Source organism: Ailuropoda melanoleuca, chromosome 1, assembly GCF_002007445.2.
Source record: "Ailuropoda melanoleuca isolate Jingjing chromosome 1, ASM200744v2, whole genome shotgun sequence".
NCBI classification, from domain to species: Eukaryota; Metazoa; Chordata; class Mammalia; order Carnivora; family Ursidae; genus Ailuropoda; species Ailuropoda melanoleuca.
In genome coordinates, this window is record NC_048218.1 from 56,557,616 (window position 1) to 56,701,261 (window position 143,646).

Here is a 143,646-nt window from a genome sequence, read left to right on the forward strand (position 1 = left end):
AAACTGGAACAGCAACAGAGGGACAGGCCTAACCCACTGACAAGGAAGGAGTTGACCAAGATTAGAGCAGAAATCAATGAATTAGANAACGAGAATGAATACACAACGGTCCAAAACCTATGGGATACTGCAAAGGCAGTCCTAAGGGGGAAATACATAGCCATCCAAGCCTCACTCAAAAGAATAGAAAAATCTAAAATGCAGTTTCTATATTCTCACCTCAAGAAACTGGAACAGCAACAGAGGGACAGGCCTAACCCACTGACAGGGAAGCAGCTGACCAAGATTAAAGCAGAAATCAATGAATTAGAAAGCAGGAGTACAGTAGAGCAGATCAACAGAACTAGAAGCTGGTTCTTTGAGAGAATCCATAAAATTGATAGACCACTGGCAAAACTTGTCCAAAAACAAAGAGAAAGGACTGAGATTATTAAAATTATGACTGAAAAGGGAGAGGTCACGACCAGCACCATTGAAATTGCAAGGATTATTAGAAACTTTTATCAACAGCTATATGCCAAAAAACTAAACAATCTGGAAGAGATGGACGACTTCCTGGAAACCTATAAACTACCAAGATTGAAACAGGAAGAAATTGATTTTTAAACAGGCCAATTAATTATGAAGAGATTGAAACAGTGATAAACAACCCTTCCAAATAATAAAACTCCAGGCCCAGACGGTTTTCCTGGGGAATTCTACCAAACATTCAAAGAAGAAATAATACCTATTCTCCTAAAGCTATTTCAAAAAATAGAAACAGAAGGAAAGCTACCAAACTCATTCTATGAGGCTAATATTACCTTGATCCCCAAACCAGGCAAAGACCCCCTCAAAAAGGAGNAGGCAAAGACCCTATCAAAAAGGAGAATTACAGACAAATTTCCCTAATGAATATAGATGCCAAAATCCTCAACAAGATCCTGGCTAATAGAATCCAACAGTACATTAAAAGGATTATCCATCATGACCAAGTGGGATTCATCCCTGGGATGCAAGGGTGGTTCAACATTTGCAAATCAATTGGTGTCTTAGATTTTATCCAGAAAGAAAAAGCCAAAAATCATATGATTCTCTCAACAGATGCAGAAAAAGCATTTGACAAAATACAGCATCCTTTCCTGATTAAAACCCTTCAGAGTGTAGGAATAGAGGGTACATTTCTCAATCTCATAAAAGCCATCTATGAAAAGCCTACTGCAAGCATTATTCTCAATGGGGAAAAGCTGGAAGCCTTTCCCTTAAGATCAGGAACACGACAAGGATGCCCACTCTCGCCACTATTATTCAACATAGTACTAGAAGTCCTTGCAACAGCAATCAGAAGACAAAAAGGGATCAAAGGTATCCAAATCGGCAAAGAAGAAGTCAAACTGTCTCTCTTTGCAGATGACATGATACTCTATATGGAAAACCCAAAGGAATCCACTCCCAAACTATTAGAAGTTATAGAACAATTCAGTAATATGGCAGGATACAAAATCAATGCTCAGAAATCAGTTGCATTTCTATACACAAATAATGAGACTGAAGAAAGAGAAATTAGGGAATCCATCCCATTTACAATAACACCAAAAACCATACGTTACCTTGGAATTAACTTAACCAGAGACGTAAAGGACCTATATCCTAGAAACTATAGATCACTTTTGAAAGATATTGAGGAAGACATAAAAAGATGGAAAAATATTCCATGCTCATGGATTGGAAGAATTAACATAGTTAAAATGTCCATACTACCCAGAGCAATCTACACTTTCAATGCTATCCCGATCAAAATACCGAGGACATTTTTCAAAGAACTGGAACAAATAGTCCTTAAATTTGTATGGAACCAGAAAAGGCCCCGAATCTCCAAGGAACTGTTGAAAAGGAAAAACAAAGCTGGGGGCATCACAATGCCGGATTTCGAGCTGTACTACAAAGCTGTGATCACAAAGACAGCATGGTACTGGCACAAAAACAGACACATCGACCATGGGAACAGAACAGAGAACCCAGAAATAGACCCTCAGCTCTTTGGGCAACTAATCTTTGATAAAGCAGGAAAAAACATACAGTGAAAAAAGAGAGTCTCTTCAATAAATGGTGCTGGGAAAATTGGACAGCTACATGCAAAAGAATGAAACCTGACCACTCTCTCACACCATACACAAAAATAAACTCCAAATGGATGAAAGACCTCAATGTGAGACAGGAATCCATCAAAATTCTAGAGGAGAACATAGGCAACAACTTCTATGACATCGGCCAGAGCAACCTTTTTCACGACACATCTCCAAAGGCAAGAGAAATAAAAGATAAAATGAACTTATGGGACTTTATCAGGATAAAGAGCTTCTGCACAGCCAAGGAAACAGTCAAAAAAACTAAGAGACAGCCCACGGAATGGGAGAATATATTTGCAAAGGACACCACAGATAAAGGACTGGTATCCAAGATCTACAAAGAACTTCTCAAACTCAATACACGAGAAACAAATAAACAAATAAATCATAAAACGGGCAGAAGATATGAACACTTTTCCAATGATGACATACAAATGGCTAACAGACACATGAAAAAATGTTCAAAATCATTAGCCATCAGGGAAATTCAAATCAAAACCACACTGAGATACCACCTTACGCCAGTTAGAATGGCAAAGATAGACAAGGCAAGAAACAACAATTGTTGGAGAGGATGTGGAGAAAGGGGATCCCTCCTACATTGTTGGTGGGAATGCAAGTTGGTACAGCCACTCTGGAAAACAGTGTGGAGGTCCCTTAAAAAGTTAAAAATTGAACTACCCTATGACCCAGCCATTGCACTACTGGGTGTTTACCCCAAAGATACAGACGTAGTAAAGAGAAGGGCCATATGCACCCCAATGTTCATAGCTGCATTGTCCACAATAGCCAAATCATGGAAGGAGCCGAGATGCCCTTCAACAGATGACTGGATTAAGAAGCTGTGGTCCATATATACAATGGAATATTACTCAGCTATCAGAAAGAACGAATTCTCAACATTTGCTGCAACATGGACGGCACTGGAGGAGATAATGCTAAGTGAAATAAGTCCAAGCAGAGAAAGACAATTATCATATGATTTCTCTCATCTCTGGAACATAAGAACTAGGAAGATCAGTAGGGGAAGAAAGGGATAAAGAAAGGGGGGTATCAGAAGGGGGAATGAAGCATGAGAGACTATGGACTCTGAGAAACAAACTGAGGGCTTCAGAGGGGAGGAGGGCGGGGGAATGGGATAGGCTGGTGATGGGTAGTAAGGAGGGCACATATTGCATGGTGCACTGGGTGTTATACGCAACTAATGAATCATCGAAGTTTACATCAAAAACCAGGGATGTACTGTATGGTGACTAACATAATAAGGAAGAGGAGAGGAGAGGGGAGGGGAGAGGAGAGGAGAGGAGAGGAGAGAAAAGAAATCAAGCCCTGCTTCAGGCTCCACGTGCTCAGCAGGGAGTCTGCTTAAAGATTCTCTCCTTCTGCCCTTCCCCCAACTCGTGTGTGTGTGTGTGTGTGTGTGTGTGTGTGTGTGTGTGCAAGCAGGCATGCAAGCTCTGTCTCTCAAATAAACAAACAAATATCTTTTTCAAAAATAAACAAATAGGGCGCCTAGGTGGCTCAGTCAGTTAAGTGTCTGCCTTCAGCTCAGGTCATGATCTCAGGGTCCTGGGATCAACCCCCCCCAACCTCGGGATCCCTGCTCCGTGGAGAGTCTGATTCTCCCTCTCCCTCTGCCCTTTTCCTCTGCTCCTACTCTCTCTCTCTTTCAAATAAATAAAATATTTCCAAAAAAAACCCAAATAAATAAAGATATGGAACAGAATAGACCAAAAAGTCCAAAACAAACCCTTACATTTATGGTCAGTTTATTTTCTTTTTTAAAAATTTTTTTATTTAAATTCAATTAGCCAACATATAGTACATCATTAGTTTCAGATGTAGTGTTCAATACTGAATTTATCAGTTGCATGTAACACCCAGTGCTCACCACATGTGTGGTCAGTTTATTTTCAACAAAGGTGGCAAGAAACAATTCAATACAGAAAGAACAGTCTTATCAATAAATGGTGCTGGGACAAGTGGAGATCCATATGAAAAAGAATGAATTAAGACCTCTACGTCACAACATATATATAAATTAACTAAAAATCAATCACCAACTTCAATCTAAGAGCTAAAAGCACAAAACTCCCAATGGAAAACATAAGCACAAATCTTCACGAACCTTGGGTTAAGCAATTGTTTTTTAGATATAATACCAAAAGCACAAGAAACCAAAGAAAAAAATAAAGTGGACTCCATCAAAATTTAAAACTTTTGTGCTTCAAAAAATACCAACAAGAAAATGAAATGACGGGGCACCTCGGTCGCGCAGTCGTTAAGCGTCTGCCTTCAGCTTAGGGCGTGATCCCAGTGCTCTGCGATCAAGCCCCACATCAGTCTCCTCCGCTGGAAGCCTGCTTCTTCCTCTCCCACTCCCCCTGCTTGTGTTCCCTCTCTCGCTGGCTGTCTCTCTCTGCCAAATAAAATAAAATAAAATAAAATAAAATAAAATAAAATAAAATAAACTTAAAAAAAAAGAAAATGACAACCAACAGAATGGGAGAAAATACTTGCAAATCCTATCTGATAAGAAACTTGGATCCAGGATATATAAAAGAAACAATTCACCTATAAAAACACAAATATTCCAATTTTTAAATGGCTAAGGGAGCTGAATGAACATTTCTCCAAAGAAGATACTACAACTGGCCAATAAACACATGAGAAAATGATCAGCATCATTAGTCATTAGGGAAATGCAAATCAAAACCACAAGGACATACCACCTCATACCCACTAGAATGGTTATAATCAAAAAGGTGGAAGTAACAAGTGTTGATGAGAATGTAGAGAAACTGGAATACTCATTTATTGTTAGTGGGAATGTAAAATAGCATGGCCACTTTGGAAAACAGTTTGGCAGTTCCTGAAAAAGTTAAACACAGTTACCACAACTCTAGTCCTAGGTATACGCCCAAGAATTGAAAACTGACATCAATACAAAAACTTGCACATGAATTTATAGCAGCATTATATTCTTAACAGACAAAAGGCAGAAAAATATCAAATGTTTACCAGCTGGTGAATGGATAGCTAAATGTGTATTCATACAATGGAATATTACTTAGCAATATAAGGAACAAAGTACTGACATATGCTACGTTATTTTGAGAATATTATGGCAAGAAAAAAAAGCCAGACACCAAAGGCCATATATTGTATGATTCTATTTATATAAAATGTCCAGGATAGGCAAATCCATAGAGACATAAAATAGACAAGTGGCTGGCAGGGTCTGGAAGGAGGAGAGAATGGAGAATAATTGCTAATGGGTATGGGGTTTCTTTTTGAGGTGATGAAAATGTTCTAAAATGAGTCATTGGTAATCAATGCACAACTCTATAAATTTATTTAAAAGCTCTGAACTGTAGACTTCTAAGGGGGTAAATTTCATGGTATATAAGTTATATCTTAATAAAGCTGTTATTAAAAAGACATGGAAAAACATAACAGTTGTTAAGAAACAGTTTCTAATGTATTTTACTCTTTAAATACTCTATCTTACTCTTTAACTCTCTTACTCTTCAATTTGCTTTGCAGAAATAAAGGAGAATCATAAAATGTCACTAAATCTGTTGGATGAATTATACATCCATTAAAACTGTATTAAGAAAAATATTTAATGACACAAGAAAACACATAAAATCAAGTGTAAAAAGTAGAATACAGAACTCCATATATAGTATATTCTCAATGATATTACTACACATACATTATTAAGCACTTATTTATACTAAGCATTTCACATCTAATCCCACAACCCTATGAGGCACATTCTGTCTTGAGAGACAATATGGCACAGTAGTTAAGAGTACAGTCTGAAAGCAGACTGTTGGGTTCACATCCCAACTTTGCCAGTAATTGTAAAACGGAACTAATTAAATACATAGGGTGCCGAGAACCCCTACCTAACACATACTAAGTTCTACTTAGGATTAATGACAATGATGTCAGGAACAACTATTAGTCCTTCCCCAAATGAGAAAAATGGGACTTAGAGAGATTAAGTATATTATATTGCTCAAAGTCACACAAGTAATAATGGGGAGCTGGGAGGTGATATTCAAAACCAGGTCTGACTCGGCAGCCGCTCTTTCTGCCCATGGGTCCCTTCCTCGTGCTTTAATAAAACCACCTTTTTGCACCAAAAAAAACCAAAAAACAAACCCAGATCTAACTAAATGTAATGCACTTCCTAGAAAATGGCACTTAAACTGAGTTATCTCCGGTTGGTTCTACATTTTCCAGATTTTCTACAATGAACCCATATTACTCTTATAATAATTCATTTGAAGTTATATTATTTAAAATACTATACTTACCCAGAGGCTGAAATTCTAACAGCCTCAATTCTGAAAAACCAACCATGAGTCTGAAGTATGCAAAGCTTATGAGCAGTCAAAAGGCCCACATACCTCTTTCATTGGTGAGGCCCTCCATAAAACAGTATCAGAAATTTAGGAAAGGCAATTATTTTTTAAATCATAGCTATGTGTACACTAATGGTAACTTCTGATGATAAATATAATGTATCCAAACAGAACTTTTCTTGAGCAAAGAGATATAGAAATTAATATAAACAACTGAACAAATGCCTGAGTATTATTTGTGGGAATGTGAACAGTTATCAATTTTAGCATAAGAAAACGTTAACATCCAAAAAAAACCCCATATTCACTGACAAAAACAGCAATGAAATGAAGGTATATGCTATGGTCTGAATGTGTCCCCTCAAAACTCACGTTGAATCCTAACCCCCAAAAGTGATGGTATTAGGAAGTGGGAACTTTGGGAAGTGGGGCCTTTCGGAGGCAGAGCCCTTATGAATGAGACTAGTGCTGTCATAAAAGAGGCTCCAGAGAGATCCCTAACCGCGTTCACCATGTGAGGACACAGCAAGACAGTGGCGGATATGAACCAGAAAGAGGGTCCTTACCAGAACATGACCATGCTGGATACTTGATCCTAGATTTCACAGCCTCCAAAATTGTGAGAAAAAAATTTCTCATTTATCAGCTACCTAGTCTCTGGCATTTTGTTATGGAAGTCTGAATGGACTACGACAGTATACATTTTTCAATTTTTTTTAACTTTTTCATTTTCTTTTTTTTTTTTTTTAACTTCAATTTAGCCTAGCAAAGCTGGCTGTGGTTACTACTCCAAGATGACCCGCAGTGAATAATGCCATCGTATGATCCCTTACCCTTGAGTTTAGACAGGATCCATGAATTGTTTGGGGTTTTCCCCCGTGATTTGTTTTACCCAATAATAGAAGGCAAATGTGAGGAGATATCATTCCTGTGATTACATTATGTTATATAAGTCTCTGTCTTCTGAGAGTAGAGCAAGAGGGTCTCTCCTGCCGGCCTTGAAGAAGCCAATTGCCACTTGTGACTGCCTGTGAAAAGGGCCACATGGCAGGGAACTCAGACAACTGTAGGCAGCCCTGAGCAGAAAGTCAGTAAAAAGACCCCTCAGACATACAGCCACAGAGAAAGGAATTCTGCCAACAACCTAATTGAGGTGAGCCTGGAAGCGGACTTTCCCCAGCTGGGTTCTAGATGAGAATGCAGACCACCAACACCTTAATCATAACTTTGTGAGACCCTAAGCACCCTTCCCAGCTAAACTATATCCAAATTCCTGCCTCACAGAAATTGTGAGATAATAAATGAGTATTGTTTTAAGCCCCTAGGTTTGTGGTAATTTGTTATACAGCACAGAAGACAAATATACTGGCCAAGCTAAATTCCAGCCTGTATGTGCTAAGACCACAAAGGGAGAACTAATCTGTAACGTGGGAACCACCCTTGCACTGAAAAGTGTTCTCTTAAACATCACCAATACAAGTGGCCATATTTTTCTTAACCCAGGATCAGACTCTGTGGTCTAACAAAGAGATTTTGAGCTACTTACAGAAATCAGATACCATAAGGGAGCTATAGTTTACATGCTGAAATGTGAGACTAGAGATAATCTGATGGTTTATAGTACTAAGAAGTACAAAATCAGCACAGCCCAGAAAATCTAGGCCTGTTTGGAGAAAATCTAAAATATTAATACTTTTCTAACTGATAAAAATTATTGGTGCCTTCTGACCTCTCAAGCCCTTTCCAACTCTATAGACTCCCACTCCCGGAAGCCCTCCCCTCCCTCGTTTCCACGACACTCTTTCTCTCGATTTCTCTCCTATTCCTCTCTCCTTTTCTTTGCAGGCTCTGCTGGCCCCTCCTCAGATACCACATAATCAAAAAGCTTCACACAGTTCTATCCCAATCCTCTTATCTTCCCATTGGACACCCTCTCTCTTCATCCAGTAATTGTTTCTGAGAATCTATCACATGCCAGACACTGACCAGGCACTGGAGATAAAACAGTAAACAGGTCTAATGTGGTACGAGCTCTCATGGAGCTTACATCTTCCCTCAGTAATCTCACTCATACCCTTGAACAAAGCTACAAATGCACTGGGCACATAAACACACTGTGAAAATGAGCCCCAAATCAAGGATCCACATTTTTCCTCAACACACTAAATGCTCATTTCCAACTGCCTTCTGTGTATATCTCCCAAATTATCTCACATACAGTGTAGACAAAATACAGCTTATCATCCATGTCCCCTCCCCACCAACCTCTAGTTCTTGATATATAATTGGCATGCTCGGTAAATGTCTGAACTCAACTGAACTTACAGAATTACCATCCTTCTGGTTGCTCCAGTTTAAAACCTTAGCATCACCTTCTAGTCCTTGTCTCTTAGCCAATCAGATACTGAATCTATTCACTTTCCCCAAAATATCTCTCTCATCTGTCCCCTCTTCATCTCTACTACGAATATTTTTGTTCAAGCTCTTTCTCCTAATTGAACTTCTTCACTTATTTGCTACTTCATTATCCATTATTTCAACAAATATTTTGAAAGCACCTGCCAAGAGCCAGGCACAAAATACAAGAAAGTAAAATAGTCTGCACCCTCACAGAGCTCAGGGTTTATCAGAAGACCACGATTAAAATGAGTAATTACAATAAAAAGAAAGTAAATTCGGTGTCATGTTAATACCCAACTTACTCTACACAGTAAGAAAAGACCACTACATCCCTCTAATTGCTCCCAAAATGTTTAAGCTGAGAGCTAAAGTGTGAATAAAGCTAGAAGTGGGGGAAAGAATGTTCCAGGTGGGAGAAGAGGCATTTACAAAGGGTTTGAGTTCAGTTTGACTAACAGATTTCAAAAGGCGAGAGGCTAGAAAGAGGTTAAAAAGAAAGGCAGAGGGCAGATCATGGCCTTCTAAGCTACAGCAATTTGAACGCTATCCTAAAGAACCCATAGGAAGCCACTGGAGGATTTCAGGTAAGGAGAGTTACTATGAGATTTAGCAAATTCACTCTGGCTAGTGGAAAACTGACCAAAGGGAAACAGGACCTCTTTCCAAACACTGTCCCTGCAATCAATCCTCTACCCCGATATAAGGATGGAGTATAGCTCTCAGCCCTTTACTTTCTTTCCCAAAAGATTTTAATGGCTTCCCCCTGCAGAGAGGAATCCAACTCAGCTTGCACTCGGACCCTCTGCCCTCCTTGCGGTCCGGCTGACCTTCCTTTCCAGTCTTTGCTCCTCTCAATCTCCCACACCTATAACTCTCGCCTTCACAAACAGTCCACCCATCCTTTCTGCTCCGCGTGGAACACCCTTCAGACTTTCACTCCCTTCACACGCTCACTCACTCCTCAAAACTCATTCCAGCGGCCCCTCCTGATAAACTCTTCCTGACCATCCAGTCGACTGAAATGACCCTCCCCGTCCCCAAGTACCCTGAGTAGTCTGTCTCCTGCTAGACTGCAAATTCCTTCATAGCTACAATAGGGTACTCCCCAACTTCCAGCTCTGTGCACAAGTGCCTGACCGCAGTGCGCACACTCAGGGTGCGCCTAAGGGGAGCGCGCTGGACACCAACACACCCAGACACTCATCCTGACACACACAAACACTCGGAAAACACAGGGTCGCGGTGCGCTTTTCGTAGTAAGGATCCTCCACCCAGGCGCCTAGAGACCCAGGAACAGAAGGGGGTCGCCGCCACCATTTTCCCCGCCCTGCAGCCCGGTCCCTAAAGTTCTCTGGGGCTACAGGCTGCAGGCCTCCGCCACGTCCTCGCAACATGCCTTGCCGTTTCCCGACAGCCTCCTCCACCGCCACTAAATCTTCAGGGTCCAGAACCGCCCGGCCCGCCACAGGTTAACACAGCCCGCAACTTCCGGGATGTTGCCTAGGCTACCCGAGCCCCGCCCCCACTCCCTGGCGTATTTCCGGTGAGGCCAGTGCGCAGACGCCTCCCAAAGTCTGGCAGAAATTGTGGAAGATGAAGAGCCTTGTGTGGGTTTTTCTTTCTTCCCTGTGCTCTCTGCAAGATTCAGGGCAAAGCTTTGGAGGGTTGGCATGTAGCACTAGCCAGTATCTTGTGAATTCTCTAAAAGAAAGATGTCGCTCTCCACACCAAGCTTCACATATAACATTTACTTGCTTTCACTTTTATTTATTATTTTTTTCCAAAAATGTTTATACTGCCGACCAATATGCCATAGCCTATAGTAGGTCCTGCGGGATCTAAAAACAGTCAAGATCTCTGCCCTCAGTAAGCTTACTGCATAGTAGTATGTAAAATGTAAAATTAGAACTGTGACAACTTCTAGAAGATACTTACTAGATACTAAATTTATAGGAGGATTTGTAGGAATTACTCAGGAAAACTGAAAAGCAGATGAGTCAGCTACCAGAGAAGAATAAAACATCCCTGCTGAGGGAGGCACATATGTGAAGCTGTGTGGCAAGTGCAAAGAACTGGAAGTTCAGTATATCTGGAGATGAGAGGGCAGTGGGAGCTTGGTGTAAAGGAAGCTGTTGTAATAGGCTACAGCCAGGATAGGAAGAGCTGTATGGACCATGTCAAGAACTTTACAAGCATTTTATTTGAAAACGGAGTTAATTTGCTCCAATACTACAATCTCCTTTAGTCCCTTGTTTTCTACTGTTAAAACACATCCATACTGGGATCATCAAATACATATTCAGCACCTTCTCAACACTAAGAACTGCCTTCTAATAGGGGGATTGGGGAAGTTTGATGTAGATATATTCGCTGATCAATCAATATAATCATTCCCTGCATACATCCTCAACTCCCTGCCCCTCTCTGAATTACTGTAATACTGGGCAAAGCCACAATTCTAGTCAGAGCAAAACTACATACTAAGTGCCTGCACCTTTGTGACTGAACTGGAAGAAGAAAAACACCCAATCATGCTGACTTTAAATTCATGATCATTAATTTTAAGTGTGCCCTTAAAGATGCCCAAAAACCATATTAAAGTTCCCCCTCCATTGATTTCTCCTACCCTCCTACATGACAACTTTATAACTTCTCTCACATCCAACATATCTTCTACTATCCTCAGTCTCAGCCAGCAATCTTGCTTCCTAATTCATTGAACACTGAAGCAATCTGAAGAGAATTTCCATAATTCAGTCCTTCTATCACATCTTTACCCACAAACCTGCCTTCCAGAAGCTTGACAAAGCCTAAACACAAGAAAGATGAAGAACATTACATCAGTGTACATAATAAATTACACATTAAATTGCTCAGTAACAGTGATCATAAAAAAATTTTAAAGCACTCAGAGAGAAACATTACAGAGAAACAAAAATAAGGATAACATATTTCTCATTAAAAACTTTGCAAGTGAGAAGACAGAGCAGTTAAATAAATTGAAAGAAAAAACTGTCAACCTAGAATTCTATATATGTCAAAAATATCTTTTTAAAATGAGGATAAAATAAAGATGCTTCCACACATAACTGATAGAATTTATCACCAGCAGATTCTCACTATGAGAAATGTTAAAGTAAAAACTTCAAGCAGAAAGAAAATAATAGCAGATAGAAATCTGAATCTAGGGGCGCCTGGGTGGCACAGCGGTTAAGCATCTGCCTTCGGCTCAGGGCGTGATCCCGGCGTTGTGGGATCGAGCCCCACATCAGGCTCCTCTGCTATGAGCCTGCTTCTTCCTCTCCCACTCCCCCTGCTTGTGTTCCCTCTCTCACTGGCTGTCTCTATCTCTGTCAAATAAATAAATAAAATCTTAAAAAAAAAAAAAAAGAAATCTGAATCTACACAAGAGCACTGGAAATAGCTATAGGGGGAAATATATACAATTATTTTTCTTATTTTATCTCTTTAAAAGTAACTACTTAAATAAATATAATAAAAATACATTGTGAGGTCTTAATATATGTAAAAGTAAAATGCATAACAACAATTGCATAAAGGCTAGAGGAGAAAAATGGAAGTCTATTACTGTGAGATTCTTATATTATTCCTGATGTGTATAATATTACTTGCAGGTAGACTGTAATATGTTAAATTTGTATATCATAAACCCTAAAGCCATCACTAAAATAGTAAGTTATAGCTAAAAGAGATATTTATAAAGAGACATTACAAAAGAAATACTAAAAATTACTTGACTAATCTAAAAGTAAGCAGAAAAGTACAAAAAAAGAAAACAAAGAACAGGTGAGAGAAATAAAAAACAAATAACAAGATGATATATTCACATCAATTATTACATTAAATGTAATGGTCTAAATACCCCTATTAAAAGGCAGAAATTGTCAGATTAAATTTTTTTAAATTGCTGACTATTAGAAGAAACATACAATAAATATAAAAACTGAAGTTTAAGTACAAAGATAGAAAAAGATATATCATGCTAACCCTGGTCAAATGAAGTTGGAATGCCTTTATCAGTATTAGATGAACCAGTCTTCAGAGCAAAGAATATTACCAGAGATTTAAAAAATCATTTCATGATGGCAAAGAGGACATTAAATCAAAAATATATTAAAATCCTAAGCATTTATTCACTTAATAAGAGAGCTTCAAAATAAACGATGCAAAAACTGGTGAAAATACAATATAAAAATTAAAAGTCCACAATTATAGTCAAAAATTTCAATGTCCTTCACTGAATAATTTATAATACAAATAGGGGGGAAATCAGCAAGGTTATAATAAACTTTACAACACTATCAACCATTCTGACCTGATTGATATTTATAGAACATTAGTCCAACAACCAGCAGAATACACATCCTTTTCATATATATACAGAAATTTTAGCAAGATGGACAATAATCTGGACCATAAAACAAATTTCAATAAATTCAGAAAGATTCAAGTCATACTAGGAATGTTCTCTGACTACAATGTCATTAAATCAGAAATCAGTTTCATAATGACTCTTGTCAAATCTCTCAAAATTTGGTGAAAAAATCATACACCTCTTAAAAAACCATTAGCCAAACAAGAAACCAAAACAGAATGTATTTTGAAGTAAATGAAAATGAAAATACAGGATATCAAAATTTGTGAAACGTAACAGAAATAGTACTTCAAGAGAAATGCATGGCACTAAACACCTATATAGAAAAGAAGGTCTCAAATCAATGACCTCAGACTCTACCTTCAGAAATTATATAAATAAATAAAAACAGATTAAATCCAAAGTAATAAGAAGAAAGAAAATGATAAAGATCAAAACTGAATCAATAAAATAGAAAGGCAAAATAATAAAGAAAACTAATGACAGTGATGGTCGAATCTTTGAGAAGATTGATTAAATTGCTAAACCTCTATACAAATTGATCAGGATAATTACCTATGTAAAATTACCAATATCAGAAATGAGAGAGGTGAAATATTCTACAGACACTAAAAGAATGTATTTTGAACAACTGTATAGTAATAAATTTAATAACACAGATAAATGGACAACTTTCCTGAAAGACATAAATTACTGAAGCTTTCTCAAGGAAAAAAAAAATGGGTAACCCCAATTGCTCTCTATCTATTACAGGGGGAAGCAGGAGAGAGATATAAAGGAGGAAGGAAACTTTAGAGGGTAATGGATATATAGATAATGGTTTCACAGATATATATATATAACACAGGTGATATGTGTGCTTTAAATATGTGAAGTTCATTGTCAGTTATACTCAAGAAAGCTGTTTATATAGATTCTCTGTGTGGTCCAAATATGAGCCAGATGTGTTCCCCAAACCATAAGATGTCCTGCTTCTACTTAGCCTAATTCCAGCTTCCCCATTCCAACTTCTAATCAGTGTTTCTGAAGTCTTCCCTTTATTTCATTATAAATCTTTTTCACTCCCCTCCTGTTTTTGAGCCTCTGCCAAATGCAAGTGATGGTGGCTGAAATCTTTCCTATATTAAGTTCTGAGTAAACAATCTGTTTACTCTCATGTCAGCAGTCTTTGTTTCCACAACTGCTTATATTTTTTAATGACATTGATTTTTTTTTAATATTGGCAAGATTTGTAATAATACCTGGTAAGATCCCTTACAGTGAGGTTCAAGAGCATTTTTTATCCACTGTCTCTTCTAATAGACGAAATTGCCTGGTTGATGATCATAAAGAACCTATTTAAGATTTACATAGTTGAGAGAGAGTGAGAGAGAGCGCGCACGCGAGTTGGGGGAAGAGCAAAGGGAGAGAATCTTTAAGAAGACGCCCCACTAAGCAGAAAGCCTGACACAGGGCTCCATCCCACATCCCATGAGATCATGACCTGAGCTGAAACCAAAAGTCAGATGCTCAACCGACTCAGCCACCCAGGTGCCCCATAAAGAGCTTATTTAAGAAGGGTTGTGAGAAGCTGGCCTTAACTTGTTCATGGGTATAGTACATGATTCCCTTGCAATATTTTGCCACATCTCCATGCTACAGAGAAGAGCCCAATATCAGGCATAAAATTTCTAAATGTATGGGCCTTCCTGTTAACACTTCATAGGGACATAACCAATGTGTCTCTGAAGGAATGGATCATATGGCCTTATGGACTAGTGGGAGTACCTGTAGCCAAGGGAGCTCAAGGATTTCTGAAAGTTTGGCTAATTTTAACTTAAGGGTGCCATTGGTTCTTTTGATTTTTCCAGAAGTTTGTGGGTGGTAAGGACAGTACAGTTTTTGAGAAGGGGTAAAGACTTACAAAGTTCTTTTAAAAGGATTCATATAAATTGTGTCTTGATTGTTGGATATAAAAATTGATATACCCCAGGTTGGAGACATAAAATCAAGGAGCTTTTCAGAGACTGAAAAAAATTACAGCAAAGATTTTGAGCAAGGAAATGCTTTAACCCATCCTAAAAATAAACAAATCCTGTGGAGAGTGGAAACTGGATAAAATTCATCTGACGGTGTTTAAAGGGTCCTTGAGGCTTTGGCTCCCACCATGCCTAATCTTTACAGTTTTTCCAGGTTGTGCTGTTCACAAGTAACACATGACCCACAAATAACCTCCACTGTCTTTTTGAAGTTTCCCGACCAATGTTGATCTGAAATAGTAAGCAATTTTTTCAAAGATTTTATTTATTTATTTGGCAGAGAGAGAGAGAGAGACAGCCAGAGAGCACAGTGGGGGAAACAGCAGAGGGAAAGGGAGAGGCAGGCTCCCCGCTGAGCAGGGAGCCTGATGTGGGGCTTGATCCCGGGGTCCTGGGATCATGACCTGAGCTGAAGGCAGATGCTTAACCAACTGAGCCACCCAGGCACCCCAATACTAAGCAATTTGTCTTTACTATGATGAGTCGTTTCGTGGAGCAAATCAGCTAATACCATTTGAAATCATCTGGTGCCACCAAATGGCCATCTTGAGTGTGCTGAGATCAGTGAAGGATTTTCTACATCTTTCCCTTCTTCCATTTCCAAATCAGTGGCTCAATGTGGGTATTTAATGATGGCCTCATTGACTCAATCCAGAGATATATCCTTTGGGGTTTTAGTTAGTATCATAAGCTTGGTTAAGTCAGCTTGTTTGGCAAAATGATCTGCTAGAGGATTTCCTTTAACTCTGTTAACATGGGCCTTAATCTTTACAATAGCCATCTCCCTGGGAAGTAGAAGTGTATCGAAAAATTCCTTAACTTGTCCACTTCTGCTGGGGGTTCCAACAGAGGTGAGGAAACCTTCTTGTTTCTAAAGCACCATGCACTCCTCCAGAAGCATACCTGCTATCTGCATACATGTTTATATACTCTCAGGTCTTTGGCTGGTTGACAAGCTCTCATGAGTGTTATAAATTCTGCCATATGGACTAACTTTACCTCAGGTAGGGGACTATCCTCTAAAGGAGAGATTAGATTAGTGATAGCATTAGATATAGCCTAATAACTCCAGTTTCAATTTTGAAGTAGGACCCATGAACAAATAGCAGGCCAGATTCTCAATGTGAATCTCCATTAAAGCTAAGCAAAGTGCAGAAAGTCCCCTAACTGAAGTAAGACAGTTTTGGGGTTCCTCTTCTTCAGAGCAGGAGAGTGGTAGGATTCGGGGTGTTGCAGCAGTGGATAGGAATGTAAGAGGGAGAGGGCAACAGAAATCCATAAGAGGTTAATCAATGGACTGCAAGGTGTTGCATGTTCTCAAGGAGTAGTCAAGTCGGTACTGCATGAGGAACAGAAGATCAAACAGGGAAGCTAGAACTAACTCCACAGAAGCGTGGACAAGTTTTGCAGTGGCAGTGTTGCTCTAACACAAAGGGTATCAGCCTTTGCAACTGGAGTCAGGGTGAGGCTACAGTAAGTGATGGGTTTTTGATGGTGTCAAAACCCAAGGTTTTTTTTTTTTTTTTAAGATTTTATGTATTTATTTGACAGAGATAGAGACAGCCAGTGAGAGAGGGAACACAAGCAGGGGGAGTGGGAGAGGAAGACAGGCTCATAGCAGAGGAGCCTGATGTGGGGCTCGAACCCATAACGCTGGGATCACGCCCTGAGCCGAAGGCAGACGCTTAACCGCTGTGCCACCCAGGCGCCCCTAAAACCCAAGGTTTTTGATGGTGTTAAACCCCAGAACACTCATGCACAAATAGACAAAAGGGTTTCTGTTGTTAGTAGGGATGTCCAGGGAAGCAGGCTGTCAAGGAGCCTTCTTCAGATTAAAGAAGGCTTGTGTAACACTTGGGCTCCCAGAAGAGAGTGGATCTTACTAAAGACTTAGCCAATTCATAAAGAGGTGTCACAATCTCAGAAAAAAATTACACCCATTGTCTGAAATATCCAATTAGACCTAGATGTCATCTCAGCTGTAATTTTGTGAGGGGTCTAGGGTAGTTTGGGCTAGTCTTTATCCTGTTATGAGAGAACATTTTTCCCTCCTTCAAATAGCTCTTGCCCTAAATAATGTGACTATGTTTTAACAAAATTGTAATTATCTTTTTTGAGACGTTACGCCTTTTTTCTGTTAAGGCCAAGAGCTACAAGATTCTCTGGACAAGGTAGGAAATCACCTATATATTATATCAGAAATGAATCACAAGGGAAATTTGGATTTTTTAGGTATTGATTAAGGGCCTAAGAGAAACAGGATGGGGCTTCAGTGAACACTTAGGGCCTAGCTATCCATGTTTATCATTGGCCCTCAGATGAAGGCAAAAAGATATTGACTCTTAAGTGTAGAAATACACCCAGAAAAGGCACAGCAATGATCCACTACAGAGGAGGTGGTTTGTGGGGGAATTTGGGTTAGGTGTTAATAGAGAAGGAGAGATAACAATTGTATTGGTGTCCTGAGATTTTGAACAAATAAGTATACTTGTCCATTTGGTTTCTTTACTGGCAGGACAGGAATGTTACAAAGGTTAGTGCAGGTTATGAAAGGGACCCTCAATATAAGGCCTTCAGCTATAAATTTCAGGCTCTCCTTGCTCTAGCTTCTAACTTTGGGGAAGTTTGTGTAACAGTTTGATAAGATCCATCTGAACATTAATAGATTCTGCTCCAATTATTTCTCCTATGTCAATGGGAATTTTAGCCCATAAAAAGCCAAATACAATTATCTGGAGTATACACCAAGTATAGTGGTGAAGAAAGGTTTATATAGAGCAGATACAAGGTGATTAGGAATTGATACATCCTCTGAAATCTCAAGAAATATTCCCTCTGGTGTGTATTTAATATTATATATATATATATATAAAATAGGTATATTATAGTTTAATATTAGAGTTAAACTATAATATATAGTTTAATATTATATTTAATATTATAGTTCCATTTGCAAAGTAGATCTCTCCCTAATAAATTTGTAGATATAGTATCACAGAGCAGGAAGAGATGTTTTTCAATCAACGACCCAGTTATAGTTAAGGGCTGGGAGATAGGGACAAATCTGTGAGTTATTTGAAATACTTACACTTTTTTTCTATGTGTAAGAGGTTGAGCAAAGATGGCAGGATTTAATGTAGAAAGATTAGTGTTGTTGGAAGATATTTTCTATTTATCCCAAAATCTCTTCTAGTTTCATCTTCTATTTGTTTGCATGATTAAATTATGATCCAATCAACTTTTATTAGAAATGTATCAGGTATGGCTTTTAGGAGACTTTGACTTATTTTTTCTGGCCTTTTTCTGGCCCTAAGGTTTTTTTGTGGAAAGAGGGATCCTGAGGTCCCTCTCCAGGCTGATACTGCTTTTGTCATCTAGGATTTAGCATCTGAGGTTCTCATCAAATGCATACAAGTTGATATAGGTCAGGAAACTCTGGGTCATGTACACCCAAAGAATTACAAATTCTTCTATGAATCTTTGCTAGTCTTGTTTGGGTTTAGGTAAATCTTTCATTATAACTCTTAATTCATCTTGGATCCAAAGATTAAATTCTACAGTCGCCTGCATACCTGACTTACGGGAGGAATAGACTATTGTAGGCAACTAGCATTTGGAGGTTTTAGAGAGTTGTTGGGAAAAGAAGGGCGGACAAGAGGAAGAAGGAGGAGGTGCAGAAGGAGGAACATTAGAGGGATAAGGGGGAAGTGGGAGAACTGGCCACAGGAAGGCAACTGGAGGACTAAGAGGGGGAGGACTTACTATGGAAATGAATCCAGATTACTGGTTAAGCTTGCCAAATTTCTCATTGGCCTTGGCCAAAGAATATTTTAGTGAGGCAATTTTTGAACATGATTTCATTTGAAGGTCTCTGCAAACCACTCAAAAAATGGGGCCCATTGGATCTGAGAAATCTTTATTCTCTTTCTTTTTTAAAGCACCTGTCGAATAAACAATTTTGGTTGAGGCCAGTGTTCCACAGAGTGGCCATTGAAGGTCCAGGTCATCTTTGGTGAAGTTTCGCAATTTGAAACATAGGTGCAAGAATTAGAATTGTAGGGGCACCTGGGTGGCACAGCGGTTAAGCATCTGTCTTCGGCTCAGGGCATGATCCCGGCGTTATGGGATCAAGCCCCACATCAGGCTCTTCTGCTATGAGCCTGCTTCTTCCTCTCCCACTCCCCCTGCTTGTGTTCCCTCTCTCGCTGGCTGTCTCTATCTCTGTCAAATAAATAAATAAAATCTAAAAAAAAAAGAATTAGAATTGTAATGAGTGGACATATAAAAAGTCGGAGCTTCTCCAAAAGGAAGAGAAAAATTAGACTTAGCCGAGGCTGTAAGAGCTGGCAGATGAAAGTGATGCTTGTGCACTTTGAGTCTCGAGACCCCAACTTGAAAGTAGCTGCCCCCAAATGTAGACCCAACAATCTACACCTGCGGGCAAGTGGAAAACCAGAGAGAATGTTCTCTGTGGATTAAAGCCAAACTCTAAGGACAGAACAATTACAACAAAGGATAGCCTAGTTTTATAGGTGATCCAAAGCAAAGTTTATCCAAAAGAATGCTGGTCCGGTGTTCTACTCTGTGACAAACAATACTCTTGGACAATATAACACAAAATAGAAGCAGAAAAAAAAGAAAAAAAGGGATGAGAAAGAACGGCCGGACTCCACCAAAGATGCCAAACAAATGGGAACCAATAACAAAACCCAGGTATCAATCTGAGCTGAGATAGCCAAAGAACACAAAAGCAAAGAAAGCAGAGCTCAGACATGGTACTCACTGACCATGTCAACACATACCCAACACTGCAAGCTGGAAGGCACAGGGGGCCTTGGTGCATATCGCACCGGGTTAAAGGTTGGAATCCATGATGACAATATCTCGTTGGAACCTTCAGGAAAACTATGGAAATCAGAAAGACCACTCAAATGAAAACAGATTATTTATTCACTGCTTGCTATAGCAAACCACCATCACCTGTGCTTGGCCAAGACTCAAAGGCAGGCAGGGGACTGGGAAGACTTTATAATGAAATAAAGGCAAGGTTTCAGAAATACTCTGATTGTATCTTGGTGGCATAGAGAAGCTGCAAGTAGGCTAACTAGAAGTGGGGCATTTTTATGGTTTGCAGAGCATATTTGGCTTTCTCTGATTGATCTTGAGTTGGGAGCAGAGGCAAAAATTGGGGAAGTTGGCAGTCACTGACCAAGTCCTAATTGTTCTGGGCCATTTGCTACAAAGATTGTGGTTTGGCTTCCTAGACCGGTTGCTGTGGAGTTTGGTGTCAGATGTCTATTATCATATACGGTCTAGGTATCGTCTGTTCATATATTCGGCCTGTCACAGTGGAAGCTTGGCATTGGAGATATTCTACAAACCCGATTAATGGACCATATTTAACTTTTTAGCTGTTGAACTAGGAGTCATACAATAGCAATATTTGGTCATACAACATTTTAAACTTTCTAATACAATTTCAAATACATTCTTCTCCCCTTCTTATCCTTTCAGCGACCTTGTAATCCTGGGACATTAATTACCCAAGGTCATTCAATGGAATGAAGATTAGATCATACTATAATTTGTAATACATAATTCAAATTGGTATATATGTCATCTATAACGGCTTTAAAATAAATATTTTGGGTTCTTTGCTAAGATAACAGATCTGTTCTAATAGCTTCTAATTTCAGAGCTTAAAGATAGGGTCATAATTCCTTCAAATACTTACAAAGCTGTCATGTGGAAGAAGGATTAAGTTTATTCCTATGGCTCCAGAGGGCAGAACCCATGCCAGTGAGTAGAAGAGAAGCAGATTTCAATTTAGAATGTGAAATATTGTTCTAATAATGAGACACTTTCCCCCAAAAGAAGGAGTTACCTTGTGAAAAATTCAGTTCCTCATCTCTTGTGGTGCTAAGTAAGACACCATGGCCCTTTAGCTGTAGAGACCAGGCCAGCTAAGCTCAAAGGACTTGATAAACTTCAAGTTTATGAAATTTTGTTAAATTATAAAAAGAGGCATAGACATTTTAAATACAGCAGTTTAACGTCATTCAAACTCTGGATGAAATTACTATAATTCTCAAAACAATGAGCTGCACTTTAAACTTTACCCCCAGACTCCTCTTTGAATTATTATTTTTGTCCTTATGCCCATACATTTTCAAGAACATGTTTTTAAAAGTGAAAATTGTCCTAATAAGGACTCTCTAACTCGATCTTCCATCAGCATTGTTTTCTGATTGCACAGTTATAAAACATTATACCAAATATGTTGAATTCATTTGTGATATTTTGATAATTATAGGAATACAATGAGGTTAAAAAAAAAAAAGAACCTTGGGTGCCTGGGTGGGTCAGTCAGTAAGCCTGGAACTCTTGACTTTGGCTCAGGGTCACGATCTCAGGAGCATGAGATCCAGACCTGAGTGGGGCTCCGGGCTGGCTGTGGAGCCTACTTGAGATTCTCTGTCTCCCTCACCGGCTGCCCTTCCCCCACTCTTGCTCTCTCTAAAATCAATCAATCAATCAAACCCTCCCTTTGAATGGTAAATGCTAGGATTTTAATCTGTAACTTAACTCTTTGAACACGATCTTTTCTTCCTCGGGATTCTCTTTAAATGTTCCTTCAGATTGAATGCAATTGTATTACTTTCTAGTATACAAATGACTTGACGCTGAAATCAAACAGTGCGTTCATTCTCTTCTGCACCTCACCTGTGACTGTTTGATGTTCCGCAAGGACTTCCAGGGATCCTCTTCCCCCCTCACCCGTTATCTGCCCCTTCAACTGTTTAAATCAAATCCCCTAAGTTTTGCCAGAAGGATATTTCCTTTTAATGATGGGCTGTGGTTTCTCTCTTTTGAAAAACGGTTCAGAAACCCAGGGATTCTCCCAGAATCTAAGAAGTCATTGCAAAGGTAAAGTAGGCAAGAAGTTGGGGCGGAAAGGAACCCCTTGCAGAAATCCAGTCTCTCTGAGACGTCCTTGACAACTTCCGGGACCAGATTTCAGGAGTGTGGGAAATTGTCTTTTTACCCTATCTATTCATTGTTTTTATGACTGTACATATTTAATAGGTACACAAACAGCGAGGGAGAGAGAAAGCGATAATGGGAGGCTCTCCCGGGGAATGGAAGATGATAAGGAAATAAAACAGGTGTCAGGGAAGGGGTTCTGTTAGAGAAGGGAGAACTGAGAGTTAATAACCATCATTCAAACGGGCAGGAGTTCTCTGCAGGTAGCAGACAGGAAAAGCGAACTCGTGCACCCTCTTTGGGGACAGGCTCTGTTGCTTTCTATTTCTTCGCTTGCAGTCAGGGTGCACGTTTACTTGAAACAGACTGCATTTCCTGCTTCGTGGCTGGTCAGGTTGACTCTTTAAGACTAGTGAATATTTCTTTTTTAATGTCTGTAATGCCTTTTCAAATTTATTTTTTATTATTTTTTTTTTTTGAGATTGAGTAGGGAAGAGATCTGTTGAAATTCTGGCTGGGTAAGTGGGGGATTATCAGAAATGAGAAAAGGGGAAGGAAACAGACTTGGAAGCCGGAGAGCAAAGCAGCAGCCCCAGGCCCGGGTACCCTCCGCCGCCGCTACCCCTGGCCGGCGACCTCCCGCGGAGACCCCAGGCGGCCGCATCAATATTTGATCGGCCCTTCGCTCGCGGGTTGCCGGCACTCGCCGGCGGGGCTCGCCAGACATCGCCCGCGTTGCGCTGAAGCCGGCGCCCAGGCCCGCAGGGGCTTTGGAAGGACCCGTTCTTCGCTCGCCCCCTCGCCAGGGAGGCTCTGCTTGGTGGCAGGGGCGCGGCGCCCACCATGCGGGACTGCCCGCGGCTCGCGCTGCTTTGCGCTCTGCTACCCTGGCTCTTGCGGGCGGCGGCTCCCCGGCGACCCGCGCCACCCCTCCCGGTCCGCGACCCCCGCGACCCCGCTAGGGGCGCCGATTTCGATCGAGTCTACAGCGGGGTGGTGAGCCTCAGCACCGAGAACATCTACTCCTTCAACTACACCAGCCAGCCTGGCCAGGTAAGACACTCGCTCTCCTCGCTCGACTCCCAGGAACTTGCCAGATCTCAGAGCCCCGTCGCTGCTTTGGGTCCCCTGGGAATTGACCTCGGGAGTCCTCAGAGACCAGAGGATCCCCGTTCCCTTTCCCCTTCAAAGCCATCACTGCCCTGCCCCGGCTCCCGCACCCTCCCGCAACCGTCCTCGGGGACAACTCCGGTTCCTCTCGCACCTTCCCTGGCCTGGTCCCCTGGCATTTCGGGGCTTTGCAGAGGCGCAGGTTGTCCGCACCTTCTGTGGCTCCTGGCCCCCTGCTATGCCTTTCTCTAGGAAACTCAATATTTCTAGGGTTGCGGAGGGAAAGGACCGCACCTCTGTTCCTAATCCTCTGCGGAGAAGGAACCTCATTTCATTTGGATGATTCTGCCAGACCCTTCTATTCCACAGCGCATGGGGAGGGAGAGCTGCTCAGAATCTAAAATAGGGATGTGTGAGAATGGACGCATGCTGCAGAGCCTCTGTGTGTTCAATAGTCACTTCCCGCGATTCTGTACTACTGTCACACGTATGCACTTCAGGGAAGCCACAAGACCTGGCCACAGATGTTGGAACTGCAGCCATCAGCTGATCTGTGGAGGTTTGATGTTAAGTAAGGGTGGATAATTGTGTGAAAGTTCTAGACCTATTTCTGACAAATGGAGGTGAAACAAGGGGAGGAAATGACTGCTCCAGCAACTATTCCTTTGACACATATACTCTGATTATATAATGTAGAAAAAATGTATAGTTAGGTTTCCCCTCTAATATGGTACCCTCTGGGGCACGGACAAAGGAGAAGACTCCCCAGTGTACCTGCCTCTGGAACTTCTTCCCATATGAACATGTGTGGGTGTCCCTTACTATGCCAGCATTCCCTACTCCCTCAGGAGATTCCAGAACCAGATGACTTGGATACCACAATATGCCTCCCTCTCTAACTCTCACTGAGAATCGGAACTCAGAAACCTGGTAGCTTGGAGTAGTATTGAGCAGGATGGACCAATGTGCCCACCATCATTCCCAGATATCTCCCAGCTCTGTGTATTGAGCAAGTTCCCCATCACCAGTCTGGCACCAAAGGTGCTGTCACCATGGCAGCATAGCCCTCACCCTGGCCTGTCCCCTGCTGACCTTCAGGTTGTATGTCCTGAAGTGAGCAGCGTGACCATGTGCAGAGCCATTCTATTGGGGACAAGTGGGAGGGACAGTTTTTATCCCCCCAGTCCCATGTCACTCATCTCTTCCTGTCCAGCATGCACTATGGACCAGCTGACATGGCACATGAGTTGTGTTCCTAGCCCTGTAATTTGCTCAGAATGAGTAAATCTGAAAAATTCCATGACTTTTGGGGTGTACTGTCAGTTTCCCCCTAAATCATCAGTAAGGAAACTCAGATGGTATGTGCAAAGTAAGTTCTGACATCAGGCTTTATTTAGTATTTCTTGCACTTCTGCTTAGAAATAGATTGACTGTTTTTTAACTGTTGCTTGGCCTTTCTGCCCTTAGTATTTGGTGAGTTTCTCTGCCACAGCACAGGTGTGCTGTTTGCAGCTGGATCACCTGCTTGACTTTCCTAGAAAAGTGTGAGATATTGAGGACAGGGGCAGAGCCATGTTCATCTCCATGTTCCAGTACCTATCACAGTGCTTGGCACATAAGAGGTTTAACTAATTTTTTTGAAAAGTGAAAAAGTGAAGAAAGATTTAAGTAGATGATAAACAAAAACTAAATAAAACTAAATAAAATAAAATACATACTTTTGGGGGCACCTAAAAACTGGCTCAGCCAGTTAAGCATCCAACTCTTGATTTCAGCTCAAGTCATGATCTCAGGGTCCTGGGATCGAGCCCGGGGTCAGGCCCCATGCTCGGCATGAAGTCTACTTGGGATTCTGTCTCTCCCTCTGCCCCTCCCTGTCCCTCCTCTAAAATAAAAAACTAAATCTTAATATATATATATATCTCTCTATATATATATATTAATAGGTTGAAAGTGCGAGATCATTCCAGATAAAAATAACATTTTTAACAATTGTTATGAAATTATGCCCTTTCCATTTTGCCTGTCTACATGTTTAAATACCTTTTATTTTATGAAACAATGGTGAAAATTAATTTTTAAAATATCTTTGCATAATACAATAAAAAGTTGACAACCCCAGCAGTCCCTAAAATTTCACTAGTCTGAGAAGTACAGTTGGGAACCATGGGACTGGCAGATAACTCAAGTATTTTAATTATTTTAATACTGGTATGAACCAGATGTCCTCAACTCTCACAGCTTTTGAGACCTCTCTTTAGTATGCAAATAAGACAGTAGAAACCTCAACTCTCTTACTTTGGGAAATTACCCCCTCTCCCTCCAGCTGGTATTGCCATTAATTTCTCCAGAGATGGCATTTTTCTGATCTATCCATCCAAACCATTACTCTCGTTTCTCCTGACGGCCTCCTCTCTTCTTGGTCCTGTTTGCCCCATGTGGGATATTAGCAGCCCCATCTTCCCATAACATGATACCATGCTTTTGGATATAGCAGAATTTTCCTGAAGGTTTGGACTAACATAGGGAATTGCAGAGCAGCACAGGATAGGTGATAGATTAAAGCAGAAATCTAGGCAACACTGTCGTAACAACTTACTAGCTATTCCCCAACAGGGGAAATTTCAAGATGGTGGCACTACTTTTTAGGCCTTGGTTTACCACAATGGTATTGGCTCCTCCTCACCCCAAATGCTGGCCTCTCTCCCTGTCGAAATTTTTGTTAATTCATGAGAAGCAGTTTGCCTCCATTGCAGATCCCAAACTCACTGAAAGGCTCTGCTAAATAAAGAACTATGAACCCAAGAGCAAAAGCTTGGCCGGGACCTTTTTCCTTTAACCTGACCCAAGTGTTGGTCGAGGACTCCTCCCCTGCAGGGGTCATTTCCCACCCATCCCTCTTCAGTGCAACAAAGAATTGGGTTTAGGAAAAAAATATATATATATAATTTTTTGAGTTTTATCTTTTTTCCTTTTCTCTTCAAGCAATTGTTAGGTTTGCCATTATTTTTTCTTCACTTTGGAGGAGAAAAGCTTTTCCCAATTTAGGCTTTGGTGAGAAGAGGAAGCTGCTGTGGGAACCTTTGCCCCTAATCTTTCCTGTCAGCCACTGCATCTCCTGTACCAAATACTGACCAAAGGAACTATTAAGCCAGGCATGTGTCATGCTAATTAGCTGAGGTCAGCATCAGGGAAAGCCTCACATGCCTTCTAGCCAGAGTAATGTAAATATGAAGTTGCCACTTAAAAAAAAAATCACTGAAAGAATAGAGTGACTGCTTTAAAGAAAAAGAGTGAAAATAAGGATCGAAGGTGCAGGTTAGGCAAGATGATGGTTCATTTCACTTCTCTGGAAGGGAAGTACCTGGAGACTTCTCTTCAGGGGACTAGAGTTTCACTGTGGCAAACAGGGTGTTCTATCACTAACAGGGCTGGAAATAAACTAGAAGGAAATCACCTTGTTGAGAAAGTCACCAGGCATATGTTTGACTAGGACAGAGGGCACGAAAGCAGGTTTATTGAGAAATGAGAATACTCTAGTAGAGACAGGTGGTGGCAATAATCAGATGTTTATACTTGAGCTAGATGCTGATAAGAAGCTTTTCAATAATAAATCTAATTTCCAAGCAATAAGAAGTCTTCTCGGAGGCTATCAGTCACAGAATTCATTGTTCACCATAGATCTTTTAACTTGAAATGCTTCCCTGGAAATATTCCTTGTGTGTATTCAACGAAGACATTTATCTTTTAATGACGTATGCTTTTTTTTTTTATGCCCAAGGAACAATCCTTAGCTTTATTCACATCAACCAGTAGTTGTATATCTAGAACTAGTTATACTGCCTCTTGGATCCAAATTCAAAAAGCCTATCCAGTTCTCACGAACAGTGAAACACGTATCAGGACACTCCAGGTGTAACTTCCAACTACACAGTACTGGTTACTTTGAATGAAAAGCTTTGATGTGATAGCCTCAGTTCCCTGGGTCTCGGATGGACTCCCCCTGTGTTCTTTATGTACTGAGGCAGAGAAGCCTTCTCTGCTGGCCTCCCACTTCCTCTTACTGAATTGGACTCGTGCTCGTTTGTGAGGAGGAAATCATCTCTTTAGCACGTTATCTGGTGGAACAGAATACCATAGACTGGGTGGCTTAAAAAACAGACATCACTTCTCACAGTTCTGGAGACTAGGTAGTCCAAGATCCAAGCGTCAGCAGATTTGGCGCCTAGTGTGTAGACAGTGCCTTATGGCCTTACGGCTGTGTCTTCACATGGCCCAGAGAGAGAGAGGGAAGCAAGCTCTCTCCTGTCTCTTCTAAGGGCACTAATCCCATCGCAAGGGCTCCAACCTCATGATCTAATGACCTTCTAAAAGCCTTACCTCCAAATACCGTCACATGGGGGATTAGGCTTCAACATATGAATTTGGGGGCAGAAGGGGACACAAACACTAAGTCCATAGCAGTTACCTCCCACACTTTTCTCTGTGGCTCTGAAAATGCAACATCAAAGTGTCATAAGGATGTTTAGGGGTCCTGTTTTATGGGGAACCCATCTTCTGCCTGCCTAGACCCGATAGTCATGTGCTAAATTATGTAATGGATTCTGTAAGTATGTGCTGTCCAATATGGTAGGCACTGTCCACATGTGACTGTTGCATACTTGAAATGTGGCCAGTCACAAAATGAGATGTACCATAAGTGTAGAATACACACCAGATTTCAAAGATAGTATAAAAAAACAACATGAAATGTGTAATTAATATTTTTATTGATTATATGTTTAAGTGAGAATATCTTGCATATATTAAGTTAAATCAAATATATTAATAAAATTAACTTCACTTGTTTCTTTGTACTTATTAAAGTAGCTACTAGAAAATTTAAAAGAACATATGTGAGTCACATATTTTCCTTGGACAGCACTGCTCCAAATCCTACAAGACTTTAGAGGAGTCATTCATCCCACAGAGAGCTTTGTTGGAGAGAAATGAGGCTTGAAAAGGTCATAACAGATAAAAAGAACTTGGACAGGCAGGAAAAAAGGAGAAAGGCCTTTCAGATATGGGAAAATGTATCTGATTTATTTTTTGACAAGACTACCTCACAAGTGGTTGTATATATTTCTCCCAGGAGGCACATAAAGTCTGGTTGTCTCTTTTTGTGGTGATAGCCACCATTCATCATAATGGCCTAGTTTCATTAGGAACAACAAAGTAATGATATTTTAATTATATCTCTTATTTTTTCATTCATGCACTAGAAAACTCCTTTAATAAGAAACCTCTCCTCATTAAGTATTTGGGCACCTTACGCTACTGTTTTGTAAAACAAACGTGGGATAAAATCTTCGTTCTTTACCTTTATTTACCAATTTTTGAAATAATGAGTTGGTCTCCTAGCAGCCTATGGTAATGATCAATGAAACACATATCTGATGTGTTTTGACCCGTTGCTATTACTAAACTTACGTTCAGATTGTTCATTGGCCAGTGAAAGCCAATTTGAGTTGGATCCGGAATTCTTTTGATAAAATCCAAGTGTTCTCTGACATCTTCCTTGCTTTCTGGCATGAAAAGTTATTCCAGGCTCATCAGATTCTTTTCTTGTCTCCAACATAGAATCAGAAAGCTCAGGTTCGTTTGAGTAACAAATAAAGACCACGGTATGAAACCTAGAGGCCTTTATTGCTGATGGATTGGTAATTTTTTTCTAAATCTTTTCAATGGACAGAGCTAAAGGATAGATGGTATCATGATTTCATACTAGTACTTCCAATTCAAATTCAGAAATACACAGTTTTTACTTAAGCTCATTCATCTTACACATAGATTTCCTTTCTCCTGTGCCCAAAACTCTGGTTCTCAACTCTATCAACTTACTCATTTGCATTAACCCGCAATAGACACACAGCAGTTGTAGATAACAGCATTACCACCAACGATAAGATTACTGGCACCAGTTTAAGATTTATGTTTACAGTTCCTTTTACCTTAGGGCATATTTCACGGTTGATGTTGAGTCACATTACTGTGTTTTAAAGTAAGGTAGTTGTGCAGTGACATTATCCTTTCAGTGCAGTTACCTTATCAACTTGTTAGGTTCATTTGTTTCATTTTACTTTTGAATTTCAGGAATGCTTCTTAATTTTGAAAACTAACAAGTAAGAATCTGTAAAATATTCAAAGAAGTTTAGCTTCTACCCCTGTTCCCTGCTCCTCATCCCCCCTCTTCCTCTGCAGGTAACCAATTAAAATTTATGGCCCAGGGGAGCCTGGGTCGCTTAGTCTGTTAGGCATCCAACTCATGATTTCAGCTCAGGTCATGATCTCAGGGTGGTGAGATGCAGCCCTGGGGCAGGCTCCTCATTGAGCATGGAGCCTACTTAAGATTCTCTCTCCTTCTCCTTGTGCCCCCGTACCCCCGGCTCGTGTTTGTGTGTGTGTGTGTGTGTGTGTGTGTGTACAGATTATGGCCTGTAAATTAAAACAGTTTTTTGCTGTTATTCTTGTTCCAATGGTTTCCTTTGTACTAATGTATTTATATAACACGATTAGCCTCTTCTATTTTTGTCTCTTAGTTCTCTAAGATGAGGAATATTGAAATTAGCTGGTATCTTCTCCATCTCTTTTTTTCAACACTCAAATATAAACTCTAGTTAATGCTTATAAAGAAATTAATGAACTTACTCTACTTTTCATATTTTCTACCCAATCTTGCCCCATTTTTGGCTAGTCGTACATATCTGCATTGACAAAGCATATAGTCATTAAAAGCTAGACTATCTTCCTTATGACACCATTTAGTCTTGGTTGTACAGGTACCTATATATTAAAAGTTCACAACTAGACTTATATTAATGTTCTCCTGTCATTCAATTGTCTAAAGCTTATTCTCTAGGAGGTATCTCCTACAATTCTTTCATGTTCATAACACTTTGTCCGCAGCCTTTGTACTTGCAAGTCTAATTAGCCGAATATAAACCCCTTGGCTTTCAGTTTTTTTCCTTGAATTTTAAGCATATTATTCCTTGGCTTCTGGCAAAAGTGATGATAAAAGGGATTCTTTCCCTTGCAAGTAATTTCATTTTTCTGCCTGGATTCCTGAAAGACTCCTTTCCCTTTTCCTTTGAAATCCAGTAGTTTTACCAGACTGCGTCTAGTAGGTCAGTCTTTCCCAGGTACATGATGTAATCTTGCAATATGTAATTTCAATGATTATTTCTTTAATTCAAGAAATTTTCCTTAGAGTTTTTAACATTCATTTATTCCAATGCTTGATTATCTGCTTTAGGAATTCCCTTTATACTTGTGTTGGCCCTTCTTTATTGTTTCCTTTATCTACCCATTTTTCCAGAATTATTTTTTTATATCCTGCCCAGAATTGAAATTTTTTTTTCTCCTTTTCATCTTCTGTTTTCCTTATGACATTATGGAGCTGTTTTTTTTTATATATATCCCTGTGCTTCTTCCAATTAAATATTCATTTCTGACAGAATTTTAAAATTTATCTCTAATTTTTTCCTGAGTTCTTTCTTCTTTAAAACTTCATTTTCTCCAATCATCTCATTTCTGAACTTTTAAAATTCTGATTTATGGCTTTTTTCATAGTTTTTAAATGTTCATATTTTTAAATTTTGGAATATTAGGCTATACTTTCCATCTGTTTTATAGGTACAGCTTTCTGGCATATGTTCACCATCTGAAATGGTGTTTTCTGCTTCTTATTCTCTTTTACTTACAGTGACTTTGTGTGGGATTCAACTGCAGTCCTCATCTGTCGCTCATCTTTACATTAGGTGAGTTTTTCTTATTTTAGCAGGGAAAGATAGTCCTGAATAGCTTTCCTAGCTTCTCTTATCTTTGTGAAGTGATCATAACATGATTTTCTTTCTGAGAAATTCCATAGGTCCTCTCCCCATTTTATGGAGTCTTCATCTTTCCACTCTAGTAAATTAATTGAACCGAAGGAGGGGGTTATTGGAACTTCTGGTCTATAGCTGGTCAGTCAGGTGACAACCTGGACTTTTTTTTTAAGTTTGTGTATTTATTTATTTGAGTAATCTCTACACCCAACCTGGAGCTTGAACTCACGACCTGGAAATCGAGAGTTGCATGCTTTTCTGACTGAGCCGGCCAGGTGCCCTTAACCTGGACTCTTTGATTGGAATCTGATGGCAAGAAGAAGCGTGGGGGCAGTCTTGTAGAACTGAACCCTTAACCTGTGGGATCTGACACTATCTCTAAGTAGAAAGTGTCAGAATTGAGTTGAATTATGGGACATCCAGCTAATGTCTGAGAATCTCTTGGTGGTGTGGGAAAACACATATTGTAACTGGGGGTGCAGAATTGCACCTCCCCATCACTAGAAAAATAATAATATTTCTGTGGCTTTTAGGGAATCACAAGGAAAGATGACATCATTAGTTATCATCTAGGGCATCTATTGCAACCCTTTATCCAGATCATCTAGAGAGGCAGCTCTGGCTCTAGACCATTTAATAAGTATAGTAATCCTCAGTTTTGAATTTATGGTTAAAAGGATAAGCATATCATTATTTTTTTATTCATGAGAAACTGAAAGCCAGAAAAATGAAACAAATTACATCAGCAATTACTGAGGCTAGATAGAATATCTGAGTGTCTGAATTCAGGTTCATAATTTTATCTATTTCAAATCTTGGGCTGTGGAGTTCTCAGTATATATTTTTTTAAATGTTGGTTTTTGTTAGGGTTTTCTGAAATATGATGAACTTTACATTGTCTCTGGGTGGTGAGATTATGGAGAATTTTAATGGTCTTTTCTGTATTTTCTGAATATTTCAAAAGAAACATATTTTATTCTCCTAAGGAAAGGACAACAAACAACCAAGAGGTTGTGCAGTATTGGGGAAGAACACTGGGTGGGGCTCCAGAAGATGTGTGTTTTTCTCTCTTTAACACCCTGTGTACCTGCAGCAAATCCTATTCCCTCCCTGAGCTTTATTTTCCCCACTGATAAGACTACATTTTTTATCTTTATTCAAGCACATAAGTTCAGTGTTTTTTTTTACAGTGTGTAAGATTGTAATTTTTACAAAATTACACTGTAATTTTTATATGGAATTAAAGAATATTTATACTTGTGTACAACTTTATTTTTTTTTAAGTAAGCTCTATGCCCAGTGTAGGGCTTAAACCCGTGGCCCTGCAATCAAGGGCCACGTACTTTATCAACTGAGCCACCCAAGTGTCCCTAATCTTCTTCTTGACTATAGACAAGTAGAAGAAATATCTTGCCAAAAGGTCATTTGTAAATCCTTGTCTCATAAAGGCAAATAAATGAAAGCTTTAAAATACTGTTTCTGAAAAACTACTCTTTTTTTGTTTTGTTTGTTTTGTTTCTTTTGAGATGCTTCCCATAGGGCTTTTCAGTGCCTGGAAGTGTTTTGTTCTGTTTCATCTTGCTTTGTTCCCACCACCTTTGCCACATGTGCTGAGCTTGTATTCCAACCATCTTGTTTCTCTCTCGTATTCCTTTTGTTTCTACCTGAGTGCCATGGCAATAGGCTTACTATAGTGTCAGGTTTAGTCTTTTGGTTGTTATTTTGTTTTGTTTTGATTTTACTGCTGTGATGCTCCCTTCTGTGGGGATATTTTAAGTATGTGATGCAATATGTAGGGATTTTCACTCATATGTGGAATATAAGAAACAGCGCAGAGGATTATAGGGGAAAGGAGGGAAAACTGAATAGGAAGAAAGCAGAGAGGGAGACAAACCATGAGAAACTCTTGACTCTGGGAAACAAACTGAGGGCTAGAAAGGGGAGGGGGATGGGGAGATGGGGTAACTGGGTGATGGGCAGTAAGGAGGGCACATGATGTGATGAGCGCTGGGTGTTATATGCAACTGATGAATCACTGACCTCTACATCTGAAACTAATGATGTACTACATGTTGGCTAATTGAATTTAAATTTTTTGAAAAGAAAAAAAAAAAAGTAGGGATTTTCAGTCTTCCTTCCTTTCCCTCTTTGGTTTCACCACGTTACCTGAAGTATCTCCTATGTCATTTCTCACTGTTGGCTTGAATCTAAAAGACCAGGGACTTGATACTTGTGGTACTGTGAAACGTCTGTGCTGCAAGAAGATGCCAGTATTTCTTTCTTCCTTTCAAATGGATTCGTATTATTACACGTTGCCATGCAGCACCCAGAGTTTGTTAGCCAGCTCTTCCCACATTGTTTAACTCTGGAGCTAACTGAAGTTCCATGCCAACACACCAAGATGGTGCGTTAATGATTTAAAGGTACATCTAATGAGCTATTCGAATTGGGGCCTCACCATTCTTTCTGCTTATTTGCTAAGGAAAATATCAAATATACCATGGTGTTGCCTGACAGTAAAATCATAGTCTTTCCTTATTTTGCTAAAGAAGAAAAAAATACATTTTTGAATATTGTATATTTTCTTTTTTTGGATATTGTGAAAATGGAAAGTTTGAGGGTTTTTTTTCAGTATATTAGTTGCTATGCAAGCCAAAAACAAAACAAAACCTAAGGACCTGTATTCTGCTTAAAAGCTAAGGTCAGCAATAAGAACAACTATCGGACTTAACACTAAAGTCCTCAGTCTAAGATCCTTTGGTTTTCATATATAATAAATTTCTAAGAACATGTGTAAAAGTTGTTTATACAGGAGAAACAATTGATTTATCTGTCAAAAGATAGTGCTCCATTTTTGGAGAGAGAAAAACAAAGCTGAGTGTCATATAGCAAATGTAGATCATATATTAAATGTTATTAATAATAAAATTAATTGAAATAATTTGCTACAGTAATTAATTACTTCAAATTCTCATTTGTCCCATCCTCTTAGTTTATTTGAAGTGGCAATAGACAAATAAATTGATTTTGCTATTAGGAAGAAGGATATGCAGATGTTGATTTTGCACAAAATTACACAGGTGATTTTTCAAAAGGTTGAATAAGAAGAGTGAAACTGGTTTGAAGGATCTTATATTGAAAAATGCATCCAAAGAGAGTTGAATATAAGCCTTCTTTCCTGATAGGAAAGCTATAGGAATTCCTGTCACAACTCCCAAGAACTGGTAAATTTTCTCTCTGCTCCACTGAAAAGTTTTTCAAGAGCTAGTTCTCAGCCCATAATTTTAAGGAAGTTGATTTGGGACCCAGCCTTCTTCAGTTGATCCCAAGGCTGGCCAGGGGTGTCTATATGTAATTATGAAAGTATTGGTTTATTTAAAGGTATAGATCACCTGTTTTGGTTAAACTCAAAGGTGCTTAAATAAAATACTCTATTTCTGAAAATGGTGGCAAAATTAAAGTTTATCTAACATCATCAAGTAGCATGTAGTCCTGAGTAAAACCATCCTCTGGCTACCTGTAGTCTTACAGTTGATTGGACCGTTAAGAGTGTAAAGGTTTGTCCTTCCCTCTGCCTACTCTGGGACACAAAAGTTTTTCAGCTTTGTCAGCCTCCTCACTCTTCCTTTATATGTATATATATATTTTTTTTAAATAGACTTTATTTTTCAGAGAAGTTTTAGGTTTACAAAAAAATTAAGCATTAATTTATTTTTTATTTTCAATTAATTATTAACATCTTGCATTAGTGTGCTACACTAATGATGAACCGGTCTTGATACAGCATTGGTGTTGCATTGATCTTTATTATTTACTAAAGTTCACAGTTTACTTTATGGTTCACTCTTGGTGTTATATGGTTTCATAGGTTTTGAGAAATGCATAATGTATCCACCATTATAGTGGATTGTACAGAATAATTTACTTCATCCCCATAAAAATCCCCTGTGCTTCACCAATTCACCTCTCCCTTTTCCCCTCAAATCCTGGAAATGGCTTATTTTTTTACTTTCTCTCTAGTTTTGCCTTTTCCAGAATGTTGTATAGTTGGAATCATATAGTATGTAGCCTTTAAGAATTGTATCTTTCACTTAGCGATATGCATTTAAAATTCCTTCGTGTTTTGTTTCATAGCCCAACAGCTTATTTCTCTTTAATGGTGACTAATATGCTCGTTTGGATGTGCCACGGTTTATTTATCCATTCACCTATTGAAGGACATCTTGGTTGCTTCCAATTTTTGGCAATTATGAATAAAGCTGTTATAAACATTCGTGTGCAGATTTTTATACAGACATAAGTTTTCAACTCCTTTGGGTAAATACCAAGGAGCTGAATTCCTGGATCCTATGGTAAGAGTATGTTTAGCTTTGTTAGAAACTCAAACTGCCTTCCAAAGTGACTGCACCATTCTGTGCTCCCACCAGCAATGAAAGAGAGTCCTTGTTGCTCTACATCCTCATTTGCATCTGCTATTGCCAGCGCTTTGCATTTTAGCCATTCTATTAGGGCTATAGTGATATTTCATTGTTTTAATTTGCAGTTTCCTAAGAGCGTATATGTTCTTTGGTGTTCTTTGGTGAGGTATCTGTTCAGATCTTGTGCTCATTTTTTAATTGGATTGTTTGTTCCTTATTGTTCAGTTTTAAGAATTTTTTTGTAGATTTGGGATACCAGTTTTTTATCAGATATGAGTTTTGCAAATATTTTCTCCTTGTCTGTGCCCTCTCTTCTTGTTCACTTAATAGTGTTTTTTTTTTTTTTTTTTTTTTTTTTTTTTTTTTTTTTTTTTTTTTCCAANAATAGTGTTTTTTAACAGAGCAGACATCTTTAATAAAGAGACTACTACTTACCAATCTTTTTTTCATGAATCATGCCTTGGTGTTGTATTTAAAGGGGCTCCTGGGTGGCTCAGTTGGGTAAGCATCTGACTCTTGATTTTGCTCGGGTCATGATCTCGAGGCCATGATTTCAGGGTCATGAGATGGAGCCCTATGTTGGACTCCATGCTGGGCTTGGAGTCTGTGTGGGATTCTCTCTCTCCCTCTCCCTCTTCTCCTTCCCCCTTCTACCTCCCCCTCCCCAACATGCGGCTCTCTCTCAAATTAATTAATTAATTAAAAGAAAAAGTTGTCACCAAGTCTAAAGTCACCTAGATTTTCCCCTGTGTTATCTTCTGAAAATTTTATAGTTTTGAATTTTACATTTAGGTTTATGATCCATTTTAGGTTAACTTTGTGAAAGGTATAAAGTCTCCATATATATATACATACATATATATATGTATATATGTATGTATATATAATTTTCTTTTGCATATAATCTCCAATTGTTCCAGCACAATTTGTTGAAAAGACCACCCTGTGTTTTTAGTATTACAGTGTTATGTATGTGTGTGGGCATTTACAGCCCACCTTGGACCAAAGAGTCAGAAGCAGCTCTGTACCTGGAGCTCATTGTTCTCATCACTGTTTCTTTCCAACCTTCCATTCTACTGCCACCACCTCTAACCTCTACCATTCTCTTGTTGCTAGTTTCTTCTGTGTATCTTATATCTCTTTGCTTCTCCCATCCTTTTTGTCTTTCAAACCTTTTACGAACACTGTTGGCCCATGAAGTTTCTTCCTCTTTGGTTGATCTCCTCAGGTTGTTTGAGGCTTGGCTACTGGCAAAGACATTCCTTCTTCTTCATTTCAGGCAATATGTTTTTTTGTTTTTTTCCATACTTCCTGATTCAAAGCCACGATGGGTAATCTCAGTTCCTAGAGAGCTGGTCTCCCAATTTTTAAAGTTATACTATAGAATTTTAATAATACCAAAGGTGGAGGATGAAGAACATAGGTTATTTGGGAAGTCAGCCTATATTTGTGTTGACTTTGGGTGCCGTTATTACCTTTATTCACAGCTACAAGATTTGCTTGTCAAGTCTGTTTAGCTATAGAAGTAAAATTGGGCTTGCATTTTCTTTTCTTTTTTCTATCCCTTACAAGAAACATAAAATATCCCTTGAAACCATTGGGATGGAAAGGGATAATTGTATTTTAAACTTAAGAGCTAAAACAACCTTTAAAATCACCCCTTTTTTCACTTAACAGGAGAGAAAACTAAAAGCCGGTGAAATAAATTAGTCCCAAATCATGTAACTACCTTGAAGCAAAACCAGGAACATAACTCCGGTTCCTGAGGATATTTCCTCAGGATATTTCTACTAAACCACTGTCCCTCCCACAAGAGCACATCTGTATATTTACCAACAACAATAAAAAATAATTTAAAATATGACAGTTGCACTTTCAGTCAGGGCATTTGATCACACTTTACGTGTGATCAAATTCCCTTATAGTTACTGAAAATCTATGCAGGAGGTTTTCATCTTTGTTTTTCCCCCAGGAATTGTCCAAGCATCCGTTTGTCGGGGTAAGTCAGGACAGCAGGGTTGACACCGAGTAAAACTGAGGAGTTCACAGATTTGCTTCAGCGTTTCACAGAGAAGCCCCCACCCACCCACCATGATCTTATTCGGACCTCCTGTGGACTGAGAGGGCCAGTCTTCATCTCTTTTACGCTTTATTTTCATTAATGTTGGGTTCATTAATGTTGGGTTCCTCTGTGACAGACACCAGGCAGCTTGGAGACCCAAGCAGTTAACCTATCTGTCACTGGAAGATAGGATTAATCATGAGAACTGGTATTTCTGGATCTCCATTAGACAACCATGAAGATAAGCCATAGCAAACAGGATTAACCAACTGTTCCTCAGATTTAACTGCCCTGTTGTAGACAAATTGATTCAGTTATTTTAGTTATCTAAACTGGAAGCATATATTAAAAATTGACATGAAGATACTCAATTTTTTTTGCCCTTTCCAATATTTGCAAAAAGAAATCCTATATTTCCTGCCCTCTCCCAATACCATGTTCACCAGAGGAGAGCAATTATAACTTTCTAGGACAAAGACAATGTTTATCTGGGTATTAAAAGGACAAAAAGTGGGGGATAAAGAGAAAGGCAAACAGAATGAAGTCTGGGTGTGCAGAGATGGTTTGGGGAGGCTATGGACAGGAAGGCTCCAAAATAGCTATGTTGTATGACTCAAGTAAAGAAAGAAAGAGGATGTGGGGTCAGGCAAAGTTCTTAGCTGCAAGCAACAGAGATCAACTGGCTAACTTAAGCAAAAAAGTAATTTATTAGAAGGACATTGGGTTGCTCACAAACCTGAGATGCCAGGCTCAGACTACGATGAGGCACCAAGAGAGACTAAGCTACACGAAATTATGGCAACAGTCATGCTGCAGAATGGCTTTGTCAAGATGTCCGCCTGGGAATCACCACCTTCTCTGACATTAGACATGACTACCCCCAGACCTTGCTGCCGTGGACGCTACTGGTGTCAGCATTGCCAGTGAATTCTAAACTCTCCCTTCGTCTTTGTATTTTGTAGTCACCACTGAAAGGACCAAGTGGAAGTGTCCAGCTACCTGAGCACAGGTCATGTATCTGGTTCCTTTGGCATCCATCAGCTGCCTTGCCTCCCATAGAACTCACCCAGTTTAGTGGAGTGGAGAAAGTTCCTCTAAAACACGTAAAGGATTTGAATGCTGGGTAGCCCCCAAGTCAACACCACCAAAGTCCTCATGGGGTCTTCTCAAGTGAGGGCATTTGGTCAAAGACAGCTGTACAGATCCAGACATAGGACATCAGGGACCAAGATGTGGCAGGGAGGAAAAAGGGTGCTAGAGCCTTCTATCTGTGCCCACTAAAGAGGAACATCTAATCTGAGTGTCAGAGAAGAATTAGAGTAGTATATAGCATCTCTGCCACCACGTTCACGCCAAGATTAGAAATAGTTTAGTCTCTTAAACATGGCCTTCCCTGAGGCTTCTTCCGTTCATCTCAAGAAATTTTCCTTTAGAATTTTGAAGAGGCAGATGTTTACAGGCGATCAGTTTTGTCTTGTTTAGAAAGCAGTTTCCTGTAAGTAATACTTATATCCTGACAATATTTTTTTTAAACTATAAATGGCACTGGTCTGTCAATAAATATCACTACAAAAAATTTGGTGGTGTCACATCATAACTCTGGCGGTCATAACAATAATTTTCTAGTGCCTTCCCAGCTTCAGAGCATTAATTAAGTAGGCCTCAGAATAGCTCCAGAAGAAACTTGCCTGCAGTGCGATCACTCAGCATATAAATAAAATCTAAGGAGTGGATCCTTGAATTCTGCCTCAAACCATAAAATAATTCTTTTTCTCTCTTCAAGCCCCTCCACTTGTACTCCAGAGTGAAGGAATTGTGAGGAGAGGGACTATAGGTGGGAGAGAGGGAGAAAAAAACAGGAAAGGTAAAGGAGAAAAGGAATCAGGCACAGGAGATGAGCAGACCCCCATACCTGAGGGGATGAGGAACCAACATGGCGGCTGACTGTCTCCCAGGAACCAAGCCTGGACATGCCTAAAGCCGGAGGAAGGTCATGGGATGGAAGAAGTAATGCAAAATCTGTGAGAAACTCTGGGGAGACAGAAGATGGTGAGAGGCATTTGAAGTGAGAGGCAAATGGCAGCCCATAATTTAAGAGGCCACTGGTGAGGAATAGGTTGGAGGAGAGCTTTTTTGCCTCCTTCAGAGGTTGTCTACCCATAGGAGGCTTTCCTTCCAGCCCCTTTTTCTACTCTGGACCCTCCTCACATTTAGAACCTCCCTGCTGAGGTTCTCAGTACTACCCCAGGTAGCTGATAACCCAGGAGTTCAAGCTCACAGGAGAAAATAACATATCTGCAGAATGAAGCTACATGAGAGAAATCAAACTGGACAGCTTTTCCCAGATGTAGCCCAACTAATAAACAGGAAGAATAAGACTTTAAAATGAGCAAAGTGAATATCATGGAAGAGATATGGCTTTGTTAAAATGAAGCAGGTTACAGTTATAAAGATGAGTCAACTGGAAATCTCAGAGTTAAAAATAACACTGTTTACATAAAGACCTCGGCAACAGGTTGATGTTAGAATGAACAGTGGATTAGAGAACTGGAGGGTCTACCTAAAGAGATGTAGGGTATCAACAGAAAAATTAAGAAATTGGGAGGGCAGACCTGTCTATGATGTCAACATAATAGCGGGCCCACGAAAAGAAAACAAATGGGGAGAAAGAAATATTTGTAGAAATAATGCTGAAGAATTAAGAATAGCCACTTCCCCAACAACCTGGGGGTGCTTTCTCAGGGCTTGTTGAAAGCTACAAGCTTAGCTGGACTATCTTCACTCATATAATAACTATTTGTAGTGTATGTACTAAGTGTCAGATACGTGCTGGATTCAAAATATGTCACAGATAAAATCCTCCAAGAGAGACAAAACAAATGCATGGAACAATGACCAAATATTACAGAACATGAAAAAATCATGTAATTGAGTATAAAATTGGGTAGGGCAGTCCATAAATTTTATGACTGTTCAATGATGAGATCATGTTAAGTTAGGGTCTTCAGGATAGACTTGACTTGACACCTGTTCTTGTGAAGAAAATATGTAGGGCAGCATTTCCCAAAGTGTGTTCTGTGGAACACTTAACTTGTTTTGTAGAATAGTCTTGGTTTTGCATGTGAAAGGCTTTCCAAGCGTAGTGGAATTCCGCCCTGTTTTGACTGCCTAACATCTGAGCTCCATTCCTACATGTTTGGGGGAATTGATCATTTTATGAGCCTTCACTGGAGCTAGAGGTCCAGCTTGGACGGACGTAGAAGAGCAGCACTGCTTACACACTCGTACACAGACACACACTAACCCAAATTTGGGCATGGCACGTGGCCTCGGTGCTACCAATCACATCTGCCCTTCCCAGACTTTGATTTCGGAGCCAGTGATGTAAAGAAGCAGCTGTTAGCAGCAACAGAGGCAACACTGGTTTCGAGCGATGGCCATGGCAATGGGGCGATGGCACTTAAAACCCTCCAGAGGCCTTCTGTTGCCCTGAGAGTAAAGCCCCAACCTCTCTCATGTGACTTTAAGGCTCTTCAGGACCTATAGTGGTCCTTCACACACCTTCAACTTCAGCCAAACTGATTTTCTCTTAATTCTTCAAACTTCCTTCTTGCCTTGTCTCTCATTTCTCCTCCTTTTCTCCCTCTCTCCCTCCTTCCCTATGTCTGCTACGTGTTCCTTTTGTCTGGACATTTCTCTTGTTCTGTCCTGTGGGTTTTTTTGGTTCATTTTTAGTCACCCTTTGGGAAAATATTCACCCTGAAAATCGATGTCATGCACTGCCGCAAGAACTTAACTATTACTGCAATTCCTTGTTTAATTGGCGTTCCGTGGGCAAACCTGTGATCTCTATGAAGGCAGACTGTGTCCACACAGCTTAGTAATGTAGCTCTTGTGCCAGAACAATGCCTGGCACAGGACAGGGAGTCAAATATTTAGTGAATGAACAAAGTTCATCGCAAAGTAGCTGGACTCTAGACTGCATTTTGTTCTATATTCCTGGCCTGCCAATTATTATACCTCTCTTAAATGTTTTTCCCTGTTTTTATTGGAATTGAAATGTTTAATGTAAAACTTAAACCATAAACCTAAAGAGGAATGCTAATATGGATATATTCGTGTGTATAATGAAATTGGAGAGTTGAGGTATGTAAAGCATGCTTCTTAGAAAAGTGTTTTGAATGCAAAATGCTGAGTATCTAAAAGTATAGGGAGTAAATAGTTCCCAAGGGATAAACTGCTCTTTTCACAGAGATGAATGAACTGTTCCAGGAAAGCCGTAAGACACACTGTGAAAGGAAATTAATATCCTATGTGAGATGAACTGTATAATCTTCTCCTTTGCCAGGGGCGTTTGGAAGACAGTCAACACCTGACTGATGGGTGAATGTGTGGGAGTGGAAGAGCACTGCCCAACTCAAAGCGCAGGTGGGACAGCTCTGCCTTCCAGTCTGCCTGGTGCTCTGCGGGTCACAGAGTACTGTTACCTATAGTCGGGGGGGGGGGTTGCAGATAGTCTGGGTGTTACTATTTCCATTCCACAGCTGAGGAAACTGAGGTTCGGAGAATTTCAGTGATTTGTTCAAGGTCACCCAGGTAGTGTAGTGTTAGTGCCAGACATCAAATCTAGGTCTACACATTTTTCTTCGTTATGATATAAATTTACAGAAGGTGGTTTTCTAAGACCGAATCAGGCAGAAGGAAGTTTTTTCATTTTTTTAAAGATGTTATTTATTGATTGATTTGAGAGATAGAGTGAGAGAGAGCAAGAGAGTACAAGCAAGGGGAGTGGCAGAGGGAGGGGGAGAAGCAGGCCCTCCCAAAAGCAGGGAGCCCGAAGTGGGGCTTGATCCCAGGACCCTGGGATCATGACCTGAGCCGAAGGCAAACACTTAACTAGCTGAGCAACCCAGGAGCCCCTTTTTAAAAAATTTTTTAAAGATTGTATGTATTTATTTGCCAGAGAGAGAGAGAGCAAGAGAGCATGAGAGTACAAGCAGGAGGAGCCACAGGCAGAGGGAGAAGTGCTCCCCACTGATCAGGGAGCCTGATGCAGGGCTCGATATCAGGACCCCTGGGATCATGACCTGAGCTGAAGGCAGACTTTTAACCAGCTGAGCCACCCAGGCATCCCAGGCAGAGGGAATTTTAAAAAGGCACATCAATAACCATAGGAATTATTTTAATGCTATTTCTTTAAAAAAAAAGGTATAACCTATGACTGAACTAACTCCATTCCTTATGGTAGTTATGAAAATTTGGGGATGAATGCTTCATTTACTAGGACTTTCTAGCCTCTAATAAGAAAGGGATTAAGAACTGCAAGGCCCCTTTGCTCAGGGACACCTGTTTTCCTACCATAGTCACATACTGGGCCCTCCCAGCAGGACTGCTTCACACAGCATGAAGGGTCTTGGCAGGTGGGTCAAAGTTGGAGATAAACTGATTGTCTGGGAGAGGTTCAGAGTCTTGGAGAATGACTTTATTGCTTAAAAATCCTACAAATCTAACGTTGTTTGGGTTGATTTATGTTCCCCAAAATATATGTTGGGGTCCTAATCCCTGGAATTTATCACTGTGGCCTTATTTGGAAGTAGAGTCTTTGCAGCTGTAATCAAGCTAAAATGAGGTCATTAAGGTGGGCCCTAATCAGGTGTGACTGAAGTCCTTATAAGAAGAGGGAAATTTGGATACAGACATGCACAGAGAGGAGATCAGAGTTTGAAACAGAGACACACAGAGAGAACACCGTGTGACAACAAGCAGATATTGGAGTGATACAGTTGTAAGCCAAGGAGCGCTAAACATTGATGGTTACCACCAAAAACAAATAAGAGGCAAGAAAGGACTCTATCCAGAATCTCAGACGGAGTGTGGCCTGACCGACATCTTGATTTCAGACTTGCGGCCTCCAGAACTGTGAAAGAATACATTTCTGTTATTTCAAGCCACCCAGTTTGTGGCACTCTATTAGGGTAGCCCTAGGAAACTAGTACACCTAATATGGAATCTAGGCTGGCGTCTTACTATTGGGTGAAGTCCTACCTTCATCTGGGCCCCTGACCAGGTTAGATGAGTGGAGACGTGAGCCATGTTAATTAGACCAAAGACAATGCAAAGTTCTGCTGGCTGAGAGAAAGAGGGAGAGAGAGATTGTAGTCGATGAAGTTAGCATAAACAGGTCAAGCACCAAAATAAAGATAGACTATAGCAAAATAAACCAGGAGAACAGTAAGAGTGCTTTAGAAACTGAGTGTTTGGCCACATCCCTGAACAACAAAAAGACTACATAAAATGAGGGCTGTCACGCAGAAATGGGCAAAACACAAAGGCCAGTGCATCCTGGCTTCCTTTTTAGTATTATAATGTAATATTTTACATATGTAACAAGTGTAGAAAATAACATAACAAACACCTATGTACCCACAACTCAGCTTAAGAAACCAAAAGACAATTAGAATTCCCTATTTGCCCTCACCCTATGCCATGGATGGCCACAGGAACTTGAATGTTAATGCAATTCCTTATTTAATTGGCACATCATGTGCAAACCTGTGATCTTAGCAAGGGCAGACGATGTCCACGTAGCTTAGTAATGTAGCTCTTGTGCCAGAACAATGCCTGGCACAGGACAGGGAGTCAAATATTTAGTGAATGAACAAAGTTCATTCTTAAGTAGCTAGAATCTAGACTGTCCTGGGATGTCCTTCATTCCCCTAAGTAACCATTTTGGGGAGACAGTTTTTCTTGGGTCCGTTGATTTCTGCAGAGCTTATAGGAAGACAGTGACCAAATTTTTTTCTAACACTATTGTTTCAAGGATATTTATATAGCAAACAGCCTCAAATGATAGAGACCACGTCCATCTCTGGAGCAAAGGTAAGGCAGGTTTACTGCCCATTATAAAAGATACGTGTTCCCTAAGCTCGTGGTTCCTCTTCTGTCTTGCAACCCACTGTAGGTACGTGGGCAGCCTTCTGGGCCCATCCATATCACCTTCATGGTACTCGGCAGCAAGAGGAAGTGAGGCAGACATGCGGATGCTCATGCTGCTTGCTGTGACACGAGGAATAAAGTCCTTTGTCCCTAACCCAGGAGTCTGGCTTCCATCAGAATCAGTGAAACTGTGGCAAGTGGGGTAAAGTCTCAGATCCTTCAAAGCTTTTGAAAACAATTATCTGCAGCTTGGTGTTTATCGCTTCTGTGTATGTATATTTTACTACAGATGGATGATAGGTAGATGGATGATAGCTAGATAGACAGTTTTGTTTTGCTTGTTTACAAAGTGTATGTAAATGAGATCCCGCGGTATAACCTTCCGTAACCTGCTCTTTTTCTCCATTTATCTTCTTCAGAGTGATCTGTATCGGTCCATGTTGTAGCTTATTCCTTTCATTGTTGTTCATCATTCCCGGTGTGTATGTAAGAGAGTTCTTCTTGTGTATAAACTTAGTGGAAATGCTTAGTGGAATGTAAGAGGAGCTCATCTCAGCTTTAGTAGAGCTTGCCAACCTACCCTCTGAAGTGGTTGTGCTAAACAGCAAAGCGATATGCAGGAGCTCCTGTTTCTCCGCATCCTTGCAAATGTGGCACTGCCATCCTTCTGAGACCTTTCTGATGAGTGTAAAGAGCTGAACATCCGTTTGCATGTTCTTTGGTCATTCTTCATATCTGCAGTTGCTCTTTATATGCTTTACCTATTTTTCTATTGGGTTGTGTTTTTCTATGAGTTTAAGGACTCTTTACATATTCAAGACATTAATATTTTGTCTGTTATATATGTATAAATAACACCTCATATTCTAGGGCTTGTCTCTCTCCTTCATTCATGGTGTTTATATAGTTTCTTGATCTCACAGTGAAGTTGTAGGAGAAGCCTATATCCATAGTGGTGTTCAGCAGAGTCAGGGATTCACAATAGTGCTGACAGCATGATCTGACCAAGCATTGTATGCAGAGTGGGATGCAAGAAGCTTGGTTTCCAGTCATGCTTCTGCCATAGCTGAGTATCCTTGGGGAAGGCATGTCACCTCTGTGTCTTAGGCGCCTTGTCTGTAAATAGAACCTTTGGACTAGATGATCTTCTTGAGCACCTTCCCGGATATAATATGTTTCTCTAATGAGTCAGAGTCATGTGCACCAGGCAGGCAACGACAGGACCTACGTGGACAAGTCCAACTTAACTATAGTCTGGGGAATGACTGACCAACTTCTGTGCTGTTTCCTTGACCCACCCACATTGGTGGCCGTTATGTCCTCTGTGTACCCACAGCCCTTGCTCACGTTGCTACCACAATATCATCACATGACGCTGTTGGAGATAACATCATTAGTCTCTCTGACTAGCTCGTGAGTTCCTCAAGGACAGGGTTTTCTTTAGTATACCGGCAGCACCTCTCATAGCTTTTAACTCAGTGAATGTTTGATTCATGATAGAGGGAGCATGGAAGGGTAGCAGGAAAGGGCAGAAAGAGGGAGGGAAGGAAGAGAAGACCAAATAACCTAAACACTGCCAAGATATACACCTAGTGAATATAACACAGTTATTGAAACAGTGCACATTAGGAAAAGCAAATACTATTTTAGCTATTTTACAGACAAACTCAGTTTTTCAAATCACACGGGAAAACAGTGCTGTGCTTAATAATGGAAGCCAATAATCTCTGATTTATAGTCTGATGTTCCAACTAATAGAGCCTACAGCCTCATTAATTTAGCAAAACCAAACCAGATTTTAAATTAAACTCATTTTCATCTTCTTTATGCAACAGAATTATATTACTTATAATTTTGAACTTTTCTCTACTGACACATTCTAAAAGATTAAAAAGGGAATCTCAAAGCTTTAAGACCTTTCATAATTGTGATCTATATAATATCAGAAATGGGAGTGCTTAAATAATTCTTCTCTCTTAGCTGTAACGCAACTCCTTGTTTGTAATAAACATAGAAAGAAAATAAGATGTATACAGCAGTCCCCCCTTATCCATGGTTTCACATTCCACAATCTCAGTTACCCGTGAACAACCACAGTCCAGAAGCAGATGATCCTTCTTCTGACATATGGTCAGAAGGTCAATAGTAGCCTAGTACTATGTCACAATGCCTACATCTCTCACCTTGCTTCATCTCATCACGTAGGCATTTTAGCCTCTCACATCATCACAGCAAGAAAGGTGAGTACAGTACGATATTTTGAGAAAGAGAGACTACATTCAATAAGTTTTATTATAATATATTGTTATATTGTTCTATTTTATTATTAGGTATTGTTATTAATCTTTTACTATGCCTAATGTATAAATTAAACTTTATCATAGGTATGTATGTGTGGGGAAAATACGGTATATATAGGGTTTGGTACTATCTGCAGTTTCAGGCAACCATTGGCGGTCTTGGAATATACCCCGCCCCCGCAATGGGTAAGGGCAGGGGACTATGAAGTGTTCATGACAACAGGAAGAAGCCACAGGAGGGAAAATCTTGGCTCTTGAGAATGGTCTGTTACAAGGTGTCACGATCTATCAGGCATGTTCAATACACTGTCCTTCATTTAGTTTTGCCTTTACAGGGCTTACTTCACTGCAGCAAATGTAATCCAATTTTCTCAGTTGTACATTAGTCTCTGAAAAAGCAAAGCAAAATTTGAACAGGACTCTTTATCCTTTCCCGGGGGCAATGCATTATCCATTTGTGTCAAAAATCTGCCCAGTGTCTTCTATCTCCTACTCTAATATATTTTTCTGCAATTTATTATGTCAGTATCTCTGAGTTTGTTTTTATTGTAATTAGTAAGACCATTATTACATAATACAAAAGTAAATGGATTACAAGAGCCAGACAAGGAATAAAATTAGGTGTGGCAATGAGCAGTGAGAGGGGTAAGATAGTGGTGATATGTCTGTTCTCCCTACAGATCTCCTTCCTACTAGCCCAGTTTCAGCCCCATAAGCCACCAGCTTCCAGACATACTCATGACATTTGGTGGTATCATGGTTGTGACTTCATAATAACAGGCAGTTGGAAAGTTGCTGATAAACGGGGTCATCCACTAGATGGTTTGGTTGGAACAGTACTTCCCAAAGCTCAGGCTCCAATCCGTGTGCACCAGAACCCCGCAGCATGCCTGGTAAGCATGCGTATCTTTAGGTTCTAGTCTTGATCTGCTGAATCAGAAATGCTAGCGGTGGGTTTGAGGGATTCGAATGCCAAAAAGCACACTAACATTTGAGAATCACTGTCTTAAAGCATGAAAAAAAAAATGGAGGGAAATCCCCTCTGGCACTCAGTACCTCAGAAGGGCGGAGGAAGCTGCATTCCCAGGTAACGAAGAGACAGCAGGCAAGGTAAAGAGGAACCTTGCCTCTGGTTCTATCTCAGCTCTGACTACTGCAGAGTGAAGCCAGACTAAAAGTGTGTTCTAGAACCACGTGCTGCATAATGCTGGTGAGTGTTCGGATTATGAACTGCGAAAGTGAGCTTGCTTCTGAGCTGATGCATTCTGTCAACACTAGGGACACCGAAGATGAAGTTTACAGCTCCCTAAAAGAGCCAGGCAGGTAAACAGTTAAAATACTGTATGAGTCACAACAAGATACCACTTCACACCCACTAGGACAGTAATAATCAAGAAGACAGCAACAAGGGTTGACGAGGATGTGGAGAAATTGAAACCCCCATATATTACCAGTAATGTAAATTGCTAGAATGTAAAATGATGACTCTCTTTAGAAAACATTTTGGCAGTTCCTCAAAAAGTTAGAGTTACCATGTCCTGCAATAATTCTACTCCTAGGTATACACTCAAAAGAATTAAAAACATAGTCACACAAAACTTGTATATAAATGTTCATAGCAGCATTGCTTGTAGCAGCCAAAGAGCGGCAACAACCAAAATGTCCAGAAACTGAAGAATACATAAACAAATGTGATGTGTGCATACAATGGAATATTATTTAGCAATAAAAAGAAATGAAGCTACAACATGGAAGAATCTTGAAAACATTTTGCTAAATGAATAAGCCAAATATAAAAGGGCGTATGTTATTCCATTTATATGAGATGTCCAGAATAGGCAAATTCATAGAGACAAAAATTAGATTACTGGTTACCAGGGATTAAGGGAAGGAGGGAATGAGGAATGACTGCTAATGGTTACAGGGCTTCTTTTTGGAGTGATGAAAATATTCTGGAATTAGATGGTGGTGATGGTTGTACAGCTCTGTGAATGTACTAAAAACTACTGAATTGTACCCTTTAAGAGTGAGTTGTGTGGTGTGTGAATGATATCTCTATTTTATTTTATTTTTTAAGATTTTATTCATTTGTTTGTCAGAGAGAGAGCGCGCACACAAGCAGAGGGAACAACAGGCAGAGGGAGAAGCAGGCTCCTCACTGGGCGAGGAAAAGCCCGATGCGGGACTTGATCCCAAGACCCTGGGATCATGACCTGAGCCAAAGGCAGACACTTAACTGACTGAGCCACCCAGGTGTCCCTATATCTCTATTTTAAAGAGCAATGGAAGAAGTGTCCAAGAGAAAAATAATAAATTGGACTACATGAAAAAAGTGCTTTGTGGTTACCTCTAGGAAAAAATCACTTCCATTTTCTATGACACACACTCAACACTTCTGATACCAGATGTGTGGGTTTTCTACACATCAAGTAATTCTGTGACACCAGCTGGGTGTCCTGCAGTTCAGTTCTGTTCTACCTGGTTTTAGCATCAGAACTCATATGTTAAGGGCTCAGTCCCACAAGACTGCTCACCCCCCACTTAAGATGCCAATCGCAAGTCCAGGTATTAGGGTAAATCTGAAAATTCCCAGAGCCACTGAAGGCCCTGCCCTATAGGACAATGCCCAGATGAAATTGACATCTGAGGGGGATAGCCCTGGGGATAAGAAGACTGGATCAGGTCCTGTCAATGAGGAGAGGAACCATGAGAATGTTGAGAACATCACTGTGGGTGGAGGGGAAAGTCTGGATTCAGACAGTATGAAGGACACGGAAGCAGCAGAGCTCAATGACCTGTTGACTGAGAAGACTAAAGAAGTAGGAATCACGGATGACTCTCAGCTAATGGTTCTCATTAGATGAAGTGGCTTCCGGGTGAGGCTGTTCAACAAGTGAGGAAATTCAGAAGAAATCAAAGTTAAGAGTGAAGAGTGACAGATTCCATTTCTGACAGAGTTTGAGGTACTGGTGGAGCATCCAGAACGTAGGAAAAAGTTCTGCACAAGAGGTAGGGTGTTGGTGATTATCAGCTAGCTGAAGCCTAATTTCCATGGAAACATGTAGAGTTTAGGCGCAAGAAAATGTTCGCTTCATGAACAAGTGCTTCTTAGCAAACTAATAAATTACTCTTGGATTGTTTCAACATTAAAAAAAGCAAAGTGGTTTAATGAAGAATGATATAAGAGAAGCAAATAATAATTATATGATATCCATGTGGTTCTGTTTCCTCTCAGTTTCCATTTTGAACATGTATAGATCTTTCAGGGTTTAACTGCAAGATTTTCTTGTTTCGTTTCTTCTCCCTCATAAAGAAGCTTTCAAGAGAATACTAGAGTTTAATACAGCAGGAGGGGAATCTCATGTGAACGATCAAGTTTTACATTTTCTTTCTGACCATGTCTTTTTTTGTTTTGTTCTTTTCCATGTAGTCTATGGTATTATACAAAGTGAAGGAAAACACCAGAACCATCTAGATCCAGGGCCACAGTTCAATTTTCTGTCTTTAAAACAGCCATGATAGTGTTAAATCCTTGGGGCCGTGTATTCAGAAGGAGCCGTGGAGCTGCTAGGCTAGAAAAGCATTTTGTGTCAGGGACTGATTTATGCCTTGGAGCAAGGCAAGGAGAAGAATACTGAGCCCCTATGGTATCTGTTGCTAGGGCAGCATCAGGCCATCTGCGAGTCTTTAATAAAACATGGCAATAACATTTTGGTTTGAAGCACAGAACAATTTTCCAAACCCAAATGAAACTTTGTCAGCAACTGAGGAGCTTGTAAGTCTTTTTTTTTTTTTTTAAGATATTTGTATCTGTAGCATTCATATTCAAATAAGAAGAGACATCAATATCTTTCTTTTTTTTGTTCTGGGCTTATTCTCAAAACCTTGTATTGACTGCCCAATTCTAACTCCTCAGCCTGCCATTTGGAGCCTCCAGAATCTGGTTTCCCTGAAGATCATGTCAGGTGGCAGCTATGGTGGGGGTGTGTGTGTGTGTGTGTGCGCGCACACACACGCATGTATGTGCATGTGCGATTTGCCTTACCCCTCTCTCTGCCCTGGCTCACAGGTGAATGCTGTGCGGGTGTATGTGAATAGTTCCTCCGAGAACCTCGACTACCCAGTCCTCGTCGTGGTTCGTCAGCAGAAAGGGGTGCTGTCCTGGCAGGTTCCTCTGCTCTTCCAAGGACTGTAAGTGGATCTTCTAAAAACTTCACTACATTTTTTTTTCTTTCAATGACCTAGACCTCAACTGGTGTTTTCCCTAGTAAAACGAGAAGTCAGACTTTTGGAATGTTGACATGATATGCATTCTAAGTGCCAATAGTGGTTATAGCACATAGCCCAACCTGTCCAAGTCTGATCAGTTTCCATCTCTGGTTTTTGGTTTTTTTTTTAAGTACATTGGGCATGGAGCCCACTATGGGGCTTGAACTCACAATCCTGAGATCAAGACCTGAGCTTAGATCAAGAGTCAGATGCTTAACTGACTGAGCCACACAGGAACCCTGACTCTTTGAATTCAGATAAACATTCTACCTAGATGTGTAGCACCTGGAAGAACTTTCAGCATTTTAATTCTATCCGGAATATTCTGTAGCTCTTGGTTGGTGGATCACCCACTGAGGACAGGGCTAGGTTCAGCAGTCAATGTAAGTGAGTAACACCTCCATTCTTCAAAATGGCCACAGAGTGTGCATTCTTCATTCTATAGCATTTAAGCGCTACTAAGTGCTAGAAACTAAGGATACAGCAGTAGGGGGAAAGGAAAACAAAATCCCTGCCCTCATGAAGTTTATACTTTTGCAGGGGAAACTGCATAAGGTACTCTTGCACTACTAAGAAAAAAAAAACCAGAAGGCATTCAGACATAGGTACATAGTATGGCATTAACTCATTTTTAGCGGCTGAGTAATTTGAGGATTGAAATAGTAAGTCCCATGAGGTTATGAGAATTACTATTTGGCTCTGGGGTTGTTTTTTTTTTAATGTTCCATTTAGCAAAAGCTCAAAGAGTAGAAATATGAAATCAACTGGTTGTTTTATATCAACACAGTTTCCCCTTCAAAATTCAGTATTTTTTCTTCATTGAGTTAGGAAGATAGTTTAATGTAATGTAGACACAATCAAAGTGAAGTGGCCAGCACTGAAGAGTCCTCGAGTCCCTGTTATTACATCACACAAGCCACAGACTAAATCACTAGCAGTAGGTCCAGTCTGAAATTTAAAACATAAGCACTTGAAAACAAATTTGGAGAGAAATGAAATCAGATCAGCTTTTTTTCCTTGCTCGTTCACGGAGCCTCTCGTGAGGCTTGTTCTTGCTTGTTTTTCCCTCCACGGCTGCTACAGATACCAGAGGAGTTACAGCTACCAGGAAGTAAGCCGCACTTTGTGTCCCTCAGAAGCCACCAATGAAACAGGACCTCTGGAGCAACTGATATTCGTAGACATCGCATCCATGGCTCCACTGGGTGCCCAGTACAAACTGCTGGTTACCAGGATCAAGCATTTCCAGCTACAGTAAGCAGGATGTCTCGTGGCCTTTCTCTATTCATTCGTCTGCTCTTCCTGTGCTTGGGCATGCTCAGTCCAGTTTCCCTTCTTCCAAGTCAGGACTCAAGAAGGAAATTAGCTACTTGGCCTCTTATCTTAGCACCTTCTGACCCTTCCTGCTCACAGCTCACAGCAGGACTGTAATCTGTGCAATAGGGAAGCAGTAGGGACTGGCGAAGAGGGGAACAGTGCCTGACCTTGGAGGTGTGTCTGTTCTCAGGGGTCTTTGTGAGGACCCTGCCCACCTGTAGTCCAAGTGAGAGGCCCTGGGTGATTGGGTACTTTTGTATTATGCGTCAGTGCCACTCTCCTGAAGGAAGTTTTATTTTTCTTCTGAGGAAGACCTTAGCCTATCTTTCTTGCCCTTATTGCTATTCCAGTTTTCTCCTTCCAGGTTAAGCATGTATACAGGTAGAAAATTGTGTCATGTGGCTTTGTCTTTTGTGCGACAACTAATGACTCTTCCCTCCTTCTCTTGCGCTACCATCTTTTGAAACAAAATCAGTTGGGATACACCATCCCAAATTGTTCATATTAGACATACATATAATAAATTCCATTGAAGGAATGGTCTCCAAGGGAATCTGTTCTTTTCCAGAGGTTACTCTTGTAAAATATTGCATATATTTGTGTGAAAATTTTAACAGAAAGGTCATTCCTTAATAAGGCCAGAAAGTTCAGAGACTTTCTGTCCCACTCTCTTCTAAGATCAAAGCTTCTCAAGAATTCAGACCACCTCATCCTCTCTCAATGTTTTAAATAAATTTCAAAAGAAAATATCATTAAATTGGTTTATTAAAATTAGAATTTATACTCATCAAAATGTATCAGTAAGAGAATAAAAGAACAAGCCATAGACTAAAAGACAACACACAACTATAAAGGGTTCATAGCAGAATTTATAAAGAACTCCTACAAATCAGTAAGAAAAAACAGGTAAACTCTTGGCTGCTGTCCCCATTATCACCCACCCTTCTGTGGCTCTGGCTTCTTGTAGGCAAGAATCTCGGCACCTATGGGTCTAGGTACTGCTGAGGGTGGAGACTGGCCCCCAGATGTGCACAAGTTTGTGTACCCAAGTCTGTGTGCCCATAGATCCAGACTCAGCTTCCCTGGAACAAATAGGTTTTCTGAGGAAAAAAGGGAGGAGATCTCAGGAACAAAAATTGAGAAAACAATCCTGTGACCTAGACCTCTCACTAGAACTTTGGAACAGAGAGTGAAGAGTTTCAGAAAGGGAATCAATGTTTATATTTACCCAGTGAAAAAAAATATTTATATATATAATATAAATAGACTCAAGTATGCCAAGAAAAAGTCTAAGAATGTCAGTGGGATTTAGAAAAAAAAAGGAAACTAAATATGTGTTGCTTTAAAGAGTACAAGCCTACATAAAAAAAAATTTATAAACGTAAATAAAAGGACAGTGGAAGAACTATACTAATACTAACCAAAAGAAAGTTGATGTAGTATATATATCATATTATACAAGATATTCCTTAATGCAAGAAGCATTATTAGAGCTAGAGGGACAGTTCATATTTCTAAAAGAGTCATTCACCTGAAAACAAATATAAACTCTAAATTCGTATGCACTTAAAACATCACTTCTTAATATACAAAGCAAAAATTTCAGAATGAAAGGAGAATTGGACTAACTCGCAGTCTTTGTGGCAATTTCTCTATAGCTAATGGAATAAATAGACCAAAACATATATATATTAATTAGATAAAACAGGCATTGGTGAACTATGGCCCAAAGACTGGTCACTGGGTTTTGTAACTCGAGTTTTATAGGAATACAGCCCTTCCCATTCATTTACCTATTGTCTCTGGCTGCTTTCATACAATGGCAAAGGTGAGCAGTTGGTATGAAGACATTATGGCCTATAAGCCCAAAATATTTACTCCCTGGCCCTTGAAGAGAGAAAGAGCAGATGAACCTGATCAACAAGCCTGATTTAATTAATGTGTTTAGGAAACTGTGTCTCAAAATGATAGAATGCCTAATCTTTTCAAGTGCACATGTGACATTTACCAAAATTGCCAAGTTCTAATGCATATCTTGATAAATTTAAAAGAACTGAAATCCTGTGTATGGAATTGAGATAGAAATCAACTACAGAATGATGTCTATACAATCCCCGCAATGTTTGGAAATTAAGTAGTCTACTTCTAAATAACTTATGAGTCAAAAAAGTAATTACCATGAAAATTAGAAAATATTCTGAACAAATGATAATGAAAATATGATATATCCAAGCTTCTGGGTTTCAACTAAGCACTGCTTAGAGGAAAATGCATAGCTTCAAATGTGTATGTTGGAAAGGAAGACTGGCTAAAAATCAATATGGTAAGTGTCCATTTCAAGAAGTTAGAAAGTAAAACTCAAAGAAAGTGAAAGGAAGTAATGAAATAAGAGCATAAAACAATGAAATAGAGGACAAATCAACAATGGACAAAATCAAGCAAACCACAAGTGAATTATTTGAAATGACTAGTAGTATTTTTATGCCTGTTTTTTAAAAACTAAGTAAGGCAAGCCCGCTGGGGAAAAAAAATAAGCAAGAGGTTTGAACAGACACTTTACCAAAGAAGGTATCCAAAATGATCCCCCAAACACAATCTTACTAGCTATCAGAAACACAAATTAAAACTATAATGAGATTTCACTACACCTACCAGTTTCTATAATTTGAAAAGACTGACAATGCGATTTCACTCCTACTTATTATAAATCCAACTCCTAAATATATAATTGTTCTATTCATCTGATGGAATACTACACAACAATAAAAAAGAACTATTGCTGTACCTGGCAACAGGGTTAAATCCCACAAACACAGTGTTAAGCAAAAGAAGCCAGACAAAAGAAACATATAACTGATTCCATTTATATAAAGTTTCAAAACAGGCAAAACTATTCTGTAATGTAACAAGTTAGGATAGTGATAACTTTGGAGAGGAAAGAGGAAGTGTATGACTGTTTACCCGCTGAATTCATTCAGATATATACTTATGACTTGCATTTTTTTCTATATGTTTGTTACACTTCAATAGAAAGATTAATTTTTTAAAAATCAGAATATTTTAAAATAGTATATATTACTTTTTGCAGCTTATTTTTCTGATCAGAATGTTTAGTTCTATTATAAAGTTCACCTTAAATTTTCTAAAGTAGTTTATAAAGAAGTCTATAGCCAATGGAGTTGCTAATAGGACTCCACTATTTAACTTGGTCTTCTCTGCAGCTCTTGACAATGTATACCCATACAGATGATCAGACAGATGGATGAATGAATGTCTAGAAGGATGGAGAAATAGTCATAGCATTTTGTCCAAGTCCCTCTATTAATTTTGGTGTAGAAAAAAAGTGACACAATAATTTCAAGAGCAAAAAAAAACCTCTCACTCCCACCCCTGGGCGGGGGGGAAGGCAGAAAAAGTTTCTCTCATAGATAAAATCCACCCTGATCAATTAAGTGAGAGCTTCTAGGAGGGAGGTTTGAGCATTAAAATATATTTTTTTAAAGATTCCCAGGTGATTCTAAAGTGTAGCCAGAGTTGAGAACCACTACCTCTAAGCAATTTCTAAATATGGTGCTTACATTTAATTATTTTAATACTTAAATCTATTTATGATGTTAAACAATATGGGGATTCGTGGGGATACATTTGCAGAAGGTGGCAGCACGGTACTTGAACAGAGCGTGAATTTCGGAGAAACCTCACATTTACTCATTGGTCTCTATGTCTTTGACCTGTCACTGTCACCTGATGGCAGTGTACTTGAATTCTAGGGCTGGTTTTCTTGGGAGGCTAATTAGACCCTTTGGAGGACTGAATTCTGTGAAACTGAAATCATAAGGTCACAACTCTGTGCAAGTGTTAATGAATGATATGCATGCTGTTAGAACTGCAAATCTATTCCCTCACATTGTTTTCCGTTTCTACCTCTTACAATGTGACCTGACCTCAGCAACCAGACATCAGAGCGTTTCAAAATGCACACAGTTACTAGGGCTTTGATGAGAATAAGATAAGTCTGAGAAGAGATGGTAACTGAAATATATATGCATCTCTTCCTCCTTGGCTCTGGATTGTCCCACACCAACCTTGCTGGTGACCCAGAAATCCAGAGTATGATGGTAACAGGCAAGAGTTGGGGATTGTGGTGAGATCTGAAGTCTAGGTATTGAGAGAAACACTGAAAAATCAACTCCAAAGTCCTAACATTGCAGTTTCTGTTGTATGTTTTTGAGTGGCAGACTAGAAGGTATACGAAACATGTTTCAGGATTTTTTTTCTAGAATCATAAATTTTAAGAATGAAAGGAACTTTGGAAATTGAATCCACTCACTTCATTTTTACAGATGAGCAAACTGATGCCCAGAGAGGTTAAGTGACTTATCTAAACCCACAGCTAAGAAAGGGTAAAGTCAGGACTAGATCTACTTCTAACTACCAGTTCTGAGCTCTTCCCACTATAATATGCTATTTCTACTCTGTGTTTAAAACTGTCCTCCAAATTTTTATGTTGCCCTAAATATGTTTCTCAATTCCATGAAAATTTATTTCAATCGAGTCTTAAAAATAATATTCTGCCTTAAAACATTACTCCCTGCCACCTAACTATCCCTTACCCACCTACACACACACACACACACACACACACACACACAGCTTAGCCATCACTCATTTTCCCAAATTCCAGTGACCTAGTGTTCTGTGAAGTGAAGCATGAAGTTGCAGACAGGGAAGAGCCCGAGGCTGTAGGGGCAGGCAGGCAGCTGATCACAGGGTGGGAGGGGCTTGGAAGGGGTGTGAAGAAAGTTAGGTAGTTGCCTAAGTTGTAATAGTTGTGTGGAGGATTGGAAGGGGACAACAGTAGAGGCAGAGAAATTAGAAGGCTTGATGCAGTGGTCAAGATAATAATGAGAAGAATTGAAGAATTTAGAGATGAAATTAACAAAACTTGATTGGCTTGAGGAGTAAGGGAAATGGGAGAGTCAAAGATGGCCTCCTCCATTGTAGATGGTGGAGCCACTAAGAAAATGAGAATGCTGAGGAAGGAAGAGATGGAAAGTTCACTTTGGGACATGTTGAACTTGAAGTACAGATGTTGGGTAGAATGCTGAATATACAGCAGCATGATGCTCAGAAGAAAGGTCTGGGTGACAGATAGCAGACTGAGTAGACGTGCTTCAGGGAGGCTGGTCCACACAGTGCTTGAGGTGGAATAACAGGAGAGAGCACAGAGAAACAGGTAGTAGTATCCAACCCTTGATCTTTGAGATCTTGTATGCTGCACTAAGGAGTTGTTGTTGTTGTTATTTTTAAGATTTTATTTATTTATTTTAGAGAGAGAGTGCATGTAAGCAGGGGGAGGAGCAGAGGGAGAGGGAGAGAAAAAACCCCAAGCAGACTCCATACTGAGCATGGAGCCCCACGCAGTGCTCAGTCTTACGACCCCAAGATCATGACCAGAGCCAAAATCAAGAGTCAGATGTTTAGCTGACTGAGCCACCCAGGTGCCCCTGTGCTATGGAGTTTAAACTCCACCTTTCAGGTTATGGGAGCCCCTAAAGCTTTTAAGCAGCAGAATAAAATAAACATATCTGATTTTTGAGATGAATTTAGTAGTCACATGGAAGATGAATTGGAGAGAGGAGAGGGTAGAGACAAGCAAATGAAAAGCTATTTGAATAGAGAAGAATAATGATTAGGAACTGAACATATTATAGCAGCAACAAAGGTGTAAGGGAAACAAAGAGTCAGGTAATATACGTAGAGACAATCACGAAGTCAAAAAATACATGTGGCAGAATAAAAAAACACAGTCCTACATGAGTACTTGCAGGCTCCCACCCTCCTCCAGCCTTCTAAGTGGGGATTTGAGTCTTTGTTCTGAGAGACTTTTGAGTGAGATTGCTCAGCTACCATGCTGTGAAAAGTAATAGATTTTTTGAGGAAATGGGTGAATGAAGAGGCTTTTAGACCATTTTGCCATGCGTCATACTATGTAATCACCCTTTGGTATTTGGGGATAGGCTACAATGATGATTTCCATTACTTTCCCAGTTTTTTTTCTTACTGAACGCTATGTTGGGCAAAGATGGTACTTCAGGTCGGTCAGGTACATCCGGGTTACTTATACACTGACAGAGCCAGTGAGACTTTGTGATCAATCAGGTGTGGAAGTCGATACAAAGGGAGTCCACGATGACTCCAATATTGATGTCAGAAGTCTGGTGAGGTTTACTAGCAAAGAGCCATAGGGGGTTGGGATCAGGAAAATAACCGCACATTCCATTTTGATCCTGTGGAGTCTGAGGTGTGTGAGGGACTGCCAAGAGCAGAAGCCCAGCAGACGATCACGGCAGAGCCCTGGGCTGGACATGGACACTTGAGATTCACTGATATTTTTGGTGAGTTTTGTGGCAATCGAATATATATGTGATTTTTATGGCAACAAAAAAATATATATCATGTACGTGGCTAAGGAAAATGAGAAGGTCAAGAATAGCGGGTGACTTTCTTGTGTAAGGGATGGTCTGAGAAACAGGAGCTATCAAAAGAAGCTGAGTAGACATAGCAGATGTGTGGGAGAAAACCCAGGAAAGCAGGTGTCACAGAGCCCAAGGGAGGAAAGATTTTCCAGACAGAGGGAGTGGTCGTCAGGGTCAGATGTCCCAGAGAGGTAAAGTTAAGGATCAAATCACCAGATTTAGCAATTAGGAGGTGACTATTACCGCTGCAAAGGGTAATAGCAGTGGGGAGAGGAAAGGATGAATGAGGGATGAAAGCAGAACAGGATTGAAAGAAGCTGGTCTGTGAAGGAGGGGGAGGATAGAGAATGACGTCAAAGGAGGGAAATACAGGCAAAAGGAAGGCATTTTGTTGGGGTGGGGTTTTTCGGTTATTTATTTTGAAAGTGGTTGATATTGGTGTATAAAATGTATAGGACCATTGAATTTTGTAGACGGAGAGCCCCAGAGAAGGAAAGAAGGGACGGGATGTAGCACATGCACACGGAGTTTATACTCAGACCGGAGCGATGAGGTGGAAGGTTACACAGGACCAGAGTGTTGCTGGAAGGGTTGGGGTGAGCGAAGGGAGTTCATAACAGATGGCAGGAAGGAGAGAACAGGGAATGCTATTCCGAAGTCCATAGTCCAAGTGAATAATAGGGCATAATTTCCTTCAACAAACAAAGAGTGGGTTTTGCGCACACACTGGGCTCTGTGCCAGGGGCTGGCTACCACAGGAAGAAGAAGATGCGGGGAACCATCATCTTCTCTGGTACTCCCCCCAGAACGACTTAGCTTTTGTCCCTGCCTCTCTTCCCACCCCCCTTTCCTTGTTCTTCCGTTTTCTTACTCTCCTGTATGGGTTTCTCCTCTCTCTTCCTCTTCTTCTCCTGTCTCCCTTATCTGCACATTCACCCCTCTGGATGTCATCTGGTCTTTTTCCCTTCCCCTCTCCCTCAAATTAAGCAAAACTAGGGAACAAAGTCAGCTTTGAGTTTTTCTTATTTATCGAATAAGCATTTGTTTCCTGTGCTTCATTTGTTTAAACAAATAGGTTGGAAATTTCCTGCTGTTTTCTCTAAAGGTGTGCAGGAGTCTCAATTAGCTTTGTTCTGTAGCTTCAGCACTCTGGGTGAAATTAACCTTGCCTGACCTGTGGCAGGGCCCTCAGGAGGGAAGCAAAATGTTTCATCTGCAACAGACTCAATGTTTACTTTGCGTACACGGTTGACTCTGTGAGAAAGAGAGGACTTAAATGTGATCATCTTAAAGAAAATGATGGTTTTGAAGTTTTTGTGTATTATACTGGTAGATAAAATGTAAAGAAGAAGGAACAAAAATCATATTGATGCCTATAGTTTCAGTGTTACCACTGGAATTCAAATGATAGAGGAGTGTACAAAAGAAATTTCTGGCCAAAGAAAACTGGCTGCATCTGGAAATCTCCTGCTGTCTGTTGCTAGCCAAGAAAATCAGTGTCTTTTTCTTTCCCCTGACCTGGCAACTGAACAGAACTGAGGCCCCGTGTTGCCCTGGAAACAGCAGATGGTGCGACACTGCTGTGAGGGAGCCACCCGGCCACACACAGCACGGGGTCCTGACTCTGGCCAGGGAATCTCGGGAGTCAACACACAACTGGGTTTGACACTGACTTTGGCTTCTTGAGTTGACTTCGGGCCACAAGTTTTCAAACTGTGCTTCAACAGAAGCAATCCTTGACACGGATCATTTCTGTTGGGAGTAGCTACATAAAAAATTGCACCCATTGCTAAATTCTGCGCCCAGTCTGCCAACAGCCTAAAATTGTTGGTCATTAAATTTAGAAATAGCGCTCAAGTTTGATGACTTCTAAACAACGCCTCCAATTATAAACTTGTTAAATGTTTTGACAATGTCCTTCATAAAGGAATCTTCAGTAAAGTTTTTTAAAAACTGTTTTAACGTTTATAAAAGGAAAATCCGCAGTGGAGAGAAAGACTCTACAGAGCAGCAAGGGATGAAGCTGGGAAGGGGCCCCAGGACAAGTTCAAGTTCAGGTTCCCTGAAACGCAGGCCAGATTGGAGGGGTGGGGGCAGGATATTCCCCAGCTGCCAGCATCCAGAATGCAGTGGACTTGTGTGAGCGATCTTCACAGCTCAAGATGAAGCAGGAGCCAGAAAGTGCAGAAGGCTAACAACAGCCCTTACAAAACTATAGAGAAGGCCAATTTGTCTTTGTGTTTTCCAGCTTCTTAACCTGTTTCATATGTGTTCAGGCCACGCAGCACTTTCTGCTACAAGTGCATGCTTCCCACGTGCTCCTCACACTCTCCTTTCCTCGGTGCTGGATTGCTGCTGTCCTTCACAGAAGAACAAAAGAGCTAATAAAATAGTTCACAGTAAATTACTAACTGGAGAGAAAACCGCTTCATTATATTCTTCTGGTGGTATTGGCACTTTAGAGGATGGCCTTAGAAGGCAATGTGTAACCTGAAGAGGACACGGTCTTGGACAGGGACTTGGTGTGGCAGGCAGTTGGAGAAGTGCTTGGGGGCCAGAAGAGTATGCTTCTAGCCCCAGGGCCCCTCCTATGGTGATGATGTATTCACCACATTTAAAATAATGACCTTTTGCCATGGATACATCCACATTATTTTGAAATGCTACCTACATTATCCAAAAAGACCTCAAGCCTTCTTTTCCTCTCTCTTTCAGCCCACTTCTGACACCTAAACTCTGCGCTTGATTGTAAAACCTTAAGAGAATCCAAAGGCAAAAGTGTCTGCAAAAGCAAAGTAATTACTTTTATATGTCTGACGTCATGGGTATATAAAGACATAAAATTGATACCTCCCCAATTTGATCATTCTTGAGAATTGAAACCAAATCTTCATGCAGTTTACTTTGTCAGTTTGATGGGACTAGAACTCCTTTCACAAACGGTCAGACTTTCCTTGCATCGACTTTAGGATGGTTTTCTTTCACATAAATCATTTTTGCTTGCTAACTTAGCTTCTCTCTCACTTTTCCCCCTTTCCCTCTCCCACTTACATTTCTCAGGACAAATGTTGCCTTTCACTTCACTGCCAGCCCCTCTCAACCTCAGGTAAGTGAAGGGTTTCAAGGTTATCGTGATCCTACCTGTTGATAATACCTCCCAAAAAGCTATGGGAATGGTAGAGTCAGCATGTGGTGTTGCCCTAGGCTTTTCACAACTTGAGACATATTTGCATTTTTGTCATGTTGTTCATATTACTGGGATTTTAGACACAACTTTTAATCTTATCATTTTAATTGGTGTGAAATGGGAGGCATGACATCTGTTGGCAGATGTTCCTTGGCTCATCTTTTAGCAAATTGTGTGCCTGTTATGCACCAAGGACAGTATTAGACTGTACTAGGTGCTGGAAATAGGAGGTGAAGAAGAAAGAGGTGCAGCTTCTGCCCTCGTGGACCTTGTAATCAGAAGGGGTGCTGGGGAGGCCAGGGAGTGAAGGGTCAAACTCAATACAGGTATGCAAATAATTAACTGACCTAGAAATGCAATAAGAATAAGACAGACTTTAATTTCTACAGTGTTATGGGTAGAATAAATTAGTTATTCCTGTCATAAAGAGAGACCAAGAATGCTGACATGAGAAGAACTAGATATTTGTGCCGTGCTCTCCATTAAACCATAATCATAAACAGAATAAATACTTGAAAACTTTGATTTAAGCTGCTTTTCTGTTGACACTTCTAGCTACCATCCCTCGTTCTTTCATAGCTTCTGAAAGAGTGAAGTCTATGCAATAGCCAGTTTATAACAGATTTATTTAATGTCCTGATATTTTTTGTAAATCTTTTGCAGGCTGTAATACAGCTTATGTCATACATGGCTACCCAATTTTTTGTTTTGGATATGCTGAAACTGGGATTGACATAATATAGGGAAACTGGTGTAAATCTATTTCTTTATTATGATATGTTAGTCACTATACAGTACATCCTCAGTTTTTGATGTAATGTTCCATGATTCATTGTTTGCATATAACACCCAGTGCTCCATGCAATACGTGCCCTTCTTAATACCCATCACGGGCCTATCCCAATCCCTCACCCCCCGCCCCTCCAAAGCCCTCAGTTTGTTTCCCAGAGTCCATAGTCTCTCGTGGTTCATTCCCCCTTCTATTTACCCCCCCCTTCATTCTTCCCTTCCCTCCTACCAATCTCCCTGCTACTCCTTACGTTCCCCAAATGAGTGAAACCATATGATAATTGTCTTTCTTGCTATTACAAGCATTTTTGTGCTGGTAAATATTTAATAACCAGTTCCCAGAGAGAAACTCCTGATTTGTAGCATTTGCCCATTTCTGTGGTGAAAATACCTCTATAATGGCCAATCTCAAGTGGCCAACATGATGTCTTTGGATACAGAGTTGGAAGAGATGTGCACAATCAGCTCTCCAAACCTGTATGAGCCAACTCCCACACATCTTTAGAGAGCTAAATCAGTGAAAGCCCCCACCGTGCATAAATACTGCCACCCAGTGACTAAAGAGGACTACAGGGCCACAATCTATTGCGCTCAACATTTCCCGGCCACTTAATTCATGAAATAATTGAAATCAGAGAGGAAGACAAACCCTAAGAGACTCTTAACTCTAGGAAACAAACTGAGGGTTGCTGGAGGGGAGGTGGGTGGAGTGAGTGTTCCGGGATCGAGCCCCACATCGGGCTCCTCCACTGGGAGCCTGCTTCTTCCTCTCCCACTCCCCCTGCTGTGTTCCCTCTCTCGCTGGCTGTCTCTCTGTCACATAAATAAAAATAAAATCTTTAAAAAAAAATAAAAAAAAAAAAAAAGAAGGGCACTTGATGTAATGAGCCCTGGGTGTTACATGTAACTACATGAATCACTAAACCCTACCTCTGAAGCTGATAATACATTATATGTCAATTAATCAATTTTAAATTTTAAAAATATATATTTGAAAGCACTAGTGGCTAGGTGCAATGGGAGATATCCTGCCTTTTTAGGAGGAAAAAACTTACATCCCAACTACAGAAAGAGTCTAGTCTAATAGTGCCCTCCAGGGCTCTGCTAAATATGGTCACTGAATGCTGAAGTGTACTTCCGGTTTGTAGAAAATCCGTGATGACTATATAGATGGCTTCTTTTTATTTTTAAAAAGGCATATAAATACGAAAGTCTAAGTAGTTTGCATATAAATCTCAAAGTAGAGTAAAACATCCTTAGAACAAGCTAATGAAACCAAACAAAACAGAACTTCTTAGATATCTTTGAAAGTTTGACTTTACTATTAACTGTTCCCATTTTGGCCTAAATTCAAATCCTCTTCAATTGTAGGAAAGATTTGATATTTATGTAAACTTACCCAAACTATTATACATTCTCACAGAACCTTGATTATCAGATAAAAGCAGGTTACAGAAACTAAGTAGGTGGTGAGGACCCCAGATGGTGATTTCTGGCCTAAATTCCAGCCATTGCTTTCGGTACTTGTCATTTGCTTCTTTCTGATAAAAGTAGATTATCCATCCAGGCAAGGGTCAAAACCACTTATTTGGGGTTGATGGTAATTTAGAGATAAAGAATATGATAATATTTTGGCATATAGTTAAAGCTTCAGTAGCTATCTAATTTTTGCACAAAACCAACTCCTATAATATATAGGAATATATATGATACTCATTATTGCTAATGGTGATCACAGTAATGCTCTCCAGTTACAAAGTTTGGCTTCCCTTAGAACGAAAAATACCTCTTGAGAATTCCAGAGCATTTTCATTTGGAAGAGCCCTGTATTACATGTATTTGAATTAAGCTCCCAAATGAAAGGTCAAAATGAAGTGGGCTCTTGGGAGTGTTTGTTGCCATCTGTTACAAGGCATGAGCAGACTTCCAAACAGCAGTGTTAATGACACTCCTTAATCTTGAGGTTATTTTTTTCCCCATCAGAAGGCTTTGGATTACTGGACAACATTCTATTTTTATTGCTCTGGTTCTCAGTATAAGGTTAGTAAAGAGGATGGTGGAATACAAAATTAAGTTTTAACATGTTTTGCCTCTCCTTTATTTTTTTATTTTTTTTAAAGATTTTATTTATTTGACACAGAGAGAGAGAGTCAGTGAGAGAGGGAACACAGCAGGGGAGTGGGAGAGGAAGAAGCAGGCTCCCAGCGGAGAAGCCTGATGTGGGGCTCGATCCCAAAACGCCAGGATCACGCCCTGAGCCGAAGGCAGACGCTTAAGGACTGAGCCACCCAAGAATCCCTTGCCTCCCTTTAAACTGATAGATTTATTAGAGTCCTAGGATGTTGGGGTTGTTTTGATTGGTATCCTCAAAATCTTAACATCAAGCTTCTCAACCAGTTACCACATTTATAATTATTAGATAGAAGTCTCCTTTCTTCATTTATTAACAACATATTTAAAACTCAGGGTTAGTAAACAGTGGATTCATAATCTAATCTAGGTAAATGGTGTAACTTCTGTCTATTATAAATGCTTCCTGATTCTGATAATACCTGAGAAATAATTTTAAAGATATCTCAGCCTGCTCAAAATTGTGAATATATTTCAGGGGGCTAGAAGTAATGGTTGATCTTTGAATGGAAATGTTGTCTTGCTATATTCCAGCAAGGAAACGTTCTTTAGCAAGAAGTCTAGGGGCAGGGTAGGTCTAGTGAGAATTCTTGCCTATGGGAATGTTAAGAAGCTTGAAGAACGGGCTTATCTGCTTTTCAAAGTGGAGTTTCCTATTTCAAAATGATCACATAGAAGTAAAGGTTGTCTCATGTTACATCTTGAATATCCCTAGTTCAAAGTGTGGGAGGGATCTTCGTAAGCAGAAACTGGAATGAAGTACAGGAAAGTTTAGTTGAGAAAGAAATGCTAGCAAATGAAGCGATAGCATTGTCTGAAATGGCTACCTTGTTTTGTTCACTGCTGTATGCCTGATAGCCCAGAGCCTTGCACACAGCAGTTGCCCCATATGTGTGAACGAATGGCTGACTGAATTAATGGAGATTTACATCTGAACTTTGTGCCTAGTATTAGAGGAAACAATCCTATTCATGTAAAACCAGTTTGAGTTCATAACTGTAAACATTTCTCAATATTAACAAATCTTTTCTTTCTTTTTCTTATTCTCAGTATTTTCTATACAAGTTTCCTGATGATGTGGACTCAGTTATTATTAAAGTCAGGTCTGAAATGGCTTATCCATGTTCTGTTGTCTCCATCCAGAATATCATGGTGAGTCATAATAACTTGTCAACCTTTCAATATGGAGCATTATATTGTCCCAGGATAAATGAAAGAGGAGGGTGGGGACCATGTCATCCTCTTACTCTGTATTTCCTGCAAAACTGCTAAATAATAAAAAACAGTATCTTGTGCATACAGTGGATAATCTGTTTGGAGACACTGATTTGGGGAGATAGAGAATAGTTGACTCCTCACCAAAATAAATGAAGGAAGGAAGGGGGGAAGGAAGGAAGGATCATGACAAAGAATATGGAAGACCAAATCATGGGCTGCACAGGAAACATAGCAACCTACTATTTATTCTAGGCTTTAAAATTTTTATTGTAACCATAGGCCCTTTCTGTCTCATAATGTGTTAATAAAAAATGGGAAAGGTGTTATACACTTTAAGACAATCTTTTCAGTTCTCTTTGATATAAAGTGACCTTTAGAGGACACTTTGGAGGACTTTAGAAGACAAGGCACCAAGTTTTAGCAGGACTGTTTTGTGACTTTTCTTGGAGAAAACTTCTCCTGGCTTCTGGCTTAGTAAGGAACCCCTTGCTCTGTGATCCAGGCAGAATGTGTGGTGTGTGTAGTATGGCTTTAGAGATGCTTTCTTTTTTATCCTTCATGCACATTACAGTGCCCAGTGTATGATCTCGACCACAATGTGGAATTTAACGGTGTCTATCAGTCCATGACCAAGAAAGCTGCCATCACACTACAGGTGAGACATTACTTCTGTAGTCACTGTTGTCAATGACAATAAACAGTTTATAGTCAGGTTACCTGTTGGACCAGCATCCAAAAGATATCATGATTCACTGTGTGCCTTGGATCTCTTTCCTTTGGTTTTAAAATAAAGACTGTGGGGTACCTGGGTGGCTCAGTCGGTTAAGCGTCTGCCTTTGGCTCAGGTCATAATCTTGGGGTCCTGGGATCGAGCTCAGCAGGGAGTCTGCTCCTTCTCCCTCTTCCTCTACTCCTCCCAACCCGCACTCGTGCTCTCTCTCTCACTCTCTCTCTCAAATAAATAAAATTATTAATTAATTAATTAATTTAATTAAATAAAACAAAGATCGCTACTCCTGAAATCAAAGCCCAGCCCATGGTGGACAATGCTACTCTGCCGCCTTCCCCTTGGGAAGTCTTTGAACCCATGATGCAGTGGGACACATATCTGACAGATTTCTTAGAGAGGTACGGCAAGGTGCCAATCTCCTCATTGGGGGATGCCAATTTAGTGTGAAGTTCAATCTATTTAAGGGAATTGAACATATTCTAACACTCTGTATACCTGTAACAGTAACCAAAAGAGGACTTCCATTCTGGACGGAATTGATAAGTTCAAAGGAATACAGACCACATGTGTATAGAGGTTTGCCCTTTCGTAATTTGTAATCAAATTATTATTTCAATGGCAGTTTTGTAGCAAAAATGAACATATGTCATATCAGTAGATTTTCAAAGAGATTCTGTCTTTGCCTTTCAGGTGGTATTTACTTAAGTTACTTACAACTTGGTCTGCTCTTCAGGATTAGGTGATACTGTTTACTGAATAACAAAGAATGAAGAGAGGTTAATTATAATTTAGCTACCAAATGTAAAAAGTCCTATTAGGCTTTAATTTCCTAGTGCCTCAGTTTTGATATGCCCAGTATCTGTTCTTGTTCACTCATGAGAAAGGAGACTGGGACACAGAGAAGCACACTTAGAGAAAGTTAAAGCCAGGACTATAACTCAGGTCTCCTCACTGAAATTTTCGCATCCCTAGCCTAAATTATTTAACTGTGGCTATGTGACTTTAAAGAAAGTCATTTATCATTAGATTTTTTATTTTTAAAGATTTTATTTATTTATTTGAGACAAAAAGAGCACGAGTGGGGGGGGTGCGGTACAGGGAAGGGGAAGGGCAGAGGGCAGAGGGCAGAGGGAGAAGCAGACTCCCTGCTGACCAGAGAGCAGCCTCAGGCTGGATCCAGGACCCTGAGATCATGACCTGAACCAAAAGCAGCCGCTTAACCAACTGAGCCACCCAGGCGCCCCATCATTAACTGAATATAGTGAACCTAAAACACTCTAAAGTATACTGATTTTAAAAACATAATATACAAGTGTTAATCATTAAACATAGGCTATTGACATATTTTTTACACAGGACCTATTATAGTTCTAAGCACCCAAGTGGACACAAGACAGATGGAAATTAGAATAGTGTATCTATTTACTTGAATTTTTTGTATGTAACAATTACTTTATTGTGGATAAAATCTGGAGTAAATCATGGGTATCTGAAGGTTCTTTCTAAGAAATTGGGGGGCAGGGGTGAACTTCACTTTTCTTCTCTTTCCTCTTTTCCTGCTCCCACCCCCACCACCATGGACTTTCTCCTGTTTTGCTATCCTTTCTTGCTCTCACAAGTCGTTGTGTCTTATGCAGAAGAAGGATTTTCCAGGGGAGCAGTTCTTCGTGGTGTTTGTGATAAAGCCCGAAGATTATACCTGTGGAGGATCTTTCTTTATCCAGGGTAAGAGATGCTGAGGAATGATTGCTACTTAGAAAAACCTGATGAGAGCTCATTCTTTCTGGTAGCTGAGTAATATTCCATTGTATATATGGACCACAGCTTCTTAATCGAGTCATCCGTTGAAGGGCATCTCGGTTCCTTCCACGATTTAGAACGAGTTCTCAACATTTGCTGCAACATGGACGGCACTGTAGGAGATAATGCTAAGTGAAATAAGTCAAGCAGAGAAAGACAATTATCATATGATTTCTCTCATCTATGGAACATAAGAACTAGGAAGATCGGTAGGGGAAGAAAGGGATAAAGAAAGGGGGGGGTAATCAGAAGGGGGAATGAAGCATGAGAGACTATGGACTCTGGGAAACAAACTGAGGGCTTCAGAGGGGAGGGGGATGGGGGAATTGGATAGACTGGTGATGGGTAGTAAGGAGGGCACGTATTGCATGGTGCACTGGGTGTTATACGCAACTAATGAGTCATCGAACTTTGCATCAGAAACTAAGGATGTACTGTATGGTGACTAACATAATATAATAAAAAAAACATTAAAAAAAAAGAAAAAAAAGAAAAGAAAAACCTGATGAAATGGAAGAGAAGGGAAGCCAAACGCTCACAGTGGCCCCTTACTACCATCTCTAGTTCTCACGGAGGGTCATGAGCAGTAACTTTGCGAGGCAGTCTGAGAGATCTTTGAAAAAAACAATGCAAAGAAGAAAATGATCAATCTAAAGCTATCGTTGATACTACAAACGTCACTTAGTGCACCACATCTTTTCAAACCACGTGAGGTATATTCACTCAGGTGGCCTTTCACTCAACAAATATTTGCTGTTTTGAACTAATGATTTTATGCAGCATGTCAAGGTACGCTTTCTAAGATCGGTTTGGTAGCCAGCAGTAATGAGCAACTGCATTTATCAGTAGTCATCACTTCCACAAGGATGTACAGGGGAAATTCAGAGCTCTCCGTTTCAGTTGCCAAAATTATACCTGGCAAGATGGTAAGAAAGCAAAGTGGGACAATTTATGCCAATGACAGGGATTGTGTGAGCCCTTAGGCATAGTACAAATGGTTATGGGTAACTACCTAGGAACTACTGTGAGAATGGAATAGGCTGTTGATAGAAAACACAGAACCCCAGCAGCTGAAGAGCCACATGTGATCAACACAGAGGGTGTTTACCGTTGAATATAACATGATTCTTTTGCCATGTAGGTGAAATCTCTGTTTATGTATTCTTTAATCTCTTAATTATATAGTCTAGAGTTTTGCCAGTGTCCATTGTTCCTTGGTAAACTACAAGTCCTTTTATGACTATATAACAAAAAACAAATTTTCACTGGCTGGAATAATGCAAACCAAAAGACGAGACAGCTTTTATTTTTGTAGCTGTTTTCTTCAGATGTCTGTCGCATGCTGAGCCACATAGATAGCGGAGGATGAGTCGAGACTTCTTCACTCAAGAAGGGGGGCTGCAGTCTCACTGCTTCAATACTACCAAAATGCACCCAAGCAAAGGCCAGATCGAAGGTTTAGCCCAAAGGGGTGTTAGATGGTTTGCAGCTTTGGGGGTTAGATTTTCCTCTAGTTCTTGCTACAAGAAAATTCAACAACCAGAGCTAATTGTGGACAGTTTTTGAACAGTTGTTCAGATGAGAGTCCAAGAACCAAGTATCTGATCTATTCTGCCTTCTTTTTTTTACCAGAAAAGGAGAACCAAACCTGGAATCTACAACGAACAAAGAACCTTAAAGTGACCATTGTTCCTTCCATTAAAGGTCGGTATTGGCTCTAGGATTCTATGGAGAAAGATTCCTATGTCAGGAAGTCTATCATATACATCAATGCTAATGTCATCCTTCCAGAGAAACATCATAAGAAAACTGATATTTACCTTAGATATAGAAGAGAGAATCAAAGCATTTTGCTAAATCTCTCCAAAAAGAGAGGGAACTCAGTTTTTAAGTTGTATACAGGAAGTCCCTTCCTAGCTTCCACTGGGAACTCGTGACTGTGAAAGGTGGCTATTTGTGGATAATGTCTGGGTAACCTCCAGCAGCTTTGCTGCTTTGAATGGAAATACATTTGGATTTCAGAATGGGTGTGATGGAGATGGACCCTTGAAATTGTCCTGTCCCAAACATGGTCCTCTTTTCTCCTGAGGAGACCCTGACCAAAGTTGTTTCTCTTCCATCAGGATCTGTTTATGTGAAATCCATCCTTCTCAGTTCCCTCATCTTCTTCTCCTTCTACTTGGGATGCCTGCTTATTGCGTTTGTTCATTATATCAGGTAGGTCAAGGGTATCAAGGCATGTTAACCCCCTTTGCCTGTCTCTGCATAGGGATTAGAGCATTAGGCTTTAGAGCCATATTGACTGGATTCAGCTCTACCTCAACCACCAACTGTGTGACCTTGGGCTAGTTCCTTAACCTCTCTGTGCTTCAGTTTCCTACTCCTCAAGATGAGATCATACTTTCCTCCCTAGAATTGTATAACTGCAGTGTTTACGTCAATGTCCTACACAGAATAAGAGCTGATAGGGTGTTAGTTCTTTTCATAGTTAATAAAACCTCAACAGAAGGACAGTGTGGGTATTTTTTTGGACCAGAAAATCCTGTAAATCCTGTGAAATATAGGAAATGATGAGTTCTTCCTAATATGGAGAAACATATTAAATATTCCATTAGTAGCTTCAAATATTCCATCAACAAATAAATTAATGCCTGAAATAAATCTTGAGTTATAATAAATAGCAGGAGTGATGTGCTTTGATACTGCATTACCATCTGCTTTCTTACTCCTGTAGCATCAATTTTCCAGTAAAAGGTCCCTTAAGAGGAAAAAAGGCGATGTTTGTACTGTAAGTTGACTAAGGCAATTTCCCTTCCCAAGCGTTTGGAGCCCATAATAAAAAGGGTCCCAGTTTCTCCTTGCATCTCTGAGCTGGCCCAAACACTGAGAATTCTGTACTTTGTTGTGGTCTCTGTGAAACAACTACAAAAGAATGGCAGAAGGCCTACAATAAACAAATGTTCTTTCCCGTCTTGAACATGTAAAGAAAACAAGCAGAGTTTTCAGCACAGTTTTCAGACCACTGGGCAAGTTCACAGCATCAGTAGGAAAAACTTCATGGTTACCACAATACAGCTGTCTCGGTGATACAGGCCTATCTCTGATTCAAAAAAATAACTCCCTTTGTGACTTTTACCTTTTCAGTTGAGAAACTGAATTTTAAAATCCTGGGACTACCGCTGGCTGTATCTGGCACAATTTGAGCATCAAAATAATTAAGAATACTAAATTTATAAACCAATGAGAAAAATAGAAATTCATGAAACCAAGTTAAGGAAGGAAGGAAAAGGAAGGAAGAAAGGAAAAGGAAGGAAGGAAGGATGGAAGGAAGGAAGGAAGGAAGGAAGGAAGGAAGGAAGGAAGGAAGGAAAGGGAAGGAGGGAGGGAGGGTGGAAGGACCTAAATACCTCCAGATACAAATCCAAAGTCACTAAAACAGATACACATTAGGGAAGGGAGCCATTAGCAAATGCTGACAGTGTAAGGAAGGACTCTTGCCCTCATCAGAATGCCAAAAGCTGACTGGAAAATATGGAAGGAGTCCTGGAGCTGGAAGATCATCATTTTGCGTAGATTAAGAATCATCAGTGGATACTAAACTAAGAGGGAAATCTGATGAGAATCAAGGTACTACTGCACTGCCATAAAGTACATCCTCATGATTTACTTCCTAGTTGTGAGGGAAACAGCAACAGTACGATGGAAACTCAGACTAGGATTGGCTGGGTGATCAAAACTAACGTGAGTGAGGGGAAGATAGACCCTGTGTGCCTCCCTGTGGGACACCGTGAGGAGACAGCACCATGTATGCAATATTCCAGCTAGAGATGCATATTTTGAATATAATCAGGAGGAAAAATTGAACTAACTCAAATGACAAACATTCTGTTATAATACATCTTCAAAGACAAAGGAAGGCCATAGAAATGGTCCAGATTGAAGGAAACGAAAGAGATATGGGCAACCTGGTCTCAGATTGGATCGTTTGCTAGAAGAAGAATACACTATAAGGGACATTATTGGATCAGTTAACAAAATTGTAATACAGACAGATTAGGTGAGAGTATCGTATTCATGTTAAATTTGCTGAATTTGACGATACTGTGGTTAGGTAAGAGAATATTACAATATCTTTATTCTTTGGAAGTATTTAGGGTGCCTGGCTGGCTCAGTCAGTAGAGCATGTGACTCTCGATCTCAGGGTCGTGAGTTTGAGTCCCGTGTTGGGCATAGAGCTTGCTTTAAAAGAATGGAAATACTTAGGAATAACAGTTCATGACATAAGCAACTAACTTTCAAATGGTTCAAAAAATTATATATATATTTTTATGTGTTTATGTATATATATGTTAACTAACAATAAGTGAATCTAAATAAAGGATATATGGCTGTTTTATATTTTATCTTATTTTTACAACTTCTCTGTACATTTGGAGTTATTTTCTAATAAAAGTTAAAAAAAAGTCTAGTGTATAGGCAAATATATCTGGAAAGTATATACATTAACTGATTACCAGCCCACTTAATTTATTAGATCATAATGCTTGACATTTATAGGCACCATGCTGAGCCCTCTGAGCAAATTATCTCATCTAACGCCCTACAGTGAAGACTGGTATTATCACCACTTGATGGTTAAGGAAATTGAGGCATGAGATGTGAAGGACTTTGACCAAAAATTCATAGCCAGCAAACGAGGAAGCAGGGATTTGTCTGGATTTCCAGGCAGCCTGGCTCCAGAGCCTTACCTCTTAAGCAGGCTGGTCAAGATGGGTCTGGAGCGGTCAGGGCAGGTGAGGGAGGGCAGTCCTGATCAGGGAGGCCAAACCAAAAGTCTGACACCCCAGCATGGATGCAACTGGAAAAGGATCCAAAAAGCTGTCAATTTTGACTCAGATGAGCTCCAAGATCACAGAAGAAGTTCATCTCTTCTGCCACTCTTAGGAAGGCTGTCTCTACTCCTGATGATTTAAATTTTAGAAAATAGGATTTTACCTCTTTAGTTAACTAGCATGCATAATCAACATACAAACAGACAAAAAATTAAGAGCTGGGTATCAATCTCCCTAGAGTTGTCATTCAGCCTATAGAAGCAAGCACAGTTTTTTAAAGTTGTGCTATAAAGCTCTGTTGAAACCTCTGGCTGCCAGATTATTTTTCTACAGTCAATTGCACAAGCATAGATTCTTTCCAAATATAGAGAAACTGAAAATAGAAATCTGGAGACGTAAGAACTATTTGGCATCCTTAGTAAGAGGACAGACTGAGGGGAAATTCTAACAGACCTCTTCCCTCATTGAACTGAGCAGAAATAACAAATGAAGCTAGTCGTGGAGCATAATGCCGTTTGCTTGGTGAGTTCCCTGTACTTTATTACTAATACATCTGGGGTTTGCAGTACGTGCTATGAAATCAGGATGAAACACGGATAAGAGACAAGGCCCCTGCCCTTAGGGAGCTGAGAATCCAAAATATTAGCTGTACTGACTTGAACCTAAACTCCATTCCCGTCCCATTCCCACCCACAGTCCATTCAACTGTATTTAAGGAGCCACTCCAATAAATGTGCAGACTCTGGGCTGAACACTGGGTGCATGGTTTCTTACTCACTTCTCCCAAATACCCTGCCAGAGACTGAGTTCAAACTGCACCATCCTGAGAGTAGCCATCCTTCCCTTGATTCTTGTATTGGTTATTTACGGCCACGATAATGCTGCCTGAAAATCAACCATAAAAACTCCAATGGCATACAGTGGTAAATATTTAAGTTTACTTACAAATCTCCGGGTCAGCCAGATGCTGCTGGTAACCCAGACTGGTCTCAGCGATCTCGGTTGGGTGCGGTCAGAGTGCGGTCACCTGGCAGGTCCGCTAGGAGCGGGCTCTTCTCGACCAGCTTCAGCAGCGCTTGGTCTCTCAAATTCCAGCAGCCTGGCCCCGGTTGCTTGTCTCTCCAACAGACACAGCAGAAGGTGCAAGGCCTCCTTAAGATGTAGGTTCAGCAGTGGCATGATACCACTTCTCCTTCCTATTAGTCAAAACAAGTCAGGAGGCCAGTCTAGATTCAAGAGGTGAAGAGACAGACCCCACCTTTTGATTTAAGGAGCTGAATACAAGAGGGGGTATAGCCATTTTGTAATCAATCTGGCATAGTTCTCACTTACTATTTTCTCCTTTGCTCAAGGGATACTGCCTGCCTTCACCTAGCTTTCTAAATCAATTAACTCCTCTGCTAAAGAATTTTATCAGCTCCCAAACCGACGGCAAATGTGGGTACAGCCTGTTAGTACAAATACATCATCTTTTATGAGTCCATATAATTGCTTGCCAGTTAATATCACTAGGATTGCTTTAAAAAGGGACTTCAACAAGCATTGGCAAAGATGTGGAGAAAAAGAACCACCATGCGCTGTTGGTGGGAATGCAAATGGTGCAACCACTGTGGAAAACAGTATGGAGGTTCCTCAAGAAGTTAAAAATAGAACTGCCCTATGATCCAGTAATTGCACCATTGGGTATTTACCCACAAAGTACAATAGCATTAATTAAAGAGTATTATGCTTAGTGAAATAAGTCAGTCAGAGAAAGACAGAGACCATATGAATTCACTCGTGTGTGGAATCTAAGAAACAAAACAATGAGCAAGGGAGGGGGCGGGCAGAAAGACAGACAAACCAAGAAACAGACTCAACTATAGAGAACAAACAGGCTTACCAGAGGGAAGGTGGGTTGGGGGGATGGGTGAAACAGGTGAAGGGGATTAAAGAGCACACGTACCATGATGAGCATTGGGTGATGTATAGAATTGTTGAATCATTATATCGTACACCTGGAATTAATGTAACATTGTACATTAACTATACTGGAATTCAAATTTTAAACTTAATTTTTTTTTAAGAAAGGGACTTTGCCAGAGCCTCATTTGCCAGCTAGAACAGTTGGGCCAAATTGTAATTACTCTCCTTAATAATATGCTTTGTTCATTCAACAAATATTTAGTTATCATTTCCTGTGTGCCAGGTTCTGTCCCAGAGTTTAGGGATGCAGCGGTGAACAAGACAGTCTAGATCCCTGCACTAACAGAGCTTGTACTGTACAAAGGAGAAACTCATAAGCAAGCAAGCAATTAATAAAGCAAATAATTTCAGCTAGTGACAGGAGAAAAAAAAAACACCGTAGTGTGATAGAGAATGACTGAATTGGGGAAGCTACTTTAGATTTGATTTGTTCAGCAAGGAAGATCTCTCAGAAGCAAGACTTTAATAGCAATAGCAAGAAAGAGCCAGCCATGTGAGGATGTGGGGAGAGAGTGGCCCAGACAGAGAAAAATAGCAAAGGCCCTGAGGCAGGGATGAGTTTGCTGTGTCTAGGAACAAAAGAGGTATGAAGACAAGTTCTTCCACCAAACAAACCAGGATCTGGAGTGTGCAACTTCTAGATTTGCCGTCTGGAAGTAAATAAGAACACGTACCAAAACACAAACCGATCTAGCCCCTAACTTTCCTCCTCCCTGACTCCAATCTCACATCTAAAAGAGAGGCTCATTTGACATAAGACAGTAATTCATATTTCAATGTTTGACAGACATTCCCAAATGATATACCTGGCTTTTTTAGTAATAGCTTTACTGAGACATAATTCACAGATCATAAAATTCACACTTTTAAAGTGTACAGTTCAATGGTTTTTTAGTATATTCACTGTTGCAACAACCATTACCACTATTTAATTTTCAACACCTCCAAAAAGAAACTGAGTTCATCGATACTACAGGATATGAGATCAATACACAAAAATCAATTGTATTTCTATACACTAGCAATGAACAATCCAAGCATAAAATTAAGAAAATAATTCCATTTTCAATAGTATCAAAAATAATAAAATACTTGGGGCACTGGGGTGACTCAGTCAGTTGAGTGTCTGACTCTTGGTTTTGGCTGAGGTCATGATCTCAGGGTCCTGGGATTGAGCCCCACGTGGGGGGAGGGGATTCTCTCTCTCCCTCTGCCCCTCCCCACTCCGCTTGTTCTTTCTCTCTAAAATAATTTTCAAAAAAATTTTTTTAAATAATAAAATACTTAAGAATAAATTTAACAAATTAAATATAAGATTTGTACACTGAAAATGACAAAACATCCTTGAAAGAAATTAAAGAGGACCTAAAAAATGGAAAGATAGCCCATGTTCATGGTTTGGAAGACTGAATATTATTAAGATGGTGTAGTAAAATAATGGCCCCCAGAAGATGTCCACAGCCCAATATCCAGAATCTGTGAACATGCTACTTTACATGGCAAAAAGAGATTTGACAGATGTGATAAAATTATAGACATTGTCCTGGATTATCCTTGCGGGTATTACCTAATCACGGGGGTCCTTGTTAGAGGGAGGCAAGAGGGTCAAAGGCAGAAGGAGGAGATGTGATGATGGAAGCAGAGGTTGGGGCAGGGCACTTTGAAGGCAGAGGAAGGGCCATGAGTCAAGGAATGCAGGCAGCCTTTAGGAGCTAGACAAGGCAAGGGAAAGGGTCGTCCCCTGGGAGCCTCTAGAAGGAATACAGCCCTGCTTGATACCTTGATTTTAGCTGCATAAGACACGTTTTGGAATTCTGACCTCCAGAACTGTAAGATAATAAATTTGTATCATTCTAAGCCACTAAGTTTGTGGTAATTTGTTACACAGCAACAGACACTAAAATACATTGGGCAATACTCCCCAAATTGATCTACAGATTCAGAACAGTCCCTATCAAAGTCCCAGCTGACTTTCTTACAGAAATTGACAAACTGATCCTAAAATTCATATGGAAATGCAAGGGACCCAGAATAGGTAAAATACTAATGACAAAAAAAAAAAAAAAAAAAAAAAAAAAAGAACAAAACTGGAGGTCTTACACTTCCTCTCATCAAAACTTACTACAAAGCTACATAATTAAAACTCTGGCACTGACATATGGAAAGACATATAAATCAATGGAATAGAATTGAGAGTTCATAAATAAGCCCTTACACTTACGATCCTATTTTTGTCAAGGGTACCATTGACAATTCAATGGAGAAAGGATATTCTTTTCAACAAATGTTGTTGAGACAACTGGGTATCAACCTGAAAAAGAACAAAGTTTTACCCGTACCTTACACTCTATGAAAAAATTAACTCAAGGGGTGCCTGGCTGGCTCAATCAGAAGAGCACGTGACTCAATCTCTGGGTCATGAGTTCAAGGCCTACCCCGGGCATAGAGATTACTTAAAAAATAAAATCTTTTTAAAAAATTAACTCAGATCAAAGATCTAAATATAAGAGCTAAATCTATAAAACTCTTCGAAGAAAACATAGGTGTAAATCTTTTGTTACCCTGGAGTAGACAATAGTTTCTTAGATGGGACACCAGAAGCACAAGTAACAAAAGAAAAAAAAATAGCTAAGTTAGACTTCATCAAAATTAAAACTTTTATGCTTTTATAAAAATTTTTTTAAAGATTTTATTTATTTATTTGAGAGAGAGCACAAGCAGGGGGAGTGGCAGAGGGAGAGGGAGAAGCAGACTCCCCGCTGAGCAGGGAGTCCAATGCAGGGCTCGATCCCAGGACCCTGAGATCATGACCTGAGCTGAAGGCAGATGCTTAACTGACTGAACCACCCAGGTGTCCCTGTGCTTTTTTTTTTTCTTAAGATATACTTACTTTATTTTAGAGAGAGAGCGTGAGCACAAGCAGGAGAGGCAGAGGGAGGGGGAGAAAGAAATTCAAACAGATTCCCCACTGAGTGTGAAGCCCAACACAGGGCTCCATTTCTCAATCCTGAGATCACGACCTGAGCTGAAACCAAGAGTCAGGCACTTAACCAACTGTGCCCCGAAACTTTTGTACTTTTAAAAGACCTATCAAGGAAGTGAAAATACAGCACACAAAACAGGAGAAAATGTTTGCAACTCATATATCTGTTAAGAGTCTAGTATCCACACTATATAAAGAATTCTTATAAGCCAATGATACAAAGAAAAATAAATAAGACGGGCAAAGGGTTTGAATAGATATTTATCCAAAGAAGATATACAAGTGGCCAATAAGCATATGAAAAGTTGTTCAACATCATTAGCCATCAGGGAAATGCAAATAAAAAAAACAAAGAGCTATATCACTCCTTATCCACTAGGATGGCTATAATATTCTTTTAATGGAAAACAACAAGAGTTGGTAAAGATGTGGAGAAATTGAAACCTTATACAATGCTAGTACGAATGTAAAATAGTTCCTGGGATAATGCTACTGTGGAAAAGTTTGAAAAAAAAATACGTAGAGTTACCTCATACCCAGCACTTCTGTACCTAAGTATACCCAACAGAATTTAATACATATATCCACAGAAAAACCTGTGTACAAATGCTCATAGCAGTGTTATTCGTGCTAGCCAAAACATGGAAACAACCCAGTGTCCATGAAGTGTGAACAAATAAATTAAACATGGTGTATCCATATGAAGGAACATTATTCCATCATAAAAGACTAATGTATTGATTCATGCTACCACATGGATGAACCTTGAAAGCCTTATGCTTAATGAATGAAGCCAGACAAAAAAGACCACAGATAGTATGGGCTATATGAAACTTCCAGAATAGGCAAATTTATAGAGACAAAAAGTAGACTTGTGGTTGTCAGAAATGTATAGGAGAGGGTGTTGGGGAGTGACTGCTAATAGGTTTTTAATTGAGGGGGTGATGAAAATGTTTTGGAAACAGATAATAGTGATGGTTGCACAGTTTTGCAAACATAATAAAGTTCATTGAAATGTGCACACTAAAGGATGGTTATGGTGTGTGAATTATCTGAAAATAAAGGAATCTGAAAATAAATTAATGAAATTATGTACATAGATATATGTGTAGGAGTGGAATTGGATAAGTCTATGTTTAACTTTCTGGGGAACTGCTGAAGAATTTTCCGAAGTAGCTACACCATTCTACAGACCCACCAGCAACGTATCAGAGTTCCAGTTTCTCCACGTGCAAAGGCTCCTTTTTAAGAGATCCTAGCAGACAAACATGCAGCAGAGTCTGTGGGGAACAAATGTAAAATGCTGAGGTTTTCACTGTCTTAGAGGCCTGTGTGTGCTTATTTATAGGTTTCAAAGAAAACCCATCGATAGAAGCTTCGGTTCCAGCGATGGTAAGAAAAACCCCTGGTTTCAAATTCAAATGGTATCAAGTATGGGCAACATTCCATTTGGTACTTCTTTTGTCTCTCTGCCTTTCATAATTACCAAACCCTCCCTTGGTTCCTATCCACAGAGTAATCTAATCTGCAGTCTTTCTAGAGAAAGCAGAGCTGGTGAAAACCAGTTTTCATAGTTAATAATTACTGAGCTATGAAGCTCATACTAAGAATCTTTGCTCAGAGTATCCTTTGCAGTTACCCATAGCCCATTTATCAGCCATGCATCTTTTTTTTTAAAGTTTGATCTTTTATAGGGTGTAAATTGTTGTCCCAAAACTGACTTATGAACAAAAATTTATTGTGTCACTCTAATACAGAGTTCATTTTTCCCAAATTGAGATAGAAGTTTTTCATTCAAGTAGCTAAAAACCTGAATTATTTGAGACTAATAGTATAATAAGAGTATAATAACTTTGGGAAATCCAGAATAATTGATTATTCAACCATCATAATATGCCCTTTCCTCCACTCTGATAATTTGAACAAAGGAATTCAATTACCTGATCTTTTTATCAAAACTTAAAAAACTGTAAATATCCTCGTTTTCTTAATTGAGAAATAACTGACATCTAACATTGTGTAAGTTTCAGGTTACAACTCAATGATTTTATATTTGTATATATTGCAAAACGATCATCACAATAGTCTAGTTAACATCCATCACCACACATAGTTATAACTTTTTTTTTCTTGTGATGAAAACTTTTAAGATCTACTCTCTTAGGAACTTTCAAATATACAATATAGTAGCACTAACTACAGTCACCAGGGGCACCTTATATCCCCAGGACTTATGTATCTTGTAACTGGAAGTTTATGCCTTTTGTAAATGTCCTCATTTTTGAGAAGTCCGCATCAGTGTGAGTTACTCCATGCTCACGAGTCCTGTGGCATAGCACGCTTCTTTGGAAAAGGAACGAGGACATGAGACTTGACTTTTAAGTCACAGGCAGCAGGTGTTTAGTTCTGTGTTTTCTGTACTTAAATGAGCCCACAGAATATTAGAAAGACACAAACTGATCCCCTGCCCACCCAGCAGGAACATTTCTCACTCTGCTGGAGGGCTACTTCTCCGGCCTCCCTTTGATTTTTTGTCTTCCTCAATGTCAGATTATTTATTTTCCCAGCCACCCAGACAATTGGTTTTGATAACATTCAACCATCCGTATGAAAGACTATGAAAGGACACCTGCTCTAGGGTCTTTAAAATTCGAAGTCCTACTTGCCCTTGTATTCATAAAACGTGTAAATGAATTTGTCTTCTCTCTGGATCTCATCCTTTTTCTTCTAGTGCTCTCCAAGTTTTGCTGTTATTTTAGGTCTCAGTTGAACTTAGAATGCCTGATTAGTCAGATCCCATTGATGCTCTGTGAAAGGATGGTCTGTTCTTTTTATTGTATGAGTGAAGACATTTTATTATTGTAATGATAATTAAAGGAATTTCCGCGTTCAGAAGAGTTTCCTGAACAGTGAAGTGTAAGCGGACAGAGCTGAGACTTTAGTCAGCTCATTGCCCAAGATCAAGAAGGCTCTGAAAATTAGCTAAGAGCTGTAGGCATCCTTCAGATGGCAAGCAGAAATAAATGAATGACAAGAGAGAAGAAAGAAGAAAGAAAGAAAGAAAGAAAGAAAGAAAGAAAGAAGGAAGGAGGGAGGAGAGGGAGGGAGGGAGAGAGAGAGAAAGAAAGAGAGAGAGAGAAAGAGAGGAAGAAAGAAAGAGAGAAAGAAAAAGAAAAGGAAGGAAGGAAGGAAGGAAGGAGGGAAAAAAGAGAGAGGGAGAGAAAGAGGGAGGCGGAGGGAGGAATGGAAGAAGGGAGGAATATAGGGAGGGAGGAAGAAAGAGTAAAGATGCATCAGTTAGGATTCACATGGTTGCAAATAACAAAGCAGAGCTCAAAACATGCTTAAACAATACAGAGGCTCCTCTCCTTGCTAGCTGAGCAGAAGATTAGGCTTCAGGGTTGACTGAGTCTGGTGGCCCTGGTCCTTTTCCCTGCCGTTCCCTTGACTCTGCTTTACTTCCAGTGCCGGTGGTGAGGTGAATTAGGTTGACACCTTCACCTGCCAGTGTCCAAAAGGAAGGACTTTTTCAGAAGCACCCAGTAACTTCTCATATTTCACTGGTATAGAGTGGATCATTTACTTAGTGTTAAATCAGTCACTGCAAAGGAGTAGATTTACCTAGAGATCAATCAAGCCTACTTACAGAACTAGGATAAGATCATCTTCCTCTAAGACCTGTTTCTCAAACTCAGCATTATTGACATTACAGGCCAGATAATTCTTTGTTGTTAGGGGCTGGCCTGTACACTGTAGGATGTTTCACTGCATTCTTCACCTCTACCTACTAGGAACCAGTAGTACACTCCATCCCCGTGACAACTAAAAATGTCTCCAGACATTGCCAAATGTCCTCTTGGGGGCAAAATGGCACCCCCCACCTCTGCCCCCGCCCCCAGTTGAGAATATCTGACTTAAACACACAGACTGCCAGGAGGATACCTGAACAAAATCCCAGCTTATTCAGAAGTAGGGAATAGGATTGTTCACCACAAAGGACTTTGAAATAGGGAGAAATAAGGAGCCGTTGTTATGCAGACAGGCTCTATGAGAAAGACAGCACATGGCAGCAAGTGAGGCGAGACCTAGAGACCTACGTGCTGAAGAGCAGAGAAGATACACTCTACCCTAGGAAAGGGCCAATTAGCAACTCTTTCAAGCACATCAGATGGAGCATTGAGAAACCAGCCTGGAGCAAGAGACAGAGCCATGTGAGGCCACTACCTGTCTGAGAGCTAAGAGGAGACATTCAGGGGAGGAACCTTTGCCGAGGAGCAAGGATACGAAACGTCTTTCTTTCCCAAAGGCCAGGATCCACGTGACTATGGGGGCTACAGGAAGTTCTGTGGAGCTCAGAGCTACAGGGAATACCCTGGGGGCTGGGAGCCAGAGAAAATGCTAGGAGAAGTGTCTGAAAGGGAAGGAGGATCCCATTAGACTTGGCATGGTGTCCACCCAAATCAGTGTGGACCTAGACATCTGAAAGGGAGAGGTCAAATGCTACCAAAACAAGAAGATGTGGCAGGGAGAAGTCGAGAGAGAGAAACGAAGCCCCCTTCACTCAGCCCAGTAGAATAGTGGGAGGAAGATGGCAGTGGGGTGGGGTAATGAGAAAGTGACCAGGTGGGCATGACTTGTATTTCTTCCTCTCCATGCTGAAATCTGGGAGTGCGGACATGGAGTATTGATAGGTTAAAAGGAATGCCAAAACAGAGGAGATTTTTACCCAACCTGTCACTGGGGACTCAGGATGCCTATCTTTTTTTTTTTTTCTCACAAACATTCTCTTTAATAGGTAAGCTTAACATTGGTGGCAAATTTTAATAGAGTAGAAAGGCTTTGTGTATATTATTTATATATATATATTACATATATATACACAAATAAAATCTTTAAAATCTTTATATCTATATAAAGATTTTATTTATTTATTTGTCAGAGAGAGAGGGCATAAGCAGGGGGAGCGGCAGGCAGAGGGAGAAGCAGGGTCCCCACTGAGCAGGGAGCCTGATGTGGGACTCCATCCCAGGGTCCTGGGATCATGACCCTGGCTGAAGGCAGATGCTTAACTGACTGAGCCACCCAGGCGTTCCTGTTTATATTTAAAGTTTATTTACCTTTCTGAAGAGAGAAGCTCTAAAACTACTGTGCACTGAAGAGGCCAGCCAGCTCTGCCGCCCAAGGACCCTGCTCCCCTGTGCGCTGGCCAGGTGGAGGGGTACGGTGAACCGAGGCCCTTGCCAGCTCCTCCCAGCAGAGAGGGTTCCAGTACTCTCCCAGCGTTGGTGGAGTTGTAAGGCTGGATCTTTTCTATTTTGGTTGCCCTTTTAAACCATGGCTTCTGTCTGTGCCCCAAGGCAGACAAACCTTCTCAGGGTCCCTCGAAACCATCCCTCCCACTGCAGTTCCTGCAGGACCCTTCGTTAGCATGTCTTTGTTTTTCTAGCTGGTTTATCTTTGTTGTGCAGTAGCTGCCCCGTCAGCCCTCAGCTCTCCAGGAGGAATTGCTCTATAAATAGGTGTCGATTCGTTGTGTCCGTGGAGGAGGGGAGTTCAGGGTCTTCCCATGTCGCCATCTTGGACTGGAACTCTCTCCCCAACTTTTGAAACTTTGGGGCTAAGTTCTATTGGCATAGAACTGAAACTTCTCGGCAGTGAGTTCGCATCATTTCTGACTCCCTCTGCAGCTTCCACCCTCCTGAGTCCAGAGACAGAAGAAGGCAGGACGATTATAAATACGAAATCTCTGGAAGTTCCAAACATGCTCAAAATGAAGTTTTTCTCCCCACACTGAGGACTTAACATAAAAAGCCAGCATGTGAGCATAGCTTATTCAACGTTAGTAAAGTAAACAGATGGCAAAAGGTTCATGCTCAGAAAAAAAAGATGCCAGAACGAGTTTCTTCATTAAGATGAGCTCATTCACAACGTTCTGTTTACTTCTTCCCAGCCAGAACATCTTGGTCTGTCCTATAAACTGGTATTTTGTGTTTAATTCTTTCTAAATACCATATAGAGTTAAAGATAAATATAACTCCCCTTCTGGGAGCATCAGGTGTATTTGAAGTTTGGTAGATAATGCTTTGTTTTTTGCATTCAGTGAAGGCCTAAGAAAAATTAATAGAATACTGTTATCCAGTGTTGGCCAATCTCCTATTTAAGCTGTGCTACAGAAGTCCACAGAGTTAAAGCATCTTTACGTGCAGGCAGTTGTATTGCCCGTGAAAATCTTGATGCTCTTGTCCGTCACAGAAGCACGGGTGTTGCAGACGCATCCACGTGAACGCAGCGGCCGGCAACCACAGCAGCTCCGCGGCCTGCTCCGTCGTCAGCCAGAGCTGAGTGAAGTCGGTAACACATCCAAGTCTGAACAGACCCACACAGCTGGCTTTGCTTTTTAATGAAGCTTCACCTAACAAAACAGTGATTGTTTTTGTTTGCTCACTTGCTTTGGTTTTAGCTTTTGTGGTCTTTTTCCCCTTTGTTTACACCCACAAAAACATTGCTTCCCACAAATCATTTCAACCTCCTACCATAACCAAAGTCAAGCATTTTCCTATGCACACTTTTACTCCTCATAGCAGAGGGCTGCTCAGTTACACCAAAATGCCAAAAATTCTGGGTTTTATGATTTTAGTGTCATTCTTCACTTGTTATTTACACATTTAATATTTTTAAATGACATCTTTATAAAAGGTCATAGGTTAATGGTTAAAAAGAGGGAGCTTAAGTCCACAGATTTAATCCCTATCAAAATATAGCAATTTTTCACAGAACTAGAACAAATAATCCTGAAACTTGTAAGGAACCAAAGAGACCCCAAATAGCCAAAGCAAACTTGAAAAGGATGAACAAAACTGGAAGTAACAAAACTGGAAGTAACACAGTCCCAGATTTCAAGATATGTTACAAAGCTGTAGAGATCAAAACGATATGGTACTGGCACAAAAACAGACACACAAATCAGTGGAACAGGATAGAAAGCCCAGAAATAAACCCACACTTTTATGGTCAATTAATCTACAGCAAAGGAGGCAAGAATATGCAATGGGAAGGAAAAAGACAGTCTCTTCAACAAATGGTGCTGGGAAAACTGGACAGCTACATGCGGAAGAATGAAACTGGACCACTCTCTTACACCATACACAAATATAAACTCAAATTAAAAACCTAAATGTGAGACCTAAAAGCATAAAATTTCTAGAAGAAAACATAAGCCGTAATCTCTTTGACATCAGCCGTAGCAGCATTAGAGATATGTCTCCTCGGGCAAGGGAAACAAAAACAAAAATGAACTATTGGGACTACAGCAAAATAAAAAGTTTCTGCACACCAAAGGAAACCATCAACAAAACAAAAAGACAACTTACTGTATGGGAGAAGATATTTGTAAATGATTTATCCAATAAGGGATTATATCCAAAATATATAAAGAACCTATATAACTCAACACCAAAAAAATAAATAAAATAAAATAAAAAATAAAAACCACACACATGAATAATCCAATTTAAAAATAGGTAGAAAACATGAACAGACATTTCTCCAAAGAAGACTTACAAATGACCAACAGAATCATGAAAAGATGCTCAGCATCACTCATCATCAGGAAAATGCAAATCAAAACCACAATCAGATATCACCTCATACTTGTCAGAATGGCTAAAATCAAAAAAGGTGAGGATATGGAGAAAAAGGAACCCTCATGCACTGTTGATGGGAATGCAAATTGGCACAGCTGTCATGGAAAACAGTATGGATGTTCCTCAAAAATTGAAAAATAAAATTACCATATAATTCAGTAATTTCTACTGAGTATTTTCCCAAAGAAAATGAAAACACTAATTCAAAAAGATATGTATACCCTATGTTTCTTGCAGTATTATTTATACTAACCAAATTATGGAAGCAGCCCCAGTGTCTATAGGTAGGTGAATGGATAAAGAAGATGTGGTGTGTGTGTGTGTGTGTGTGTGTGTGTGTGTAATAGAATATTACTCAGGGGCACCTGGGTGGCTCAGTCCTTTAAGCAGCCGACTCTTGATTTTGGCTCAGGTCATGACCTTGGGGTGGTGAGATTGACCCCCGCATCGGGCTCTGTGCTCAGTGGGGAGTCTCTTTGGGGTTCTCTCTCTCTCCCTCTGTCTCTCCCCCACCCCACACGCTCACTCTCTCTAAAATAAATAAATAAGTCTTTTTAAAAAACACTACTCAGCCATAAAAAAGAATGAAATCTTGCCATTTGCAACAACATGGATGGATCTAGAGGGTGTTATGTTAAGTGAAATAAGCCAGTCAGAGAAAGACAAATATCATGTGATTTAACTCATATGTGGAATTTAAGAAACAAAACAAATGAACAAAGAAAAAAAGATGAATAAAAAAACAGGCTTTTAAGTACAGAAAATAAACTGGTGGTTGCCAGGGGGAGGTAGGTGGGGTGACGGGGGAATGGGTGAAGGGGATTAAGAGCACACTTAGGACCAGCACTGAGTAACGTATAGAGCTGTCGAATCAGGTTGTACACCTGGAACTAGTATAACACTGTATTTAATTGTACTTGAACAGAAATTTTTTAAAAAGATTTTATTTATTTATTTAACAGAGAGAGAGCAGGAGAGCACAAGCTGGGGAAGTGGCAGAGGGAGATGCTCCCCACTGAGCAGGGAGCCCGAAGTAGGACTTGATCCCAGGACCCTGGGTCATGACCTGAGCCGAAGGCAGTTGCCCAACTAATTGAGCCACCCAGGCACCCTGAACAGAAATTTTTAAAAAGAGGGAGCTTCAGCTTGGAAAGAGAAAAAGGTACAGGACCGCATCACCTGGAATGAGCCCATCACCACGGTTTCTTTGAGACTCCCTGCTGAATTGGACAGAACGAGATACCGACATGACCCAGGAGTGCATCACCGGCAAGCAGCAACAGACAACCTAAAAGCAAATGTTGTGCTTACATACTTCTTTCAAGTATCAGCTTGCTATAGTGAGATGCAAATAAGTCTCAAATTCCTTGTCTCTTTTGAAAGATATTCTCGGACACTCCATGAAAGTAACACCCTTGCTGCCAGATATTCATATTTTGAAGAAAAATCCCTGTATTATTTTTCAATTAAGAAGATAAGTTTTGGGAGCCCTGGGTGGTTCAGTCGGTTAAGTGTCTGCCTTCGGCTCAGGTCATGATCCCAGGGTCCTGGGATTAAGCCCCGAGTTGGGCTCTCTCCACAGCAGGGAGTCTGCTTCTCCCTCTCTCTCTGCCCCTTCCACCCCACCCCCCACTCATGCTCTCTCTCTCTCTCAAATAAATACATAAAATCTTTTTTAAAAAAGAAGAAGATAAGTTTTTGGACGCCTGGGTGGCTCAGTCGGTTAAACACCTGACTCTTGATTTCAGCTCAGGTCATGATCTCAGGGTCATGAGATCGAACCCTGAGTTGGGCTCCATGCTGGGCATGGAGCCTGCTTAAGATTCTTCCTTCCCCTATCCCTCTGACCCTCCCCCTGCTCACACTCACACATACACTCTCTCTCTCCCCACCAAAAAGAAGAAGAAGCTAAGCTTTAACTGAAACCAATACAATGAACCACTCTCCACCACTATCTGAGGGACTCTGGGCAAATTACTTGATTTCTCAAGTGCCTCCCTTTTGTTACTTTAAAATGGTGATCATAGTACCCACCTCATAGGGCTTTTGAAAAATTAAAAGAGTAAATTCTTATAAAGATCTTAAAAGGGTGTCTGACATACAGTAAGTTTTCAGTAAACACTAGCCGGTAGTAGCAGTAATAGCAAGGGAGCACGAGTTAGCAGCAGTACTAGTGGTGCCGGGAATAGTAAGTGGGACTCGTTATAGTCAGTAGTCGCAGCAGCAGAAGCAGCAGCAAAGCTCTGTGCGGTAACTATGGCCAAATCTGTCCCAGGTCAAGGAGCCAAACTGTACACAACATCTCCACATGACGCTGCTATTGTGCACAAAAAAACTTAGTATCTCATACTTAAGAGTCTGAAAATAACCTGCTCATTTGCCTTGAAGTTGGATGAAACGCATCAAGGGTGTTGACACCATGTTACATATTTACGGGTGAGCCCAAGAATGGCCAAGGAACATCTACTTTCTTGAAGTGATGAGAAGTAGATCAAGTAATCCCCTGGCCTAGGGGCGGTCTGCATTCTGAGGGCCTGGGGACAACCTTGCCCATGGGGAGCGCTGTGTTAGCCAAAGGCCTTGCTCTCCAGCTGAGCCAACTCTTGGCTCAGCTACCGAAAGGAGGAAGGAAATGGAGTCTCTAAGTCTCTAAATGGAGTCTGTAAGGTCAACTTTCATCATCTGGCTAAATATTTTGAACTCAGGATTTAATTATTTTTCTTCATAAAGAGAAGGAATGGACACACGAAGAGTAAAAAACATGATAAAGCCTACAAATTGGCTTATTTTTAATGTTTTACGTTAATGTTTTTTGTTTGTTATGTTTTATGTCTTATGTTTAATGAAGTTTAAGAGCCGGGGGAAGGGGGCGCCTGGGTGGCACAGCGGTTGAGCATCTGCCTTCGGCTCAGGGCGTGATCCTGGCATTATGGGATCGAGCCCCACATCGGGCTCCTCCACTGTGAGCCTGCTTCTTCCTCTCCCATTCCGCCTGCTTGTGTTCCCTCTCTCACTGGCTGTCTCTATCTCTGTCGAATAAATAAATAAAATCTTTAAAAAAAAAAAAAAGAGCCGGGGGAAGAGAGTTGGCTGTGACAAATGACCTGTTGGAGGCTTTTGGTTCCATTACATGTGTTACGTACCGGAGCATGAATGTAAGCTAGAATAAAGTACATTTTCTGTGAAGAAATGGAAATATATTTACAGTGAAGATATTATAGAATATCCTGTTATGTGTCTTCACTGGAAATTTATTTCCCTGCAACAGTATCCGAGACTGACCAATTCACAGATTTTTTTGCCTGTAATGTGTTACAAGCAACTTCACCTCAGAAGAGAGATACGATATTGAACTTCCCGCCAACCTGACAATATCCCGATCCTTGACAAAGAGAAGGAGCCGGTGAAGGAATATTCATTCTCCTGCATCTCCAAAGAGGCTTGTGGCTCCTGGAAACATTGTGGCGTTAAGTCAGAGTCAGAGAAATGGCCTCCATCGCTGCTTGTTCGTGGCTTCTCCTCTCCTTGTTCAGCTCTGCCTCATCCTCAGAGGGGGATAAACTCAATGAGTAGCATCTTGCCCGATAACCAAGGAGACGGTGGGGAGCTATTTCTCTCTGGTACTTGTGGTGGCCTGGCTCCAGGGGACACCACCAGAGTCCGGGATGAGTTCACTCCCTGGGCTCCCACAAGGAGTACCTCAGTGGAAAAGTTTAAGGAACATTATCTTAGCCTATTTTTCTCTCCCTGCCAACAAACTTTTGGCAACAGATCCAGAAATCTCTCTCAAAATATCTCATATTCTTCCATATCCTTAGCTCGGTTGTCATCATTCATTGCTCCAAGGAGTGCAGTAATTTCTCCCTATCTGGGCTCATCCTACAGAGAGTCAGGGGACTGCTAAATGCTATTTTAAAAACCTCCAAATTACAGTGCTTTGATCAGAGGAGTTTATTTCTATGTTTCTGTTCAGTGGCAGCCTCCCTCAAAGTGATTTCAGGGCCTGAGCTCCTTTGTTCTAGTGATTCTGCAATCCCTTCAGGCAGGAACCAGAAGATTTTTTTCTCTGTAAAGTGCCGAAGAGCAAATAGATTAGATGTCTCTGTTCCCACGTCTCAACTCTGCTGCTATAGTGAAAGGCAGCCATAGTCGTACCCAAATGACCGTGGCTGTGTTTCGATAGAACCTTATATATGAATACTGAAATTTGAACTTCATATAATTTTTACCTGTCATGAAATCTTCTTGTGATTTCTTTCTTCAACTGTTTAAAAATTTTAAAACCATTCTTACTTCAAGGGCCACACAAAAACAGGTGGCTGGCTAGATTTGGCCTACAGGTCACGTTTAGTGAGTCTTGTATTAGAGTAAAAAGAAAATCAAGTTTAAAAGGTTGTGGCCTGATGATTCAAACTACTTAGAGTTGTGTTGTTTTGTGTTGGCAACTGGACATAAAGTGTTGGCCTCTGCATTTCTTTCCAACAGGCTCTGGAAATATGGCGGTGTCACATCCCATTGCTGCCGGCACCCCTGAAGGAAGCAATTACGGGGCAATAGGTATTTCCTACAATGAGTCCGTTCATTGAAGTATTTCCTAATTCTCCAGAGACTAGGATACAAAGGGCCCTCCAGCCATTACTGACTGTGAGATGGGCAAGGCAGTCATCATGTAGGATTGTCTTTCCTTTATAAGATGATTCAGTTGGGTGATCTGGAAGGCTCCTTCCATCTCGAACCCTCTCCAGTTCTGTTCTTCTGTGCCAGTCACACGTGAGCAGAATTCCCTATGGTGGTTGCCATCGACTCCCAATGTCCCCGTGGGGATGTTTTCACACCCAGCCTAAGTTCGGGGCGTGAACATTGTGTCAGAGTCAATGTCAGGGAGCCTGACATCAATTGACCAGCTGTTTCATCCTCAGGTTTCAGTGGAGTAAGGGCGATCGGAAGACTAAGGCTGTGCTGCAGGTGAACATGGCCGTAGCCTGACAATCGTTCATGCTGGCTAACTTCATAATCGAACCTAGTCACTCACATGGCAACCCCCCAGTGTTCATTGCGTGGCCTGAAAGAGACAGAATTCCTGTGGGTCTATGAATGGTTCGCTTAAAATGTCAGGGCAGAGGGTCTGGGAGTCCTTATTCCTGCTCGGGTGTGCTGTACCTTTGAGAAGCATGTGGGTTTCATGCAGGCTACTTATTTCCGGCTCTGCAAGAACAGGGTTTTGTTGTGGTGGTGGTTTTTTTTTTTTTTTAAACTCTCTGAACAGAAAAAATAAAGCGGAAAGTAGGCTCAGCTCATGTGCTCATCAAGCTGCACAAATTCCCATCTGCTCTGGGAAACATCCACGAGAACACGAGGATTCTTCCTCCCGAGTGTGTTGTTCTCATTATGTAATCGTAGATACAGCATGTGGGGGATTTCGGTGTACAAAGACTTTATCCACGAGCAATGTACAGCTGCTGGATATGTGTGTGCTCACACGGATTTGTGGTAGATGCTATACATAACTGTGCGTGTGTATGTTTAAATATTTATGTTCATATTATAAAATATGAAACATGACGTATAAGCATAATCTTATTTTTTGCATCCAAATACTTTAACAGAGCAGATGCCTTTATGTTCTTAATATGTATTTAGCCCTAGAAATAGACAATTTAAACATAAAACATAGGAGAAGAGGAAAATCAGAAGTCCATTGAGGGGGAATTGAGAGAAAGAACGTGTTGTGGGTAATGAGTTCATTTTTACCAACACAACATTTTCAAGAATGAGTCAGCACAGGGCTTTTTTGCAGAGAGGAATGGGCTGTACGGGTCCTTTCTAGCTCTGGAAGGCAGATGAGTTTTCTCTGTTTCAGAGGAGTCCAGCTCCAGTCCTGGCAGGCAGATGTCCTCCTCCGATGGTGGGCAGACATGCCAGTCAGACACAGACAGCTCCGTGGAGGAGAGTGACTTCGACACCATGCCAGACATCGAGAGTGATAAGAACGTCATCCGGACCAAGGTACTGCTGGCTGGCCAAACTCTGGGCAAGGGCAGAAAGTTCAACAGTCAAATACACTTTCAGCAGACCTCAGTTTCCTTTATTTTTCCTTTCAAGGGAAACCAAACTTCCCTGAGGGCTTTTGAGATAAAACATGACTACAGACTAAAAGCAATACTCTGCTAATTAGCATTTCCTCCTGGAGGAAGAAAGTGAGAACGTGAAGCGGAACAGAGCATTTCCTCAGGGTCCTCAGGGTCTGGGGGTGCCTGGCTGGCTCAGCAGGAAGAGCATGCGACTCTTGTTCTCTGGGTTGTAAGTCCAAGCCCCATGTTGGGTGTAGAGATTACTTAAATAAATGAAACTTTAAACAACAACGAGAACAACAACACTCAAGGTCTGAAGTGACTGACTGAGGACCATAAGGGAAGAAGGGATCCAGCAGATGGAAGAAAAGATTCACTGAGGGGCATACCTGGGAAAACTCCCTGGTTCTGCACATATCATTCTTCAGGAGCAAAGCGCACTTCTTTCTGGCATATATTTATTTTACTGTGTTCTAGCCAGTAAGGGAAATGAAAGTAGATTGCCCAGTTTCGATCCTATCATTCGAGAACCACACAGTGGGCATCTCTGAAAACTGAAAACCAGTTCCAGAGATACCGGAAGCATTTGAGACTCCCAATAGGTTTTCCGTATCAGCCAATTCTTACGATTCCAGAAAAAATACTAGGATTTTTATTGAGATATTGTGGGGGGGAAAGTGAAAGAAAAGTTTTATTAAATAATTTTAATCCCTAGCAAGGGATTGGATTGAAATTTTGTAAAGTTCCCCTTTGTCTCTTCTGCAAAAAAAAAGCCAAATACGGTTTTGCATTCTCTTTTTATTTGGTATCCTAGATGTTCCTTTACCTGTCAGATCTGTCCAGGAAGGACCGGAGAATTGTCAGCAAAAAATACAAGATTTATTTTTGGTGAGTAGATGACTACTAGGACCACAGTTCCCTTAAGTAAAATGAAAGTTTTCTGAGTAAAAGCCACAGTCCCTTATGGCTCCAGTTTCCGTTTAATGAGGCAAAGGCATAGATGTTTCAAGAATTCATGCCACATTCTATAAGAAAAACAAAAATAAACTATGAAAGGCAACCAGCCCTAAACTAAATACATACAAAGTAAAAATGAGAATGACGGTAGAATCCCATATGCTTAGGGAGCACACCAACTCCATTTCCAGAAAGACAACGTAGAAATAACATGTCACTACCTTCCATGAGACATGCCAAACTGGAGCTTTTATGTTCTTAATATGTATTCCGTCTTCTCACCCGGCCTGGCTCTTTGAAGAGCCAGTGATTTCAGGGACTAGAGGTCTACAGCATCTCAGAGTAGCTGGAAACCGCCCTGAAAGGAGATGGTACCCCAGCCAGTGATAAATAGACCTGTGGTGGTCAAGCACCTAGATGCAGCTTCTCTCCAAACCGAGAGGCTAAGCTGCCTGGCAGGAGACACCCCTCCCCCACCCCCACCCCCCCGCTCAGAAACCCCAAACTGATGCTGTGACAGCCCTTCCATTTTCTCTGGAAGGATGCCTTTTTACTGGGGTACAGATATTCAAGGGAAGCAAGGAGCAGTGGGGGCCCCATGGAACTTCATAGTGGGACCATCATTTTGGAACTAAGAGGTATCTTAGAGAGCCACATCCCTTCATGTGAGCCATCTCCCATTACTTACACTCGGAACACTTTTAATCAAACAACAGTCTAAAGAAATAGAGCCTCATCCGTAATTTGGGTAAAGCAGAAGCAAGTATTATTTATAGTTTTACCAGTGATTGTAGTAGTGGAACACTGGAGAGACAGGAACTCTATCATCAGTTTCTAGTTACTTTTACAAGTTAACTAGGGAGTTATAGGGTGGAAGGATTCTTTTTTTAAAAAACTGAGCAAATATTTCATTGTTAATTTCTTTCTGCCTGCTTAGGAACATCATCACCATAGCTGTGTTTTATGCACTGCCTGTGATCCAGCTGGTCATCACCTACCAGACAGTAAGTGCTGCCCAGAATCCCAGAATCCCAGCTTTCGTACCGCAGGGAGAGATCTTTGCTATGACTTACAGAGAAAGGTATATATCACTTGAGCTCAGTCCAAGTATTAATTTCCCATTTCAGTTCCAAATGGACTTGTCCGTTGCTTCATCTTTGATGGACCTTTATATCTAGTTCCCAATTGTTTCATCACAGAAGGGCTTGGGACCTCTTGTATCATTTTGTCACCCAATTCGAACTTATTACCTTAAGCTCCTTCAGCCGTAATATCTACCAACTATATCTGTCATTTACCAGGCTGAACTTCTGATTATCAAGGGGTAATGAATAGAATTAGTAAAGTTCCAGACCAAAACAAAGAAACCTGCTGTCTAATTTAGCCTGTGCCCTCTCGTTGAGGGTAAATGTTTTTTTATAAAACTAAACACAGCTTTGCAAAACTAATAAGATATTCAAATTTTAAAAATATATAAAATAAGAACTAAAATAAAGTAAAAACAAATAAACAAAGATAATAATTAAAGCAGCTTGAGAATCCCCAATACTCCTTCATAGAACCTTAGGGTCCAGATCACATAATGACGAACTCTAGCGTTTATTACACACAGAACACCTACTTATAAAGGATGAGGCTGATGGTGTTTCTAATTTGATTTCTAATCAAATCACCTGGGGAGCTTTTAAATCCCTGCGTGCAGGCTGTACCCAAACCAAATTAGATCCAAGTCTCTGAGAGTCGAAGCAGGCATCGGTATTGATGAAATCCCCAGCGATTCTAATGTACAGCCAAGTTTGAAAGCCAATGGTCTAATAATATTTAGCCAGTTCCATACTTACTATGCAATGAGGACAAGGACTTTTATGAGGTTTGGGCACCACTGCTTATAATGTCAAGATTCTCTGAATACCTCAGGGCCCTGTCAGAAGATAGAGCTGTGTATGGTCTGGGAAGGTTCTTAATGATAGAGATCATGTTAAATGTGGAAAACTGAACACACACTTCCTCATGTCTACTTGCCCTGTGGTTATCACTTCCACGCACAGAATGGGACAGCTCTGTACCCTCCCAACATGAATCTAGAAAAGAGAACATATCGTGACAGTCCTAATAAGCCTGTGCTGTGTGAATGTGGCAGATGATGGCCCATCCCCTGCTGAGAAGGGACACTGGTTATATGGTAAACCACTGTGAGCAGTGCCTGCCTTCTGTGATTTCAGGCTGGGCTCAGCAGATGGAGAAACGCGGCATCTCCTCTTAATTTTGCAGGTGGCGAATGTCACTGGCAATCAGGACATCTGCTACTACAACTTCCTCTGTGCTCACCCTCTGGGCGTCCTGAGGTGAGCCCTGTCCTCTGGCTGCCCGTGAGGCATTTAGAGATTCCTTTCTGAGTGATATGATGTCAATTTTTAAAAATACTAAAAACAATAATGGAAAACCACCCCAGTCAAGGTAAAGAGGGATGAAATCTAGAAGTTTTGAGACCAGACATGCTCCTCTCATTCCTGTTTAGGGGCCTCCGGAGAAATTCCTAAGAATAACCAGCTGAGAAGAGGGTGGGGATGTTTTTGAAAAGATCAGGTCCTAGCTGTGATGGCAGGCATCCGTTTGCAGGAGCTGCTCCCATATTAATTCATTGAACGGCCCCCTAAAACAGATAGGATTATCATTAATCCCATTTTCAGATGAAGATGCTAAGGCTTAGAAAGGTAAGGACTCGTGGGAGATCCCTCAACTGTTAGTGACATCAAGACTCGAACCCAGGCCTGCTGCCTCCGAGGCCATGCTCTACCCACCAGAACATGGTGAAGTGGAAAGAGCATTCGCCTGGCAGTTGGGAGCCAGGCTTCTTGTTACAGAACTAAACTAGCCTCAGTTTCCTGAAATAAAGTAGCTGGCTATGACCAGCTGACCCTTCACAGTTACAGAGCTGAATATTGACACACATAGCATGGGTCCGTCTATGAGAATTCCCTCTCACAGTGTAGCTGGAACTCTTGGCCAAGCTGCCCATCCTTGGAGCAGCTGTTTCCCCGGATTCATTCCATGCCAGTGCCATCAGGATTGGAGAGGATTGGGTGGGTGTCAGGGAAGCCGATTAGGCATCCCAGAGCAGAAACAGACACATTATTTCAGGCTAGGCCTAAAATAAAAGAGTAAAGTTAAAGATGATCTCTGATAATTTGCCAGTCATGAATCTGATAAGACTGGGCAGAAAATGTGGAATGCTGAGAGTACTCATTCATTCATTCATTCATTCATTCATTCTCCAAATCTCTTGGATGGCCTGGACTCTCTCATGGTTTCCCTCTCATCCCTTAGTGCCTTCAACAACATTCTCAGTAACCTGGGCCACGTGCTCCTGGGCTTCCTCTTCCTGCTGATAGTCTTGCGCCGGGACATTCTCCATTGCAGAGCCCTGGAAGCCAAGGACATCTTTGCCATGGTGAAGAGAGGGGAAATAAATCAGATGTGGGAGTTAGGAAGGGTCATGGTTCCAAACAGTATCTGCAAAGGGGAGGGACATCTGGCTGGATGGTGTGGTGATGGATTCCATGAAAAGAATAAGAGGAGGCCAGAAGCTTGGGTTTCCAGATTGCATGGCTGTATCACCAATTGGTGTCTTTCCACTGACCACACTTTCTCCTCTTTCAGGAGTATGGGATTCCTAAACACTTTGGTGTTTTCTATGCAATGGGCATCGCACTGATGATGGAAGGAGTGCTCAGTGCTTGTTACCACGTCTGCCCTAATTACTCCAACTTCCAATTCGGTAATTAGAATTTCCATCAACCACACAGATTTGAGTTAGGAGTCTTGTCCTGGGACAATCCCCAAATGCATTCAAGAATTAAATGATATTTTATGTGAGCTAAAGTGATTTGAGGGCACCTCCTCACAGGGCATGGTTTCCACATGTCGTACCATCTTTTCTCTACGAACACCACCCAGACTAGCAAAGGCTCAACATTGAATGATGATCCCATGGTTAGATCTGCAGGTGGACAATGGGCTAAGCATTAGGCAGCCGGGCAGATAGAATCCACCAACAGACATCTGGAAAGTTCCCTCAGTATAATTCGGACTAACTTAGCAATTAGACTGCTTTGGGTTAAAAATAATAGAAAGCCCAATCCAACTGGATTAAATAGTAAGGACAAATATGAGCTCAACTTCTGAAATTCCAAAGGTGGGAAAGGTTTGGCATTGATTCATCAGGTGGCTCTGACTCCAATTCTCTGCGATCCCTTGGGTTGGGCTCTGCCTGTAGGCTGATTTTATCCTCAGGCTTTTTAGGAAATTCATGATGGCAAAAATAGCTACAGCCAGTCCTGGCTTCCTTTCTCTACTTCATGATGTTTGGTGGATGCAGCAAGCTGGTTTCCAGGAGCTTTCACTTAAGAGCGAGGAAACTTCTTTGCCAAAAACCTCCAGATAATGTTCTTCCACACCTCAGTAGTTTAAATAGTCATGAACCCATTCCAGAATTATTCCCTAGTTGCTAGTCAGCTCAAGCATAAGGTTCGTACACCAATCATGGTGGCAAAGGAGGGGGATTACCTTTAGACCAATGAGACCCATCCGTGGAACCAGGGATTGGAGTTAGCTTTGCTGAAACAAATAGGAAAGGCATGCATTTCTGAATTGAATATGGGCCTAAAATATTTGAGTTAGTACTGATGTGCCGCCAGGAGGGAGGAGGGGAAGTGCTGATGCTAGTAGTAGGCGATTAATAGTGACCCCCACACTCAAGGATATGAATTTTAAAAACAGTCATGTTTATGTCTGTGTTCTAGCCTCTGTCTATAAACCCAGAACACCACAGAAATTCTCCGTCACATTTAATTTTTTTTAATTAGAAACATTTTTAATAGAAAAAACTGCAGAGAACAGTAATCAGCCACCACTCAGAACAAATGCCAACATTTTAAAATATTTGCCTTCAATCTTCCTTTTAAGAAATAAAACGCTGTGATAAAGTTGAGGTTCTTTGAATTGCTTTCCAAACTTATTCCCCTCCCTCCTTCCCCAGAGGCAACAGCTATGGCTAATATTTATCAGTCCAGTTTGTTTTTATAATTTTACTACGTTTGTAGTAAATTAATATTTACTTATCACAGCACATTCTGCAACTCTTTTTCATCCAACAATATGTTTTCAAAACTTTGCAATATTGAATCAAGCACATCCAGTTCATTCCTTTTTAAGGACTGTCGTCTTCTGTAATAAAAACATGTACACTGCATTTATCAGTTCCTCTACTGAACACCGGCCAGATGTTGCCGATGTGCTGCGACTGCAGATAGCGCTGCAGTGAACACCCTTACACAGTCCTCTTTGTGCACACGTGGGAGAGGTTCCCTGGGACACCTAGACGGAGAATTTTGGAGTCACCTGGTTTATGCATCCTCCATTTTGCCAACAACTTCCCAGTTTCTACAGGGTATGAATTCCCACTCCCACTAGCTGCCTGAGAGTTCGCATTCCCCTCCATCATCATGAATATGTTATTGTCCAACATTTAACTGTTTTGCTACATTCTTGAGTAATATGGGACGCCACGTTTAATTTCTGTTTACCATTCCTGGGCTGTAAAGCTATCTATGAGCGGCAATCAATGGGGATCCATTTCAGGGCGCTGATAAGGACCGTCGACGGCCACCTAGGATTCTTTTTCTTGTCCCAGCGCCCTGTCACCAGCATGGACCCCTGTTATAGCTGCCGACCACCAGCATTTACACGCAAATTCCCCTGCACGTGGGGACAGTCAGTTATTTATCACGTCCTCAGATACTAGGCTTCCGCGAACTCGGAGCAGCCTGGGAGGGGTTAGAAGCCGAGTGTGTGGGGTCTGGCTAGAGAACGTGCCCGCGGAGGCCGTCGGGTCGGAGGTCTCCACCGTCTGAGGGCGCAAATATTCCGGGGCCTGAAGGCAAGGGGTTCCCGAGCCCCAGAGGAACTGCCTGTCGCCTGTTGGATCCTGATTGCTCGGCTCGTCCCGTGTGCCCTCAGACACCTCCTTCATGTACATGATCGCGGGGCTCTGCATGCTGAAGCTCTACCAGACGCGCCACCCGGACATCAATGCCAGCGCCTACGCGGCCTACGCCTCCTTCGCGGCTGTCATCACGCTCACCGTCCTCGGAGTGGTGCGTCCCCCCCAGCCCCATGGCCTTCAGCCCCGCTTTCCAAGCGTGCCCCCTCGGGGGTGGGGGGACGGGGGGGTTCCGTTGTTTGTTTGCTGGACCTCAGGGGAACAGTTTGAATGAATCACAGTCCTTGGCTCCTGATAGGCGGCCGTCGTGGGTTAATTCATGGGATTTTATGGACTTAATGAGCTAGTTAGCTCTAATACTGTACGAGGCACCTGTAAGGCCAGCCCTGCAGAGTTGCGCTGTAAAGCTGGGACCGGACTCAGGAGAGACTGGCGCAGAGGCTGCAAGCTGATTGGAGAGACAGACTGAGCGGAATGTGCAGGGACACGTGTGGTCGTGTGCAGTTACTTGAAGAGCATTAGCCCCCAGCCCTACACCTGTTGCCCCTTCGCTGTTGCTGTTCAGTGCCTCCCCCGTGTCTTCCCTCTCCCCTTGTCGTTTAGCCAGGTAGCCATTCGTTCTGGTGCAGTTAGATCCCTGCGAGCTCACAGAAGTGGGGGGACACTGCAATGCATGCACAGCTGGGGTTTTGACTCCGTATGCATACGTGAGAGACAGAATGATTTTCATGAGTTCTGTGGGGAAGACCCCAGAGGAAGGTAACTTCCATCTTTACTCCTAGGTGTTTGGAAAAAATGACCTGTGGTTCTGGGTCATCTTCTCTGCGATCCATATCCTGGCGTCCCTGGCCCTCAGCACCCAGATCTACTACATGGGCCGTTTCAAGATAGGTGAGTCACCTGTTACTGTACACTGAACACACTGATGAGCGTCCCCCAAGAAAGCGTTGTCTTTGCTTACCCTAAACAGAAGCATTGCTGGTCATCAGGAACATGTGCTCTGAATTCTGTGTGTTTAATAACTTCCTCTCCTGTGTAGGATCACAATGAGCTGTTGCCACTAGTTCTCGTTTCAACCGAGAACTGGGCTCGCCATACCCCAGGCTGAGGCCGACTTCCAGCCCCAAGTCCCAGGGCTTTATAACTCACGGAACGCTGAAAGTGTGTTTCAAGAATGATGTGGGCATCACGCCACCCGTTCCACAAAGAGGAATCATTTTCAGTCTGTAGCATTTAAAAGGAGCATTTCCCCGAGCAGGCTAAATGGTCACAAAGAATTATATATTGTATAATTATATATTGTTTTCAAATTCTGGGACTGGAACGAATGTTTTGAGACTTACCATTCTTAACAGGCAGGACCCCTGCTGAACTCCCCCCAATAATGTAAACATATCACATTAGAGCACTGATGGCTCCGTGGAAATCAGCTTCTGATATGCTGCCGTCAGTCACTACATGCGGGAACAGATTTGAGTCACTGTAGAGCATTACTTTTCCCCAGTCCTTTTAAGGGCCAGGAAGTCAGACTTAAAATATTCTTAAATATTCTTTTGTATATTTCAAGAAAAATATTTACATATAAACATAGGCCCATCCCTCATATTTGCAAAGCCCAAAGCAAGATTGTAAATAAAAGTCCACATATCATATGTGTAAAAATTTTGAAGTTGTAAAGCAGACTAAAAAAAACTATTAAATGCATGGAAAGAAGAAAGGAAGGAAGGAAGGCTGGCCAATGAACTAATAAATATAATATGCCTTCTTCACAACCGAGAAGGTCCAGGTTCAAATTTAAAATTGTCAGTTCCTCAAGAACACTCCAGAACATAGCTGATTAGGAGAGCTGGTCCCCAGGCTCTACCTGTCTTTTCTTTCCACTCTGGCTCTGTCCTGCATCTTAAGGGGTCTCACAGATATGTACATGGACATTCTTGCCCAACATCCAGTTGGCCACTCCTTGCCCCGAGAGGTGCCCACTCTAGCAGCGCTATCTGCCCTCGGGAAGGTCGACGGAGGAAGGGAGTTACGCAGGCTCTGTGAGCGGACTCAAGTCCATCTGGGCAGGGAATTCTGGGGTCTGGGAATTCAGAATGTGGCCCAGAAGGGGGAATAGTTCCCTCGCCCGGCAGACCCCTCACTCACTGGGGAGCGAGGGCCTTTAAAATATGGCCAGGTCTAAGAGTGATTCTACATAAACAAGTAGCTTTAAGATTAGAAAGCTGAATAAAACAATTTTGACAATTTAATTTTCCCCATGGGCACAGTCAGATTTGCCCTTGGCTTTGACATAGCCAATGTACCTTCAAGTTGCCCAGTGGAAGCATCGCTAACTGGATGTGTAGAACATTTGGTTTGGGACTCTGGTCATGCCCCAACCTCCAGACTCAAAGGTGAGTGAAGTCATACAAAGTCAACTTTGAAAAGGAAAATAATTTGAAGCATGGTTGTTCTGGCTGCTCCCAGGTTCTCCCAGAGTTAGAAAAATAAACTTGAATACAGATACATGAAACGGTAGTGACCATGAGTAATATATAAAGGAGCTTTTAATATATTTATACCACTTTTGCCCCATACAATTTTGCCATACTGTATTAGTTTACCTTCTTAAAAAAGGAGAAATGTGTTATATTATGACCATGTAATAGTCTGGATGGTCTCAACAGGAAAAAGATGTCACATACAAAGATGGGGGATTTAATCACAAAGGGACCATTCATAAGACAAGGTCGGGGTAGAGGAGAGTGAATGGGGTAGACTGGCAACCTGGAGTCAGAAGCAGGAAAGCCCAAAAAGGACAGGGAGGGAGTGCTTACCAAAACGTGGAAGGAGAGGAAGTCACTCTAAAAGGAGCAGTGACCTTTAGATGACAGACATGAGGCAGTCTGAGGCAACGTCACAGGGAGGGCACCAGGTGGAAAATACTGTTAGCTCACTCTCCTTCCTGAGCCCCTCCAGTCCCCTGCTGGGGTTCCCCTCCAAATCCATGGAGTGGGAGCAAATCCACTTACAGGGTCCTGCAGTCAGCCTCCTGGGGACACGGTGCAGGACAGAGGTGTAGCCAAGGTAAATGGAGGACAGCCAGTGTATAACATCACTGAGTATGTTCAATTTCTCTACCCAGGGAGTCTTCCTCAAGTGGTCACAGATTTAGCAGCATCTAAAGGAAAATGTGCCATTCTGTGGTGACGATGGTCACAACTAAATTTAGTCCAAAGACAGGAAGTTGGGTTAGTGGACAGTGGCTCAGTTAACTCTGAATTCCCAGCCTCTCTGCCCATTTTTTAAGCTGCCTCTGCTTTCTAGAATGACATACACCCTTCTCTGTGGCCCTCAGGCTACACCTGAAAATGAACGTGGACACAGGAAAGGCAGCAGCTATGGGGCAGAGCATTTTATAAGGAGGTCAGAAACCGTAGAGCTACTTGCCCAGGTCACGACTGTGCTACCAGAGCCTGAGAAAACGACGTCAGGCATTGCTCATGAGAGAGGACAGATTGCACATTGCAAGTGGTACCCAAAGGAGATGGGGAGAGACAGATGTCCGCTTCCCTCTTTGAGGAATGGTAGACTTGGGAATGTTTGAGCCAGGCAGAAAGATTGTGTTCTCTATGATGAGCAAATGTTACTTTTTTAAATTGGAAAATACAATGAAAGTCGTTTTGAGAGAAAAATAAAATGACCAGTAGTTTACCTGTTTGGCTACCTTCTTATATCATTTTCTTTTCTCATTTCTTCTCTGCTTCCCACTGATTCAGATGTGTCTGATACAGGTAACGTTCAGCCACCCTTCCCAGGTTCTCGGTAGTTTTCTTAACAAAGCGACCCGCCGGGCTGTCCTGACAGCTCTGCTCCCTGAACGCCCCTTCCAGATGGGGCACGATCAGTGTGGGGAGGGGAGCAGAGAGGGCCTCAGAGGCAGGGATTTACTCCAACCCAGCCTGTCCTGAGCCTCTTCTGGGCTATGGCACGGACCCACCCCTCCCTCCTCCATCCCTCAGTATATCCGGTCTCGTGAAGTCTGGTTACATCGACCTCAGGGGTAAACGTGAAGAGGAACAGCATTCGCAACAGAGCTGGGGTCCACCCTCACGGAAATGCTTGCTTTGAGCAGACCCCAGCCTTCCCGTGGTGTCTGCAGGGTAGACAGTTCACAGAAAGACAGCTGCACCTGTGACCCTGACTCTGTTCATACAACAATCGTAAAACACACACTTGCTGTGTGTCGTCCTATGCTTCTGAAGGATTGTATTTAAAAATTCTTTCCTATCTTTTTCTCACCATCTTCACGTACATCCCTTGGATTCCGGCTTCAGTACAAGTTTAGACCTTCTGAACATGCTTCGTAGACTTCAGTACCCTTGGGTTCAGTTCTTACTGACTTAAAACCACGTGGAGAAATACAGATGAGAATTTTTGCAAGCTAGGATTCCCCACCCTCTAGAGAGAGCAGATGTTTTAAGGTAGCTTGAGGGGCCCCATCACGTCTCTGCTCTGAAGGAAACAGCCCTGGAGTAAACTACTAACAAAGGGACTCTTAGCCGAGCGGACCGCAGCAGGGCTGGCCAGGCACCCAGATTACTGGGGAGCGCAGTTACTGTGCCCACCGCACTTGTCTTTCTGCGGGGTGATGCTTGCCTCTCGTTGCCTCACGGGACAGCACCGTTTTTTAAGGGCAACATGTATTGCTGACCTATTAGCCGTGCAAAGCGTAAGGTGAAGGCGACATCATCTTGGCCCTCAACGCTTGGGCCCTATGGGAGTATTTGGTATGACCTCTGACTCGGCCTTACCATGCGGTTGTGTCATCAGCAGACTTGGGGATTTTCCGACGGGTCGCGATGGTGTTCTACACGGACTTCGTCCAGCAGTGCAGCCGGCCACTGTACATGGTACGTGCGCGCTCCCGTGTGCCTTGGTCTTCTCCCAGGGAGCCCCGAGCGGGAGGAGGGGCCGGCGCGGGCGGACGCTCAGGTTCCCTGAATCACAGAGCCAGATGGCCCCGGGTGGCTGAGATCCAGTTAGGGGGAAGGCGCTTGTTACTTACTCTTCTCGCTCATGAAAACCAAGCTGGGCTGGATCTATTTTTATACATGAAATGGTGCTGGTGTATAAAGAAAACATATGTGTATGCATAGAAAACTATTAAACAGTGACAATTGCTGTGGGGAAGAATCAAGGATCGAGGCAGGGTGTTCGTGTACAAAATCATCCCAAGGGGTGTGATTATTTCACTTGGGGAAAGGAGAGGGGCACCCACTCAGTAATTGTACCGGGATAGCAGGCACAAACCAGGCCTGTCTCAAGCAAATGGGGCACCTGTCACTCCAGTTGCTTTCAGTAAGAACTTACGCTTTCCACATTATACATTTGTTTGATTTTTATACATCGTTTGATTTTTGCAGGGGGCAAGAATATTTTTTCAAAACTGTGGTTATTACTTAATGGTTGAAACACAAGTCCTAAAAATTCAACATCACTGTTTTCAGTATATTATACATCAATACACGGAGCAGAGGGATTGGGGCCCTGGTCCCGGCTCTATCTTGGCTCACTGGCCAGTGACCTTAGGAAGGCCACATAGGTCCCGTGAGCCACTGCCCCACCCTTTATAGACTGCTGTGACCACAACTGGTGATGCTGTTTGGGCCTGGCGCACAGGAGTTCACGAAGTACCTGGTACTCGTTTTCGATCTAAGGATGTTTACATATAGGCGTATGAGAGTATTTCGGCCCTCTAGAGCTTGGGCAGGAGCTATAGGCACTAAAAATTGAGGGGATTGGGGCTGAAGGGTCTTATTCACATGAGAACTTAAAAATCCAGTAGGACCTGGGAGTATTTTGAGAGTTAAGCATGCTTGAGCTGTGAGCCAGGAAGAGCAATTAATGTTTTGTTTGTTTGCTTGCTTACATTAACTGACGCAGGCTGTCTTTTTTTCCCCTAATAGACTATTTTTTTAGAGCCTCTTATTAGGTTCACAAAAAAATTGAGCAGAACATACAGAGATTTCCCATCAATCCCTTCCCCCACGCATGCACAGCCTCCCGCACTCTCGACACCCCCAACCAGAACTGTATATTAGTTACAGTCAATGAGGCTACACGAACATATCAGCATTATTCCAAGTCCTAGTTTGCAGTTCACTCTGCCCGTTGTACATTCTTTGAGTTTTGACAAATTCGTAACAACAAGATTCACCATTTTAAAATCATACCAAGTAGTTTCCCTGCCCTAAAAATCTTCTGTGCTCCCCCTGTTCTTCCTCCCCCCTCACCCTCCCCCCGATGCCTGGCAACTACTGATCCTTTTACTGTCTCCATAATCTTGCCTTTGCCAGAACGTCATATAGCTGGAATAATATAGAATTCAGCCTTTTCAGATTAGCTTCTTTCACTTAATAATAGGCATTTAAGATGTTTTTCGTGTCTTTTCGTGGCTGGGTGGCTCATTACTTTTTAGCGCTGGATACTACTCCGTGGTCTGGGTGCATTACTGAGTTTTGTTTATCCATTCACCTGCCGAAGGACAATTCGTAATTTGGCAATTACAAATAAAGCTGCTATAAAAATTTGTGTGCAGGGGCACCTGGGTAGCTCAGTTGGTTGAGCATCTGACTTTTGATCTCAGCTCAGGTCTTGATCTCAGGGTCATGAGTTTGAGCCCCACGTTGGGCTCTGCACTGGGCTTGGAACCTACTTAAAAAAATAAATTCATGTGCAGGTTTTTGTGTGGGCTTATGTTTTAAACTCCTTTGGATAAATACCTAGGAGGGCAGTTTCTAAATCACATGGCAAAAATATATTTAGTTTTCTAAGAAACTGTCAAATCATCTTCCAGAGTGGCTGTACCATTTTGCACTCCCACCAGCAGTGAATGAGAGTTCTCTTTGCTCTACATCCTCGCTGACATTTGGTGGGGTCCATGTTTCAGTCTTTCTTTTTTTTTTTTTTTTAAGATTTTATTTATTTATTCGACAGAGATAGAGACAGCCAGTGAGAGAGGGAACACAAGCAGGGGGAGTGGGAGAGGAAGAAACAGGCTCATAGCGGAGGAGCCTGAATGTGGGGCTCGATCCCATAAGGCCGGGATCACGTCCTGAGCCGAAGGCAGACGCTTAACCGCTGTGCCACCCAGGCGCCCCATGTTTCAGTCTTTCTGATAGATGAATTCATTTTTTTTAAATGAAGATACTTCCTCCAAACCGGATGGATCACCCACTAAGACAGAGAATCACCACTTTTAAATAGTTGATGAGGCCATGCAAATTTAAGCATAACCAGATACCACCTTAAAGTTTTAAGTTTTAGGCAAAGGTGCAGGACCAGACTGTGACTTAATCTCTGTCAGAGCCATTTTCCTTTGAGATGGACCTTTCCTATTTTCCCCACTACCAATACCTCTAGTGTTGAGGCTGTGTGTTTAGTGACCAGGAGCCTGGAAGCTGCAGGGCGTCCTTGGAGCCAGAGTACTGGGTAGGAAACCAGAGCCTCCCAGGTGAGTCCCAAGAGCTTTCTCGTGGCCCACGAAGTAATACTATGCAGGGGACAGCAGGAGCAGAACGGTTTTAACTACTGAGTCGGCTGCACACACCACCAACCTGCTCACCGAGGAGTGGGCCCCAGGTGCCCAGCTACCCAAAACACTGGGGGGAAACAGTAAGAGTCGGGCTTTACTCACCACATCTTCTTTAACGAAGTCACTTCTGTTCAGTCCCGGGCCGTGCTGTTTGTTCTCTAGGGGATTAGGGTCCGACTGCCGGTGCAGCATCCTGAGAACCGTGGAAACTCTTCCACCGGGCAATTGTTTTCCCGTAATCGATGCTTCCTCTGTGGTAGGTTAAAAGAAAAACAATGTGTGCATCCTCTCATTTGATGTTTTCTTACCAGGACAGAATGGTGCTGCTCGTCGTGGGGAATCTGGTTAACTGGTCCTTGTAAGTAGTCTTAGGAAGACACGTCTTTTCTCTTTGCTGATGTCTGTAACGCTGTGGTTTCACTTTCCTTGGCTGTTATTTTTATAAAGAAATCTGAAGCTAAGGTGAGTGTAGGACTGTGCTTGCCCTAGGGACTTGAAAGAAAGATATTTTTCCTCCTGCAAAGAGTGCACTAGGAAGCCTTGTGTACCACCAGTGGCCTCTTGTAAAGCGTTGAGTTGAGTTCAACGCACTGATGCATTGAGTTCATTTGCTCAGCAAGACCAACATCAAATTTGTTATCTATGTTGATAGACTACGTAGGTAGATGGTGGAGATTATGCCAGTAGATGTACAAATGAAGCATAGTTTTAAATTCTTGTAGAACTCTCCATAAACACTACCCAGCAGACATTTCCCTTTCTTGCTGTGTGTGTGTGTGTGTGTGTGTGTGTGTGTGTGTGTGTACAAATCTCTTTCCTATTTATTTCTTTCCCTGTAGGTCTCAATCTTCCTACCACACCAGTATCCTTCTCCTTCCTCTTTCCCTTATCATCTTGGCCTTTTTTCTTCAAATTGCTTCAAAATAGAACAGTACAACAGACATATATTTTGCTATCTGTAACTATTTTATACAACCTGTTCTCAATTTTAAAATGTGAATAAGTGAGGTATTTTATTAATCCCTCAAAAAAATCAGTAAGTTTAATTGCTTTTATTCATGGCTCTTAGCTGATATGCTATCAAGGTCCGTGACCTCTGATAGAAAGATGACTCCCTACCCCTGCCCCCCTTTAAGACATGAAAGGAATGGAAGAAAAGGCACACCTTCAGGGGCAGCCAAAATCTGATCATAAGAGTTCAAATCTTATTTGGGGCATAGGCTTCTGGAAAAATCTTCCCATAATGTTGTCACCCAGGGATTGCTTCCTGTGAAGGACCCCTCCTTTCGTAGGGATACATCGAGGTGGGTGATTCTTGGCAATGCTCACCTTGGTGCTCTTCCTGACCACTCTCTGTGGGCAGACCCCACAGTCCTGATGACTGTAAGACAGGGTGCTGGGTGCTGGAAGGAGGAAAGGGGCCAACTGCTTGATAAAGAGCAACCGATAACCATGTCCCCAGAGCTCACACACACCTGGCTTGTCCCTGCCTCTCATGTGACCAAAACCAAACCCATGAACTGCTCGCAAGACAAGGTGAAAGCCTCTCTTTTCTTACACAGGAGCTCTTCGGGCACCAAGGCCCGCAGGGATGAATGAGGTGTGATGACACACCAACACTATGAGAGCCTGGTAGGGGGTTACCTTCCTCTTTGTTCCGCCATCCTGTTTCTCGTGGACATTAGAAGACATGGAGTGACTTATATGAACCTTGAATGTTATTTTAAAAGGAATCACACTCATACGATCACGAGGAAGAATGGTGTGTGTGTGTGTACATATATATAGAGAGATATATGTATGTATATATGTAGGTACACACACACAGAATGAGAGAGAGAGAGAGAGATAAACCAAATGTGGCAAATGCTAATAATGGATGAATCCGAGTGAAAGATGAAAACAAGAGTTTTTGGCATACTGAAGAACTCAAATTCTGGGAGGAGGAAATTTCCTGTATTGTATAGAACAAAGTTGGTTGGAATAAAAAGTGAACAAAAAGAGAGTTCATTAATAACAGCTTTACACTTCAAATACTAGGAATAAACTTTGAAAGACAGGAGGACTCTTTCTGCAGAAAATTTAACTACCTTATTAGGAGACATAAAGGAAAACTTAACTGAACCAAGAGAGATGTCGCGCCCTGGCTGGGAATTAACTGTTGTAAAGATATTCATTCTCAAGTTAATGCATAAATTTCGACTTAAAATTGGAATTAAGTTAATAGGATTTTATTCTGAAATTATTTGCCTACTTAGCACAAAATTTCCAAAGGTCTCTGCAAAAGAAGATTAAGGGAAGGAAGGAAGGGCAGAGGAATATAGTGACTGGTCCAGTTTTATCCAACAGGACCTTCTGGAATGATATAAATGTTCTACATGGCATTGTCCCATACAGTAGCTATTAGCCAAATATGGTTACTGAACATTTGAAATGTGGCAGTGTGACTGAGGAACTGAATTTTCAATTTTATTTAATTAATTTAAATTTAAATGGCCACATGTAGTTACCATGTTGGGTAGTGCAAGCTAGCCTAACCAGATAATCTAACATACTCTAAAGTAATAACACAGTGACCCAAAATTAGAAATCAGAAAAAAATTAGCGAAGCAGCACGGAGAGGATAGAAATCCAACTCTGTGGGTGTGTCTATATTTATTAAAAACAAGATTTTCAAACCAAGGACATGGAAAGGGTTATGTAATAAAGAGTTTTCTTATACCTGAATAGAAATTTGGAACATGCTAAATGCTAATACTAAACCCCAACCAAAATAAACTTGTGTTAATTTAAAAACCATAGAGGGACGCCTGGGTGGCACAGCGGTTAAGCGCCTGCCTTCAGCTCAGGGCGTGATCCCGGCATTATGGGATCGAGCCCCACATCAGTCCTCTGCTGTGAGCCTGCTTCTCCCTCTCCCACTCCCCCTGCTTGTGTTCCCTCTCTCGCTGGCTGTCTCTATCTCTGTCAAATAAATAAATAAAATCTTTTAAAAAAAAATAAAAACCATAGACAGCTAGCAAAAATTCGATGTGTCAAGCCAATTTTTGAGATAATTCTACTTCTAGTAATCTAGTCTCATGAATTAATCTTAAATGACGAAAGAAAGAAAGAAAGAGAGAGAGAGAGAACGAAAGAAAGAAAGAAAGAAAGAGAGCGAGAGAGAGAGAGAAAGAAAGAAAGAAAAAAAGGAAGGAAGGAAGGAAGGAAGGAAGGAAGGAAGGAAGAAAGAAAGAAAGAAAGAAAGAAAGAAAGAAAGAAAGAAAGAAAGAAAGAAAGAAAACGCAAAGCAAAGCACGCTATGTCTGAAGGTATTCCTTTATCCATTGCCGTGTTCAGAATAATGAAAAGCCGCAAGGCACCTAGAGAGGAAAGATGATTGTGGTACATCCACTTAGGGGAAACTTATAATCACCAAAAATGCAAGGTCTGAAGGAGGTGTGGTAATTTGCTTAGGTTAAAATTTTAATTCCCCTCCTCGCCAGAATAAAGGGGGGAGTGAAAAAGCCAAGAATGTTACAAATCCACCTTTATGCCTACAAAGTCATTCCTCCTCACGCTCAGCGCGCTCTTTGGACTCATCTATCGGCCCAGGGACTTCGCTTCCTACATGCTGGGCATCTTCATCTGCAACCTGCTGCTCTACCTGGCCTTTTACATCATCATGAAGGTAAGCGTGGCGCTGGGGGGACCCCGCCCGCAGCCCTGGGGACCTGCCCACGCAGGACCCACAGCGCCGGGGCATCTGCTTCCCACCCACAGCTCCGCAGCTCCGAGAAGCTCCTCCCGATCCCGCTCTTCTGTATCGTGGCCACTGCTGGGATGTGGGCCGCCTCCCTGTACTTTTTCTTCCAGAATCTCAGCAGCTGGGAGGTAAGAGCGGTTTTCTTTGCAAAGAAATTGTTCTCCCTCCATCTCAACTTTTGGACCTTTCTACCTCCCTCTGTTCACGTGCTTGTGGCTGTCTGTCTTCGAAATGAAAGCTTTCTCTAGAACGGGTGGAGTGTCCTACCCACGCATAAATGGCATGCTGTCCTCAGCGTCAGGGCAGCGCCTGGTCAGCGTGCGGGGCCCTCACGACGCGGCAGAATTGATCTTCATGACGGGTCGTCTTGCGCCCCCCACCCCAACCATGGCTGTTTAACGTGTGCAGAAACCTTGATGAGGGTGTGTTCTTCTCACAATCCGCGTCCCTACACAGATACCCAGCTACCGGGGTTTATAACTCTGCGCAGGGAGCGGAAAGCCGAGGTCTGGGAAATCAGGGCTACATCCAGTCCCAGAGAAGCCTCCGCTCTCCAGCACCGTAACCAATTTTAGAACATTTTCGTCACCCAGAAACAAGCCTGTGCCCGCTGGCTGTCGCGCCCCATTTCTCCCTCACGCCTTAGCCATAGGCAACCACTAATCTGCCTTCTGTCTCTAGAGCTCTGCCTGTTGTGGACATTTCTCATCCACAGATCACACAACAGGTGGCCTTTGAGTCTGGCATAGGCATTCATCCGTGTTGTGGCGTGTATCCCTGTCCATCCTTTTTTATTGCCGAGTAACACTCCCCTGTGTGGAGCCCGCACTTCTCTATCATCAGTTGATGGATGTTTGGATTGTTTCCACTCTTCGGCACTTACAAATGCTGCCGCCGTGAATATTGTGCACAGGTTTTTGTGCGTTCTCATGTTTTCTTGGAAGCTCATTTTGAGCCAGGCATCTAGTAGCCTTTTTGTAGCTTTCTGGATGTTCAGCCCTCTGAACAGTTGAACTGTGGGAATGCTCACCCACATCCTGCCTCATCTTCCTCCAGGGCACCCCAGCTGAATCCCGGGAGAAGAACCGGGAGTGTATCCTACTGGATTTCTTTGACGACCATGACATCTGGCACTTCCTCTCTGCCACTGCCCTGTTTTTCTCATTCTTGGTGAGTTTATAAATACTTTTTTTTTTTAAGAAATATACTTTTTAAAAAAGACTGTATTCATTTATTTGAGAGAAAGAAAGAGAATGAGGGGGTTAGGGGAGAGCCGCAGGCAGAGGGAAAAGCAGACCCCACTGAGCAGGGAGCCTGATGCAGGACTCCATCGGCACCCTGGGGTCATGACCTGAGCCAAAGGCAGCCACTTAACTGACTGAGCCACCCACAAGCCCCTATTAGTACCTTCTTGTGAATTTCTTCTTTCTTCACATCCCATACTTTGTCTTTTCCCCTGTTACCCTTTTGTGTTTCTCTCCAACTTGCTTTCCAATTCCTCATCGTAATTCAATAAACAGATTATTTTATTTCTTAAGTTGTATCCTTCAGTTAGATCTTTATTTTCGTTTTCCTTTTACTCTCCAATATTTTAAGACAGAGTGACAAAATGATTTTTTCTGAAATGGCACAACGTCTGGCCTGAATTGGTTGTTAGAACTCACGTGCCCTGAATCGCGCCAGGAATCACTTGGCACTCACTTTCATTTGGGTAACATTACATTATTCCTTCTTGTGCTACCCTCACATTCCTCCTCCTCTTCCAGTCTCACTGAATCTCCTACAAATATTTTACAAATTCCTAGAGAGCTCAGGAGAGTAGCCAGGCCTCTGCTGCTTCTCACCAGTCAGCCCCAGATCTCTCCTGTAATCCTTCCATTTCTTGCGGCCCAAATACCTTACCAGAAGCTATGCGTAGCCTAACAACCTTGGATGATCACTCCTGGCATCCTTTCATCCTCATTTAGAGACTTTTCCAAATTAAAAGTGCTTGGTGCCTGGACACGGATTCTGCGGGCAAGTAACATCGCGGCGGGACCTGCGCTCCCAGCCCTGCCCGGGGTGCGCGCGCTGCCCCGCACAAACTCGAGAGTGGAGCGGGGCTGTCCCCTCGTGGCCAGCTGGGGAAGTTCAACAATCCGCCTGAACCTCGCTCCTCGTGACTTTTGTTTCTGATAAACATTTTCATTAGAGAGACAAAGACAACAAAAGTGGAATGAAAGTTCCCACGTGAAGAGAGTGGTGGTAGAGGGAACTAAAAATGAAGGAGGCGTGTGCATTTCTTGTGTAGCAACAGTCTATGCAAAAAGACTTCCTTTCCTCTAGATCGTCAGCCCAATGTCCCCTTCTAAGTGATGACTTCTCTGGCCACCGTATCAGCGCTTTTTTACCTTTCCCCACCGCATACTTCCTGCGTTTCCTCCATAGTTCAATTTTCGTTACTGTTTTTATTACATATTATTACCTAGTACACTGTACTTAGCACATCTCACTAGCGTGCTATCCTGTACTCACGGGTCGGCTTCATGTCTGAAGCTGTCTCTCAAATGTAAGGTCCAGAAGGGTAGGGAGTTTTGTCTCTTGTGTTTCAAACTATATGTCTGGCATTTAGAATAGCACATCATAGACCCTTGATAAACACTTGAATGAATTAATAAATGCACCATGTAATCCTAGTAATTGCTGGTAGAGAGCGATGCATTGCAGAGAGCCGTAGGGGACAGAAAGGCAAGGAAGGGCGCTGTCTCCTCAGCCTGCGTGAGCCTCGGAGACAAAGTAGGGGTTTACCATGGCTATGACTGTGCATCCCCTTCACCTCTCTGCCTCTCTCGCTCCAGGTTTTGTTAACCCTGGATGATGACCTGGATGTGGTCCGGAGAGACCAGATCCCTGTCTTCTGAGCCTCCAGCTTTAAGAGAGGGGGAGGGAGCAGTTGATCTTGGTGCTGTTTCATGAAAATACAGGGACTGCAGCAAAGTCACCACTGCCAAATGCTCCACTCCCCCTCTGTCAAGTCAACTCTGCGTGCGTTCCCACAGGAAGGAGAGGGGCTGGAGGGACACTCAAGCCTGCAAGAAGGGAGGCAGAGGGGAAGCCACGGTACGGCCAGTGGCAACCCTGAAGAGTCGGGAGACTCCCATCCCCTGCAGTTTGCAGCCTTGAGCTAGATGTGGACAAAAGCTGCATCAAAGTCAAATCACTGTCTCGGGACCCCTCCCACCCTCCCCCGAGATTTGCCAGCAAGGGCAGAGCGACGCTGCACTTTTTGTCCAGCTGCTCCAGGCCCAGAGAGGCCAGCAGCTCGGGTCTCCTGCCCAGACACCTTAGGTGGGTCCCCTCTGCACCTCCACAACCTGCTGCTCCAGACACCCCAGGGCACCTGCTCGGTCCCCCGAGGCCCAGGGATCTGAACCCAACCCCCCTACCCAACTGGGATAGATATTTTAGTAGGACCAGCTAGTCACCTCCTTGGAAGGGATGCTGTAGAGTCCCCCAGGTTCCTGACCCCATTAGAAGGTCTCTGGGTTGGGCTTTGTCACACACTTATCCTCACAGGTCACTGTCTCTGGGACCAAGGCCTGGGTGCTTACCTACTTCTTAGTGTCTTCATCTCACCGCTGAGTGTTGACCCCACAACTCAGGCTCCTTTTTCTTGGTAAGGCCCTGTTACCCCACCAGCTGCAAGGCAGAAGGGGAAACAGGAAAACTCTTCTAGCAGCAGAAGTGAGAGCAACAACTGACAGGGCTGAGAGACTGGTGGCATCAGCATCAAGCAAACAGACCTCACTCTAAGGATGTGGGCTCCTGGGGCAAATGCAGCAAAGGCGAAATTGCTTCCTCGTGCCTCCAATTCAGACGGCTCAATTCTGTGCCCATATCACCTGTGGGGAATAAAGAATTGCTCTAACCAGGGGCACAGCACTGGGGGTCCTCCACCACCGACCAAGCCCCCTACCTTCCCTTTATACAGATCAGGGGCTCCAGATTTTCTCCCTGAAGTTCTCCAGAAGTAACTCTCGGGGTGAACACATTTTTCTCATCTTCCTGAGCTGTGAAGAGCAAGCCAACTGAGGATTGTCTTTTGGTTGCACCTGATTCTCATTCTTTCCCCAGTAAGGTGTTGCAAAGCTCAGCGTCCCACTTCTCTCACACCGTCTGGCAATTCTTTTTTTTTTTTTAATTTTATTTTATTATATTATGTTAATCACCATACAGTACATCCCCAGATTCCAATGTAAAGTTTGCTCCTGACGAGCCCCATGTGGACCAAGCACCCTCATTACCTGGAGTGAGAGGCAATCAGAAAATAGACATACAAATGTGTACCCCATATATATTTGCCTGTGAAACTGAAGTCACCTGTCACCTCTGCTTTCCCGATCATTCGAGAAATGGATAATATTTTTTAAAATATTATTCTGTCTCTAAAATATTTGCATAATGTTCAAAATCACATTTTGGAAGTTTGAAAGGTTTAAAAATGCAATGATGCTTTTAATGACACTTTTTGTGATTTGTTTTTCTAAAATGCCCCCAAATTCATATTTGGTTTCCTGCTATTCTTTATTCCTTAAAACCTGTTGGCTTCCATGGACCCCATGAAGGCTACCTATTAAATGGTGGTGTTAGTCTAACATCTTAAACAAATGTCAAATCTGTTTAACTATAGCATATTTGATCTAATTGTTTTATTTGAATGCACTGATGGTTTCAAATTAAAAAAAAAAAAAGATGCACTAAGGCAATGTGGATAAAGTCTGTTCGAGTGGCCCTGTGGTCCAAAGTGAATAAATTGTGAGATGCATTACCCGTGCAGTCACTTGTTTGGGAAATGCGTCCGTGGGAATGGGGGGGGGGCGGCTCTGAAACAGGTGGGGCTGCCGTGTTCTTGACTGTGTTCCCATCGTGTCTGTACTGTGCTGCAAACTCACACGCTGCGGTCAGCTCTCCTCTCCGCAGCGGGACTACACACCCAGACCAAGCCTGCTCTTGGAGCTATCAATTCTAAACGTACTTGTTGCTAATTCTTTCTACATCACCCACATCGCTGCCGGAGGACATGAGAAAGACATCCGACTGCATCGTGGGGTTGATAGGAGTGGGGGGGCAGTGAGGGGCACCCGGAGCTTTCACGGCCGAATGGCCCCCTGTCCACTGGTAGTGCAATGCCCGTGCAGCTTGCGCCTGCGCTCATGGACATTGCTCTTCAAAGAGAAGCAAAGGTAACTCTGAAAGCCAAGTTCGGCAGGAGGGTAACCGGAGAAAACAGCCACAGTGAAGAGGCTTTTGGCAGGGCAGGCAGAGAAGTAATCAGAGCAGGTCAGCGGGATCAGGACAGAGGTGTGGCGGCCAGAGGAGCAAAGCTGCGTACATAAAAAATGATCGCGTCACGCCTCTGACGAATGCTGGAGAGCAAGCCCACCTGTTGACGTTGCGTGGTTGAGGGATTAGCCCGGTTTTATTTTAGCAGCAGGAGAAGCCCGTGGAAAACCAGAGTCTATCTGGGGAAGGGACTTTCCGTGACTGAAGGAGCTCACCCAGCCAGCTCCCCGGGCAGAGAAAGTGGCAGCTGCTTCCTTGATAGCTCCGGGCAGCCACCAGAATGTTCCATGGGGTCACCAGATGCATGTGTCAGCGAGTCCAACAGCATCCAAATGTTTCTTATTCTGGGAGATAGTGTCTCTTTGTAAAGCTTGGGAGAAAGGGAGAAACAAAGATAAACATTATTCATAGAAGGAACGGTGGCGTCTGAGAAAGATTCTGTAGTCTGATTGTAGACCAGATTTGTTCACATGCTCACTATGTGACCTGGGGCAAGTCGATGGAACTCTCTGATCCTCTCCTAACACGTCCGCTATGTGAGGGACACAGAAGTGGAGATGTGCAGAGCCCCGAGGGTAGGGCGGGGACAGAGGAGGGTGTCACACACCCTGGCCCTCGTGAACCCCTCAGGGTGGCAGGCTCTCCACCAGGCTGGCCCTCTGTCTCCTCTAGGGGCTCTCCATCGAAACCCTCTGTTCCGTTTCCTGTCCTCAGTTCCAGGAGGCCCTGAGGGCTTGGGGGCCCCTTTACCTTCAGAGATACTGTCCAGAGTTTTCCAACCTCCCAGCCCCGGGGCCCCCTTGCCCTTCATTGCTGCACCTCACTGCCTCTGGCCCTTAATACTCTTACTCCAACCCAGATGAAAAATCACTACCAAAGCTACAGCCAAGTGGAAAATCCGGCTCTGTGTGTCACACCTCATTACCGCCAGCTCTGCTCTGGGAATCTCCAAGAAAACCTGGATTCTCTCCTTTCTTGAGTAGCTGTTACTCCTGTGGCTCGGGGAATGCCCTGTGCGAATGTTCCCCCCACCCTCCCCGGCCAGTCACCAAGTGCTCTCTGGAGAAAGCCTGGATGTTCAGCCCACAGGAAGATGGGCTTGTGGGAAACAGAACTGGTCCCAGGAAGAAGCAGGGGGAAGCTCACCTGGGTTTTGAAATGACTAATACCGTTGGTGAAACTAAGGAAAAGTGTTATGAGTAAATATACACTCTGCCTTGGCCTGAGGCAATGTAAAAGCCTTGTTTGGCATGATTCTGCCCAGTTTATGGTAGGTTTTTTGTGGTGGTTTTTCACGCTGTTTGTAGGAGACAGGATATATCGTGTGACTAGGTTTTACTGTCCCCTCGATATTAAAGCACCATTGTCCATGAGGTCGAGTTCCTGCTACACCTTAGGCCTTAGCCCACATTCATTCAAAGGAGCTTCGCAGGACTCACAGATCAGCCTTCACCATGAGTCCCTAAAAGGGCCATAGTAATAGTTTTGCTTGGATGGGACTCCTCTGTGAGAAGACCCCTACTCTGTGAGCTACAAGGGCGGACTTTTTACGGTTTTCCTGTGAGTGTGGTCTTGCTGTTCTTATTGAAACACAAAGAAGACCAAGTGGTTACCACTGTTCACATAGAATTACCCATTGTTCTCCCCATCTCAGGGAAATGGACTCTATCCTCTTCCAAAATAGCCCTAGAGTAGGAGATTTCATCATTTTCCCTGAACTTCAAATTTTAGAAAATTCCTTGGCTCTAGCCTACGTCCTTTTCGTTACCTTAAAGTTTCTGTCATCTCAGATTTACCCATTGTGCTGGAGATGAAAAAGAATTAACCACCATATTTTAACATAGAATAGCCTTGCAGTCATATCGTATCTCAGTCAAGGGCTAAATAAAGTCTAGGTGTTTCATTTCTTGTTCAGCATTATAGTTTTGATTTAGAAAATAAGAGAGTCAAACAATGAAAGATTTTCAAGTCAGGACAAGAGAAGTCTGACACCCAAGTACACTATGGCTCACTCCTGGGTCCCTCCTCTGTCCTATCTCCCCACATTCTTCATGAATTAGGGCTCTAAGTCATTTTTAAATGACTATCGAGTTATCCAAAATAACTCGAAAGCTCTCTATAACATTGTCATCACAGAAAAAAGTTGATTTGCATTTTATCATTTTTATTATGTTGCCTATCTGAGCCTTTCAGAAGGCTCAGTACCCAGTCCTAGGCAGACCCCTTTGGGGAAGGGGACAAATTCAGACCTGAGGTTGACTCTGCTTCTCTCTCAACATAGGACACCTGATAAAGTAACCTACTTTTCAGGGGATCCATTTCTCTTTTAACCTCTCCTTCCCCACTTCTTCTCTGTCCACTTACATAGAATCCACAGTGCTGCTTTGGCTAATAGTCAATCAAGAAGTATGTAGGCCAGGCTCCATGAGGAGCTGGACACAGCCATGGGCAAAACCCACAGTCTCTTCCATCACAGAATCTGTAGTCCAAAGGGAAGATGGACATGAAGCCCATCCTCATAATTTGTCAATTGTAAGTGGGCTGAGGGCTCCAACAAGAGAGTGGCCTTCTGAGACCTTAGCATTAGATGCAAAGCAGAAAAAAGTCCAAATAAGTATCAGCAATTTTTATCCCCAGAGGCGAAGCCCTAAACTTGCTGCAGATACAACATAACATTTGTCCTGCTTGAACTGACTGCCTCCAGCTTTTCATAAGGAAAATGAAAGTCCCAATTTCGATCTTAGCGGAGAACAGAGATCCAGAGAGAGAGAGAGTTGGAGTGGGATGCTCTCAAACCATCCTCGAGGAAGCAAAAACTGCTCCAACTCCCTAATTCTGAGGAACTGCAACGGCCCGTCCCTGCTGGAGGACAAGCAGGAGACTATGCTTTTCCATCCGCCCTTTTAGTGGGGTCTCGCTGTTGGAAACGACTGTCTTCCCACCTCTAACCCTAGAACATTAGAGTCGGTAGAACCGATCGTTAAAACAGCAAACATTGGTCATCAGGTATCCTCTCAAGGGTTTTATATACATCACCGTCTTTAATCCTGAACCCCCGCCCCCCATGAAGTAGGCACTGTTGCTGTGTTTGCCAGATGAGAAACTGACACTTAAGTCACTGTTGACTAGATGAAGTGAATGGTGCAGAAACCTGGATTCCCAGTCCAAAATGGGTGGCTTAGGTAAAGAGACCAGAGGAAGGGGGGAGATGGATTGTGTTGTAAGACTCAATTCTCATGTATGCGGTATCTATATGTGCAAACCACAGAGCCTAGAACCAGGTAACTATTGAACACATTAGCCAAAAGAGTAGGTGTCAGCAAAATTCAGAAGATGTGTGTCTGTTATATAAACCCGAATAACAATGAAACCTACCGTGCTTTAGGAGAGCCAGCCGATAAAACCACAGCTTTGGATCACTTTGGTTCTCTTAAACCGGAACAGCTGGATTCACGGGAGGACTGTTGCTTCAGTCTCTGAGCTTGTAACGTTAAAAACCAACGTCCATTTTATAAATTCAATGATTGTACTTGGCAAAGGGCTACAGGCCCAAAGATCCATTTTAAATTAGAATACATGCGGCATAAGGTGTCAGGTTTCCCCGGGAAGCCTGCTAGTTCAGAAACAAAATTAACAACGGAGCGAAAGCACAGGAAGGTAGACGGTTTCTATTTCCTAAAAAACATTCACAGACTCAAAAAACTGTTGAGTCAAAACGTCCCCCAAAGCTGCCTTAGACTAATCTATGCTGGTCCAATAGATCAGGTGGAATCCACCACTCCTGTCTGGGGCTGCACCATCTTCTGACGTCGGGACGGGGCCCAGCTCTCCCCTACTAGAAGGGAGTGGTTTCATCTCACCAAACTGAGGCAGAGGAACCAGCCTGCATTGAATGGGGAATCGGAATTCTCCACTGGAAGTACAATGATAATAGTAGTAAATGTTTTTAAATGAGTACTAAAACAAGACCAAAAAAGAACATGACATGGTTCGAAACACTGATATACTAACCAATTTTCTTCTCTTATCCTAAGCTGTCCGTTGGACTTTTATATATATATAGTATTTAAATTTAACGTGAATTTGCACATTTGCCACTCAGGAGCATTAAAAAAAGGGGGGGGGATTTAACCTAACCGAATCATGATTTCCCAGAAAACTTCCCTGAAGCGGTACGTTCTCCACCATTAAAATTTGGCTTCAGCCTCTTTCCAAACCACAGATCTGAATATGATTAAGACAATGTACAAAAACAAAACCAGATCTGCCCAGCCCAAACTTAGTTAAAGGCTGGATTTTCCTTTTCTTCCCTAAAATCTGTAGCTTACTGGATCGTGGGAACACCAGTGGCACATTGATACCAGGGAACCAACCTACCAGACTTCTGAACTTACGTAGGCAGCAAATTAGCATTTCCTCCCTAATTTCTCACAGAAAGAAAAAGAGGTCAAAAGGGCTGTTGACATTGGCCAACAAACTGTATTCTAGTGTTCTTGCATTTCAGCATCCTGGGTAGGGGAAATAGAAGTGAGGAAGGTCCTGGAAAATAATTGCCACCTTACATTCAAATATTCCTTTGCAACTGTGTGAAAACACTTTCAAATATCAAACCTCATTTGTCCCTCATGTGAACACTGTAAGGTAGATAGATAACGTTCCAACAAATTAACTAAGATGCAGAGACATTATACCACCTGCCCAAAGTCATGCAGCCAGGTAACAGGAGCTGGAAACAAAATATTGCCATTGCCTTTTCTTTTTCTAAAGAACAACAGTAAAACAGCTTTTAGATTTTGCTGATTCAAGTACTTGACCGAGAGAAAACCAACATCAGTTCAGACTTCCATAGATCGTTTTTTTCTTAAAGTTTTTATTTAGACATATATAAACTATATTACATAACGCATATATGTGCACACATACCCACACATAGGCACCAATGTAACCAGCACCCACCCCAAGATACAAAACATTTCCCACATCCTTTTGCCTGATCCAAGTTAAATCCCTGCCCCAGAGATAGCCACTATTCTGGCTTTTCTCCACAGAGACGAATTTTGCCTGTTCTTGGACTTCGTATATGTGGGATTATGCAGCATATGCTCCTCTTCGTCTGGCCTCTTTCATTGAATATAATGTCTGTGAGATTCATCCATGTGTATCAACACCTTCTTTTTGTGAATATGTGACATTTACCTATTCTGCTATTGATGGATCTTTGGGTCATTTGCAGTTTTTGGTTACTGTGGAAAAAGCTTCTGTGAACATTCGTATGCATGTCTTTTGTGAACTTATACAAACATTTCTTCCAGGCTATATATACAGAGTGCACTATGGAATTGCTGAGTCAAAGGGTAGGTAAGTCTTTAGTTGTTTTTTTTTCCTTAAGTTTATTTATTATTATTATTATTACTATTATTTTTAGTAATCTCTACACCCAACACGGGGCTCAAACTCACCACCCTGAGATCAAGAGTTGAACACTCTACCAACAGGGCCAGCCAGGTGCCCCTGGTAAATCTTAAATTTTAAAGGATCCTGCCAACAATTTTCCAAGGTGTTTATACCAATATATACCCTCATTGCCACCATATGAGAGTTCCAATTATTCCATATGTTTGTCAACACTTGCATTTGTCAGCTCTTTCAATTTTAGTTCTTCTGTGTGAGAGAGTAATGATATTTCATTGTATTTTATTTTGCATTTCTCTGATGACTACTGATATTGAACACATTTTCATAAACTTTTGGGCCATTTATGTGAATGATTCTTTCAAGTTCTTTGCCAATTTCTAAAATCAGTTTATGAGTCTTTTTCTTTTTGATATATATAATCTTTGCCACTATGTGATTTGCTGAAGAGAAATTCTCACTTTTAATGAAGTCTCATCTAACAATTTTTTTATGGGTATGGCCAGGCCATATTTCCTGTGGTTTCTTCTAGAACATTCGTTCTCAAATTTTGCGGTCTCAGGACATATGTACACTCCCAAAGATTATTGAGGACACCAAAGAGGTTTTTCTTATGAGTTATAGCCATCAATATTTACCATGTAAGAAATAAAAATGGAAATTTTACAAATATTAAGTCATTCAAAGATAATAATAAGCTCATTACATAACACAAAAAACATGTTATGAAAAATAACTATATCTTCCAAAAAAGAAATAATTGTGAGAAGAGTGCCAGTGTTCTACATTTTGTAAATCTATTTAATGTCTGACTTCCCAGAAGATAGTTGGATTCTCATATCAATTTCTGTCTTCACTCTGCTGCAGTATGTGTTTTGTTTGAAGTACATGAAGAAAATCTAACCTTACAGAAATATGTAGTTGGAAAAGGGAGCAGCCATTCCAGATCATTGCAGATATTCCTCTTTCATACTCTACCAAAGCTCAACGAATGGTAGTTTCCCAAAGATTAGTTGCAATGTGGAATTTGAAACTATCATCAGTGAACTTTTCTTGTTTTGTAACTTTAAAATCCATTGGTCTAGCTTGCAGTTTGAACGGATCTTTTAATGGCATGCTTTGGTCGTTTAGAAAATCTCGGTTCACTGAATTGTACAAATCTTCCAAACGTTTGCATATTTAACTCTATAATTATTAATTATATATATATATATACATACACACACATACTATTCACTGATACCATCACTGATCTCATCAGAAAGGTCTTAATGGAAAACTTCCAAGCTCACAGTATTGGATGTAGTGATAAGCTCATTTCATTCATTTTTGAGAAAATGTCTGCCAAATATCCAAGTCTGAATAACCATGACTTCAGTAATTCTTTCAGCTAAAACTAGTATTCCATGAAGAAAGCCACGATTTTACCCCATAACCCAAACGCTAGTGCTTTTTCCTACAACCACCACCATACTTTGGTTTGCAACAAAAGTGCATGATGCTTGCTTTCCGTGTGCTCACAGAACACTAAATATAAATGCAATGTTTAAAAAGAGTATTCAAAGGAATTGTACCCAAGAGCCAAGACTTAAAAAAATTATTAATCTGTATTGCTTAATCAAGGACATTCTAAAGTGAAACTGGCTTTTTTTTTTTTTTAACTGTGAGTTTATGATTGAAAGCACGATGACTAAAGGGGTGCCTGGGTTGTTGAGTTGGTTAAGCATCTGCCTTCGGCTCCAGTCATGAACCTGGGATCCTGGCATCGAGCCCCTGGTCAGCTCCCTGTTTAGCGGGGAGCCTGCTTCTCCCTCTTCCTCTGCTCCTCCCCACTACTCATGCTATCTCTCTCTCTCTCAAATAAATAAAATATTTTTTTTAAAGTACAACTCAATATAATCCCTATCAAAATGCTAACAGTATTTTTCACAGAACCAAAAAAATAATATTAATATATGTATGGAACTGCAAAAGACACTGAACAGCCAAAACAATCTTGAAAAAGAACACAGCTGGAGGTATCACAATTCCAGATTTCAAGATATACTACAAAGCTGTAGTGAACAAAACAGCATCATTCTGGCACAAAAATAGACACATAGATGAGTGGAACAGAATAGGGAGCCCAGAAATAAACCCAAACTTATATGGTCAATTAATCTATGACAAAGGAGGCAAGAATATACAAAGGGGTAGAGACAGTCTCTTCAATAAACAGTGCCAGAAAACTGGAGTGCTGCATGCAAAAGAATGAAACTGAACCACTTCCCAACACCACATACAAAATGAACTGAAAATGGATTAAAGAACTAATTGTGAGGCCTGAAACCATAAAAATCCTAGAAGAAAAGAAAGACAGTCATTTCCCTGACATCGGCCACAGCAACATTTTTCTAGATATGTCTCCTAAGGCAAGGGAAACAAAAGCAAAAATAAACTATTTGGACCACATGAAAATTAAAAGTTTTTTCACACCAAAGAAAACCATCAACAAAACAAAAAGGCAACCTAGTGATTGGGAGAAAATATACGCAAATGACATATCCCAATAAGGGGTTAATATCCAAAATACATAAAGAACTTATACAACTCACAAAAAAATCAATCTGATTAAAAAATAGAGGACCTGAGTAGACATTTTTCCAAAGAGGACATACAGATGGCCAACAGACACATGAAAAGATGCTCAACATCACTAATCATCAGGTTAATGCAAAGCAAAACCACAATGAGATGTCCCCTTACACCTGTCAGAATCAAAAAGACAAGAAATAATAAGGGTTGATGAGGATGTGCAGAAAAAGGACCCCTCGCGCACTGTTGGTGGGAGTGTAAATTGGTGCAACCTGTGTGGAAAACAGGATGGAGTTTCCTCAAAAAATTAAAAATAGAAATACCATATGATTCAATAGTTCCATGACTGGGTATTTACCCAAAGGAAATGAAGCACTAATTCAAAAAGATATTTGCACCCTTGTGTTTAATGCAGCATTATTTACAATAGCCAACATCTAGAAGCAATCCAAGTGTCCACTGACAGACAAATGGATAAGGAAGATATGATGGATGCACACACACACACACACACACACACACACACACGCATGCACTGGAATTCTAGACAGCCATAAAAAAAGATGAGGCTGTGACATTTGTGACAACATAGATGGACATAGACGGCATTATGTTAAGTGAAATAAGTCAGACAGAGAAAGACAAGTACCATATGATTTCATTGATACGTGGAATCTAAAACAAAACAAATGAATAAAATAAAAAATCAGCTGTATAACTACAGGGAACAAACTGATGGTTGCAGAGAAGAGGTGGGTAGGGGCAGGGGCAGAATGGGAGAAGGGGAGTGAGAGAGACCTCCAGCTATGGAATGAATACACCATGGAGACAAAAGGTAAAAAACATAGGGAATAGAATTAATAGGATCGTAATAGCTTTGCATGGTGACGGATGGTAGCTACACTTGTGGTGAGCACAGTGTCATGTAAAAGGAAGTTGAATCACTATGTTGTACACCTGAAACTATTGTAACATCGTGTGTCAACTTTATTCAAATAAAAATATAGGTATTTTAAAGGAATGCAATGAGTATTAGCACAGTAGTGGTGCACTGCCTTGATTTGTGCTAAAGCACCAACAGTCCACATACCATTGCTTTTGCACCATCGGTGCGGATGTCAATACAGCTCTGGCATGTCGCACCTTAGTACTATCATAAAAATAACTTTGACCTCACAGATTCCCTAAAAGGGGCCCAGAGAGCTCCAGGGTTCTGAGGACTACATTTTAAGAACCACTACTCTAGAAGCTGTAGTGTTCTACCTTTTACATTTAGGTCTGTGACCCAACTCAAATTAATTTTTGCATATAGTGTGAAATAGGGAAGCCCAGGATTTTTCCCCTTCCATACTGATACCCAATTGTTACAGTCCCATTTATTGAAATACCACCTTTTACTCACTGAAATGCAACTGGCACCTTTGTCATCAATCAAGTGACTATAATGTGTAATCTATTTCTGAAATTTCTGTTCCCTCCCATTGGTCTACTGTATTTCCTTGTGCCAATATCACACTGTTTAAAGTGTTGGAGCTTTATAGTAAGTTGATTTTTTTTAATTGAGATATAATTTACCTATTACATGAGTTTCAGGTATACAACAAAATGATTTGATATTTGTATCCTTTAATTTCTGCCAGCAACGTTGTATAGTTTTGGGTGAGTAACTTTATTCTTTGGTAACACATTGGCTGGCAACATCAATATTATGTTGAATAGATTGATAAGTAATAGTCCTCCTCGTCTTGTTCCTAACTTCATGGGGAAATTGTAAGTATAATATGAGCTGTAGTTTTGTGTTTTGGTGTTTTGTTCAGGTTGTAGATATACTTTGTCACTTAGAATGTTCTCTTCCCATTTTGTTTATAGAGTTTTTACCATGAATGGATGCTGAATTTTATCAACTGTTTGAATTACCATATTTTTTCCCTTTATTCTGAGACAATGAGTGCATTAACTGATTTTAAATTGTTAATTTTGTATTCCTGAAATAAACCCCATTTAGTCATGACACACGATTCCTTACTTATATCACTAGATGCAATTTGCTGACATCTCCTTTAGAATTTTCACATCTATGCTCATTAAGAATATTGGCCTATACTTTTCTTTTGCTATAATGTTGTGACTGATTTTGTATGAAGGTTATGTTAACTTCCTAAAACAAGTTTGTAAGTGATTCCTCTTTATTTTATGAGTTTGGGTAGATCAGTGTTATTTCTTCCTTTAATATTTAGAGGTATTATTCACTAAATTAGTCACTTGGGCTTGAAGTTTTCTTTGTGGAAAGATAGTATGTATGTATGTATGTATGTATTGTGGAAAGACCTTTAAAAGAACAGATTTATTGAGATATGAGAATAAATGACCTCTAACATCCTCATTTTACCTATTTTAATTTTAGAATGTAGTTTATTCATTCATAAAACAAAATCTTCAGGTGTGAGTGAGATGAACACCTACTATTCAGTTCAATGGAATATACCAGTGCTTTTGAAGTACCCCTCCTTGATACAATCCTTCTCCCACCTTTCCTAAGAAGCACCCATTATCCCGAACTTTGGGTTTATCATTTCCTTAATTTATAATTTTTATCACATCTGTAGGTTTCCCTAAACAACAAATTGTTTGATTTATAGGAATTTAAACGTATATCACTTTACACTGTTCAAGCTCCCCTGCAACTTGTTTTTACCCCCTCAAACTTCATGCTTGTAAAATGTAACCAAGTTGAGGGTGCCTGGGTGACTCGCTAGGTTAAGCTTCCAACTCTTGATTTTGGCTCGGGTCCTGATCTCAGGGTCATGATTTCGGGGTCATGAGATGGAGCCCTGCGAGTGCTTGTCCCTCTCCCTCTGCTCCTTCCCCTCTTCCCTTCCTTCTGCCAGTTCCATGTTCTCTATCTCTCTCAAACAAATAAATCTTCAAAAAACATGTAACCAAGTTGATGTGGGTAACTGTAATTAATGAAAGACCCATTTCTTGCTCCAAAGTTCTGTGCTTCAGTTTCCTCCCCTACAAATACATGAGGAGTTTAGCTGAATCATCTCTCAATACTCTTCCAGATCTGAAATTCTACTTTTTACAATAGATACAGAGGTGTATAGTTTGCTATAACAATATGGCACTGGTCATAATTATAATTTATTTGAGGTTGACTCTTTGATCAGGAACACACTCCCCATGGGAAATGTGTCATGGTATCATTTTCAGACATTTTATTAAATTGAAAGATTACTTGCATAGAAAACTCTGGTATGCAAGACAAGTCGTTTTAATACCAGGTCTAAGGAGGCTCATGAAATGATCAGAAAAGACAGAATTCACAATGCAAAAATGCAAAGTTTATTTTCTTAAATAAAATACTATATTCATATCTATACAAATAATTATTACAACCATTAAAATGTTACATTTACCAATAAAAATTTCAAAACTTTAAACAAGAGCATGGTTCAGAATATTCACACCCTAATACAATGCATTTGTAAAAAGATGTCAAAATAAACAGGACCTATTCTTATTTACAACTGTAGGACAATCCTGATCGTATTATACATATCTGCTCTGGATTCCGTTACAAAACAAATGAGCCCCCATTAGAATTATAAACCAGGTAATTTACAGTAATAGGAGCCAGTACACAGCAGACATTGCTGGCATGGGAATAGATACAAATATTACACTACTGAAAGACTACGGTTAGGTTTTTTTCTGGTGACTGCCCTACAGTAAGCCTCTCACCCAGTGTATCTATAAATAATTTGTGAAGGTAATTATGTTCTCAGATTTTTCCACCTATGTTTACCAAAATGAATATATATATATATATACACACACACACACACACACACACACACACACACACATATATGGCCTGCTGAATGTGGAAGCAAATCTTTTCTTCACAGTAACACAACTGCAGCATTTTAAGCAACACTGTCTGGTCCCTTTCTTCTTGGAAGATCAACAGTTCAACTCCCTTAAAGGTTACCAATGTAGTCAAGTCCAGTGCCTCATTGACCCCACAGATGAAGATGGTTTTTAAGACTTAAGGGATGAGGATAAAGAGATCCAGAGAAGTGAAGAAGTGAGATGGAGAAAACTCTAAGTTCCTATAACATAGTGTGGTGTAGTGGTGTACAGACAACTGAGCCAAAAAAAAAAAAGGCAAAAAACCCACAACTTATGATCATCATTTTAAGAAGTGTTAAATTACAAGAGTTCTCTTCTATGTCTCACGAGATCTCTGGTGACAGATAATGCAGAATATCATCCAAAATAACACCAATTTGAATAGTATATCCGATACTTTCAACCCAAGCTAGCTCGAGTTTATGAAGCATCAGAACACATGCCTGTGTCAGAGCCCTACAGCTGATAGGGTTTGTGCAAATATGGAAACAATGTTGAATGACCACCACCTACAAGCTCAGAGATTAATAGGAGTTTTGCTTCTAAATAGTACATTTTTTACAAGACCGGCATCGAAGATGGCTCAGAGAATAAGGCAACAGTGAGAAACATCAGCTGTTCTTGTCTTCTAGGTGTTTGATTGCACGGCACGTACCAGTCTGGCTGGTCCTTTGCTATATACCAGAGGAGGGGGTGAGCAGTATGTTCCAATGGCTGGTCTTCAGACCAGAGGCACAGTGTCAAGTAAAGTGCAGTACCAGGAGAGAGGCATGTGCAGAACTAACAGCTCTGTGTCCAAGAAGGTCCTCACACTGGACTGCCTCAATCTAAACTTGGTGTCCCCCACCGACTCTGGTAAAAACACTGTCAGGCTCACACAGGAAGGGCAGAATGCTGAGAGAATGTGGTTAAGTCAAAAGAAAGTACCCCTTTCTGTTGGGAGCATTTAGCCAAAAAGGTACTTCAAGAAGAAACGAATTTCTGGCCTTTACTTCGCACATAGGTATCATAAAATCATCACTCACAGATGAACTTCACACTAGTTTATTTGGCTATTATCAATGCCCTCTGGATGTCTGCAGCCATAGGCAATTATCTCCAGGCAAAGGCAGAATTTATACAGACAACAGAATTACGCCTTCCAGAACCCTAAAGGTATCAACCCAAAGCCATCAGACCTTGGTACCACCTTTGCACCTTCTACAACTCCTCCATGGGAAGAAAGCAAATTCATCAAAACAAGGAGCAGAACTGTATGGGACATTCAATGTTTTAAATTAATTCTGAACTAATTTTGTTTCAAGAAATTCTTGTTGCCCCTTGATAGAACAGGAGATACAGTGGTTCCCGGAGTGAGGACTTGGGAATCACTGATAGAGGAGCAGGACTCACTGTCACACAATGATCCAAGAGATGGGCAGGCCCAATAAACCTCTCGAGGCAGAGAAGTAACCATCCTAAGGAAACGAGCAGGCTCCCTGCCACCTGTTTCACACAGAGCAGATGGAAGAAAAGAGGAGCCTAGGTACCTACATATCAGACGAAGGACAAAGCTAAGAAGATGCTGAGTAGTAAGTCTTTACCCTTTCTTAAATTTTTAAAACTTCACTCCCATTAAAATATGTTTCCACATTTTTTTTTTGGAGTATAAATTTTAGCCTGTCCATGACATGGACAATGTTAGAAGGCAAGAACAGGGGCGCCTGGGTGGCACAGCGGTTTAGCGCCTGCCTTCGGCTCAGGGCGTGATCCCGGCGTTATGGGATCGAGCCCCACATCAGGCTCCTCCACTATGAGCCTGCTTCTTCCTCTCCCACTCCCCCTGCTTGTGTTCCCTCTCTCACTGGCTGTCTCTATCTCTGTCGAATAAATAAATAAAATCTTTAAAAAAAAAAAAAGGCAAGAGCAAGGCAAATGAATTTTCTTTAAAGTGTTTAAATAATTTTGTATTTTAGGGAGGCCGATTAGGAAAAAAAAAAGGTTGACTTTTAAAAATTGATCTTTATTGCAGTTCACCCTGATATGTAACTGGAAATTGGTGCAAAAGAATATTCCCTCCCCAATCTTCTCTTTCCACAGTTCTAATAGGTTAAATTTTATAAAGCATGATCACTGTGGACTATCACTCCTTACTTAGAAAAAAGGTGCCATCCCCAGTCCCTCCAAAAGGTCTTACAATATAAACAAAAATAAATTTCCTGAAATGGTGTATCTCCAAACAACCGGTATGTACCAAAAAAACAAATGACATAAAACTTGATTTCTTTTATCCATGACTGATACATTAAAAATGTATACATGATGAGAAATCTGAAATTTTTCACCTCATTAGTAGTTCCCGTGTTAAATATTTAGAGGAATCAATCACTTTCTCGAATTGATTCTATGTGATCAACACTAAAAGAGAAATAATTTAATTAATGACTCTCCTTTATGATTCATACATTTGCATATGTGTGTTTCCAGAAATTACAAAGCTATTTGTGGAAATGGTTTTACATTCTATAGTCCTATATTAAGCCAAGAATAACATTAAATTTACTATAACCAAAATTGACTTTCCTGCCACACCTTGCCAAAAACTATATCCAGAGATTGCTAGATATTAAATAATAAATACATTCTATAGTCCTATATTAAGCCAAGAATAACATTAAATTTACTATAACCAAAATTGACTTTCCTGCCACACCTTGCCAAAAACTATATCCAGAGATTGCTAGATATTAAATAATAAATACATTCTATAGTCCTATATTAAGCCCAAGAATAACATTAAATTTACTATAACCAAAATTGACTTTCCTGCCACACCTTGCCAAAAACTATATCCAGAGATTGCTAGATATTAAATAATAAATTTCCTCCCCAAAATCATGTAGCTCTGATTATCAAATACTTAATATAATGCTGGTAAATCTCATATACTCATGCTTTTAAATCAAGTTGGATTACTATGCTCTGAACACTTTCAGAATTGAGTCCCTATATACAATGATCTCTTACCTATATATGCACATATCTTTAAGATAATTAGTGCTACATATAAGCAGAAGCCAAATTATTTGCAGATGGTCACAACTTTCTTCAGATGGTCAAATAAGCTTTCCTTAAGGGTAGAGGCTCATTGGGATCAAAGCATTATGTGCTTGGAATGAAAGCTCTGAAAAATGTAAAGGCTATCTCTGAATAGGGCTGAGCAGAAAAAGAAAATCAATGCAACAGAGAAATAGCTGAAAGTACCAGGCTTTGAGGTCTTTCTATTGCAATGTTCAAATTGATCTTCTCCTTAGCCTATTACCGTAGTTCTAATCATATCGAACAGTGCCCAGTTCTTCAGAACTCAGTGGCCGCCGCTCTGTGCGTGCCTGTGTTTGTATGTGTATGTGAAGGACAGAGAGCGACAGGGAGAGGGAGGGACGGAGGAGGAAGAGCTAATCATACTGAACACCATCCTTCTTGAAATCGGCAGGCTGGACCTTTCAAGTACAGAGAAAAACCTGAATGTTATAACTTAAAACTCAGTTAAGCTAATTAAAAAACAAGCCATGAATCTCACTTTTTTCCCAATTCAAAGTTGTAACTATTGTGTTTATCTGTTGTCTTATTTAACTCCTATTCCTCGCCATGACCATTTTGAAGGAGAAAATACAGAAGATTTCCTTGTTTACAATTCTTTTTTTTCTTTCTTTTTTTTTTTTTTTTCCCCCAGGAGGCTGCCTCAGTGGGCAGCAGGAAGAGGGAAGAAGGTTTGGTAAATACAGTTCAGAGGCACACGCGACCCTTTTACTGAGTCTTCACAAGAGGTATTCGCCAGAGTTCACTGCTCTGACACAGCCTGAGGAGGCATTTTTAAGGAGGAAAAAAATAAAATAAAATGCTGGTCCTTGGGTTCACTTTATTAACAGAGCAGACGGAACCGTTTATATGTATCTCTCCCACTCCATCCCCTATTTGGCAGAATATCACAACAACAAAAAATAATAGGTTTGAGAATATGAGTATATACGGTTGTTTTCATAGGTTTTGAGTTTTCAAAATTCAATATATTAGTGTGTGTGTGTACATAATTAACTTCTGTGGGGCTTTTAAAAACCCTGACATCAAGTTTTCCAGTACCTCAGCGGGTCTCAGGTCACAATTTCCATTTCCAGATGGCAGGCCAATTTTTAAAGGACCAGTTTATACTTTAAAATCTATGTCTGTGTACACACACACACACACACACACACACACACATACACACACGGACATATACAAAGACAATTTTCTGAAGCACCATTTCACATCTATCATCAGGAAAAATAATGAACAAATTCATCTTCTCATTATAATTCTACTATGAAGGGTAATAATGTAACATACAATGCCGTATTTTAAATATAAATTATCAGTAAGTAAAAATACTTACAGAGCCTAAGACTCTGCTCAGAAATATTTAAAAAGTAAGGCTCAAATAATTGTGTAGATTCCAAACACACTATTTACTGAGCAGTCCCTCATGATTAAACAAATATAAAAGAAATTATTTCAAGATCAAGTGAACAGAATGAAGAGAGAATACTAAAACAAAATTCAGTTGATGAAACAACAATCTTTAACTGAACAAAAGCCAAACTCTGTAATACAACTGCTTTTATCCTTATGACCTGATGCAAAATGCGAGCGCAAAATGGAGAATGTCTACGTACTCTGCTTTTTAGATTGCTATTTTTAAGGCTAAGTAAGGAAGACCTGTGCGTTCTAGGATCTTGGCACATTAAAAGATAAAATGGCTGTCTAATGTGAGGAACAAGACATTAAATTCAGATAACTGATGAATCGTTATAATTAAGAAAGAAGCCTCTACCTAAACCAAGCGTAGGGAATGAAGGCTGATTAAACAACTCATTTACTTGCTAACTGCTTGACTTTAACCACGGACATTCATTCCATATTAATTCAACACCTGCCACGGGTAAGAAACGGTTCTAGATGCTGACATCAGCCAAGCATTTGGTGATGAGCCATTGCATTGTATCAAAGTGTCTGGATTTTTGGAGAGCAATTCAACTATCTCAAGTATCTATTTTACAAATGATCAACAATCAAGTTTAAAATCTAGGTTCTTTCCTACTACTACTACATGCCAAAAGGATCTTCCCCAACTTCCAACTGATTAGCATTTAGGGAATATAAGATTACAAATCAAACTTGAAAATGTAACTCCACTCGTAAAATTTAAAAAGCATACCGTGCGGTTAAAAATGAAAGATAATTTGTTTTTGACAACCCATGATTTGCATCATCTCTGACGTGACTTCCCTACATTCAGAAGGTAACTGGAAATTGATTATGCAAACACAGAGACACACACATACACACACACACACGGTCTCCCTCTCCATGTGCATTACGTGTGCATGCACACACAAACACATTTGTAGTCTCAGCCGACACATGTACACTTAGTCTATCAGTATTTAGACAGCTGAACTGCAGTCATGACCTAAAATATGGCTTATGTTGTGGGCAGGTCTGTTTGAGGACTGTTTGGAAGAGTCGGAGGCAGAGGAGTTTGCTATCGTAAGCAAAGGTGACATCGCCGAGCCATCGGGAAGAGCTGTAGCTATTTCTGGAAACAAAGATGTCATGTTAAAGTTGGACAAGTGAGAGTTGGTCATGTGCATTGGCGGCATTTCAGGGAGCAGAGGAAAACTTGGTTGAGCAAAACCAACAGGTCTGGGAGGAGACAGTATTGATCCAAATCGGTTATTTAGGCTTCCACTGTTTACTTTCTCGGTGCTAGGATTTGAGAACATCTGATTGGAAAAGTAGGGGATGGAAATATCATTGGACAGTGTAGGATGAGCAGGAGAGTATGGGGGATAGAAGGAGGGTAGAGTATTTTGGGGGTCTACAGGGATGAGAGCTGGAGTTCGAGTGGCACTAGGCTGAGTAACCTGTGGAATGAAAGAAGTATTTGCATTTATTGGTGGATTCATGCCACCCTCAGGAATAAAAGGAAAACTGAAATTTTGTGATAGTGTATGCTGGTCAGGTGCTGAATTATCATTAGGTACTTGTGGGCTATCAGGCATAAAACGAACAATACTTCCTCTCTTCTCTGTAGTGGGCTGCTGGCGGCCAAGAATCATACTGCCACTAGTAGACAGAGGAAGATGGGGAAGACTTGGATCAAAGACATTACTGTGTCTTTGGTTGCCAGAACGATTCCTTTCAGGCTGCCGAATTTTGGAACCACTGCTGTCTTGCAAGGGATGCCTTGATCGCTGGGGAACTGAAGAATTAGTTGGACGTACAGGAGGCCCTTGCTCAGCATTTCCGTGAGACACGGACGGATGGGGCAGAGCTGGCCTTGCAACCCCGTGCATGTTGGTTGTGACTGGAGGGTTCATGTGGCCCTTGGTCCCATGACTGTCAGTTATCCTCATGGGATTGGACTTCTGTACAGACACATTGGGACTTGTGTTTCGACCTTGAATATCTCCCGAGGAAGAAGAACTTGAGAAAGGAATATTCAAGGTGCTGTTCCTGCTGTTAATTGCACCTAGGGACATGTCACAGCTCTCCCTGTTCTGACTCTCACTCTCTCTTCTAATATGGACACTTTCATGAGTTGGGGGGCAATTATATTCAATTGCAGAGGATGGACCACACTGTGTGTTCCTCTGATGTTCTGAGAGTGATCTCTGGCTTCCAAGGACCTGATCACCAAGGTGAGGGGCAAGTAAGCTCTGCATGAAGCTCTGGTGGCATGTATTTTCACTGTCCCTTGGTGGGATGGCATTTCCCGTTGGGATACTCTGAACTGGAGGATAAGGTAATCTCTTTTGGCGGTCGATTGGTGGTGGACCAGGGTTTTGACTAATTCGAAAAGCCTGGGTCTGCATACTCCTCAGTGATGATACAGGGTTACCTATTTCATTATTTCTTGAAGATTGTACTTCAAAATTACTCGGGGGCTGTTGACTGGCTCCACTTGGTTTAAATGTCTGACAGTCAGAAAGGCGGATATCCGAGGTGACAGTATGGTCCACACGACCCTGCATATTGTGAATGGCCAAACTCTTATTCCTGGGAACATCAAGATAGCTTCTCATTTCAAGCTGATCTGAAACTCTGGAGCCCTGAATTGATATACCCATTCTCTGCTCTGAATTAGAAGATGTCTTTCCAATAAGTGCCTCAGCAGAATAACTTGAAACTCTATTTCTCTCCGGCCTGTGTGGAGTGCAGGTCATGTCTGAAGGTCTAGTCACAATACTTGGTTGGGACACCATTTGCTGCTCTATGCCTCTTGATGTCAAAAGCCTCTGCATTGGATTATGCCCAGATACGTGTTCTGAAGAAACCCCTGAACCTTGCTGCCTGCTTCCCACATCCGGCTGCTGGTGCATAATATCTTGATTGAGATGGTTCTGGGGATGGTTATGGTGGTTCCGGCTAGTTGAAGGGTTTTCACAACTCTTCTCCGGTTGGGAACTTCCAAAATGTTGCTGCATCTGCTGCTGCATCTGCTGATGGTGGGGATGTGGCTGACCGCTCTTGGGTCGGGACTGGTCAGTTCCATGGTGCTTTGGTTGTAAGGAAAGCTGAGAGGTCTGAGTGCCCTGAACAAGATTCCTCTTTTTCTGCATCTGAACTTCCTGTTGTAGAGTCCTCTGTTGGTGGACATTATGGGGCTGAGAGTGGACAGAGCTCTCTGCGTGAGGTACATGATGCTGCAGCTGATATAAATGATGCCTCTCTCGTAACTGCCCTGCTTGCTGCTGCTGCTGCTGCTTTACGTAGAGGTGGTTACTGTGCAGGTGGGATACCCCCTGGGCTGGAACATGCTGTTGCAGGGCCTGGAGATGTTGACTGGCCTGGGTTTGCTGTTGCTCAGCGACTGAATTCTGAGAACTGCACTGGACTTCCACTTGCCTCAGTGCCGGGGCCACAAAATTGTTACTAGGTGGAAATAATCGGGTAAGGCCATCTCCATGTGCTGGGTTGCTAAGAGGCACAACAGAGTTCGCAGAGTTGGGAGGGAGCTGACTGACGATCATCTGAGCCTGATCAGAAATGCTGTCTGGAGTTCGGCTCATCAGGGACATAGCCTCAAGCCTCAGTGGGGCTGGCTGACAATGCTTTTGACGTTTAGCTGAAGACAATAAAAGGTCATCTTGGACAGCACGCTTAGCAGAGTCTTTGCGGCTTTCCTGACTTGGCTTTAAGAGTGGCTCTTGAATCTGTGGATTTGGTATGGTGCCAGGAATGGTATTCAGCTGTTCCTGGGGATATTCAGTCATCAGAGCCGGTCCAGGAGGCTGAGTGGCATAGGAGCTAGATGCAACCGTCAGATTAACTGTCGCAGGAACAGTTGTTTGCTCTGAAGTTTGGGACAAACCAGCACAGCTGACCAGAGGATGGCTGATGCTGCTCTGGTGGATAAGATTATTTACACTCAAACTGGTGATGCTCGGCGGCTGAGAAGTCGAAACCTGTAAAGAGGCATTTGATGTTTTAATTCCTATAGAACAACTTGGTTTCCCAAGGGGCCGATCCACCGTGGCTTCAATCGAATCCTGAGAATTAAATTCATTTGGTGTTACTTCTGCCTGTCCTGCTCCACCCTCTTTAGAGATCTGTGTTTTGAAAGGCTGATCCCCCTCTAAAGGTGACGCTTCGGAAGGCTTCGAAGTAACTTCCCTCATATCAGCCTGGCTTCCAGCTCTTCCCTTCTCGAGGTTGTCCTGGTCAAAAATAGCTCTTGCCGCAAGAGCAACTATGTCAGTTTGCTCCACAAAGGTACAGCTGTCACACGTATTAGTCGTTGTACTGCTGGTGACATCCTCTCTAGTCGTTTCAGGAAGCATGGATGCAACTGAGAAACTCCGACTACTGCCAGAGCTGGTTGACATGGGAGAGTCAGCCTGCCTGCTGACAAGCAAGGAACCACTGATAACCTCCTGATCAGGGACGCAGGAGTGAGGTGGCCCCGGGTCTCTATCATCACTGTTCATCAGTAAGACCTCCTGTTTGGGATGTAAATCAACACCTGAATCAACAATTTTAGAATTTTCCGAAGAAAAGTCAGGATGGTCCACCTGGACTGAAAGAGACAGTTTCTGAGGGTCTTTCTCTTTAGCCAGACCAGACAGCAGTGCAGTCAAACCCTGCCCCTTTAAGAGACCAGTCGTTTGCATCGTGTCGGATGCATCTTGCTCCGCCCGGCAAGGTTCAGCAATGATCTCTACCTCGGAAACACAGTCGGTACTTGCAGTGCTAGTGGTAGATGACAGACCAGAAACCTGAGAAACCAAAATGTGGGGATCAGTTGGAGATGGAATCAACACATTGGCCGAAGTGCAGGATTTGGCAGCATCTGACAATGCCAAACTAGTTGGTGGCTTATCCTGAGATGTCTCTCGTTGCAAAATGGGGATAGAATCTTTGGATTTTGCTGGGGCCATGACAAAATGTTCACTTGTTACAGGTTCTTGGGAGGGTGAGCTAGTCTCTTCTGCAGACTTAGATTTGGGTACAGATTCAGGTATCACTGATTCAGAATTCAGAACATCCAAAGAATGTGAACCAGAAACACTTACGCTATTTGCCTGGGACATGGTGACAGATGGTAACACAACAGGGAGGCTCTCCAACAGTCCATCGTTATTACATGATGTCACTTCAGTGCTGGGGCAGTCTAACTTGCCCGCTTCTCTGACTGGATTCAGGGGGCATGCTGACTTGTTAGCTGCTAAGTGTTTCTTGGTACCTGGCTTCTTATTCAATCTTTTTGACTTCACATTAGGTAAACAAGCTACAGTGTTCATTGAGGGAGTAGTTACTAGATTGTAAGTACTGGGTAGTGTGGCTGAATTATCAGTTGTCATGGCAGATGCTACAGTTGTTGTTAATGAAACACAGTTAACTGGGGCGGTCTGACTATTTGCAGCAGTTGGAGGATTGGCAGGCTGGCTAATAGACAACTGTACACAGCTCTGCCCAGCCATCTGTGATATGCTTTGATTGAGGCTGGCCAAAGCTCCAAATGTATTCAGGGCAACATTGGTATTTGGATCTTCGCTGGTGGTGGGTTGTATAATTTGCATAGGGGTTTGATTTGTAGTTCCTGATGAGGACATCACAGGCTGCAAAGCAAAGAGCTGTCCATTTAAAGAAATGGTTTGAGGCTGTTGTTGGTTTGACATGGTAACAGAAAAAGTTTGTGTTGAACTAGATGTTGATAAAGATGAAGGTCTTGGTAATATATGGACAAGATGCTTTCCTCCAAAAGTCTGTGGGGTCGAAACATTTTGCACTGAATTATTAGACCCTATTAGAGCATTGGCTCCATTGACAGGGAGTCGAACAGAACCAGAAGGTGGAGCCGAGAGGAGCGGCAAGGGGTTCTGATTAGCTGCCTGTATGATCACTATCTGCTGACCTACTGTTTGGTTGGGAACCTCTGCTCTCATCACCGTTGGGCAAGGGGTAGTGCTGGGGGGCTGAAGAATGATGACGTTTTGATTCGCTGGAGCTGCATTAACAGCCGACCCAACGGGCTGAGCCATCTGAATAACCTGCATTGCTGAATTCAAAGGAAGGATGTTTTTTGGAGGCTGAGATTTAACTTGTGGGTGGGCAATCAGTGGCTGCATAGGTAAAGATGGGCAAGAAGGCAAGGTTACAACTACTTGCTCAACTGCCTGCCCATCTGCTGGAAAGGAATTATTCAAGTTGACGCCTGTAGTGACGTGTCTACTGTGGTTGGTTGTGGGAGGGCTGGTACCAGACTCATTTACTACCGGAGTCACAGCAGAAGAAGGTGTCTGGCTTAAGGGCTGAACAGTGTTTCCCGCCAGGTGCAAAGTAGTCCACGTTGTCTGTGTGTTTCCAGTGGAGGAAATTCGGGTAAGGCTATTCATGCTTTTTAAATCTGAAGCGCTAACACTTGAAGAAGGCAAAGAACAAGAAAGAGTCCAACTATTTTCCAAAGGGGTTGCAGAGAGAGTGCTTACAGGAGTGGTGGTCTTCCCTCCTCCGGGGGCAGAAGGAGCCACCACCGCAGTAACCCCTGCCAAGTCTGCACCCTTGCTAATGCTCACTGGACAAGAATCACCTGCAGATCTGGGAGGCTGGGAGCAGACCGTGGTGGTAACTGAAACGACGAAGGTGGTCTGGAAATCACTTCTGAAATCCTGTATGCTCAGGCAGGACTTGCTTCCATGGTGCGCTTTGGCAGCCGTCGCTGAGGAGGTGGTGGGGATGCTTGTGGCACAAGGGCCTGTTTTCTTCACTAATTTGGGGCTCTCATGCCCACTCTTATTTTCAGGAGAATTTTGTTCATTTAGACATGTGTGCAAGGAACGATGTTGGTGGGGTTCAGGCCCAATGGGAACAGCGATCAGTGAGCCACTGGTGGCACCAGGCACACTCGATTCGCTTTCGGAGGTGGAAAGCTCGAGAATATTTTGAGCAGAAATGGTAGCAGGAAGACAAAGAGGAACAGGCTGGTTCGCAGCCAATGCAGAAACTGTGGTCTGATGCCATGGCTTGTTTTCAGAAGGGTAAACTCCAGAAATAGACACAGGAGTCACAAGATTGCAAGTCCTCTGTACTGGCACCACATTGGCAGTTTGCTTTTGTAAATTATGACCAACGTTAAAGGTGATCCCCTGAACAGCTGTTCCCTGGCTATTTCCACCAGGCTGACTCCCATTGGAATAAACAATGATATTTTTTTGAACCTGATCGCTGGGAATAACAACAGAGACCTTTGAGCTTTTCAGATTTCCTTTCCAGTGGATGGTGGGGTCATCATATAGGCATATGTCATTTGCTTTCAGTAATTCAATATATCGGCCATTTTCTTTTTGAATTTCTTCCAGTTGTTTACGTAGCTTTTTAATTTCTTCAGCTACAATATTAAAAATAAAAATGAAACAATTACCTATTAATGTCAGCATTTATTGTAACTTAAGAAAAAGCTGTGTGCTAATTACTGAATTCTAATTCTAGTATTTCTAAATACCTCAACTGAAAATCTTCAGTTCTTTTCTAAAGCAAATTCTTTCTCCTTTTTACGTTGATATATCAAGCCTCTGTTGTATCCTTTTTAAAGAATGTATCGTTAAGGGTCAACAACCCAAAGGTCAGAAATTACTCACAATGTAGAAATCTCAAAATTCCCAATTCAAAAATTCCCAATAGGACAATTACAAAGGTAAAAGAAGGGAAAACATACTGATATCATGGTAACGTGCTAGGAAAATAGCACTGAATATCAATATAATAGCATTTAAATGCTGTAACAGCAAACATGACTTGTGGTAGTAATGGATAGTCTCTTTTATAAATGGCTTTAAACTCACTTCTATTTTACTCTTTGAAACAACAGAGTCCAAGTGGAACGTGTAAAAAGTAAAGTAGTAGAGCGCCGAAGAAAGCATCAATAATGGAACTTGAATTTTCCTCGGTAGGGCCAAGGTATATGGACTACTGTCACACCCTACCTTTCTGAAGGGGGAGAACTTCACCCACGGACCCTACGACGGGCAGCCTTGGCTGCTGGTATTTATGCTCTGTGACCCCACACATCCCCCTTGTCTTGCCAAAGTGGTAGATACTCTCCCCTTTCCCTCCACTGAGGGCAGCCAATCTTCAAAGCCAATGCCCTATGAGGGGGCCTGACATAAAAAGTTCTGTTATGACGAGGATGAGCTGGGACTAGCAGATTATTCTTCTCAGACATTTAAACTAAGAGACACAGAAGAAAGATGCCAATGTGCCATGGACATCAGAAACTCATGGACAATTATTACAGACCAAACAATAATTCTGTTCTCACTACAGACTTACTGCCATGCCTGGTGCTTTTCATTCATCATCTCATTTAATAATAATAATACCAACGACCACAGTAACGGGTAACATTTACTGTATGTCAGCTTTACTCTAAGTACTGTACCTGCATTATTTCCTTTAATCCTCTTAACGACCATGAGATGGGAACTACCTATTGTCATCAATATTCTGAGATGTGAGAAACAGGCTCGGAGTAATCACATAAATTTTTCTAAAGTCAATCACATACATGCAAGGATTATCTTCATTTTAAGATAAGGAAACTAAGACTGGGAGAGTTGAGGTAAATAGCCACAGGTACTGAGTGAGTAAGTGAAGAGGAGACTCAATCCAGGTGGGCCTGACCCCAAGGCCACCACTTGGACCGTGGCCCAGTCTGTCATGTGGACCGTTGAGCATGTGGGGAAGCTGCTGGGGGAAGATAAGAGAAGAGAGCAGATGCAGCAAAAAGAACCAAAGAAAGGATGGTGACGGAGACGACAAGGTAGTCCGACTTGAGATCAAGCTGCCTCAAGCCCTGGCCCACCTGCTCAGCTTTTCCTGAGCCCCATGCAACTTGTATTTTTCTAACAGGTTCTCTTTTCCCTAAGGGTCAAGGTAACTTGACTGCCTCAGGCTCTAGGAAATCAAAGGAGCTCTCCTTAGAGAAGTCTACACATCATTCTAGGCTTAACATCCCTTCTGTGGGGTTCCTCAGAGCAGCTCCCAAACATGTATTAGGAAAATAACCACCTACCGCATCATAAAACAAGGCCTGGACTGTAAAAGATGGCTGACTTGGGTGAGGGGGTAAGCTGTCATCTAACTAAAAGTAAGCAAAGAGAATTCAGAATGCTGACCTTCCAGATATACAATAAACGCAGCCCAACACTGCCCCCACCTCAGCAAATGCTACCTTTGTTCCTCTCCTTTTAAGGTGACCTACTGAGTTGTCACAGGAAATTCTTCCTCTGCCCTTGTCAGAGACATAAATAAGGACAATTCAAACTGCCTACCACTCGGAGCTTTACACTTGCCTGGGATATTTTCCTTTTCAGCTGTTATAAAAAACTTAATATGTAACTATCTAAAAAAATAATGAATAATAAAAATCAAATTTCATTAAATGATCAGGCCGTCTGATACACACATTACACGCAATATAAACAATTATGAATGGAATATTTTACCTTTTGAGTTGATTCACATGTCTTGGCCCAGGCATATCTTTGTTTTACTTTGAAGTTACACTGCACAGGACTTTCCCCTACACCTTAACATGAGTTAAGCAAACATGAAGTACACAGAAGAGTCCAAAATCAAAATTCTGTATGCCTGAAAGGTGCGAGTTGCTCACGGAGGAAGGTAAACTAAGATGAATTTATTTTGCAACACTACTCTCTCAGACCCACTGAATGCACAATCTTAATGTTTCTGGTCAAAAAACCCTTCTGTATCCTAAGTTGCCCTGCGACACAAAGACCTGAACGCTGAGAAAACAACAAAAAGTAAGAATCTCAAAATCTTTACCTTGTTCATTGTTTCCTCCATTAAGCAGGAGTTCATCATTTTGCCTTTTCAGTTCCGTTATATATTTAAAGGCTTGGTCCAGGATCATATTCTTGCTCTGCCAAAGAGAATTAACCATTTAAAAGTTTTACTGAAGAGTAAGAACTTGCCAGAAGAAACTTCAAGCTTTGGTTTTATCACATATATGTGATATGTATCTCTCAAAATTAAAACAGGCAACCATATTCAAATGCTTCTACTGTCATTTTCCATTTACTAAGTATTTACTGAGCATTTACTATGTGTCAGGCTCTGTTCTAGGTACTGGAGATATTAAACAAAACATGAAATTCCTGACTTTCAGGAATATACATTATATATATATATATATATACACACACACATATATATATAATATAAATAATCAGGCGGTGCTAAGTACTATGAAAAAAAATAAAGCAGGCTAAAGAGGAGGCCAGAGAAATGACAGAGGTCACTCTGTCCTATGGACTGAATGTTTGTGCCCCCCTGTAATTCATGTTGAGACCCCGATCCCCGATGTGATGGTATCTGCGGGTGGGCCCTTGGGAGGTAATTAGGTCACGAGGGTAGATCCCTCATGAATGAGATCGGTGCCCTTAGAAGAAAAGACATGAGAGAGGTGATCGCGTTCTCTGTCATTCAAGGACATGACCAGGAAAAGAGCATACGCCACGAACTGAACCAGCTGTCACCTTGACCTTAGACGCTGCAGCCTCCAGAACTGTGAGAAATAAATTTCCATTGTTTAAACCACCCAGTCTATGTTATTTTTCTTATAAGAGCCCAAACTAAGACACTGTCCTATTATCTATTTCGCATGGGGAAGTTGGAGAAGACCTCTCTTGTAAGACAAAGCAAAAACCAGAAGGAAGTACAAGAAAGTATGCCCCATGGATATCTGGAGGAAGAGGGTCCAGGTATTAGGATCAGCAAGGGCAAAGGCCCTCAAGCAGGGCTGTGTTCGCACATGGAGGAACCATGGTGAGGTGAGAGGAACTAGAGTAAAGTACATAGGGGAAGAGTGGTAGAAGAAGAGGCCAGAGAAGGATTTCAAAGCCATGTAAAGATTTCAGACTTTAATATTATTCTTTACTCTATGAACAACTGTTAAAAATAAAAACAGAGTAAGTGGCATTCCTTTGGGCTTTAGTTCTCTAGACCATATTCCAAAGGCAATTGCCATAAAGTTATCCAAATATCTTTCCAGAATTATTCTATGCTGATACATGGATCTGTTATCTATCTTAAAAAAAAAAAAAAAGATAGAAGGATACTATAAACAGTATGTCACATTGTTCTTTCTTATTTAAAAATATATCTTGGAGATATATAAAGTTTAGATATCTTTTTTTTTTTTTTTTTTTTTATTTTTTTTT

The 143,646-nt window shown here is 41.4% G+C and overlaps 3 protein-coding genes across 15 annotated transcripts in view; 1 reads left to right on the top strand and 2 right to left on the bottom strand.

Annotated features, from left to right (window-relative positions):
- Positions 1-10,398, bottom strand: part of SPICE1 (spindle and centriole associated protein 1) — a 70,486-nt gene extending 60,088 nt beyond the window's left edge. For 3 of the 5 annotated variants that reach the window (XM_034658597.1, XM_034658586.1, XM_002923490.4), the window contains exon 1: positions 10,281-10,398. The gene's annotated coding sequence lies outside the window, so the exon portion shown is untranslated. Of the gene's footprint in view, positions 1-4,373; positions 4,436-10,280 lie in introns of those variants that run through there. The other 2 variants (XM_034658605.1, XM_034658589.1) reach the window with 2 other exon arrangements.
- A 12,215-nt stretch (positions 10,399-22,613) lies between these two features.
- SIDT1 (SID1 transmembrane family member 1) lies at positions 22,614-115,466 on the top strand. Of its 9 annotated transcripts, none has more exons than XM_019804052.2 (26): positions 22,614-23,335; positions 51,040-51,161; positions 52,323-52,493; positions 62,096-62,141; positions 66,192-66,293; positions 66,931-67,014; positions 68,727-68,814; positions 70,522-70,593; positions 71,013-71,106; positions 80,018-80,061; positions 90,798-90,869; positions 92,173-92,318; positions 93,198-93,271; positions 94,278-94,344; positions 95,612-95,685; positions 96,668-96,791; positions 97,001-97,118; positions 99,359-99,495; positions 100,124-100,232; positions 103,100-103,114; positions 104,157-104,233; positions 107,229-107,275; positions 110,482-110,587; positions 110,680-110,790; positions 111,719-111,832; positions 112,630-115,466. In XM_019804052.2, exons 1-26 carry the CDS (start codon positions 23,126-23,128, stop codon positions 112,684-112,686), a joined length of 2,481 nt encoding a protein of 826 aa, XP_019659611.2. In that variant the 5' UTR covers positions 22,614-23,125; the 3' UTR covers positions 112,687-115,466. The 9 variants fall into 9 exon arrangements, 5 of the variants coding, with proteins under 5 accessions (XP_019659611.2, XP_034514521.1, XP_034514544.1 ...); XM_034658630.1 differs by having other exon boundaries at positions 113,500-115,466; XM_034658653.1 differs by having other exon boundaries at positions 114,633-115,466.
- A 16,125-nt stretch (positions 115,467-131,591) lies between these two features.
- USF3 (upstream transcription factor family member 3) overlaps positions 131,592-143,646 on the bottom strand; it is a 19,698-nt gene continuing 7,643 nt past the window's right edge. Inside the window, exons 5-6 of the mRNA XM_002923491.4 lie at positions 142,250-142,346; positions 131,592-139,793 (exon numbers count right to left, since the gene is read on the bottom strand). Coding sequence (XP_002923537.1) covers positions 133,348-139,793; positions 142,250-142,346 — 6,543 coding nt within the window. The 3' untranslated portion in view covers positions 131,592-133,347. The remainder of the gene's footprint in view (positions 139,794-142,249; positions 142,347-143,646) is intronic.

Excerpts from the sequence above, each read along its gene's own strand:
- SIDT1 (XM_034658630.1), top strand. The coding sequence starts at position 23,126 with ATGCGGGACTGCCCGCGGCTCGCGCTGCTTTGCGCTCTGCTACCCTGG. Across the intron at positions 99,496-100,123 it reads CGCTCACCGTCCTCGGAGTG|GTGTTTGGAAAAAATGACCT; the intron begins GTGCGTCCCCCC and ends CTTTACTCCTAG. Across the intron at positions 104,234-107,228 it reads GCAGCCGGCCACTGTACATG|GACAGAATGGTGCTGCTCGT; the intron begins GTACGTGCGCGC and ends TTTTCTTACCAG.